Raw genomic sequence first — 128,412 nt, 5'->3', positions numbered from 1 at the left:
ATTGCAAAAAATACTGAGACCAAAAATCATACAAATTCTGAATATTGGATCTGAAACCAGATCAGAAATCATTTCGGTCGTATTTACAACACTCATTGCAACACCTTTTGTTTTACTTAGCCTTCTCACCTTCCTCCCATGGTTTGGAGACAGTTCTTGGAAATCCTCTGTCCATTCTGTAGGTCAGTATGTCACCATGGACAATCCTTAATTTTCCTGGTGCTGCTTCAGACAACAACTGAAAAAAAAAAAACCACAAATGTGACATGACAATTAAAGAGAAAAAAAGGCATTCTCCAGGGGGCTAATGGGGCTGCAGTTGAAAATAGATTACATTGTTTCACACCACAGTCAGGAGGTGTTTAAGTCTTTTCCTCATGAATGACATTACCACCTTGAAAAACTTGTGTGTAAAAGGCTGTTGCTTGGTTCATCATGGCTCATTTACCTTTAGCCCGGGGATGAAGCGTGTATCCTTCTCCACTACCAGCAAGTCCGCTGCTCCAGCATTAAGGATGGAACGAGTCAGGCCTCCAGGACCCGGACCTACTTCACAAACATGGGCATTCTTCAAATTGCCTGCTTGACGGACTATTTTGTCTGAAAAGATGAAGATGAATGACCAAATTAATTCTAGGAATATGATATTATATACAGAACTTTATATTAAATATATTCTGTGAATTATACAGCAACTTTGCAGCAGTCATGCATCAAATAAATTGCGTCATACCCTACAATCAAATAACTTCATCAGATTCAGAGGTATCTAAATTGAGATTAATACTGTGTGCCTCTGTGCAATGAAGATGAGATGCATTAATCTAACAGTCACCTTGTTCAAGGACAAGAGTGTAGATCACACCTGCACTGCATCACTGATAATTATATTAAGGCGTGAGCTACGCAAGGGCTGAAAACAATTGAGTTGGTCCACTCACATTAGCAGCAGATCTACTCAACCTCACCCATACTGAAAAGCCTGTCAGTTTCAATGCCCAGAAACAAGGCTATATGGAGCTGTGCAGTCAAGTGCACTGGCAAAACTCACTATTGGGTCCTCAGTGTAGACAGAGTAATAAGGAGCAGTAGCAGGTAGGTACTGGTGCATTGCAGATAAAGGGACAGAAACAGAAGAAAAGGGTAGAGCAAGAGGACTGACCTGTGAGCCTCAAATCCAGTAGAAAGTTCTGAGAGAGTTGTTTCTCTGCTCGCAGGTTGTACAGCTTTATCAGCTCACTCACAGTAGGTAAAGGTGGGAGGCGGAAAGATGCCAGTTTCCCTGAAGCAGCCATCCTTCAAGTGTGGACTGTGGATGTAAACACATATGTGCACATGACAGATCAAACTATGACTGATCAGCTTTCTTAGTAGAATTAGTAATAGGCCTACATGTCTAAGAATACTAAAAGTTGCAAAGCTACCAAATCAACCACCATTCTGCTAAAAGTAGTTAAGGAGTAACTTGAAGGTATACAAGAAATGAATGTTGTAAGGTGCTTTGTTTGAAGACATTGTTTTTCAAGACATGGTTGTATTTTAACCCTTGCAAGCATTTCCCATGTACAGCAAACACACTACAAGAATTATAAAGCCTCAATCTATAGATGCCTACCTTTCCTACCAAACTGTTATCAGTTCTAATTACTTCATTATCTATTCATAGGATTTTCTGTCCAGCCTGAAGCTGTGGCATTAATGCTGAAAACTACTTCCCTGTGCCTGTGTTTTAGTTAAGGATCTCGCACCACCTAGTGGTGCTACGGCAGAAAAGTATACTACCAACATTAAAACATAAAATGCAGGACAAGTATGCCTTCACTATATTTGGAAACCATTTGAATCATGTCACCAAGCTCTACATTCATTGTCGGTTTTTCCAGTACAACAAATGTTCATTACAGATAACAGCATAACTTCTACGTATGTATGCAAGGTTGTACATGAGAGAGAGAGAGAGAGAGTAGCTGAGCAATGTAGGGACACGGAATGAGCACCGAGTCAACATGTCCTTGTTAGACAGTCTACTAAATGTAGTGTGCACAGCTGAAATGAAAAATAGATCAATATTTCACTGAGTCGCCAGGCTGACACAGTTCTTAGCATTTACAGCTAACGTTAGCCTTAGTCCCAGTGTCTCTAACAAAAAGCGCAAAGAAAAGCACTGATTGGAGTCAGACACTCCCCATTATTTCTAAAAAAGTAACCTATGAGTGTGACTAACTGCATGCAGAATACACAAATGACATAAAACACAAAATACATCCACGTTAGCCCACGTTTCTCACCGGTAGTGTTATCCTCACACACTTCCGTAATCGTCACAATTTGATATCCTTACAACCAATGAGCTTTGGAGAATCAAAACCTCGGCGAATCAAATGAAAGTAGGCGGGATTTACTTTGCCCTTGAGAAGCAATTCACTGTTGATGTAATAACAACAAATTGCCAGGAGAGGGGGACATTTAGGCGATTTATTTGCAGGACAACCAATAACTTACGCCAAACAGACAATTTATGCTCCTGTCTTAATGTGTTCTCATAAAAAAATATAGGATTTTGCATGGCTCAGTGCTTCTCTTCATCTTAAATTAGACATTTATATCCACATTTAGAAAGAACACTGGATAAACATAAACTTAAGTATGTTGTACCTGATGGTATTAGACTATAAATTTAAGTTAAAACATCTCCATCATGGCAAACTAATTGAAACCACTGAGCTTAAACTAATAAGGGTGGTCCATGCCTGGTCCCCTGTAAGGCAGAAATTGATTGTCTAAGTATTTTGTCATGCTGGGTGATGCACAGCTGTTGTTTGGAATGAACCCTGTGGCTTTGTGGTCTCTGATCACGCCCCTCTCTGGGTCACAAGTGTCAGAGCATGAGATGAAAATACGCACCCCTCCAGGCTTTGGCAGTTGACTGGCAGCTCTGTTTCACGCTGTGACTGACCTTGGAAAAGGAATACAGAATTTGAACAGCAAAGACAGAAAACAGAGGCAGAAGTGGAACCGCGCCTTTGTATAATCACCCCATTGTGTAATTTATTAATTTAGCATAAAACAGATCAATACCAAGCAAATGTGTTCCAAGGAACCAAGGTTTATCTGATTAAGAAGCTTTCATCGTCATCATCCCAGACTCACAGCGTGATCACAGCTCTAAGTGAAATCACATAAATTATATAGTTTTCATGACCCACAGAATGTAAAAAGAGAACATTTTCCTCCAAAGTTATGTGTTAAGGCATAAGAGAAGGGAGGAGGATGGAAATGTATTAATATTGTGTATTTCATAGACAAAGGCTATTCACTGTGTTTACACTATTTACATATAAGTAGCATCCAGGGAGAATTGAAAAGAAGTGTTAAATAACCAGGCAACTTTAAAATCTGAAACTTTAATAATGCATGTAAGTTTAGCATTTAATGACTTTGACCCATTTCAGCAAAATATTAAATGTTGAATAAGTTTGAGGGGAAACTTGGGTTTACGTAAGGATCTCCACTGCACCCATCTGGTTGTATCGAACACATTTTTTGAGGTGATGATCATCAAAATAAATCAGATTAACCAATTAATATTGTCACAGAAACAGACCACACTTTCTCTTTGATAAGTTCAAGAGATGCCTGAAGTTAAAGATAATTTTATGGGTTAGTTTTGTTTTTGGGGAAGCACATTTACTCTGTTTCCAACTGAACACAGGATGGAATCAGAGAATCACTTCCTCTATACTACTCTATAATGTGTGATCAGCAAAACAGGAAATGAAACTCACGTAATTAACATTTCTGAAAGGCTAAGTCATCACTATAACTGGAACATCAGAAGAAAAACAAAGACAGAAATACTTAAGAGCATATAATTTCCAAACCAATTCTGACTAACAGACCAATGTCAATAAACACAGAAACCGCAGAAGATGTGATGTCTGCAGTATGTTAAACAATAACTTCTATTATGATGATATTTCAAAGTTCAGTATTATGTTCCTGTATTTTACTGGGTGTGTTATAGAATTCTCATAAGGAGTTTTACTACCCCACAAAGTGAAACCAGATGTAAATTTTATGCAATAGCCATTGGGATAACTCAGCCTGATCATGACAACATGGTATTCCTGCAAACACAAAATAATTACAAAACTTAAAGAATGAAATTGTTTATTTTTGTCTAAATTAAACATTGCAACTGATTGTAGAAAATATTGATACCTCACTTCCTGACAGATATCCACTCTGAAAGACTGGTCTTAATTTAATCATTTTACACTGGATTTTTTCCCTCAAATATGTTGCGTTCATTGGTTTGTACCAATTAGTTTGTTGTTTAAGCTCATATAAGTAAAATAGTCTGAATATGTTTTAACCTCTGACAATAGATGTGCAGAAGCTGAGCTCTTAAGTTGTGCTTGTTTACAGTAATCTGTGAAAACTGTTATATGATGTCATTTTGATTCTTTTTATAAATACAAAATTATGGACATTTATCATTTTGGACAGGATGCTGTTGCTACACTAGTACGTGGAAAAGCCAAACCCTAATTAGACATACTTGTCCGTCAACCTTGAAAAAAAAAAGTGGTAGAGCGCCACATAAAAGACGCTGCGGTAGTTTCAGCATTGAGATTCCTGTGGTAATCACTAAGTTCCTGTGATACAAGTGTTATGGTATTTTTGTGGTACATGTTGGTCTTTTTAGGACAATTTACCATAAAATGAGTGGTGTTCTGTGGCACTGTGTATTTTTTGAACCTACGTATGTTTTCATAATGTGTACAGGGGAACAACACAGAGCCAGATCATTGTGTGTATCATAATACTTAGAAATCCATTTTCCATCGTACAGAGAAACATAAAAATACCGTAATCCAGGAAGTTGCGCTGATGTCACTTTGTGGAAGTTTCATTAAAAACACAATTAATCTGATCCAATCTGCTTATAGTTTTCAGTCATTTTCTTTAGGTCTTTATCTTCTTTGTTAAAAACCTCCTTAGTCCCTCCATGGCTTCATGCCAGGAACACAATGTTCCCTGTTGTCTTGGCCTGGTCTAATCTCAATATGCTTGGACAGCTCATTAGCATCTGTCAGAGCGCCCAAAGCTCAAAATGACCCAGGAGAGCTGAGGTGATGTCTGAGCAGAAGAACCTTAAACTGAGGGTTGTTAATACTGCAGGAGTGTTTTGACAACAGACATGACTGTTTGATGGAGCCTTGGGGATCAGTCTTACTGTATTTTCACTAGTGGGGAGTACACAACACTGTTAAGAGACCTCAGTGAACAATTAAGACATAAATGTGTGTGTGTGTGTGTGTGTGTGTGTGTGTGTTAAGTTAATTTCACTTATCCAGACAAACAGGAAAAAATATGATATAGGTATATTTGACAAGTCTGGTTATTGACATCATTAACAGATTTGCGCAACATGATATTTTGTCGTCTTTATATCTTTTCTTGAATAAAAGCATCAGTAAAGATTTATGCCAAAGCTTCCTTACAGCTGCGTGACTGAGCCAAATTCTCACAATGTTTTATCGCCCATCTTGTGCTAATTAAATGTAAGGGCTTTTCATTCTGATCATTACATAAGTATGGGAATAGCAGCTACGTACGTTTAACTAGGCCACATTTCTACTTTGATTCATCACAACCACAGCCCCAAAGGACCCAGACAAGACCACCGTCCTGTGGGCATCATATATACAGAGTGAAATCATAACAAACCTCTTCCTCACTAGATCCCACCACATGACTTCATTTTTGGGTGTGGGAATTATGGCGTTCAATCAAAATACACTTCTCATGACCTCAGTTTGGATAGATCTTCCTCTTAGATACCACATGTAGCGGGATGACATCATATGTGGGGAGGAAGGCGTTTGTCAAACAAATGTGCTTTGTTTTGGGGGGTTTTCTTTGCCCCGTTTCATTTAAATGACACATACAGGACAATGAAAAGGTAATCTGTCTTTGCAGATCTAAAAGCGGTGGTGAACTTTCAGTCGACCCTGTTTCTCTGCAAATTCAGTGGCTCCTGGGACAGTAAAGACATGTGAGGAAAGAGTGAGTGTGTAAGTGACTGTCCAGAGAGTGTCGGTGTCTGTCTAGGCCTGTGGATATCACTGAACAAAACATTACATCAACCCCACACCCAAATAATCCTGCAACTGTGCATGAGCAAAACTGCTCTTGGTCAGATCTACTTTACAACAACAGAAGGACTCACTGAGAGGGAGTAAGAGTGTCTGCGTCTATCTGACATAATTCCTCTGTGACCTTAGGTGTTGGTTAACTGCTGTGTTTTGTGTTTGCTTTGGTTTCCTCCTAGAGATAAGGGTGTCATTATATTGTTTTTTTATTGGGATGACCACATAGGACCTTAACTTAAAGTACAAGACAAATGCAGGCTATGGTGAATTCCTCTGGCTTCTCTTGTCTTATTGAAACTGACATCGGACTCAAATCATCCAACAGTTTTGTAGCAATAAATAATGAAGGGGAAGCAATTATCTTTAGCTACAAGCCACATTAACCACGGAAGGAAACAAAGCTGAAACAAAAATATTTTGACTTTGTTTCTGTCGGTGTGCCAGATCAGGTTCTCCTAAATTTGATGTTTATGCAAATGAACCTTTTCCCTGCAAGTGAATTTCAGGCATTTCATTTTACTACATTTACAGGGTGGGGAAGCAAAATTTACAATGAACATTTAGTTGTTTTTTCTCAGCAGGCACTACGTCAATTGTTTTGAAACTAAACATATATTGATATCATAATCATACCTAACACTATTATCCATACCTTTTCAGAAACTTTTGCCCATATGAGTAATCAGGAAAGCAAACGTCAAAGAGTGTGTGATTTGCTGAATGCACTCGTCACACCAAAGGAGATTTCAAAATAGTTGGAGTGTCCAAAAAGGCTGTTTATAATGTAAAGAAGAGAATGACTATGAGCAAAACTATTGCGAGAAAGTCTGGAAGATACTATTAAAGAAGAATGGGAAAAGTTGTCACCCGAATATTTGAGGAACACTTGCGCAAGTTTCAGGAAGCGTGTGAAGGCAGTTATTGAGAAAGAAGGACACATAGAATAAAAACATTTTCTATTATGTAAATTTTCTTGTGGCAAATAAATTCTCATGACTTTCAATAAACTAATTGGTCATACACTGTCTTTCAATCCCTGCCTCAAAATATTGTACATTTTGCTTCCCCACCCTGTACTTTTCAGCAAACATTTTTTTCCATTCAGTGCTAGTGGGCATTTGGCGATGAGGTCATTTACTAACTCTAATAGTTGATTAGACCGTGCTTTTTGATAAAGTATTACATAGATTCATGCTGGGTGAATATCCATCCATTTTCTGAGCCACATAATGCTCATGAGGATTGCAGTGTTGTATAAATATGACAGTTAAAAAATAATCCACACACTGCTTAATTTTTAAATTGGTATCACTTTTATTTGGGTACAAATGATCTCCTCAGGTAGGTAAGAACTCTCCCACAAACATAATCTATGTTTTCTATATTTTCTTTCTTATGCATCCCTGCACATAGGTAGCCCCGCAAAGATCTGCGGCAAAAATAACTATTCCCATCAACGCAGAGCACAATTACTGTACCTCAAATTTATCTCCCTTGTCTAATTTAGATTGTTTTCTTCAGGGACAGCCAAAAAGGCTGTGTAGCTGCCAAAGTCCTGGAGAGTTTGGCCACACTCAGTCCTCCCAAGTCAGCAATTGGTGGTTTCTTGGACCAGTGTTTGGGGCTTGGGTGGCTGCTGTCACCGGACTTTCCCAGGATGTGAGAATGGCGTAGCAGGGTTCAGCTGTCACTAAGGGTCACTGGGTAGAGTTAGTGCCCTAACTGGCCAGCCAAAAAATCTAGCATTCAGCTAGCCTCAGCTGCTAACTGTGCTGGCAGGGTAGGATGAGTTAAATATAGAACTTTACTTTTAGCTTCAGTGACTCTAGTTAAGAAGAAGGGAGAGAAACAATGGAGGAGTGAAAAGCTCTGGCCCCGTGTCAAAGGACATCACACTGCACCTCTGCACTGTTACTCACTAAGCAACGGCCCCTTTCAACCACCAAGAGGGAGCTGAAAAACTGACTGCCTACTTCCTACAACCCCCCACCCCCACTTGCCCCTTTTATACCCAGCCTCATCCAGTCTTCAACTGACTTCTTGAAAGGATGGCAAGAAAATGAGAGGTGTGTTTTATAGTGCTATGCAGAGCAGAACTGGATAGGCTGTGAGAGGGAGGAGGGTGAGAGAGGGAAGTTACAGTGCTCTGTTATTGCTCTCTACCATTCCCTCCCTGACCTGACGAACTCAAAGCAAAGAGAGAGAAAGAGAACAGAGCTTGGGATGACTCTTGGCACCAGTCAGTAGCAAGCACAAGCGGACACCACAAGAGGACCACACCAGCCAGGATATTAGTGGATACTCTACGGCCTTACTGTTTTTATAGGACTACCCTTGGCGTTACAACAAATTGCTTAAACCTGGGGGCAACACAACAACAGGTTAGTCAACTTTTCCTAAATGTGTCAATATAAAAGAATTCTTCTGTCCTAGCCTTTTGTGGAGAAAAAGTGAAAGGAATCCATGTGCTCTGCAGCTTCAGCCTTTTATTCTTGGCAAACTGAGAAACAGGTAAAGTCTCAGGAACAGGTTTTGCTACTGATCCTTCATCAGGTTGACATCATTTAGAAACACTATTCAAAAGAAGCTTCTTTTAAATCATCATTAGAAAATGTTGTACCATATGAATGAAACATGACTTCAATATGCAGTTTAATTAATTCAGTTCACTTTTTATACTTTCAAATGCAATGGATTTGTACATTTTGAGTGAATTACTTGCGCACAAGAAGACAAGACTTGCTTTCTCTTAGTAGTGTTAACAGGAATGCAGCCTTGGCATTGTGACAATGCATACAGAGATTACAGTCATGAATCAAACATTTTTTCTCAATGAATTGAATCTTATACTGCTGTATGAATAAACCCATTTAGAGAGAGGTCTGTGGGAAGAGAGGCCCCGAGCCTTACCAGACAATATGGGATATAGGTACAGTGGGAATGCAGGAGAAAGAAAAATAATCCAACCTATTTATCAGATCATATTTGGAAATTTTATGCATATAGAAACAACCTCTGCCCTCAGTTTCTCCCACAGCCACTGACTCCAACTCTCATATCTGGTGCCTCTTCAGTGCTGTGTAACTCTCACTGTAGCTTTTACAGTACACAGAATAGAGATATACATATCACTACTTAAGAAGCTTAGGGGCTATCATGAGCTGCAGCAAGATGACATCTTTCATCCTGAATATTTATGGATCATAATGACTCCAAACTGAATTCCATTTCTTGCGCATGAAGTCATCTGGTTTTGGAACGAGACGCATGGCTCCTGCTTGACGCTGTCTATTTGTCAAGCCACATATCACCTTGCCTGAGTAAACCAATAAGAAACTCTTAAATGTATCTCCCTCTCAGTCTAGTGCAGGTGTGGCTTACACAGCTGTCAAAGATCCTTTGAGCTGGACCCACCAATCTGTCAGTGTCCAGAGGCTCTGTATAGCCTCACCCTTCCTCTTTCCCCGACTCCCACCCTGTCCAGCTGATGAGGTCTCTGTGCACTTGGTGATATCACCGCTGACACTAGACAAAGACAACGGTTGCCCGATATTGCTCATTAACATTTTTGTATTTGTTCCAGCCTAACAGAAACGCATCCTTTCAAAGTTGGCGCATGCTCTTTAAGGTCTGGAGAGCAATCAGCCAAATGGCCACATAAAAGAGGCAGATTTGTAAATGTTGACTGGGCAGTTATCAGTCCCACCTTGTAAATCAGTCAGTCTTACTTTAAATCAATAGCACGTTCCCTGTTTAAACAGAAATCTAGATGGCTACGGTTGGGTGCGCGCCAAAGTAGCATTGATTTTAGATTAACTATATATGTCACTGGCTTACCTCATGACATTACTATAGCTCTGTGTCACTTGAGTTGTGACTCATGCAACAGCAGACATAGTTTACCTATGACATGTAGCACAATCTGTTTGTCATGAGATTCTAAGAGAGCGGCTTGTTTCCTTTGTTTCACTTTCAGGCAGTCCCAAAGGTGTAGTGACAGTATTCCTCTCTGTTAGGAGATAGTTTAACATTTAACCCTGACCCAAATGAGAGCTATTATTATTATTACTCTTTAATGCCTTAAGCTCACCTGCACTTTGCCAGCTTCTACGATGCACATGTGTATTTGTGCTTGTAATGTTTGCGTCTCTGCATTTTTTTTTTTTTTTTTTTGCATTTGCATTTGCACAGAAACAGTCCAGTGTCTGCTAACACTGACTGGTCAGTCTTTGAAACCAGTAGCTGGTGTCCTTCCTATAGATCTGATGGACTTCAACAACAGCTGTCACTGACACATGCACAGCCACAGTCATTAGGGCCTCTGGTCTTGAATTCCAAAAATGCAGTTTAGACACATTTGGATATTTCACAGAACAGTGGCACTTATAACTCATGTTCCCTTAGTTAAAAATAAGTCAGTAAACTCCATAGCAACCCAAGAGCTATTCAAGATCATTTGATATAGAGCATGCAAGAGGGCAAAGTTGTTAGTTGGTTCGTGACACGTGATTACATTAGAGCTACAGAGGCCATTCATGACGTTCACGTGAGAATATCTTAAGTGCTGTAAATCTTTTGGGTTTATCAGCACTTACTAGGCTAGTATTTATATGTGCAGTATGTAGCAGGCTATTTCTCAACACATTAATGATGCATTGCACTATTACATCATTCTCAGCAGGAAAATATATTTTGGTTTAGATTTAAGAGCCTGATTCAGTACATCATAAAGGATATTCCCATGTTCCCTATCCATGTCACGCTTCTCTTAAACTTGTGTTTTTTGGAGTAACTCTTTCACTGACCCTTTGAGTGAATGCTGACAGACAAGCTTAGACCATTGGCAGAGGGATGTCCGTGAGAAAATGAATGTTTACTGAACGACAATTACTGAAAGCACCAACTAAGGAATGACTCTGCGGTGTATTGTGAGACAGACGTCTTCACTGTTGTATTTTGTCCCACCTGCAACAATGCATTTCATTGTTTTTATGATGACTAGTTCTTTCATCCTTTGTGAAATATTTAAACGAAAGACAAAAGAGCGCAGTCTTGACACCAAATCAAAACAAACCAAATGTTCAGTGGCAATTCTAAAGAGAATGGTGTTTGGGAAGATTTTGGATTTTGCGGTTACTAAAGCACTCCTCATTATGATGTGTTGACTTCAGGCTAAAAGTTCAAAACTCCAAAACAACATGGCAGAGACACTTTCATACAGCCCTGATATGCAACCCTCTTAATAAAATGCCCTTTTGTTTTGTCTCTGTTAACTTCTGAGAAAAAAAAATGTCTTAATCTTTGCTGGACTTTTAACTTTTTAGCTGCCAGCTCTTCCCATCAGTGGAGTTAAATCATGCACAGTGGATTAATCTGGTTGTATACGACAACAGCCACTTGCTAACAGAAAAATGTATCCATTAACTGTTTGTGAGTTAACAGAAGATACATAAGGTCCTTTCAGTGCAGTTTATATTTAGCCTCTGGTACTGCTCTATTACTGACATGAGGTAACATTCATTTGGGTGCTTTGATTTGTTACAGCAGGTCATTTTCCAGGTACAACCCCCAGCCCCTCCTGTCCACATTTTGAAGTCTGTGAGAGCAAGATGCACACATCTAGTGACCATAGGCTTCAAAATGTCAGGCGCTTGCTGCCATTTATCAGGAAAAATCCCCTTAGATAAAAGTCCTATACAAATGTGACCCATTTAGAATACAAATTCAGCATACAAATTGAGGGTTATTACAGATTTGCCCGAGGATCTAGAGCGATAATGCTTCTTCTATCCTCTAGCATCCAAAAGCAATTAAATGTGTCCTATTCAGTTATGGCATTAGCATGAGTTTAAGCAACATTCATTTTACCTGCCAATTAACTACATTTTGATACAATATTAAATCCTTATAAAATTTGCCATTAAATCTGAATCTGTGCAAACACACTATACATAATAGATTAGAAGTTTAAAACAGACCTGGTTAAAAAAAACTGGATGATTAATCTGTAAGGTGCAAAATAAATTGTAATGTTCAGTATGATGAAGGTACAAAATGACATTTAAGTGCAGAGTGACATTAGGTTTATGACCAGAGTTTAAACATCAGACAGAGGTGAGTTATTGTACAGTGAATATAGTAATGGAGTATTTATAGTAATGGACCAAGGCATAAAATTCACTAATTAAATTAATGCTTTATTAAGCTTTAAGATTTCATACCTGACCTCATGACGTTGTACTATATCTGATTTTGCTTCATCCATATGTTGCCTTGCTGTTTCTATTCTTAGAGCAACCAAAACCTGATCTCCTTCTTGATCTTTCATGCCTGAAGATGATATCCAGTAATGGCATACGACTCTAGAAGAATCTAGTGCTTGATCAGTTGCTCTTGGTTTACGACATCTCAATAGATTAGAGTAGTGCTGTTGCTAAGGGATTGCTCCCCAGTTTAAATCTACATCGTAGCCTGTTTAGTTCATACAAATAATTGATCATTTCACATTTCTTATTATGTAAATTGAGACAGATGGAGATGAGTTATGCAGTTGCATAGCAGCTGGACCCATCCATAAGGCTGGTGACAACGTGACAGAATATTCACACTGGCATGTTATGTGACAAGCACAATATCAAAGTCTCTTACAAGTCTGTGTTTATAATGTATGGCCCAAATCAGAGCCAGTTTCAACTTGTAAAGATTTGCTGTTGCTTTAGTGGATTTCTTCAGGGATTATATGAGTACATAAAAGGAACCTGAGTGAATAATTAACAACTGCTGCGAGCACAACAATCATAAATATGTCATATTTTATAAGTGACTGATTGAGGAACTACCTGTACTGGGCTGTTTATGCTGCAAAACGCCCATCTGTTTATCCTCAGAGCAAGTAAGCCATTAATGGGGGAAATAATATGAGGAAAACCACCTACATTGCTTATCCTTTGCTCATTAGTGAAACCTTAACTGCTGAACAGCTCGACTCCAGTGAGAGTATCAGGTTAATGTGACATCAGGAGAATACTACAAGATGAAACCTACCACCTATGCATGACATTTTGCTCTGGTATGGCATACCAATGTTGGAGTTATTGTTACTACAAGGTATTAATAGAGGGCGTCATTACAGTAAAACAAGCTGTAAATGCTTGCATTAAATTTAACCCTTAAAGACTCAAACATCCAACAGCGAACAAAAGCATCTACTGAACTGAAACGTTTAATATCTGTTGAACCATTAATTCGATCAATACATGTAAATAATCGGTGTAAAATACAATTTGTCATCTTTTCATGGTCATCAGATATGACCCATTTGGACGTTCAAAGGCTCCGCAGTTACCATGGAAACATTGTCATCTTGTACAACATTGATTCACCAGTAAAACCCATGGCGTTGCATTAATGACAGTGGATGGAGACACTTGCTTTTACAATCAGTTATTAATATCTTTGCTGAAAATTGGACTTTTCTTCAGTTTTCTCTGTTTTAATATAATAACCTTCGAATTTATTCTCAGTTTTCATGAACATCTACTATGAATGTAGGAAATTAAATAGTGGAAAATACATGATTTACAGTAAACAATGCAAAATACAGAGGATAATATTATAAAAAAATGGTGATAAATCACTTGAGAAAGGTTAAACACAGAGAAAAATTCATTTAAGAACTGCCACAAAACTAGCACTGGGTCTTAATGGGGTAATATAATCAGAAAAATACCTATTAAATGTAGAATCCTATGGGAATGTGTACATGTTTAAGTTGAACTATGTTTGTTGTTCATCTCACTAACAACGTCTTTTCTTAGAGCATGGCTAATGTGTAACATCTGACCTGAGAGGTCAGTGATTGTCTAGCCGGGAACACACTGTCCAAGAAAACCCCGGAGCAGACTGCAGCTTTGTACCCTTGCATGGGAAATCCTGTAGGTGCTCAATGCTCACATAACTTTCAATATCAGACGGATTGGCTTGCAGATTCAAATCTCATCCACAGCTACAGATTTGATTGAAATTCCCGTATCTTGGCGTGCTGGTGTGTTTTTCTTGTCAGGGCGGAAGAGCTTTTCAAACGTACTGTATTTTATCAGTGTCCTCTGGCAAAACATGTTAGCAAACTCTCACATGCAAAGAACATTTCCCACTCCTTATTTAGTCACACCAGGCTTGTGGTGTGAATATATCAAACTCAAATCAAGTCAAACAAATCAATTTTTTTTCCTACAGAACACTTTTACTTTATTCACAGCTGCTGTCCTCATCCTTCAGCTCTGGCAAATGAATTTGGCTGAACTCCATACTTTTATCACCAGTCCCTTTCCTTTCTCATTCTGTTAATGTTAACGTCACAAACACAACGTCTGTAACATCTTTATTATGCTAACTATCTTTCCAGAATTTTGTATTTGTAAATACATAAACTCTTTATGTCAGTGGTTCCAAACCTTTTTTGGCTCGTGACCCCATTTTAATATCACAAATTTCTGCCGACCCCAGACATTCAGAAATGGAGACATTTTTATCGATAAAATTCATTTGCTTTTGATCATGTAATTGTTTGCTATACTATTTTGCAAATAAATGTTAATTTTAGACAACATTTAGTCTATATAATGTATATTATTATGGATAGAGTCAGTAAAGCCAGGTTTAGATTACTGCACAAAGTGAGAATTTTATTTTCCTTGGTCAGGATCTGTATAGCCAGTCCAGCTTGGATTCACAAGGCTGACAATTAATACTGAACAAACAATAAGTCAAACTATGAATTATGAAAGAGCTGCAGCATCTGAAACTGACCACAATGAACATTTGAAAGATAAACAGTACCACAGTGCTTCAGTTTCAGCTGCACAGTTTTTCATGTCTTTTATGGATTGTGATTGTCTCTCTCAACTTGCCATATATTTTTTATTAGTAGTTTTTTTTTTTTTTTTAATCAATTACTAGAAATTTCAGGCGACCACATTTGAATTCCAGGTGACCCCATGTGGGGTCCCAACCCCAAGGTTGAAAAACACTACTTTATGTGGTTAGCTCTGCATGCAGCAGTATTATTGTTTAATATGTGTGAACTACAATGCGCAAAGAAAGAGACAGTAACAATAGAAAAAAGCCTGAGCTAGTAGCTAAACTGCTAGCCTTACAAATCATGCATATTTTAGTCTAATCTTGCAAATGCTAATAATCTTGCCTGCATTTCCTTTTGGTAAATACATGAGTGTAGTAAAATCTATGTGTAGTAACTCTTTACATAGCAGTATTGCAGCTTTATACTTGAAAATATAACATACAGAGACAGATGTTATAGAGAAATAACCTGGGCTACCTCACTAAACTTGGCCTAGCGAGCCCTTCATTAGCATATATTTTATTTCATATATTCAGCTCAGTGAATCTTGCTAATGCTAATGGTCTTGCCTGAATATCCCAAAGGAAAATACATTGTGTTTATTAAATTCTGGGTGCAGTTATGTTAATTCTGTGTGTAGAAGAATTGCAGCTTTAAATTTCTCAAAATAAAATGTAGACAGAAAACAACCTACTTCATTTTATACTTTTTATTTTCGCTAATTGTTGTTATTCTGTTCTTGATATTTTCTATATATAAACATCTAGAGTTTATATTCAGAATAAATGCACATGTTTAGAATTATTCTATATTATTCACCAATAATAGAAAATGTGTCTCATGTTACAATGTTTACTTCCCATTGTTGCAGCTGCTGGAGTGTTATATTCTACTTTATTAGCTGAGATGCTTTTAATAAATGGAATTTCAAGCCAGAGAAGACATTTAGAGGCCATCTGTGGGATTCAATGAGTTGCTGACCAGTAAGAAAATTTTAAAGCCCCCCCCCCCCTTTTTTAACATTGGTATGGGGCCACATGTTTTGTTGGGACCTAAAAATACTCATGTATGTGACAGCTGGACTTGACCAATGGGATAGATTTGGGGTTCCGCTTTAAATTTAGGTTTAGACCTTGACTGGAGTCTCGTCGGGTGTAAGCCCTACTCATACTCAGGGCCAGTCAGTCGATAACATTGTGTGTATAGCTTAGATGCCATGAATGTGTGTGGGCATTATGGAGGTCTGGCACAGTCCTCAGTGTGAAGGCACATTGTCTGCCACTACTGCTCCTTTATTTTCCATAAACACAAATGAGAATGTTTCGTGTCAGGGTGGAATGTTGCCACGTGACTTTGGAATCTCCATTTGCTGTTGTGGATAATTCGCAAAAATGAAGGTTCCACTGACCAGTCAAAGTGGGTCATCGGAAATATGTGTGATGACAATGTCTGGCCATGGTGATAAGTTCTTGTCAACAATATAATCAGTGAAATAGTTGTGTCTATTAGCCTATTTCTTACAGATGCCAAAAAGGATTAACCTTAAATGCTTGTTAGTCCAGATAATTAGCCATCCCTTAGTGCATAAATCACTAAAGGTCCTTTAGTTACAAATATAGTCCAGCTGTCTAATATTCACTGCTAATTTTGGCTGTTGAACTGTACTACAGGTCTAATTTAATGAACGTACATCTGGTAAACTTTTCATGATCAGTTTAAAACCTTTTTTCCTTGTCTTCCTTTTCACCGAATTTCGGTTTTACATTAACTCTCTTATAGTCTTCATGTTCTCGGCAATAACAACAAAAACACCTACGTTTACATGCTTGCAAATAGAAAAACTGGTTATTTTCTTTCGAATCTCTTTTGTCCAATTTCTATGTTACTTAAGGTCCCATTCTCAGTTACAACAACAGACACACCCACACTCTGCAGCTTGTTCTGTTGAACTGGAGTAACACCACAGAACCAGGGAGGCAATTGATACAGAAGCCTCTCTGGATTTTCATGGCATCAGCCCAGGAATTAAAAATAAACTGTTGAGTGCCTAACTCAGTGTCAACCATTTTGTTGCTAGTGCTTACTGTACGAACTCTACCCAAGTCATTTACAGTACTGCACGTTTCATCAACCTGATGCCCCAGTTGTGCCCGTTTTGATGCCCTCTGCCGTCCACCCCTTGGGCATTTCACTGTCATTTAAACTCACTGGCGCTGCTTGAATGGTGGCACAAACACTGTACGCACTTGTGCATAGTTCTGTACTACGACATTTGATTCAATAGTAGTGCACCCACAGCTGAAACTAATAGTTATGGACAGGAAAGAAGGCACTGCAATTAATCTGCAGTTAAGAACCAGCTCTACTCAGAGCCACTGTGAACTCACTGAACTCCCAGAACTAAGATAAGGAATGTACTTACTTGTTGGTTTGTCAGATTTTTTTTTCTTTTTGGTTTGAACTTAAACATTCAGTCACTGGTATCTCATATTCTTCTCCTTCTACTCATGTCCTTGGATGTTTTCCTGGAAGCAGGTGGGATACAAAGAAATTGGTTTCAGGCATCATTAAAACTCACTGTGATCTTAACTTCACTCACCACTATTACAGAAGATGATAAACATTTTTCTTTCAGGTGAAGCAAAGCCTTTGATAAACTGACTGCCAAGTCTGTCTACAGTGCATGTAGAAGGTCTAATTCCTCCTCTCTAGCAGTGACTTCTCACAGAACATCTTGTTTTAATCTAGTTACACTGATTCACAAAGTTATTGATGTTCCACTTCAGGCCTCCCAGATTGCAGACTGTCTCAGAGGTGATTCTGTGGACATACTGTGTGTGTGAATATTAACATGTATTTCATCCTCACAGTTTATACAATATACATCTGTTCAGTCAGCAGGAGTTCGTGTTTGTATGACATGTTTGCACGTGTGTTAAGAGAGGATTCTTGACATTTTGGCATGCTTGTTCAGGATATCTCAATGCATGATTCAGAGGTCAGGGTGCTATGACATCATCAGGGTGCTGGAAGGGGATTTTGGGGGCTGGGTGCATTTTCTGTTTGCAATTAAAAAGTGCTGTTGATGTCATATCTGAAATCAATCACAGAGTGCACTTGCTCAGAGTCCCAAAGCTGCTATAAGACAGCACACACACAAGTTGTATAAAATGCAGATGCGTACACACAAACTCACTAAGAGAGGCACACATCTCCTGATCCCTACACTGTTGAACATTTAGTGCACAATGCAAGTAATCTATGTATGTATATAGATAGTATATGCTGTATATCCCTTTAGTGTTATTATCTTCCAACCCCTTTCACTGTGTGTTTAAGCAATCAACACAATCATGCTATCAGGCCACCTCAACAGGTCTTGTATAGTCATAAGTGATTAAAATAGCAAGGTTAAATTTAGAGTCTGTCATCAACGGATTTATTTTCGGTATCTGGTTAAAATGTTTGACTCAGACTGTTAATGACAGCAGAGAAGGTTAAAGCACCCATGGGTGCCACAAACATGCTTTCAGATCATCAAAAGTCAGCAAGAGGTACACAGCCCTTGTGAAAGAACAGGATGTGTCAAGAAAGACTGACTGCAACTGCACAGAAAATAGAAACATACATACATACATAAGTAATATACATAGCCAGATTTAGAGAAGTTGATTTTTGAACATCCCATTAGTTGTCTTTACACTTTGTTCATAAGATCACTCCTTTCTATCTACTTGCAGTTGTGGGTAAGTGAAAAATATGCATCTTATGTGAAAAAAGTGGGTCAGGCAGCAAATGGGGAGTTTCACTACAAGGAACCAAGGCCATAGTCATAAAGCTGTAAACTGTGATCATGTTACAAGATATTCTGCATGAAATGAGGGAGATTCAATTGGATTAGAAGAAATGTTAAAAAGGGTATTATAAAACGTGCAAAAAATCCTATAAACAATTTGCTCTTTTGTCTGATATAGGAAGAAGATGAGGTCCAAAAGCAGCGGGGTGGAAACCCCAGCCAGTGGTGGGCTTGGGGTTCCACAGGGCGACCCTGACATCAAGCAAGAACAGGAGGTGGGTCTGTCTATGAAGTGCCTCAAGGCCAAAGTTCAGCAGACAGAGGGTGAGGATAAAATGGAGGTTGAGGTGATCTCTGACAAACAGCAGCTGATTTTGGATTCCACCAAGGCGGGGGAAACGAGAGGGGACTTCATGGATCTGTCTAAAGAGGATCTGCTGAAACTACTGGGAATTATGGAGGGAGAGGTTCAGGTGGGTGTTCTTTCTGTCAACAGCAATTTCCTCACACAAAAGAACAGTGTTTGTCAGTCCGTAATATTCTGAATACACTTGCTGTAATGAGGGTGTTACTACTACTTTCATCATGCATGAATACAAGTATGATTTGTATTGAAACTGCCTACGCTTGCACTGAATTGAATTACTATGGACTATCATTTTTGGCACAACAGCTCTACCTTGTGGTTGGAAATGACAGTTCATGTTACCAGTGAAAACAGGCTTATGTCCCATGACTTTCCCAAGGGACCAATTTTTTAAAATGTGTAAGATCATCATAACAGCATCATCACTCACATTTATGCACTGCAACCTTATCCATCAGCAGCAGTTATTGGTTAACATCAGTTTAATTTACTATGTGATTTCAGGCCAGAGAAGATGTTATCTGCATGATGAAGTCCAAACAGAGTTTCCCAGAGGCCCTTGAATCACGCTATGGCTCTGCGGTCCCTGGCTCAGCCCTCCAGGCCCTGCAGAGGGACGGTCTCGCTACTGGCACCAAGCTGCAAGACCACAGTGTCTACCAAAAGCCTATGGTTGAGGTCAGTGGGCAGCTATCGGACACAGCACTGTTTCTGTTGTTGTTGGCCCAGTTCAAGTTAAACATACTTTTTATTAACAGAGTTCCCAGACTCTTGAGTAATCATAAAACTACCCAGAACATCAGCAAGTCATCTTCATAATCACTGTATCATCTGAGGAAACACTGTGACCTTTTCATTAGTGAGACTTAAAATGTTTTGCAGTCCTCATAAAACAGGTCACTGGTTTATTTTTATGTATTCTTGGAATTTGCTTGTGCATTTCTTCCTTTTAGCTGGAGCGCCTCCAGGAGAAGCACAAAGAAACATACAGGAGGATGCTCGGGCAGCTGCTGCTCGCTGAGAAGTGCCACCGTCGCACCGTCCATGAGTTGGACACAGAGAAACGCAAACATGCAGACTACATGAACAAAAGTGACGACTTCACCAACCTCCTGGAGCAAGAGAGAGAAAGGTGAGGAGGCAAGGAGAGGAAACTGGAAGTTCACTTTTAAACCAAAGGGCAGAAGGTCTCATACTAATCCTGCATTTTGATATTAGTGTGTAAATGTTATGAGTTTTGGGTTGATGTTTTTTTGGTTGGCCTCTTCTATTTAAAGCATATTTCTGTGTAGTATTAATCTTCCAAACTCTCAACAGCAGGGGGAAGTCGCATATCAGAACACATAAAATACTACCAAAACCAGCAACCAATCAACCCTATGAATAAAGTATAAAGCTCATTGTTTACACACATCTGTATTATAGTATCATCAAGTTTTCTTATGACTGTTTCTTTGACCTGTTTGTCAAAATAACACAGTCTCAAAACCTTCATGCACTGCGTCAGCTCATAGTTTACATTATAGCCCTGTTAGCTCCACACAAACCACCTGTTTTCTATACGTATTATGTTATTATTAGCTCCACTTAAGATGGGAATCATCCAAACAATTTCTGAACTGTCACTGTTTAGTCTGAACTGTGGCCTTTGCAAACATATAAACATAACACCTAGACATGTAATACCTTCATAAACTTCATGATCAAACTCAGCTGAACTAAGTGTAAACACATCGCTATAATCCAACACATTTGTGTCTTTGCCATAACTTCAGATCTCTTTATTATGAACGCTCTAGTGATATTTTTTGGTTATATTTATATGAGCTGTCAAAGTAGAAATACTACACGTAGCTTGTTTTATAATGTAAAATAGACTGCATAACATTTGAGAAATGAACAACTAGACTTTATAAAGGAGCTTGAACCTTTAATAACTGCAGTATTATAACTGCTTAGAGTATGTTTTTAATTTCTAGTCAAGAGTAATTGTGTATCACATTGCTCTAAAATATAGCAGTTTTCAAACACTGACCACATTCTGTGACAGATTTTATATATTTGAAAGGAAAATTACAATTATATGTATAATTTATGTGTAATATTATGTTACATTACCATGTTTATGTCTGTATTTGCTGTAATAATGCACAAATGCCTATGAGGAATTTTCCAGTCAAAGACACTGCTGAAAGGAACAGGGGAGTAAAACATGGAGAGAGAAGGAATGTGTGAAAGATGGTCTCATCAACCCAATGAAGCGAGAGAGAGGGTGTAGTGGAGGGGGGAGTTGCTTACTAAAGTGATAACCTCACATACCTTCGTTTGACAGGGAGAGGACCACAGCTTGAGGATGAGAGGCGAGTGAAGTAGAAATGAAAGGAGAGAGGCAGGGTGGAAACTGTAGGTGAGGAGAAGGTCAGGCTGTTTGCTGTGGGAAAGAGGGAGGTCAGGCACAGAGAGGGGAGGAGACCAGGCCGTTGGGTGGAGCAACAGGAGGAAAAGCAACTTAGGGAATAAAGGCCATTTGAAAGGAGTGAATCTCCCATGACATCATCTGTGAGGTGAAGTCACCTCTGAGGTTGGTGACCCTCTGTTTGGTCAAGGGGAGGCTGTGGATGAAAGCACTAGTAAGAGAGAAAAATGGAGTTTCACACTGAGTAATGTTAGAGAGAGGCGACAGTTACATCACGTGTGCAGAGGGCCTCACAGAGATCAAACAAACTCAGATGTGAGTGAGTATGTGCACTGAATGCGTATGAGAAAGGAGGCCCTACTAATTAAAGCATTCACAGATGAAAGAGTTTAATTGGCCATTTCTTGTTGGGAAATGTATTTGTTGCAATTCCCATAAGGCATCACTGTCTGTTCTGGCTCAGACTTTCATATTCACAAACAATAGCTGTAAGAGGATATTGTATGTAGTAATTGCACTTTCTGAGTTCGTATGTTTTTGCACATTTATAATAATAATAATAATAATAATAATAATAATAATAATAATAATAATAATAATAATAATAATAATAATAATAATAATAATAACAACAACAACAACAACAATAATAATAATAATAATAACAATAAAGTTTATTTATATGGCACTTTTTGCAAAAAGATTTCACAAAGGGCTTTACAATAAAATCAGAACTAAAATACACAGGCATAAAAGCACGCAGCTATATACACAGACACAGGCATAAAAATATAAAAACAAATGGTCATAAAACCTCCCCTAATCCACATATCACAGTAAACTGTCATAGAAGCCTGTCAAAACCAGAAGGTCCTTAGTTGATTTTTAAAAGACTCAATCGAGTTTAACCCATAAAGACCTGAACAGCCACTGGTGACTAAAACTGATCTAAACTGTTTAATACCTATTGATCCACTAATCCTATCAATAATGTAAATAATTGGTGTAAAATACAGCTTGTCATCTTTTCATGGTCATCAGATATGACCCATTTGGACGTTCAGAGGCTTTGTAGTGAACGTGGAAACACCGTCATCTTCTATGACATTGATTCACCAGTAAAACTCATGGAGCTGGATCAATGACAGTGAATGGAGACACTTGTTTTTATACGTAGTTATCAATACCTTTGCTGAAAAAGTCACTTTTTCTTCAGTTTTCTCTGTGTTTGATAATAACAACCCCCAACTTTAATTTAAGTTTTCATGAACATCTACATGATTAGTAAATTAAATATAGGTCAATACATGATGTACACTTAAAAATGCAAAATACAGAGGATAAAAATGTAATAACTGGTGATAAATCACTTAAGAAGGGTTAAATAAAGAGAAAAATTCATTTGGTAACTGCTACAAACAGCACTGAGTCTTTATGGGTAAAGTGCAAAGTGCCATTATAGTGATTGTAGTTTTTGAAACAGATATACTAGCTAAAACAGAGTCTCTATAATGCACTACAAATAGCAGAACATACCAGAGTGCACTTACAGGCTGCATTTCATGAACTGTCAAAACTTCAGTCTGCTCATTTGCTGCACTGACCCAGTGGAAGCACACTTCCTTCAGCTTTTATTGCAGGACACAGGAAGCAGACCGTGAAAGCTAAATCACAGTCAAGACCGCTGAATTACATTCATACAACAGCACAGACACTTAGAAATGTGGAGAGAGATGGACACAGAGGGTTGCTGTAATTTGCGCAATTTTAAAAGAATCCACATATCACGGTAGGCTGTCATAGAAGTGAGTGACATCGTGCTGAACCTAATTTCACATATCTAACCTGCAGTCAAATGCATGGATGAATGAGTACAGACACGGAGAGATAAAAACAGAAGATGAAAGTCAAAGGTTTTTTTTTAAAGGCAAAACTGTCTCTGACCATCTTGAGAAAAGTAGTTTTGACATTACAGGTAGGTGTCAGAGACATCGTTGAATCATCATGTTGTCTCAACTCTGGAAAAGTAAACCTGAACTTTAGTTTGAAGCATTTGGTACAGTTCAGTGCCAGTTTACATCAATCTGATCCTTGGTTGGAAAAAGATGACCTCGTTCTTCTGCCAGATAGCTTCCAGCAGCTTCTTTGGCTCATGCACAGGTCAACCTCTGTCACCTTGCAGGAGAAAGTAATAGAGAATATCTCATCTAACTTGATTCTACAGAGCTGTGAATCTTCTAAGTGACCCATCAGGGGAGAAAAGTGTCTAGTTGTGCCACTTGACTGAGAGTCATGTATGAGCACAAAAACAGAAAATGGCAGCACAAGAAAATGTCTTAAAAACAAGCACATTAACAACTCACAAAGTACAGACAAGTATGTAATGTAAGCAAATTGCACATAAACACATTCCAAAAGGCATTAAAGCATGACATATTTGGACAAACATACTGTGTGTACGCCAACACCTCCATAGGAAAACACATACCAGACACCCCTACTTGGCGCAGCTCTGTTTTGACATCAACCCTTTCAGGTGAGATGGAGGTATATCATCAGCTCATCCTTATAAATGTGATCTCCTTAAAACTGAGGTGAGCGTGAAGAGTGAAAAGTCAAAGGTCTTGTGCCAAACATTTCTAGGAATGCAGAGGATGGGCACTGAAGAATGTACTTCTGACTGGTAGCCATCAACCATTAACACTCTCACACAAGAGAGCAATTTATATGTCAAGAAGTTGAATTTCTACGTGTCTTAGTGGTATGCACCGTTATTAACGGAAGAAACAGCTTTCATTCCTGAAGGGAGTTTTAACACATGCACAAAACGAAAATGCAGACCTACAGATGATCTCTAGGTGATAATTGTAGTAAAACTGAAAAAACAGCATTCTTGGTATTTTAATCCCTTATGACAGAAGTGACAAATTTTTCAATTGCCTTTCAATACATCTTGTACATTATGTGTAGGGTCATTGTTATTGCCTTCAAATAATCGGATATTCACTTTGTTTCTGATTTCTTTCTTTTAGCACCACATTAATCAAATGTACTATACATTATCGCAGTAACACTCTTGCTTAATGCATAATGCTTTTTCTCTGTCAAGAGAGGCCATTACTGTATGACACAATGTTTTGACAGCTTTTTGGCAGGTCACATCTACCTCAATCCTCAGCATTCTAACATCAGGGGCTGGAGTGCCTCTGAGCAAATTCCCCAGGAAACATGGGATAATATATTTTTCCATGATGAAAAAAATGTTCTGTTGTGAATGTTAGGTTATGGGTTACACCTGTGTATTTGCAAGTCTATGTAGTTTTTTAAAGGCCTGTTTTAGTTGCCTAACAGGCCAAACCTACATTCAAACAATTTTAATAAACTTACAGTACCCTAAAAACTATGGTACAATGTTGTGCACTAAATGAACAAAGCTAAAAATAGGAAAGTACTGCTAAAGGAAGAGTAGTTTCCTTGCAATTAACTTTGTAGCTTGCAACTAATTTGTATGTACTATTTCCTCCTACGTATTCCTTAGTAACAAACCAGACATAGCCTATATACCAAAGCTGTAGCTCTAACATAACCTTTGGTGCCAAAACTACTGACATCATGGTGGTGACCTTTACATGAAAGTAATTTTAGAGTGCCAATTTCTAGGGTGTCAATGATATCTGACTATGTAAGTATGAATTTTTAGAGTTGCACTCAGAGATCTGGAGGACTTCTCAGTACAGTAGCCAAGCACTAATCGTACTTGGCAATGAGGCTGTTGGTAATGTGAATCAATGGACATGTTTACTGCAACTTACAAACCACAAATTGGAGTTTAGTATTTCCAATGAATGTGTTTGCACATAGATGTGTTGGCTGTATTTTAGCCACGTTTGCACTGTTGCATGAGTTGCACAGCCTATCCTGTTTTCTTGTTAACCTAGTTTGTATGACTGACTTTATTTATACACAGTCCCAATGCAACGGCCTGGGTATAGCAGTCCATAAACCTATTGTCATGGTTACACTCAATCCTCCCGCACCTCAAGGGAGGCATCCAGCTCATCCATATCTGGTTTCCTCATCACATGCAGACTTTGCAGGGAACCCAGTTCTAGTCCGGTTTCCCCTCGAGTAGAACTACAGCAGGCAATCTCTCCTGTCTACTGTACCAGAGAGATTATGGCTTCCGGTCTGCAGAGGCAATTTCCTGTCAACTTTGAAAAGCAGAGTTATAAATTAATTCATGTAAAACTTGCTCTAAGCATGGTTTTCTCTACCAAAGGATGGCAGTGTTAATATTTAGCAAAACATGCGTGTAAACTTTCTTAACCCTGGTTGTAGTGTTTTCCCTTGCTTTGACCTGTTGCTATGTTTTATGAAAGCATGAAAATTAGGGGAGTTTTACAAAACACTCCTCCTGTGGCAAAGGTCCCACCCCTTCACAGTGTCCAAAGCAGAGCAGCACACACTCTCATACACACATTACTCCCTTATATGGGGGAGGTTACATCATTCACTTGAGGTCCGGTAGTGCTTCACTGTATTTATTCACCTTTCATTGTCCTGATAACATGCTTGGAATGTGACAGTGGATATTTTGTAGAAAGGGAGGCTCCTGCATTTTCTTCTGCATTTTCAGTGGATCTTGAATGCTGGCAACAATGATTATTTGCTGCTCTTAGTGCATCCACTGAGGGTAAGTTCTGTGTGTGTTTGTTTCTGAGGTGACTGTATCCTCAGTCATGAATGTGCTATTTTTATTTTCATGTGGCTCATTGTGAACTTTCAGAAGTTATTTAAGCTGTGGATACACAATCACCTTGTTGCCCTGGTGTCCATATTCATTTGGATCCCTTTGCAATGCAAAAATGTTCAGGTTGAATATTACATTAGGACGTCTCTGGGAGTGTACAAAGAAAAAAATGCAACTTTGCATTCAGTCTGCTTTGCATGCATTTTGTTGGAGCCTGAGATGAGAATAGGCATGAGCAGCATAAAAAGAAGCTGAAAGAAAAGAAGACCACTTGGTGAGGGGGTGTTAAACTTTCACTTGCAGTCTGTGTTTTAGTCTTTGCCTCATCAACATGGATGAAAATAGCAGGAATGTTTGGAAGGAGTGGTGACATATGGACCAGTTTTCCTTTGAGATCTTATTGCTTATTCTGCACTGTGTGTTTTGTATTATTCACATTTGAATGTGAAACCCAGCATAAAAATAAGAAATTCACAGATTCCTGTGAAATGTAGTTGTGTTGATTTAAAAATTTATTTTCAGGCATTTCCTTAAGGTTGTTTGTCTTTGAGAGCAAGAGAAACATTCAACACAATTTTTGTTTGGTGTAATCTAAAGGAATAATTAATAAGATGTTATACTGAAACTACTTTGTTCTCCTCTCCTTTTTAGACTCAAGAGACTACTTGAGACTGAGAAAGCCTACCAGGTAAAAAAGGAGAAGGAACACACTAAACGTCTGGCCAAGGTGAGAGAGGAGCTGGTAAAGTTGAAGTCTTTTGCCTTGATGCTGGTCAATGAGCGCCAACAGCACCTGGAGCAAATGGACCAACAGTGCCAGCGGGTCCAGGAACTCAGCCAGCAGCTCCAGCAGCGTGAGCAGGCACTGAGTGAAGCCAGGGAGCGTGCTCAGGAGGATGGCCACCGGGTACTGAGCCTGGAGGCTGAGCTTAAAGAGAAATCCGCCAAACTCACCCAACAACATGAGGAGATGAGCGCTAAGCTGGCCAGTCAGGAAGCAACCAATCGACAACTCAACACCAAAATTATAGGGCTTACACATAAAGTGGAGGAGCTAGAAGAACAGAACTGCACCTTGAGGAAATGTGAGGAGGAAATGCAAGAATTGAGGGAAAAGATTGGCAGAGGGGAAAGTGGCAACTCCAACTTGATTGCTGAACTGGAGAACTTGAGGAAGAAGGTGCTGGAGATGGAAGGAAAGGATGAAGAGATTACTAAGACTGAAAATCAATGCAAGGAGCTAAGAAAGAGACTACAAGAAGAGGATAATAAAAGTAAAGACCTCAGGCAGGAGGTAGAGAAGCTCCAGAAAAGAATGATGGAGTTAGAGAAACTTGAGGAAGCCTTCAGTCTGAGCAAGGCTGAATGTGCACAGTTACATACTGCCCTTGAAAGAGAGAAGGGCCTCACCAAAGAGCTCTCAGATGAAGTTGTAGCCCTCCGGATCCGCATGAAAGAGCTTGAATCTTCTGAGCTCAAGTTAGAGAAGTCCGAGCTTAGCCTTAAGGATGATTTGAGTAAGCTTAAGTCACTGACTGTTGCTTTAATGGAAGAACGAAAAACCCTTCTGGAAAAAATGAAGTCAGATGAGAAGAAAAAGGAGGACTTGAATAACATGGTCAAAGCTGAGCAGAGCAAAGTTATGGAGGTGACTGAGAAACTGATAGAAGAAAGCAAAAAGCTCTTGAAAATGAAATCAGAAATGGAAACCAAAGTAGAGACTCTGAATATAGAAAAAGGAGAGCTTAGCACTAAACTAGCTTATGAAATTGATAAAACAAATGATCTTAATAGTAAGGTCAGCCAGATGAAAAAACGATTAGACGGACTGGAACAAGCAGAAAAGATGGCAGCGAAAAACTCAGTCAAATATGACCTGGCTAGATTATCTGACCATGTTAAAAGAGATGACAACAAAGTTAAGGAGTTGACATTTGAAATTGAGAGACTGAAAAATCGCCTCAAACAACTTGAGGTGGTAGAAGGAGATCTGATCAAGACAGAAGATCAGTATGACATATTAGAGAAAAGGTTCATTACTGAACAGGACAAGGCCAACATTCTTTCCCAACAGGTGGAGGAAATGAGGACTCAGATAGCACGGAACAAAGCAATTGAGAAAGGAGAAGAGGAAAGCCAGGAAGAGGACCTCCAACAGCGCTGCAAGAGAGAGGAGGCCAAAACCAGGGAAATGCAAGCTGATGTTGTCGCCCTCAAGGAAAAAATCCATGAACTGATGCACAAAGAAGACCAACTTTCTCAGCTACAAGTGGATTATTCTATCTTACAGCAAAGGTTCTTGGAAGAGGAGGAGAAAGCCAAGAACATGGGAACTGAAGTTTTTCATCTCACCAAAGAACTGGAGATAGCAAAGCGTCAAAGTCGTGCCCTACGGCCCAGTATGAATGGGAGGAGAATGATGGATGTTGCTGTGACGTCCACTGGCGTACAAACAGAGGCAGCATCCACTGGGGTGGCAGATGAAGATACTCCTGCTGTGTTTATCAGGAAGTCTGTTCAAGAGGAAAATCACATCATGAGCAATCTTAGGCAGAGGTGCCTGAAGAAACCAACAGATAAGGCTGGAGCTATTGAGCGTTCCCCTTCATCTACTAGTGACCTGGGTTTGAAGAAATCCTGGATTCCCTGGATGAGAAAAAAGGACAGTGCCCCTCAAGAGACCAACCTGGAAAAGCCACTGCACATTAATGGAGGTCCATTGCCCTCTGAGTTAACCATGACCCAGAAACAGGGTCAGCCTTTACACATTCGAGTAACCCCAGACCGCCAAAACAATATTGCCACCCTTGAAATTAGCAGCCCTCCTCCTGAGGATGCTTTCTCTAGTTCAGCTCCCCTCAGTCCAAATCCATCACAACCTAAATCCAGAATCACAATCATTCCCACTCACTCTACTACAACCCACAGAGGAAAGTCTGCTGCTGGCTCTCATGGCCCTGAAAGAGCCAAGTCTCCAGTGACTATCACAACTATATCCAGAGCCAAGTCTCCTGAAGGCAGTCGAGTTTCCTCCTCTGCCTCAAGCCGATCTTTATCCCCTGTGTCTATTATGACAGTCAGCACTGCTGTGGTATCTGAAGCATCGGCCTCACCAGAACCCCAGGAGATGACTATGGGCCGAGCTGTGTTTAAAGTTACCCCTGAGAAGCAGATGGTCCCAATGCCGATAAGGAAAGGCCATAGCAACACCAGCATTATCACCACTACTGAGGATAACAAGATCCACATTCATTTAGGCAACACTATCAGTCCAAAGATGGTAGTCAGGCCAGTAGCTGCTGTGATGGAGAGCAAGGAAATGACCTTATCAACTGGGACAGTCTTACGTTCTCCCCGTCAAATCACTACCACTACTACCAGGAGCACACAGAGCAAAGTAATGAGCAGTATAACCATTACTCCTGTAACATCCACCACTTCTAGACCGACACAAAGCATGGTAAGTTTTTTGTTAAACGATATATTCCTTCAGTTTTATCCACCTGCTAATGAAATTTCTGTCTCCACCTTCATGACATTTAACTTTTCTGCTCAAGGCAGGAAAACAACTTTCACTGGAGAACGTTGTTGCTAAAAATGATCAAAAACTACCTTTGATGGCCCATTTATAAGGTGAAATAAGTTTATGGGAAGATTCATTTGACAGTGCCAGAAGGAACAACACTGTGTGGGTGTTTCAGTGGACCTTATAATATGCTCTTTGTGGATCAGATGGATAGCGTGACAGGAAAGGGTCTAGGGGCAGGCTTCAGAACAGCAGAGCTAATGATGTGGCACTTTGCCACCCTACTACAGTCAGGCTGCAATTTATAGTTGCTACGCAGTGTTTACATTCACAAACGGGCATGCAGGGCTCAGTGCCCTCTGGCTGACACAAACCAGCCATGTACTTTTAACAGCACACTGAAAACTAGCCTGTGTAAGCAGTCATCTACTGGGCCTGGGAAAGAATGGATAAATATTTACATTTTTATTCACACTGTCATTATAATATGTATGATCAGTTACACTGGTTAGAAAATGAGAGAAATCAGAAATCCTTGTTTTCCTGTAATGCTTTCTTCTTTTTACTTATTTGCCACTACTTTTGCATCGTGTTCTCTTTATGTGCTCCCTTGCCTCATTTTCCTTCCTGAGAAACTGTACTCTTTCTCCCTATTGTCAAACAGACTGGGCATGATGCCCAGGCACCTCGCACAGGGCTGACCCGCATCCCAATGTCCAAGAGCCTGAAGACGGGAAAAGCTGTGCTGGGATCCCTGGGATTTCTGGTGGTGTAAAGATGGAGTCACGTGCTGAGAGTCAGTCTATGAGGATAGAAGTTAAGAAATCCACTGTGAATAGTAATACTTTTCAAAATGGAGGGAAGGCCTGATTAATATACCAATGAAATATACCACAAGATGAGAATAGCTCTGATGTGTCTCCATTTAACTCGACAGTGCAGGGTGTAGAAGACATCTGTTGTAAATTCTTATGTACATATTGGACTCATATCCAATTCTGGTGCTTAGATTAAAAAAAATATATATATATATATTCCTTTTCTTTACTGTGTGTACTTTATTGGTAATTTGGGCTACATTTTCCAGACTGTGCTGCTACTAACTGGTTCTAGCTTTGAGTGTTTATCTCAAATGTAATGAGTTTGTTAATATATTTTATAAGGAATTTGACACATAGGTCAAAGTATTTGTTTTCATTTAAATTATGTATTTTTCTGTAAAGGATTTGTACTGAATTGCATTTTAAATAAAGGTCCATTGAAATGAGAGTATGATGCTTTATTGAGTATTTTTCTTTCATTGTAATTCAAGATTATGTCATTTATAAACAACATAGAAAAGTTTCAAAGTTGAGGAATGTCATGTTTACTAAATGTGGTCTAAAACATCCTTTAAATACAAAAAAATGTAGTAGCCCTCTGAAGCCCTTCACACTCACACACTGATGCTAATCTGGAAAGAAAAGAAAAAAAGGGTGCTATTAGATATTATTAGATCATTTATTGACTTTAAATATTCCATTTCAATATATTTTATCTTCCAATTTGAAAATTGAATGCATGTCACTCATTTACAGTTAGATAGCCACAAGTTTCAAAAACAGAAAATGTGATATAGTGTTTCCACAAACTGCCAGTTTATTGTAAGCAACTACATATAATTTGACATTAACAGAGCAGAAAATATATGCTTTGATCTCCCCTTACCAACTAAAGCATGCAATTTGAATCATTTATGTTTTATGTTCATTTTATGTTCATTTATTTATTTTCTATTAGGCGGAATTTGGCGTTTTCCACATTTTGCCATTCCAATATCGAGTGTAATACTTCCTAACATTAAATAATAAATACATACATGAAAACGCACCTACTGATGTACACTTAACCTCCACCAAAACCCCATTAGAATAGAAATAAAAAATAGACTAGAATAGAATAGACTATATAGACTACGATAGAATAGAGGATCTTCGCATCACGTTTGTTTGCACACATAACAAAAAGGGGTGTGTGTTTTTCTATGATGATGTAACACATGTTCCCGCCTCCTATTGGTGCAGAAGCTTCCGGCTTCTTCCTCCTGTATGAGATTAACAAAACAGAATAAGTCAGTACTACTTTGGATAGATGTTTAGTGTAGTAAAACAGCAAATTACAGTCCTTAGTCAGTTTTACCTCTTTTCGTAACGATTATTGTCTTCTTTGGTGTTGTGGATTAACGACAAAACGTCGTCTGACAACTAAAGTGGATTATTTTGCTCGAAGTAGATGATTGCAGCCATGATGGCGTCAAGCTACAACGCTAAGGAAGAGGACGGACACCACTCCGGCTCTTCGAGCCACGGCGGAGCAGGGGCCGTGAAGAGTAAAAAGCCGGACAACACAGCCTTTAAACAGCAGAGACTACCAGCCTGGCAGCCAATTCTGACAGCCGGCACCGTCCTGCCGGCATTTTTCGTGATTGGGCTCATTTTCATTCCCATCGGCATCGGCCTTTATGTGACTTCAAACAACATCAAAGAGTTTGAGGTGCAGTTCTATTCATGTCTTCACGCCACTGTCACGTCTGTTTCAATGTCATTTGTTGTTTGTGTGTATCCTCAGGCCAAGACTATCCGATGGAATAAGTGTGGTTATACATGTAATTTAAGCAGAGGATGCCATAGCAGCTCATTATTTACATGTAGCCACAGCAGTGCGATTAATGACACATATTTTCCGTTTTGATGAAACTGATACTATGGTCATAATCATGGTCAAGCTTTAGTCTCTTGGTTTTATAATGTTTTATCAAAAGGGTTCTTTCATATTGTTCTGATTTACACTAATAAGGATAAACAAAATATTAGATGCACATCTTAGTATTACTACTTTATAACATTTATATTATAACCACAGAAAGTGTAGTAGTCAACTTCTGCATATTGTTGTTCTTCATTTTTCAGGTTGATTACACTGGGGTGGACATCAACAGTCCGTGCTACAGTTGTGCCAAGAACTTCAGCTGGAACAGTACACAATCATGTGTATGCTCTGTGAATTTCACTTTAGAGCAACCATTTGAGGTGAGCTAAAGTCCTGCAGCAGTTTACAGTATGTGGACACCATGAATAATAGATGCCCTCAGCTTCAAATTTGATAGTGCTGCTAAAAGTGCAATAAAAAATGCTTTCCTGAACCTGATTGTCCATTAAGATCTATTTAAGTGCAAAGTATGGGACACTCAAGCTTTGTTTGGAGCCTTCATTACCATTGATTATTGTAGTCTTAAAATATGTGGTCTTGCAGCTTCCAGAAAGCTTTATTGATTAGTTATAAAAAGCTCTTAGCAAGCCTCTTTTTATAATTCAGTTTCAGACCAACCTGTGCCACAGTCTGAGTTTTCATTAAATGTAGCATAATTTAAACTTGTAGCCATAATTAAAACAAATGTTTTGTATCAAAACATAAGCTATGATATCAGTTATATGTCCACATGTCCTATGATTGCTTTTTTTGAGAATCAAATTAGGTTCCGTGTTTAGTAAACTGAGCCATGCACAACAGTAGCTGATAAATCACAAAAACGTTTTTAGCTTATAAGATAAGATAAGATATTCCTTTATTGATCCCACAATGGGGAAATTCACAGTGTTGTTAGCAGCATAAAAAAAACATACACAGACATACACATACACATAAAAACAGTCATATAAATTTGAATAAAAAAGTGTTTAAAAGGAGAGTGCAAATATTGTTCGATATGATGTAGTGCAAACGGTTATAAATATAAAAAATATATATATATATAAATATATATATAAATATATAAATACGGATTGAATAACATAAGTGGAGTGGAGGGAGGGTTGTTATTACACATTGTGCATTGATCTAATGGGAGCAGGACTGGTTGTGAAGTCTGACAGCAGTCAGACTTCTGGTGCACTCTGCTTATAACATGATCTCATCTCCTTTACAGAGCAATGTTTTTATGTATTATGGCTTATCCAACTTCTACCAAAACCACAGACGATATGTGAAGTCCAGGGATGACAGCCAGTTGAACGGAGATCTGTCTGCTCTAATGGTATAGTGTGAATATTTTGTGCTTTGATTTCATATAGAGATTGCAGTAAATATTGACTGCTTCATTTTAACACTTGCTGCTTTTGACAGAACCCCAGCAAAGAGTGTGAGCCATATCGTACAAATGATGGGTTGCCCATTGCTCCATGTGGAGCCATAGCAAACAGCCTTTTCAATGGTTAGTGAACATTTGCCCCTCTGACATTTAGATGAAATTAGTAGATGAAGAAGCATTTGACCTCTGTTAGAATTTGTTTTGTGTGGGGACTTACGTGTGTTATTTTCTCTGTTTCCAGACACTCTGGACCTGTATTACGTTGACTCCAATAGCACAAAAACTCCAATACCTCTGGCAAAGAAGGGCATTGCATGGTGGACAGACAAGCATGTTAAATTCAGGAATCCCAGTGGAAACACCAACCTCACTGTCACTTTCCAAGGTGATTTTAACACACTGTGACCAGCAGTCTTTAGGTTTGTTAACATATAAGGGGTTCTCACCAATCTTTGCCTCTTGTCTTTCAGGCACAACTAAGCCAGTGAACTGGAGGAAGCCAGTGTATGAGCTCGACCCATCAGAGGCTGACAACAACGGCTTCATCAACGAGGACTTCATTGTGTGGATGCGCACGGCTGCATTACCTACCTTCCGCAAACTTTATCGTATCATCCAGAAGAAGTCTGGCACTACTCCCACTCTGCCCAGTGGCAGATACATCTTGGACATCACTTACAGTATCCTTTAAACTGCCTAAAATAGTAACATGAGTAGATAAATCAGATAAAGCTGCATGCTTTTTACAATCCAGAAAAACAACAAAACTGTAGGCAGTTCAAGACTTATTCACAGTAGTGTATTTTACATATATAAATAAACAAAACTGATACTGATTTTAATCATATTATCCAAGAATTGGCTGAATCTTTTATTCTGCTTTGATTTTTTTCATAGTGTTCAAAGCATACTGACTTACTGACAATAAATTCCTTTTGAAAATAATGGTTTGATTAGGGATTTAAAAATTAAACTTCAACGTCTGAGGAAAACAGATTTAATCACACTACAAATTTAAGTGAACAAGTAGGGTATATTAATAGTCTTTGTGTATACTATGACTAGATACTGTTGTAAAATGTACTTTTTTCTGATGTCAAATTGCCCAGTGTTTTTTCCTTTAACCAAGTCCTTTCAGATTACCCTGTGCTCAGCTTTGATGGTCGTAAAAGGATGATCCTGAGCACCATCTCCTGGATGGGAGGAAAGAACCCATTCCTTGGAATCGCCTACATCACTGTGGGCTCCATCTGCTTCTTCCTGGGTGTGGTTCTGCTGATCATACATCATAAATATGACACTCGTAACAACAGTGCAGATATTCCAAATTAAACAGTTATCGTACAGCGTCTTCCCATCTCTGCATGCCTGGGCGACCCACCATGGGTTCGCTGTGGACTGGTTGATGATTTGAGTGTGGATACACTGGTCTATGTATATGTCTGTTGTGTGTTTGTGTAAGGGCAATAGTCTGAAGTGTCTCATGCCACCCTATGTTAGTCATATTTAAGGCAATGAAGGATGCTGCAGTTTATGGTTCTGTGCATTTAGCTTCAAGTTGGCTGCTAAGAATGTAATTTACAGTCTTCAGTTTTTCCATTTTCTGTTTATCTATACTGTATCTGTTTTATTTTAGCAGTGCTTGATGAAATGCTTAATTATTGAAGGATGTATGTATTTTTAATGCAAGTTTTGTCCATAATATGTACTGTAATATGTCCTGCTGAAGAATGTATTGTTATATTTCATAGACTTACCTCTGTGATTTTTGAAGTAACTCTGATGGGACAATCATTGCTTGTGGAATCAATTTCGAAAAGCAGTGATACGTGAGACTTATTTTACTCCTAGAAAGTCATACAATATTCAATAGAAACAGCACCGAAAGTGTGGCTTTCTTTCTACCCTCAATTGCGACTGGTTTTACTGTGAGACATTATTGAGCATACTGTTTGTCTCGTCTCACCAGTGAATGCTTATTTTTGAAAATTATACTGTTCTCTATTTTGTCATTCCGTATTATCCACTATTCTAAATTCCCAGGTTTGGGAAGCATGCCTGGCTAATAAGAGCACAATTTTTGGCTTGATTTTTTTTTTGGCTTGAGTTTTAAATTATATATACATGGCATACTTCAATGTTGACCAAATGATATGCACTTTAAAAGTGTGACATTAGTCTCATCCTTTTCAGTCCACTTTGTGTTACAATATTCTGTCATTGATAAGTTAATAGTAAACTATTTAAGTTTACAGGTTTTTTTTTATGTCTATTGGTTCAAATTAAAGAAATAGGCCATGTGTTGGTGTCATTTGTGATTTTATTGCACATCATTAACTGCCACAACAATTTTTTTTTTCACCTTTAATTTTTATTTTACCAACATACATCTTTGATTACATTTACTGTATACCATTGGCATATACACTGATCAGCCATAATATTGTGGCCACTAATAGAAGTGGTAATAATATTGACAATTTCATTACAATGGGACCTGTCAGTGGGTTGGATATATTGGGCAGCAAGTGAACATTTACCGGTAGTCTTTGAAGCTCATGTGTTGGAGTGACTGACAAGAGTTATATTGTATAGAAGATGATGGGGTCAGAACATCTCCACAACTGCAGGTCTTTTTGTGTGTTCCTGGTCTGCAGTGGTTAGTACCATCCAAAAATGGACTAAGGAACAACATCCCGATCTCAGGCCAACAGAACATATGTGGGAGGTGCTGGACAAATAAATATGATCTATGGAAGTCCTACCTTTCTACCTCCAGGACTTTAGAGATCTAATGTCTTGAACCAGATGCCACAGAACGCCTTCAGAGGTCTGGTGGAGTCTAGGCCTCAGGTCAGAGCTGTTTTGGTGGAAAAAGGGGAACCTACACAATATTAGGTGGTAATGATGTTCTGCTCCCACAGATGCTCAGCTGGTTGAGATCCGGTTGTTCTTCTTTAGATACTTTACTTCTACTTTTAGATTTCTACTCAACTTTCAGGGCTAAATGTTTACTTAGTCCCTAATATATCCCAACCACAGACAGGTACCATTGTTATGAGATTATGAGATAATCAAAATTAATACCTCTTCACCTGTCAGTGGTCATAATGTTATAGCTTTTTTTTCTCTCTCTCTTTTTTTATTAAATTAACTTTAAGGAACCACAACGATATACTCAAACATTACAGTCAACAGACAACTAACAAAATATAACATCTAATAAAAAGAGAGCACAATTATTGCAAGGGGGTGTAATCATTGCATTTCAGAATATTCTTGATACATTGTAATGGTTTTTGTTGCTTTTTTGAGATTACTAGGAATAATAAAGTAACATAAATTTTGGATTCACATATGAAAATTCAAACATTTTGAACTTTTTTCACAAATACATGTTCATGAACATAAAATTTCCCCAATAAAATAAAATAAAAAATAAAAAAAAAATCACTAATAACCCATATTGACCACACAAATTCTAAAATATCATTTATAATTGATCTGTATACTTACATTTCATCGTCACGACCGGAAATAACAGGCTAAACAGAGGCATTATGGGATATGACAGGTTCACTGAGGCATTATGGGATATGACAGGTTTACTGAGGCATTATGGGAATTGACTTTGTATACATTCCTGCACGCGCTGCCCTAGTGCTGTTCCCAAGTTTAGAAACGTTAAAACCGAGCCGAAGTTAGCTAAAATGTATAGACATTTTATGGTAAGAGAACAACCATTTTGAGCTTCTTTACAATGAAATATTCCTGACAGTGTTTAATTTCTAGTGTATTACTCTTCATTTATGTTGTCTGAATTCGAGTAACGGTACTTGGTTAAACATGTTATAAGTCACCAGTCCCAAAACTAAGAACAAACTACACAGTAAAGTGAAGTTAAACAATGTCGGAAATAATTTACTCACGTTTATAAACTGACATTGTCTAAATTAACTTTAAACTCCGTTGGTTTGTGACCATTATCTTAAGTGTAGCTAGATAAGCGGATAATACTTGGTTTAACCTCATTTTAATACAATAAAATGTATGTAATGTAGCTAACTGAACAGGCGTTACACTATCATTATATTATCACCTTAAACATAAAACACACACACTTTTTTTTAACGACACAAAGCAATTTGCAGAACAAGAATGGGAAAATGTTACAGAAGAGTAAAACAGAAATACATTAGGGGACATGGTGGAATAATAAAACAGAGCTATTGACAATATCTGAAACAAAATAAACAAAAAGATTAAGACATTTGAAGTGTAATGAAAATAGTGAAAGAAAAAAAATATGACCGGACATTAGAGCTCTAAGGACCAAGGAAAGATATATTTAAAACAGCAAGGACTTAGATAAGCTAGAGTAAAGTTTTTTTTTTTTTTGTTTTTTTTTGACATATTTTCAATTCACTGTAGAGATCTGTAATATTTGATAAAATCACATATAAACAAAATAAATGGAGGGGTTCATGTTTTATCCATTGCAACAATGAATATGAAATTTACTTAAAATAATAAGGTTAACAATATCTTCTATGTTTACATCTAATGAATCCACATAATAAGTAATATCATATAAAGAAAAAAACGAAATATTTTTTATTTTTAAGGTCAACCAACTGTGAACATCAGCCCAAAATGAAATGCTGTTTGAACAATTAAATACAAAACATACACACTTTGAGTTGTATTTTGGGTCACTGAACGTGGTGCTTTGCAAGAGTTTTCCAGTAGATGTCACTATTTTGTCTATCATCTGAATGGAGCATCATCAGTTTAACAGACTCAGTGCTGATTCCCTTCAAGTCATCATGCTCAACTTTCATAAAACTTTTCTAATTCTGTTGATATCACTTATATTTGATGTAGTTTCATTTTCCTGTGGTTCTAAAGTTTCAAGTTTTACAGATAAAACAGTAATGTATGAAAAAACGCCTTGAAAGACAGACTAATATTCAGAACATTATTATGTATCATATATTCATTAATACTGTTTCTTAACATACTGATTTATATGAGAATATAAATAAGGCTGACAATAAAAAGGGTGAGAATCAGAGTTTTTGTATTTAGGATTTCTGAACACAGACATCTTTTTGGGTTAAGATACCCTCCTGAGACCCAGGAAAGTAAAAGTTTTGTTTTGTTATTTACATTAAATAATTGCCTTGATTGGGAAAATCTTGATGCAACAGTTTTTTAAGATACATTTTTTATGGCATGTTCTTTGCAGTGGACAGCATTTTTTTTTTTTTTTTTTTTTTTAAAGTAAAGTTGTGAAACTCTTGTCCCCTACAGAGGACAAAAATGTATTGTTGGGTCTCAGGAGGATACGTTTTTAACATGACAAGTAGTTTAATCTTATACACTGTTGCCCATATAGTTGATGTAATTTAGTTTTCAGACACATTCCTCTTTTTATTCCTATTTATACACATCAGTAATCACCTTTGACTTGGTACAATGATTACATACTGAGTCCCAGTTACACTTCATCTATCAAGAATGATTCACATTGTCAGAATCATTTTGTGAAGAGGTAAAAAAAAAAAAATTATTCCATCCTTATGGGCAACAGTGTATTTACAAAAAGTACAAATGTCAGGGTCAGTACATTTAGAAATAAAGGATTTTGTAGGTTTATTTCATGTGGAACTTTAAGGTATTGTTCACATCATTATTCACTGTCATGCTTATATTATACGTGCTGAAACTATGGAGTCATCCATTAAGTACTTGTGCATCCAGGGTATCTGCCGTCTCTCCAGGCGGTCTATCAGCAGCAGTGCTCGCCAACAGGTGGACAACACTGTAAAATCAAAACAACTGTTCCAGGTACAGTAGGCCTAATGCTTTTTTGGGTACTGAACATATAATTAACTTGCATTAATATCCCATCTGACCTTTGCAGCATCATTGTTTCAGAACCTGAGCTGTAAATCCACAGGATCACTCTAAGGGGGACATTTCTTTCTTTTCTATGAGCTTGATAGATTAGAAAATAATTGATTATGATTCAGTTATATTCTTTGACATCAAAATCTTTGTATTCAGTTGTCAGTGTTTAATGTGAGAAATACTTTAATACTGATTGATATACTTTTACAGCTTCTACTTTATTCCCAGGTTCTGAAGATAGAATCTAAATTTATCATCTTGTAACCTCACAGATAATTATGTATCATGGGTTTTTTCCTCTACACTAGAAATGACCTTCAGCTGAAGCGCGGTTTGGAGTTATACTAATTTTGCACGCAAACTGGTAATTAAAAAACCATTGCAAAATCAACAGTCCAATGCGGCAGGCTTTGCTGATCTTTGCAGTGCAGCAGAATTTACAGAATCCATAGCCTTGCTTCTAAATCCCTGAACAAGCATTTTTCCATTGCACAGTTTAGATATGCCACCACTTAATCACTTTGGTTATATAGAAATTATGCTGTTTGCCAGCAAACTGAAAACCGGTTTGGGAGGTTAACATTGGCAGGCATGATGCTAAACCATATGCTCTTTATTTTTTATTAATATACAAAATACTATATAAACTAATTGAAATTTGTTTTTCTGTAATATAAATAGCATAGAACAAAGACTCCCTAAATTCTTTAATGCCTGTCTTTTATTAATAATTATATGTCTTTATTTTTTGGGCAGGAGGATAATTGTTTACCTACCCATCTAAAGGGTGGGTCAAAGGATGCTCTGCTCTACAGAACCACAATGGCTGTCACTGTGTTTGGTATGTTGACATTCTTCTTGAAGCTCAATACAAAAGTACCAGTTTCCTGCTAATTACAATGTAATTCACGTCAGTGGCTTCGCTTTGAAAGTGAAATAACTATAATCTGAGGATGAATCTGAGGATGAATCTGAGGAGAATAATTCCACCCTTTGTCCTAGTCACATCTGTGATACTTGTCTGGTCTCTTCACAGGCAGTGGATTTGTTTTGTTTGAACTGTTTAATGCCTCAATGCCCAAGAACCCACAGTGGAACACCTGCCTGTGTAATAAAACAACTGCATAATGTACAGTATACTATTTATTGATGAATTCTCCAACAAAGGTTCAGGGAATAATAATGAAAGTATGTTTCTTTTGGGATATATTGGATGTGGAAATCATGTGACAGTAAAAAAAAAAAAAAAAAAAAAAAAAATCTAGTGGTGTCTTCTTTAGTGCCTTTATGTGTGTAGGACTTTTTTTTCAACACTAGAGGGCACCAAAAAACAATCAGTTCGTGAAGAAATGCTGTAAAAGGTTGCGACTGTCGACAAAAGCTATTTTCATTGTTGTCTACATAATAAGTAAACTTGTAAAGTAAATTTGACAGATTAGTACCACTGTTGTTTTTGTTTCTATTGCATAACAATCGTATCACTAGAGCCAACAGATTTCTTTTTAACAATGTAAAAAAAAAAAAAAAAAAAAAAGTCAGATGACTTGTGAATAAATACATTGGCTTAGGTCGCCTGTTGCGGATATAAAGAGTTTTGTCTGGCCAACTATGACCCTGCTGTGAAGTCACATTGGCACTGGAAACTCATTAAATCTCCAGACCAAAGGAATGCAGGGAAAAATGTAATTTCCAAACAGGGGATCTGACTTAGCAGGGGACACATCAACTGACAGGCAGAGGTTTCGTAAGAAGCTCTTATGATGGTAAATTGAGAGCAGGGAACTGCCCCCCTATTAAGTAGCCGATGGTGGAAAGATTCTTCCCACTTGGAAAGAGGCTTTTCCTACTTGGACATCTGCTGGCGGAGCTTCCAGTAGCCAGGGAGGAGAGAGGGGTCCAGCCGCAGCTCCTGAAACTCCTCTGTTACTTTCCAGAGGAGGAGGCTTCAAGCAGGCTGCACATACAGCTCGGTTGGTTTTTAGGGGGGCTGAATAGGTAAGTAGACTGTCTAATATGTATTTTAAGTCAGTTCATTTAAGAGTAGGAATAGCGATTTTATTTTATGATCAGTTTTGGATTATATTAATTTGTTTCTTCTCGAGATTTTTAACTATTCTGCTCTTTCTAGTTATTTGCTGTTTCCTCTTTGTGGTAATTTCTTTACAAGAAAAAAAACAACTTTAGAAAGAAAACTTTAATTCACATGACTGAAAAGAACTAAAGTATGCAGAAAATGCCTAAAGTTTTATTTTTTATTTTTATTTTTTATTTTTTTAATTATCTCTTTGGAGAAGATGAAGTGGAACTATTTTGGCCAAGTTATATTTCATCTGCGGTGCTGACATACTTACTGTGAATTTGATCCAATTTTGTGGTGTTATTAGATGAGTCCTCCTGTGTGTTGAGGGCGCTCAGATCATGCTCCTCTCTGCGCCTGGAAGTGCAGTTTTGCTCGTTGTGCACCAGGCGGGGCGCATACCCTGTGGTAAAGAGGACCAAGAGCACTAAATGTGGATGAGAGTTCAGCAGTACTAAAGAATGGGTGTTCAGAGTTAGAGGAAATCATATATTCAGAAAGTAGACTTTTTAAGGAAGGGGTGACACTGTTGCTTTCATCTTCGTGCATGGAATATTTTGAACTTTCAAGGAGGAGAAGGTGTAATTTGTGACAAATAATTTGCATGACCTCATGATTACCAAGACTCCTTCCCCTTATAACTAATATTGTAAGATGGTACTGTGTGGATCTGCAAAGTCAGTCCTTAGAAATTATTCAAAAGGCTAGAAAGAATTTGAAGTATTTTCTACATCTATAACATCAAACCAGATCAGCATGTGTTAAATAGTTTTAGATAATCATTACTAAATACCTTCTGTATGTTACTCAGTAATATGCACCTCAGGGCATGGGCGTCAGCTGGCAGCAAGGTGTGGCATGTGTTATGTAAGAATGTCTGAATCTTGTGGTTTTATTCCATCACAATAGAAATAATTGAGCGGATCACAGCAGCTATTTGTCTGCTCCATGTCTGAAGAAGATAATTCAGATGAGTAGTCTTGGGGCCACTGGTCATGTTAATACTGTATGCCCATTTACTTTAAAGACATCAGTTTCTATATCTTGATGCAGCAATACGTTAAGAAATGTAGTCCCTTTCATGTGGTTCCAAAAGGTGATGTGCTGTCAAGGTACAGTGTTTTAAATCTTAGCCAGTCCATTACTTAAAATGGTTTTTCCCTTTGTCCTCAGATTGATTGATGCGCTGCTGACCTTAAAGGGCTAAACATGAAGATAAGGCTGTCACTGGCCACAGCTGCCTTCTTTGCAGCTCTGCTGTCCTCCATAGATGCTCAAGGTAAATGAAACCACCTGGCCTCAGCCCACTTACATACACAGACCTACTCTGTTTCCTCATCCCTCTGTCTCCTTCAACTCTTCTTTCACCTATCTGTCACTATTGGTTGTTTTTGTTACAGGAATTAGTTTTTCTTGTTATTGTCAGTCAGGACATGGAAGTACTGCAAACATTTGTATGAATTAAATAAAGTCATTGTCATTTTTTGTGTTTGCTATTTGACTATGTGACTTTTGGACTACTGACTGTTTCCTCGATGATTGTCCTGCTTTTATCCCTCATTTGTAGTGTATTTGTCTGTCAAAATTCATTACAGGCTCTGATGTAAAATCAGAATCCAGATCTCATTTACTTTCATTTAGGCTGTAATTTAGATGGTTTAAACAAATACTTCTGGAGCAATTTTCTCATTCAGATTTGGCAACCACAAGAAACCAAATACACAAAAGATAATTTAATTTCCATTAGATGTCTTTTTTTTTCAATTCTAATTAAATATCTTCAAACAGTGGGGCATAAACCAACAGTACAGAAAAAAAATCTTTTCATGGCTTAATGTTTCCCTTGTGGAGCTTACTGTTTTAATTTTACGATAGCAAGTCTTCACACCATTTCCTAAGCAAAATCTGGAAGATTTCCAAGTCCTTGCAAATTATGACAGACCCCATATTTCTAAGTTGTTAAAGTCCTGTTTAGGTTGTAGCAGGATCTTGTAAACCTGTGTAAAATCTGTAATGAATTTTTCATGGTTCCAGCAGTAAATATTGTATATTTAGACTTACAACACAAGGGTAATAATATATATTAGGGAAATCGCCATGTGCTATGCTGTTAAAGTTTACACTGTAGCCTAAAAAGTAGTCAAAAATTAAGTAATTGTCATTTACACCATGTTGCATTATCTCAACCTAAATGAAAGTACTCACAGGTAGACCAAATGCATTGAAACTGTATTTATATGTGCATATCCTTACTTTGTTCCAACTGTGATTTTATGCTGATAGACTGCTGATATATGTGATTGCTTTTTACTGTACATGTCATATGGGCTAATTTGTACTATATTGTTAACAATATGCCAGTCATTTTGACAGAATATGACTCAAAGTGATTTCATATGCAAACATTTAAGTCCAAAATAATGGCAAATATGGAAATATGGTATGGAAACCTTTTGATTTTTTTTTTCCCTATGAAAGCTCTTTGGCGGGGTGAGAGGAGTCTAACGTCTACTCTCACGTATCTCCACTAGTCGAATGGAAAGATGAAATACGAGAATAGCAAATTAATCCTCAGACAGCACAAAGACAAAGAGCCTTTCTAGGGCTTCTTTGCGGGCATTCGCAAAAACGCTGAGTTGCAATACATATGGAAAGTAATATGCAGTAATGTTTAATGTCAGCACATGTTGTGGAATTACTTTGGCATCTGTCCTGCCTCTTTGGGAGAGTTGGTGTTCTTTCCTCCTCCTCTTGGTCTCTCCTTCTGGCAATAGCACAGGCCAAGATAGCTGGTTGGCTGGCTTGCTGGAGACTGAGGTTACTTACAGAACAGTAGCCAGACTCCGGCCCCTGGGAGCCAGAGGTGTCCTTTATTAAGAACTGATGGGACAGATAACCATATAACAATGTCAACCACATAGTACAAATAACATACCAGTGATTGCTATTTTGACCCAACCACCTTTGTTCCTCAAGTATATTTTAAAAACAGAAGGAAGCAAAGAATTTATGACACATTGTTCTGATACTAACAAATGTAGGAGTGGCAGACATGTAACCCATACCCACGAAAACCCGCCTAAAACAAATTTATTAAGTCACTGTGATGCCACTCAAACTTAATTGCTTTCCAATTTTTGCCTCCAAACGACATCTACAGATGCATATACCTACACATACACCCACACACACAAATATTCAAACCGCTTACCGTTTAAGTTGGAGATGAACACTCATGGAAAAATGAGTGGGAACACGGTCCACCGGGGCTCCTTGAGTTGATATGCCAGGTTGGTGATCCTCCAATCCCACTATTTAAGTATGTGGTGGGCTGCTGTTTGTCGTATGCCTGTGCATTCAGTGTGTCCCAAGCTATGGCTTGCTCCTGAAATAATATTTTACAATGATATTCTTGCCTCCTGTGGCTTTTCTATTCTACTTAACACAACTGTCTGGTGATATCTGATTCTGTTCTTTGCATGCTCACTTACCTTTTTGTGATCTCATCATGCACTAGCACCACTGGTGACATGGTGAATAGATTATGTCATGGCCTTAAACTGCCAGTCAGTGAAAATAAGATCTTTAATCTCTTTTCTAACATATTCATGTAGTTCTTTGTGGTACTATGAACTTCTATGGTACAAGTATTTTCTGTTAACTTTGTAGCAAAGTGGCATGTGATGAAATACTAATACTGAAGATACTATGATATATATTATTTTTAAACTAACTATATGACATTTTGGATTAAATGTAGTCCTCTGTATTAAACACTGTGCGTTTTATGCATGTAAATGAAATATAATGATTATAACACATGTTCTCTATTTAACTGTACTAGCTTTTTTCAGCTGATAGCCTAAAAGCTGTAAGAAAGAATATCATTTTAAAATATATTTTTCATCCCTGTCTGTGTGGTCCCAACTGTACATGGAAACTATCGTCCAGTCAATCAAAGTTGTTGAACCAAACAACTTTCTCATGTACATGATGCATGATGTTGTGATCCAGTGAGCTCGATATGAAGAGGTGTGGTCTTGTCACATTGTTTACTGTATGTTTTCCTTTTATTTAAATCAATGTACACACTCTGTTTCTCTATTATAGTGTTTCTGAACAGCCTTTTTGTTTGAGTATCTCATTTAATCTTGTTTTCCCATGCCTTTGTATGCCTTATTCTGCCAATGAAAAAGTACACAAGAGTCTCCAGTGACACATTGTGTATTATTTTTAAAAGGTTTGCAATGGATGTGTGCCAATTACTTGTGTAAAGAGTTTTAATCATTTAAATGATACACCACTTATTATTTTTGATATATGTTTATATACAATGTATATATAACATATGGAGTTCAATTTTGTCAAGAGTTACTTCAACAACTACATGGCAACCTCGATTCCATTGTATAATCGGTAACTTGAAAATGAAGTCAGCGTTGTTTTTTTGTAATGCTGAGACCAAATCCATCATAAAGGGATTTTAGTATGTGGTCGGGCATGCATTTGTAATGACTGCACTCAGCATGTGTTGGATGGTTCACTCATTGTTTGCACTTTAGTAAAGTTTGTGTGGAGTTGTGCACATGTTGCGTATGCCGGTGCTTGAGTTGCAGGCCGTCTCGGTTTTGGCAACTCAAACAAATGCCATTTTGCTGAAAAATGGCTTCTCACACTTTTTTCAATGTTGTCACGTGTTCCTTACTCGTCACCTTCACAAATGGACGTCAGTGTTATGTGTCTATCCCCAACAACAAACAAGTCCGCTTCAGTCATGAAGTGTTTGTTGTTGGATCATTGTGAATGCTTACTTAAAAATGCTTTACTTTGATCACAAATATAATCATAGTCATACATACCTTTGTGTTTGTTGTGATTTAACAGTGTTGTATCCCTTGTTTGCAGTGGAACCCCCCTCAGACATGAAATTTAAAATTCTAAATGAAAACACAGTGGAAATGACATGGCGGAGACCCTCATCAACGATAGAGGGCTTCAGAATACAAGTTGTATCAGATGCAGGTGAGTATGACACAAGCACTTCCATATATCGGTAGTCTGAACACATCTGCACATATGGACGAACTGGACACAGATACTGTACCCAAACATCTGATTTACTGTTCAACTCCCTCTTCCAGATGAACCGGTCAGAGATTTTACTCTTGATCCATATTCCACTATGACGTCAATCACTAACTTGACCCCTGACTTGGACTACTCGGTGTCCATAAACTCCTTTTATGGATCCGAGGAAAGCATTCCCATCTTTGGACAAGTAACCAGTAAGTCCATATACTTCAGCTGGTATTCATTTAGACTGGTTGAAAATGGTTATGCATGACATACTGTAGTGTAACCACAGGGTTCCATCCGTAAAGCCCCTTACTAAACACATTTTACAAATCTAATTTATGGAGACTATCCATCTCCACTTTCAACAAAGGGAAAGTGCATTAAGAATATAATCTACAGTACATCATTTTTATTTTGCCGCTTGAGAGTATGCAGTAGACACACATCATGTGGTTCCTGACTTTTCAGTTAATGGCTAATGTGACATAAAGCTACATTATGTGTTTGTGTGCATGTGGTTGGGATCCTGTTGACCAGCTTTTATGATGTGTTCATTTTCATGCCTTTTTCCGCTGTAAAAAAAAAAAAAAAAAGAGCACACATGAGTCAGGAGCAGCTATGTGCAGTGCTAACTCTCCAAGTGTCTCCTGTGTTTCAGTTCAGTCCAGTAATACCAGTGGACGAGTCAGGAGGCCACAGTCAGATGCAATCAGTGAGTATGTTTACTGTAGTGTCAACCAAAATCTGAACAGGACCTGCCCTCCACACGGCTTTCCAATTCCCCCACAGATTCTTTTCTTATTTATTTTTCCCCCTCATGACTGTCATCATAATATTTTTTTCCTGTGGAATAATTTGCTCAGGCCTACATTTTACCTTCTGTCGAGTTGTCGCAGAGTAAGCACGCAGGGTTCCAGCAGTGAATGGGAAGCCACACATTGGTTCCTTTAATTGAAACCAGTCTGTGCATCAAGAAAAAAGGAAAGGAAGGCTTGAAGCTAGGAGACGAGGGTTCTGTTATGCGTCATCAGGACAGAGGGGAGGAGGAGGATGCAGAGAATTGACGTATAGATTGTGCCACCTGGGTGCAAGTGCTTTTCTTGAAATGGTTAAAAGATGTGGCAGAGACTTTGGCTCTCAATCAGACATCCTTTCTCATCCTGCCCTCTTCTTATTGTGTGAGGTCCATCTGCAGTAAATCTGAAAATTAACATGCTTGCCACACCTGTTGATTCTTGCGGAAACTTTACAAATATATATAGATCCTGCTAATAAATCCTCATTCGTGGGTAAGCACTCAGAACATGGTTCACAGCTGCCCAAATTGTTTAACCAAACTTCTTCTTTGATGCTATAAATTTCAGCATTACGTCAGGGAAATTGTAGGAAAAAAATGTCCTTTTAGGAATGAAGCTTAAGAGATGTGAGGAACAAAATTTAGAGTCAATGAGTCCTGGGGGAATGAGGATTAAAGTCCATCCATGTAAGCCCTGCCAATTATTCCAATAGAGTCGACCTAAAACCAGAGAATTTCATCTATGATTTAAAGCCCCATAGGATTTAAAAGTGACTGGTGGAACTTCTGTTAAATGTTTAGTCTATAAAGCCACAATTTTGCCTCCATCTGCTGGAATAACTATACCAGCCCACTGTTTGGCACTGGCAAATATTCCCTTTGATGTCAGAATGTGTAGGTCTGAGCCAACTAGCTGTCAAGGATTTGATTTTATTTAGACCGACAGAAGAAGAAATGGGCCAATGTAAAAATATTGTTCTACGACCAAGCTATTGCAGCTTTACCTTTCTGGCACATTTGCCCCTTTGGAAATGGGTTTAATTTGGGATATAAATGATCTGCTTCATTGCCGATTTGTAAACCTCAAACTGTTTCTGATTTGGATCAATCAAAAAATGTTACTGTTTATAATGTTGGAATGTTTTTGTCTTAATGGTTCAGTTCACAACTGACGTTATTTCTCCAATCTTTTCTTCAGAGTGTTCTGTCAGCGCAATAGCAGATTTGGTGTTTTTGGTGGATGGCTCATGGAGTGTGGGCAGAGAGAACTTTCAGCATATCCGTACTTTCATCGCCGCCCTGGCAGGAGCCTTTGACATCGGAGAGGACAAAACTCGAGTAGCTGTGGTTCAGTACAGTACAGACACTCGCACAGAATTCCCTCTCACTCAATACAGCCGAAGAGGAGACCTTCTCCAAGCCATTAACTCCCTGCCATACAAAGGAGGAAACACCATGACAGGTAAGGTGTTCATCAGAAAGGTGTACATTTTCAGATATTCATAATTAATCACATAAAATCTTATCTTACAAATCATATTTTTATTCACGATTCTTTGCTTTCAATAAATAGATTTCCATCTTTTTAAAAAAAAAAATGCATTACTTTGCAATTTATTACTTGCTCCTTGATTTTTAAGTGTACCTTGTCTTTAAATTTAGAATGCTTCATATCCAAAATACTTACATGCCTATATTTCTGTCTCAAGGTGATGCCATAGATTATCTGCTGAAGAACATCTTTACAGAGGCAGCTGGATCTCGAGAAGGGTTTCCGAAGGTAGCCATGATCATAACTGATGGAAAATCCCAGGACCCAGTGGAAGAGTATGCTAAAAGACTTAGGAACATTGGAGTGGAAATATTTGTCCTAGGTATGGTTTATTATTCAGTGTTTTGTTGAATAGTTCCCCCATGTGAAAGTCTGTCTGTTCTTGGAAACCATTTGATTTTCCATTGATTGTTCATTGTAAGGTCCCTTTTTTAACTTTGTAAAAGTAAAAGCACTGTTGTTTTTGTAATACTTTTAAAACTTATTGACGACATCTGCAATGCAGCAAGTGAGTTCAAAACACATGGGTTACCATTGTTGTATTTTCCATTTTCCAACTCAGGCATCAAAGGAGCAGATGAGGATGAGCTTAGGGAAATGGCCTCCACACCTCACAGCAAACATGTGTACAATGTGCCCAACTTTAACCAGATCCAAGAAGTGCAGAAAAAAATCATTCAAGAGGTCTGCTCTGGTGTTGATGAGCAGCTCACCGCGCTGGTCAGCGGAGAAGAAAGTGAGAGAAAAAGCATTTTGTTTTACAATAATATCATGCTATGTTTAGTGTTTTATCTTTTGTCAGTTACAGCTTGACATCACATTGATAGCATATATCAATCATGTGATAGTTCAATTCTCTAACCAAAAATGTTCTGCCATTTTCTGTAGTGGTGGAGCCTGCCTCTAACCTGCAGGTCACTGAAATTGCATCTAAGTCTATGAGAGTTACATGGGATCCATCCCGGGGTGACATCACAGGCTACAAGCTGACCCTAATCCCCATGTTACCTGGAATGAAACGCCAGGAGCTGTACTTGGGCCACACCCAGACATCCATCAATGTCCGTGACCTTTCCCCTGAGACTGATTATGAGATCACCCTGTTTGCCCTTAAAGGCCTGACTCCCAGTGAACCCATCATGGCTATGGAGAAGACCCAGCCTGTCAAGGTTTCTACAGGTAATTTATGATCCTTTAGTTGTACCAAAGTCAGTCACTCTTCAGTTAAATTTATGTAAGCATATAGAAGTGTTTTTAGTAACCTCTGATTTCCTCTCTTTTTTTAAGAGTGTTCTCTGGGAGTGGATGTACAGGCTGATGTTGTCCTTCTGGTTGATGGCTCATACAGTATTGGATTACAAAACTTTGCCAAAGTCCGTGCCTTCCTGGAGGTTCTCGTCAACTCCTTTGACATTGGACCCAATAAGGTGCAGATTAGCTTGGTCCAATACAGTCGTGATCCCCACACTGAGTTTGCCCTCAACACCCACCATGACATTAATGCTGTTGTCAAAGCTGTTCGCACCTTCCCCTACCGCGGAGGCTCCACTAACACTGGAAAGGCCATGACCTATGTCAGGGAAAAGATCTTTGTTTCCTCCCGTGGAGCAAGACAGAATGTTCCCCGTGTCATGGTCCTCATCACAGATGGAAAGTCATCGGATTCTTTTAAGGATGCTGCAACCAAACTGAGGAATACTGACGTGGAGATCTTTGCTGTTGGTGTGAAGGATGCTGTGAGGTCAGAGTTGGAGGCCATTGCAAATCCCCCAGCAGATACTCATGTCTATGAGGTAGAGGACTTCGATGCCTTCCAGAGGATCTCCAAGGAACTGACTCAGTCCATCTGTCTGAGGATTGAACAGGAGCTGTTGAACATCATAAAGAAGAGTGAGTAAGATAAAAGTCTTACCTAGAGTGTAGTCATATAACCACACGAACAAACCTTTTTGATACCACAGTTTTGCGGCATGTACATGGCTTCCCAAATAAGCTCCATCATCACATTTATTATCACATGTCAGTTGAAAAAACTGTAGTGACTGGGTCAACAGGGCTGTTTTGACCTAACTGTAATCTGGATTCAAAAGGCTACCCCAGCTCTGAGATATAATAGAGCTGTGGCTGTTCTCCACAGTAGTAGAATGACATCATACCACACACTGTGCTTATTGATATTGAAGTCCCAAAACACACAGCAATTAGAGAGTGAGTTAGCTGAACAAGGTTATAACAATGCATTGGTTTCATTGCTGCCAGCAACTGAAAAGAGTGTCCAAGCCCAAGGCATGGACACAGAGGAGGCAGGAATAAAACAGGAGACCCATAAACCTCACAGATTCACAGCGTTATACAGTCATAATACTAATTTACAACCTGTTATGTTTTGGCTAGTGCAAAAATTTGATGGCAGGCGTTCTAAATATGTTTTTTTTTCCCCAGGTCTGCTTGCACCAGAGAATTTGGTTTTCTCTGAGGTTACATCCAGAAGTTTCCGTGCCACCTGGACAGCTCCTAATGCCAATGTCTTATCTTACCTGGTTCGTTTCCGAAAGGCAGAAGATGTCACTGGAGACTACATTTCCATGGCAGTGCCTGGTGATACCACCACAGCTGTTCTGCCCCACCTTACACCTCTCACTACGTATGAAGTCTTTGTCTTTGCGCAATATGACAAAGGTGACAGTTTTGCTTTGACTGGTGAAGAAACCACTCTTGAAGGTAGGAGGGTTTACTTGGATCTGTCTGAAAGCTCTAATGGGTACATTTACACAATAATAACAATCACCTAAAATGTGCTTTACTTTTCAGAAAAAGGAACTGTAAGAAACTTAGGTGTTTCGGAGGAGACAACAAACAGTTTCAGGGTGTCGTGGCAGTCTGCTCCTGGTCCGGTGGTCAGGTATAAACTCTCCTACATGCCACTAAGTGGTGATGGTTTGATACAAGAAGCCTATACTGGTGGACCTGAGACGACTATAGTTCTCCAAGAGCTGCTCCCCATCACAACCTACCGTGTGTCTGTGGCTGCTGAGTATCCAACTGGCTTGGGGGATGACATGCATGTGGACGGTACCACCAAGGAATGTGAGTGTGGGAAAAGAAAGATAGCATACTATTACATCTTTAACGGCAAAGTGTGAATTAGTTGGTGATCGAATTTCATTTGCTTTCAGTGCTGGGATCACCTCGTAACCTTCGTGTCTTTGATGAAACTATATCCACAATGAAACTGGCATGGGAGGCTGCTCCAGGAAATGTTCTCCAGTACATCATTGCATTCAAACCAGCTGAGGGTGGTGAAAGGAATGAGATATCTGTCAAGGGAGATACCACCCAGGCTGTGCTGAGGAACCTCCAGCCGGCAACTGAATATGAGCTGTTTGTTACTGCTAGCTACACTTCTGGTGTGGGGGAGCCTCTTCTGGGCACAGGAACCACCTTAGAAGGTAAATGCAAATATTTGTACAATTAATAATGTGTAAATGTGTGCTAGAAATGTGAAGTTTTCATTTTTTGTGGCTGTGGGCTCAAGAAGTGGTTTCTGATGAGTAGTCAAATGCATTGGGTTCAGCTTCAGAAACTTCAGACATTCAGGCATTGATGTCTTTGGAGGTTCTGTAAGGTTACTTGCATTTTGCAAAACTGCTGAAGTTACGTCAGTTGTCATCCTTCAAAACCCCTCTAGAATGTAGTGCCTGGCATTTCTCACAGGCGAATACATCAGAATAAAGCAAGTTAGGATTTTACTTGCAAGGTTGGTTGCGTATATGGGCTGTGGTTAAAAAGGAAAAGACAGGAATGTGGCACTTGATGTAATTGTTCTGGCACTGAATGTAGGATAGGGTGGCTATGCCGCCCATGAAGTGGGATGGAAATGGGTGGGGGAGGCTTGTAAACCTAGGAAACTCAGGAATGGCCTGGAACAGAATTTGAGAGCCATATGCCTAACTGGTAATGCATCCAAATCCACAGTACATCTGGGTTTGTTGAGTATATAAATATAGAGGTTTATCAGACATGTGGGAATATTTTAATATGGAGCTTAGCTATTGTACCAGGTAACTGCTGATTACTGCACATTACATGTTTTAATTATACAAGTAAGGTCACATATCATGTATTCCTTTCACACTGAGTGTAATTGTTTGTTGTTTTACACCACAGGAGAGGAAGTTAAAGAGCTCTGTTTAGAGAGGGGAGGCAGGAGGTTCAAGCTCTGGGGGGTGGCACAACAACTAAGGCTCTGTTTTCCATTGAACAGAATGGCAAAAGTGAAGTTTATGTTTCCTAATGTCACTTTCTTGAATTCTTGAAGTCAGGCTAGCTGTGTTTCTGTTTGACAAATATTTATTGCAGGCCTTATGCAGTAAGTGGAATACTGATACTAATATCACTAGTCTCTCTTCCTATTGATAAATTTGTTTTCTACTTTAAAACTATAACAGCAACAATATGCTCTTCTTTTTTTCTATTTTTTTTTTTAGTTAGAAATCATTTAGAAAATGAGTCATTTTTGTGGCATATTTATTGTTTTCGGTTTTCCCACATTCACCAAAGGACTTGATTTTGATTATAGAACTGGTTTCCACCATCAAATCGATGCTGTCATCAGCCATACACCCCCAAAGGAAAAAGCTCCATGACAAAGCACTTTGTTTAGCCATCTCTATTAAGTTGTCATGACATCAGCATGCCACAACACTGATCTCATTGTTTTAAGTGCCACTAGCATTGAGTGACCCTCTGTGAAGTCCCTGTAGGCGAAAACTGGAAGAGAGTGGCTCAAACAAAGACATCCCTTGTGGCAACAGTGGACAGTAGCCAACACAGAAGCCTTGAGTAGGACAGGATTATAACATCCTGCAATGAGTAAGAAGGAGGACTGAGAAGCTGTCACAGCAAATGCTTAGATGATCATCCCACATGTGGATTTTAGACACAAACATGACAGAATTATTTACTTTACAACTGAGTTTTATACATCATGTGGAAGATGTTACTCAAGAAAAACTATGAGCTGTCTGTCTGGTTTCAGGGAAAACTATCTGTTCATCTTCCTTCTGGGTGTGGCAAAGGACAGGCAGAGGGAGGGCAAGAATGAATAGAAAGAAGGGCTCTCACAAAATGTGAACTAGAATACTTCAAGGTTGCCTGGTGGATAAAAAGCCCAACCCAGATGTTCAATCACTGAGGCAGCCAGTGTGTCTTTCTTTTAGAAAAGATGAACTGCCTGAAGGAACAATTGGGCTTTCCAAACAGTGAAATAAATCACACATTAGGGTGTGTTTTGCCAATTAATACTATCATTGCATTTACTTTTTATTAGCTGACTGGGGGAGCATAGTAGCACAAGCTGAAATGGTGAGATCTTGTTTTAATTTCCTTCTACAGTCTCATACAGTGATGCCTTTGGCAGCTTGTCTTCAGTGCCAGGCTCTTTCAATCGTGCTGCCAAATTGTTTTTCTCCACCACACTGAAGGTCTTTTGAGGTAAAAGGCCAGAGGCAGGCAAACTTGACATAGACAGGTCATTTTTGAGATGCTTCCCTTAGTGTACTAAAACCAATAAAATGAGGGAAGTTTAAGGTGTGGTGCCAGTGCTGAAACAGCAGTTTGTTGGAACTGTTTATTTCCTGGAGTGGCTTTGAAGACCTTTTGATGTTTGACTTTATAGAGGGACACTGAGGTTAGTCTGGCAGTCTAACTCTAACATGATGGTTTAGTTTTTACACCGACATATACAAAAATTAAGAGGGTTGTTGGTACCAGAGATGGTCTTCTTTCTGTGCATGTAGCTTGTTTGCTGTTAGCTTTGTGCAACCAGGTATATCTTCAAACTAGCCTTGCAGACTGTGCTGCAGGTGTGAAAAATATGTCAACACATGCTGTATAGGAAACATCTATGTCCTTGTGTGTGGTCGTAATTTAAGTGGAATTTAAGGGAGTGATGCAGTTTGGGTGATACTGAATGAAGAACTTAACATGAGGGGATGGCATTTTTCCATGAATGTACTTTTATAGAAGTAACTTTTACTTAGCCATTTTGTTATTGTAATAAAAGTGAAATGAAATACAAATGTTAAAAATAAAATACAAGGGAAATGCATACATTTCATGCAAACTGACTTCACTGCTGGGTCTGTGGACCATGTGTCTCATGTATGTGTGCTTGACTGCCTTGAGTGGCCCCTTGTCTGCACTGCAAGTAATGATGAAAAGTGGCCCACCGTCTGCAGAAGTCATTATTTTAGGATCCTTTCACCCTTGGTTCACACACAGCCGGAAAAGTCAGTCAAGTTCATCCTTTTCAGTTTGCCTAGCCAAGATAACCGTTTTGATGGAATGATCTGACTAGTTATTTTCACGGTGCTCCAAAATCTGGAACTCTTCATTAAGTCCTGGTCGTGGCCATCACTCTTCATATCTGGGCTCTGCTTTTAAGGTGTAGATCACAGTGCTGGCAGGCAAAGTTGAGACTGTTTTTTTCATTTTCCAATTGATCTGTAATGGATGGATACTGTGAAGGACTCTTAGGGTGACAGATCCTCTTCTGCTATACAGCCACATAACATTTCCAAATGATCATGGATTTGACTCCTGGAAGGTTTTTTGGTGCATCTCAGTCTATGTTTATTGGCTTTTTTATTAAAACACAGTGGTAATTTGATAAATGAGGGTTGAAAAAGACCACCCAGTTATACTCTTCTGCCTGTGATTATGCTGTCATTAAGTGCTGGCATGGTGGGTCTTAGGGGCTTGAATTCGGATCTGAATCCCAGAGGTTGTGTGGGAGGCTATGGATCCCATAGCCCATCTTCCTGATGTGGACACAGCTTCATACCACAACCTGATGGAAGTGTTGAAAGTCCATCTCACCACGGGCATCTCCCTCCACCAGCTTCTACTGGCTTCTCATCATGAAACACCAGCACAAAATTTCCTCAGCTGTAATTCTGTGCCTCTTTCCCTTCGTGATCTCTCAGGAGAAGTGAAGCAGAGAACGAGAGTGCAACATCTGCAGTCGTAGCAAACACACTTTTTTATGTATCAGGTTTCCTCTGTTTCAATGGAAAATTAAAGTGCTGCTGGGAGAGGCGCTGAGGATATGTGATGTGATTAGTTTTGCAGAGATTTTTCCAGAAGTCTGTGATTATAAAGGGAGAAAATGGGGTTGTTCAAACAGATCCTTGGGGGTTAAAACGGAGACAGATGAGTGATTGTTCGTGGTTTATCACTGGAGTCACTCTCTTTGTCCATTCTGTGTCTCACTAACTTCCTCAAAACTCTGTGTTTCTGCATAAGCGATTAACCCCACCTGGATAGAGCCTTCATTTCACTGAGCTGGAAATCCCTGAAACATATCTTTGTACTACCATCTTTGTCCGATTATTATGCACTGGAGTGAAACAAAACAAAGAAAAACTGAGAAATTACGTGAACACATGTAAACCTGTACAGTGTGCTGTTGTTCAGAAGTAGTGATGTCATACATCTACCTTGTTTCCTAATGCTGTTTCTCTGAACTGATCCACAGAACTTGGTTCACCCAGAGACTTGGTGACCTCAGATGTCACTGACACCAGTTTTGGTGTTTCGTGGACCGCAGCCCCTGGGAATGTTCGCCAGTACAGGATCACATGGAAGTCTATGTTCACTGAGGAGAGTGGAGAAAAGACGATACAAGGAGACACCACAGCTACAGTTTTGGACGGTCTAACCCCAGAGACACGTTATCAGGTCTCTGTTTATGCTATTTATGGCCATGGCGAGGGCCAGCCTCTGGCGGGAGAGGAGACCACGGATGGTAAGTTACTTTAAATTTTATAATGCTTCCAACCTGTTCGTCTCTCCCCTTCTTTCTTACTTTCTTTTCTTCTTCTGTTTTTCTTTCTTTCTCCTGTTTTTTCTATGCTTACTTCATTTGTTACCTTCTGCATACTGAGCATTAAGCCTTAAACTTGCAATTGTGATAACCTTAGATAGGGTCAATAACTATGCAGTCGATGTACACACATCTTTAAAAGTGTGTATGTACATTCTATTTATGCATAGTGGTGTAATGTAATGTTAATCACACCTTCATCCGTAGACACTGTTGTTTACACAAACTTGCACCAGCTCAGAGGGAACTTGTCGACCACTTAGTGAATGGAATGTAGTCAAATAAAAATATTTCCAGCCCCATTAGAGTGTGTTGATTCTGGCAAGAAAGGTGACACAAGTACCAAACACAACCACAAGGTAATTTTGTACATTTTGCTTATTCTCTCCATCACTTTTCACACACTATCTTTTTGCTTTTCCTCATGCGTAACAAATATCACAGGCTCTTTTTTCATATGAGACAGACGCTGCAAACTTGGATGTGCTGCTTTTTTCCGTTAATAAAAATCTTCCCTTTGAAGAACAGAGTTGTGAATATTTTCCTCAGTTCATTTTGAAGCATCTGACAATTCACACTTGCCCTTCCTTTTATGAAAATAAGAAACACTCTATGGACACACAATGGAAAAATGAGAACTATGGGTTTGATCAAATTCACAAGACATCCAAGCCTGGCTTCCAAACCCACCAACTAAACACGATCAATCATGTAAATTCGGGTCTGTTTAATGTATACCTTTGACAAAAAGAAATATTTGGGTGGGTTTGTCTTCACACGCATGTGGAAACAGAGCAGATATCCGGATGAAAGACTGTGAGGTAGCCAAGCGTGTTACTGTTTAGTTTACTTACCAGCAGGAAAGCCATGCTGCTTATATTTCCAAAGGTATATTGGAAACATAGGCAGTTAAGGACAGATTTAGCACAGGTTCTCATCTGAGTGAGAACCAAAGTCTGCATTTTCCTCAGATTATCCATTCATCTCTTTAAATCATTGTTCCTTTCTCCTCTCTTTGCAGTCTCGGCCAATGGCAGAACGATCGTTGTCTCAGAGGAGACAGAGAAGAGCATGAAGGTGACATGGCAACCAGCCCCAGGAAATGTGCTCAACTACCGTGTTACATATAAACCCAAGGTTGGAGGACGCCAGCTGGCAGCCAAGGTGCCTGGTGGCACTACCTCTACTGTGCTGAGGCGCCTTACTCCCCTCACCACCTATGACATTACTGTCCTGCCAGTTTACCGTTTCGGAGAAGGCAAAGCAAGGCAGGGAGAAGGAACAACATGTACGTTAGTGTCATCATGCACCACATCATGACTGTTTCTGTTTTTGCCAAGTTTCCTCCCCAAGTCAACCCCATTAATCTTATAACACTAATCTTCTCATGCTAGAAGAATATTCAGCATTATATAAGGCTGTTTTTTCATACTTCATTTTCATCTACCATTTGATATCAGTTTTTCTAACTTTATTCATTTAGCACTTTCCCCTTTATCCAATCTGTTTTTTTCTGTTTTTTTCATACTACAGTGTCACCTTACAAAGGCCCTAGGAACCTAAAGACATCAGAGCCTTCTAAGACCAGTTTCCGTGTAACCTGGGACCATGCTCCTGGTGATGTTAAAGGGTACAAAGTCACCTTCCATCCTGTTGGGGATGACATTGATTTGGGAGAACTTCAGGTTGGCCCCTATGACAACACTGTGGTGCTAGAGGAACTCAGGTGGGTCTGTAGGCCATTTTTCATCTATCTATCTATCTATCTATCTATCTATCTATCTATCTATCTATCTATCTATCTGTCTGTCTGTCTGTCTGTCTGTCTGTCTGTCTGTCTGTCTGTCTGTCTGTCTCTTCTCTTCTCTTCTCTTCTCTTCTCTTCTCTTCTCTTCTCTTCTCTTCTCTTCTCTTCTCTTCTCTTCTCTTCTCTTCTCTTCTCTTCTCTTTAGTAGATCATATGATAAAAATCTGATTGTTATTTGCTTTTGGTCTACAGAGCTGCTACCAAATACACAGTGAATGTATTTGGTGTGTTTGAAGGGGGAGAGAGTATGCCATTGGCTGGAGAGGAAACAACTACTTTGTCTGATGCACCAGACATACCACTTTATGAACCATCAGGTAAACTTACTCATATATTACTGTAAAAGCCCTGTACATATGACAAAACTGCTCTGCACTAATATAAAAGAAAATTAGCAAACACTTTGAAGCAAAACGTTTAATCTGTAGCGAAAGTGTAACACCATAGTGGTTGGAATAGTTTAGTCTTTCTATTACTCCACCTGTCAACACTTTCAACACTGTGTCGCCAGTGTGTTATGTCTCTTAGTAGCAACAGTCAAACACTGGAGTCTCTATCACTTAGTAAATTTTTGCTTAGGAAAATATACTCTAAACCAATGCCTTGTAAAAGCTAAGTTGCTCTAAATGCCTTTCGTCAAACCTAATTGTCTCATGAAAAAATAGGCCTAATGGCAATTCCATCTGTCTGCCCTTTCTTGCTTTCTTCATTGTGTCACATTGGGCTTCCGCTTTTTATTTCCAGTCTAAGTACAGCTATTGCGCATTTGAGCCATATGCATATAATCTGTTTGCAGTTATAAAATGTTTTACTACCTTGTGAGTCAGAGAGAAAAGTGTGAGCAGAGGAAAAATGTTGTGTTTGTTGAACGGAACTAGAAAGGTCAACTTGACCACTCTGCTGCAGGCCCCATCCAAATATGGAGGCAGATGCAGAGTTGGTGACATCTCCCAGGTCTAAAAGACAAATAGGAAAAGCTGAGAGAATATTTCCCTGTCATGTACCTTCTCCTGACTAGAGACCATTTTTTATATCTAAGAGAAAGTTTTCCCCCGTCAACAGATAGTTATTAGTCTTTTGAAGTCTCAGAAAGCATCCATTACCTTTTAAAATTACATAGACCAAACACTTTAAGTATAGTATATTACACATAGATTTGTTGCTGTGCAGCGTCTTTATCTCTTTGACAGTGTTGATCTATTATGGGGGATGGGTTTTCGGCTTTTTGTGCATAAAGAATGAGTAAACCAGTGTGTAAATCAAACATCATATAACCTGTTTTCAGTTGCAGACAGTGGCAGTTAGTGCAACATCTGCAGCCCTCTTTTAGGTGCCGAAGATGGGATGCCTTCCCAGGTATTTGAAAAACAGGATCTGAACATGGAGTAATCTTCATCCGTGGCCTCTTTTATATTAAAGGCCTCTCAAGGGCATGTTCTCCTGCCCCTGGGACTAACTCATGGATCACTGCAAAGAAATGCTACCTCAAAAGTTTGCAAGACAAGAAGCCTGGGAGTTCTCTGATTAAAGAATTCCCAGGAAGAGAAATCAAAATGCTTTATTGCTTGTTTGTGACAATGTTTGTTTTGCCTTTTTGGAAATTGTGTTGATGTCATGAAACTCTGCTCAATGCCACAAATGTACTTTATGCTTTTGACTGTATAATCCTTCTTTTCTACTTTCCTTTACTTTTTACAACTCTTTGAGCACCTCAGCCATCATGAAATTCACAATTCACACACAATCTTATGAACACGACAACTGATTATGGACTTTTGTACTTGTGTAAAGTGAATGTTTCATCTTTATAGTATTCAAACACTGAACTTTTCACCTTCTCAGATGTGATGTGTAAGACCACTGCACAGGCTGACATTGTGCTGTTGGTGGATGGTTCCTGGAGTATTGGCCGTCTCAACTTCAAGACCATTCGTGCCTTCATTGCTCGCATGGTGGGAGTGTTTGACATCGGCCCTGAAAGGGTCCAGATTGGTGGGTCCTCAAAAAATAAGGATAATTGAAATCTACTTATTAACTCTAAGGCTAAGTCATGATCCTAGCTCAAACAACAATGGTATCTGTGTCCTGATGTAACTTTTTTTTTTTTCATCTAAAGGTCTTGCGCAGTACAGTGGAGACCCAAAGACTGAATGGCACTTGGATGTTCACAAAAACCGGGCGTCACTGTTGGATGCTGTGGCTAACCTGCCCTATAAAGGAGGAAACACCTTGACTGGTACTTCTTTTACTGAGGTTGCTTTCTTACAGTGTTGAGAGGAAGGTTATAATCGTTTACGAAAAGTAACAAAATGACAAATACTAGAATTGAAAAAACATTTTTGTTAACTGAAACAAATAATAACAAAAGAAAAAATGATAACTAACTGGAATTGTATTGTGTGCTCACAAAACTAACTAAAATGTGTAAAAAAATTATTGATAAAATTCCCTTCGTTTTCATCTTTGTCGGACTGATATTAAATCGATCTATTTCACTCGAGCAATTTTAGCTGGCGGCACCTCATGGTCCGTCACTTCTTGTCACTTGTCATTTATAGTCGGCTTCTTGTCCCCTCTCTACCTGGCAACATGGAGACTAAAGTTGGGATAAAGCAGCAGAGTCCTCTATGGGATTTCTTTGAATGTGACAGCGAGGAAGATAAAAGATATGATAAAATGAAAACTAAACTAAAACTAAGCATTTAGAAAAAAAACTAAAACTAATAAAATCTAGCAAACCTGCTCTAAAAACTAATTAAAACTTTTTTAAAGAAATTAAAGAAAAAAAGTCAAAACTAAAATAAAACTAAACTATAATGAAAAATCCAAAACTATTATAACCTTGGTTGAGAGTGGCTGTGCTTATTTATTTAAGAACAATGGAGTATGATGTGCCATATATCATAGAATATTCATGTGTATTAATTCATTACCCATGATGAAATGGTATCAAAATATAAAGTTGGTAATGATAAATACTCTTGCCTTCTTTGCAGGTTTGGCTTTGAACTACCTCCTGCAGAACAATTTCAAAGAGAATGTTGGGATGCGGCCCAACTCTCGCAGGATCGGTGTGTTGATCACTGATGGCAAGTCCCAGGACGACGTCATTGTGAACTCTCAGAACCTGCGTGATCAGGGCATTGAGCTCTATGCTATTGGTAAGGAAGATATGTTTGTACCATGATATAGCACTCAAAAACACATGAAAAATGTGAGTCTTCCTGTCTATTGGGATTTAGAAATGAGTTAAAGATTGTCTCTGGTTGTGTTTAAGGTGTGAAGAATGCTGATGAGAATGAGTTGAGGTCCATTGCCACTGACCCTGATGACATTCACATGTACAACGTGGCTGACTTCTCCTTCCTGTTGGACATTGTGGATAATCTCACAGACAACCTCTGTAACAGTGTCAAGGGACCAGGTATAAATCAAGTTTACATCAGAGTATACACACCAGCAACTACTGGCAAAGAAAGAAATAAGCAGGACTCTGAAATGTAAACACAGGTGCCTTATACTTGACAAATAAACACATACAGATGGGTGACAAATTAAAGATAAAACCAAGGGGACTGGTCTCTTCCAGGATGACAATACCAATACCAAATGAGGTAATATCACTTGGAAGAAGTGTTCGTCCCTCCAGTTGAATTCAGAGACTCTAGAATCAACGCCAAGGCACGCTCAAGCTGTTCCGGTGGTCCTGCTCCTTACCAGGACAATTCCTGTTGGTTTTTCCGATAATATGTCACTTGATTACGTAGTCTAAAACAACAGATCCATTCCCAGACATCTGATTAGAAGTATAAACATAGCGTGCACCTTCACAGATCCACAAACAGTTACATGTCTGGCCCAGCACAGAGACCAACACTAGAAGCAGAGAACAAGCCAGGCACTCGGAAATTATTTCAGCTCTTTTATTTTCTTCTTCCTCTAATATTCCTTTTGCCTCCCTGGAATAGGAAATGTCTGCTCCTTAATCAAATTAAAAGGCTGCTATTGGATACTAGGGGGAAATCTTCCAGGGAGGATGTGGCTTTACTGCCTTAATGAGTACTATGCTGAGTACTGCAGTAGGTTCTGTTTGGACTTGTCACTTAAGAGGTGTGCAATGTTTGAATCCTTTTCCGGAGTTTTGGTCTTCCTGGTGTATGACTATAATAATGCAACTCCCACTAAGTTTATAGATTTTAAGAATGTGCATGTGGTTGTTTGTTCCTAACAACATAATTAATTCAATATTGCATGTCTGTAAGTCATTAATTAGTATTATATGGACACACAGGCACACGCCCATTCAGACTTGAAGTTTGACAAGAACCAGAGCATGTTTTATGTTTTCCATTTACTCTGTTAAATCTCAGATCTTGCTAGTTACTCAGATTACTTCATCATATCCCTGAATCAGTCAGTCAGGATGAGTAATGAAAAAGGGTGCCTTATTGTAAAGTGTAAAGTTTAAGCCCATTTAACAAATTAGTGTCCCTACTACTACTACTACTACTACTACTACTACTACTACTACTACTACTACTATAACAGTTTACAACTGGCAAGAGGGAGGTACATTATAAAGTGTATGACATAACACAATTTTAATGAATGAGCTGCTACCATTTATAATTGGCAAAACAAGAGCTGTGAGAGCTGAGGAGCATCAATGAAAGTAAATGTGGATTACCTGGCAAACAACACCTCACTGTTTCCCTTTTTCCAAATACATTATAACAGTTTATTACTTACTGTATTTTAAGTAAGTTCATAACCTAAACCACTTATAAAGCCTGTATAAAAGTCAAAGTTGTGGTCCAAAACCTTAATTCTAAATCTGGGATTGCCAGTTAAAGCTACCTGGAATAGTTTTACATATTACACTGAATATTTGTTTTTTTACATTTTTGTCTGTAAAGGAGGTCCTCCGGATGGCCCCACTAATCTAGTGACCTCAGAGGTGACTCACCAGTCCTTCCGTGCCACCTGGACTGCCCCTGAAGGCCCAGTGGAAAAGTATCGCGTGGAGTACATGACTGTCTCTGGACGCCCACAACAGGTATTAACACGGGCATTTTACTGCCACTTGTAATAAAACCCTACAGCACCACCCAGTCTGTAGTGCCACTAATTCAGCATCAACAAAAACGGCATCAAGTCCATTTTTCTATGTGGGATATCAGCATAAATGTGTCCTGACTGTTTCTGAGTTTAATGGGAAACTGCACTCAATCGTCTATTTCCAGCCTCTTGTTTATGTTGGCCTCCTGCTGTATGGGTGTCTAATTACATTACAATATGACACAGGGCAAGGAAACAAAAACACACAGCTCTCAGTTTAGAGGATTAGAAAGCAAATAATGACTTCATGAGTGATAGGTCTGTTGGCCAGCAGCATCCTAGAGCAATGTGTGGAATATGCATTTTTGGTGTCTGAATCTAATTATACGTTTTTTTTTTTTCATCCAGCTCCCATGGTTTGTTTAATAGTGAACATGGTGGATGAGATTTTATTTTTGTTTACAGACATGGATTTGAAGCACATGCTGTGTTTTAGTCCAATAAAGAATTGTCAGAGGAATTTCTGGTTTTAATGGGAAAATTTTATGAACTGCTCATGTTAATCCATTAAATAGATACAGCTTGTCTTTTTTAATCCCACCTCCCCCTCCTCTGTACAAATACTCTTTGTCCAGTGCACTATATGAAACTGCAGCACGCATATTCACACGTGTACACACAAATTAATAATTGCACACAAACACTAAGAGAACTTTTTTCACTTTGGAGGGAAGGTTTTCGACAAACAATCTAGAATGTTCTAACTATGTCCTTAATTTCAGGTGTTTGTGGATGGCACTGAGACCACAGTGGTCCTCCAGGGCCTGAACCCACTGACCCAGTACCTGGTCAACGTCTACTCTGTGGTGGGAGAGGAGAGCAGCGAGCCTCTGAAAGGAACAGAGACCACATGTATGCGTTCATTTCTCTTTGGCTTGCATACCAATCGTTTTATTCAAAAGGTCCACGTATAAACAATTACATTTGCTAAAGGTTGTCCATTGGAATGTAAACCTGCAGAGTTAAATAATCTGCCACTCCGCATTGAACTATGTAAATAACTTGACACTACTACAAATGTACTGATAGATCTGTAATCTTAGATGTAACTCTGTCACGGCAAATTTTAAGACATTTTCTCCAAATCATAGATATTTCCACTTAAGAAACCAGATAAATGGGGTCATCAAAGAAAAAATGGAAATTTAAGCAGATTTTTTTTATTGCTCTTTCAACATTTCCAGTTTTCCTTTTAGTCATCCACCATCACTGAATCTCTTTGGCTCAGTTACAAAATGCTGATTTAATTCACTCATGTGACTGTGACTCCTGTGTGGTCTCCATTAATCAAACATTCAAAGGTTTTATATTCATTATATATCTGTACTATTTATAAGCCCATTTGCGGCTGCAAAAGGATAGCACTAGTGAAGTTCAAGCGCAGTTTTGACTTTGTTTCTTTTAAGATGTTGTTTATTGTTGTTTTACTGGTGCTCTCTAAAATAGCAGAGTTAATAGCACTATATTGTATCTATAAAAGCACACATAAAACATAAATCATTCCTCTGTGTAAATGGCAAACAAAATAAGCCTGAGAAAAAAAATTACAAATGCAAAAAGGAAAGTTTTCATCCTTATGGATATGTTAAAAATAAGGAGATTTGCTAGATTGGACTGAAATTTACATATTGCTTTTTGTGTTTCAACATAGTCACATGAGTGCCTGGCTGTGTTACAGCTTTATTTATACTGCACTAGTAACCACTGTCTTTAATGTCATGGATGGTTATATAGTGCCCCTGAGTGCTGTGAGGAGAATGGACATTTATGATGAGCAGACCACCACCATGCGCGTCAGATGGGAGGAGGCTCGGGGTGCCACAGGCTACATGCTGCTGTACAGCGCCATCAACGCTACCCAGCCCACCACTGAGCAGGAGGTAAGAGTCATTCTTCCTGATATGGAGAATACAGACATGATAGATTTGAAATAGGAAATAGTACAATATTGTTTGTTTATAGTCAGACACAAACAGACATGTTTTCAAACAGTTATATACACGAAACCCATACTGCTGAACACTGGAAGCACCAGCTGTTTCAATATGGTGTCAGCAGTTCTTGACAAAGTCCAGATCCATCTCAGTAACATTTTAGAAAGACAATACTGTTTGCCTCGTCATTCAGCAAACAAGGAACAAGGGAAATAACAGAAATATATTGTCAGTAACAAAGGGGTGGGTGAGCCATGAGCTCACTCTGCCAAGGGAGCATCATCATTTGTTCATGAGGTGTCAAATCCAGTGGGTCAAAACCGGATTCGGCAGATGTGCCGCAGTGTTTCAGTGTTCTTTATCCAGATGTCTCTCTCTATATGTGACAGAAACAGTGAACATCATCTATCACCCCCCCAATCCCCTTTTGAGCTTATGTTGTTTGTTTGGTCTCTTCCCCTTGCAGATGAGAGTGGGAGCTGATACAACTGATGTCCAGCTAGTGAGATTACTCCCCAACACAGCCTATACACTTTCCCTCTTCGCCTTGCATGGAGAATCAGCAAGTGAACCACTGACCAAGCAGGGAGTTACCCGTATGTAGTCGCTAAGTCATGACCTGATCAGGTTTAATGTTTAATGATGTCTCACTTTCAGTTAAATACACATGTTCTGATTCAAGTGTAAAACATTAACAAATATAATAATGCTGATATTATTAAGAACACCTCCAAACTAACACTATCTTTCACTTTCAGTGCCCCTGCCTCCTGCAGGTGAACTGAGGGTTCGTGACATCACCCACAGCACCATGAGGCTTAACTGGGACGCTGCTCCTGGTGCTGTTCGCAAGTACATCATCACCTATACACCTGAGGATGGTGATGACAAACAAGTGAGTTTCCAATCTGGGTTAGCTTTCCCTTCATCATCATCATGCGTTTTACCTGTAGTCCATGTGTTTACCATTTTCCATGTCTTTCCTGAGGAATTGGATTGAGCCTGCTCTCTGTTTGATCCATTACGTTTAATGGTGATGTATACTGATATTTTTGACTGATCCCTTATGCCTCGATTGCATAATTGACAGTGCAGCTGTTTGGGTGGATATCAGGAAACATTCTGGAGTCCACTGAAAAGGTTGTGAAACTATCAGTTTTGTGGGGGTAAATAGTGGCTATGGTGGTGTGGTTTGGACAAATATTTTACGGTTGCCTCTCATGGGAGTTCTTGGGCTTCAGCAGCAAAGGCTGTGGTCTGCCATTTGCTACTTCCTTAGCCATAAATCTGGTGAAGGTGATCCTCATAGATCTTCTGTTGGAAACACACATGTGAAAGCCACTAATGGGCCACAGACTTGATTGTCAAAAATGCACAGAGCACAGGGAGGAAGAGGTTTCTGCCTAGAAAGTAGCAGAATATAACGACTTGACCTTTTGAGTAATGTGATAAAACTCACTATGGAGTATTTGCCACTCTATTACTAAACTGTAATACACATTCTGTCCAGGTGAAGCCTTTTGCATGGTTTTGTTACTCCAATAAATAAGGTGTTGGTTCAGACTTCAGGCAAACATGACCTGTGTGTTTTTAAATGAATGGGTATTAAGAATGAATTATCCCCCAAATGTATTTTTGCCTGGTAAAACTTAACAGAATTGGAACCATTAAACACGTGTTTTAGTGTTCCAGCTGTTTTGGTTGTTGTTTTATCCATTTGTTGTTTATTAGGTGTTTTATTTGTTTCCATTTTACTCTGGAGCACAGTTTTATACCTTCTGGTCAAGTTTCCGAGTAGATGCTAACTTCCACTGTTTCCAAAGATTCTGGGAAGTGAGAGTAGAGAGTGGAATAAAAGTTTTGGAAGACGTGGAAAGGAGGAAAACATCTGAGATACTTTTTTTCATGTCATTTTTATATTTCAAAGAGTATTCACAAAGGTCTTGATATTTGCTTTGTTAATTTGGAGTGATATCATGTTACAATAGTGCTATCTATTATTCTACAGCTGGAAGTTGGTGGAAGTGTGACCACCAGACAACTGGACAACCTGATGTCTCAGACTGAATATGCACTGGCTGTGACTCCAGTCTATGATGAGGGACCTGGTCAGACAATGAGAAATTCTGCAATTACTGGTGAGAATGAAAATGTGCTATTAAATTAATTACAGTCAAGATAATAACTCCTTCCAATTGTCTTCCTCTCTTGTGTTTCAACTTATCTTTCCTTTCCTTCCCTCTCCTCTGTAGATGTGGTTCCTGCGCCAAAGAACCTGCGTTTCTCCGAAGTTACCCAGACCAGCTTCAGGGCTACCTGGGAACATGGAGCGCCTGACGTGGCTCTGTATCGTATTGGCTGGACAAAGAAAGGAGACAGCAACTACCAATACGTAAGAAAAAACCCAGCTGTCTGAAATGTTTACAATTTCAATAATTCAAGCAGTTATTTGATGAGTCCCGCAGAAAGCATTTTGGCGTTGCTTTGAAAAAGACCTCCAGTTGAGGCAGTCAGAACATTTGAAAAACAGACCTGCACCAATAAAATTATCTTCACTTATGATATCAATCTTGTGTTACTCATCGTTAGATTTTATTGGCGAAACACCTTGACACACGCTGCGTTTGTGTTTTCCTCATTAGGCCATTCTGAACAATGATGAGACAACCCACGTTCTAGAGAATTTGGAGCCAGATACACCTTATGATGTGTCTGTCACTGCAATCTACCCTGATGAATCTGAAAGCGAGGACCTGCTGGGCACTGAGAGGACATGTAAGATAAACATCAGTAGCTTTTTGATGGCAACATCCTGCAATTAATACTGTTTTGCCTCATTTACTGAACAGAATCTGTGTTGGATCTTGACGAAAGGCTAGATGGATATTTAGGCCTAATATTAATCTAACATTTTATTCCTCATATGCATTTACTGATTGAAATGTTAAGTAAAAGGTGTGTCCATTATACCTTTCTATTTCTGCCTCTATAGTGTCCAGACAGTCTGGTCCATGTAAGTATTTCTGTGATAAAGCAAGAGGATGCTTTATCTTTTAAGTGATGGAAGCATGTTTCATTGTTTTGCCCAGTCATCAGCAGTGTTGTTCATTGGACAACCATCATTACATCATCAAGCAAGGCCCTTAACCTAAGCTGACACAGCCAGTTTTATTTGATGTCTGTCTGTCTGCGTTTATGCCATTTATCCCAAAGCTGTTTTTTTAATATGTTTTGTCGAGTTAAATGGCTGAAGTTGGATTTCACAGATGCATGCCCTGCAAAAAAGATGTGAATCCCTATTTTTGAAGCTTGTTCCATCATCCATGCATCTGTCTATCTGTCCATCCATCCATTCATCCATCCATCCATCCATTGATGCATCCACCAATCCATCATTGCATTCTTGGATGCATTTATCAGTTCATCTATTTCATTCATCCATTCATCTTTCCATCAATCCATTGCTGTTTAAGCAACTCCATCCATGCTTTAGAAAAGACAAAATTCCAAGAAAAGGTTGTCTTTTCTTCTTTAAAGCCACAGTTCTTGATATAATTCAGGGATAGGTCCATTTTGTTGTGCAATAAAGTGGATAACATGCATTATCTGAAATTAGATATGATGATAAATTTGCATTTTTGAGATATACTTAGTAGACATGCTCTTCAGATGAAAATTAGTTTATATATATCAAGGACTGTGTCTTTAAAAGACATTTTACGGAAATCCAAGGAGCAAATGTTGTTGCAATATCACAGGTATGACTGTGACATAACTGTGATTTTAATATGTGTTCATTTGCAATTTCCAGCACCTAATGCACCTCCGACAAACCTAGTTGTGTTCAATGAAACCACCACCAGTCTGAATGCCAGGTGGAATCCAGCCGCAGGTCGCGTCCAGAACTACAGAATCACTTACGTCCCAACATCTGGAGGCAGGAGCCAGACCGTAAGTCCCATAGTAGACTTTTAGTCATAAGAACTATAACACATTGTTAATTTCAAATAAAATTAAAGGATTAATGTGAGCATTTATGCGGTGCTGTTTAATGTGCAGGCAATCAGATGCAAAAAAAGTACAAGTTTACTTTTCAGGTACTTTAATAGAGAGCTACTCTGGAGATTAAATGCCAAAGAAGAAAGATACATAAGTTATATCTGTAAAAGAGGTTACATTATGTCAGAGGCACAGAAAAGCCCAAAATACACAGTTTGACACGTTGACTATAAAGTAATATAACTTTTCATAATTTTACTGCATTATACATGGAATGACTGGTATTGCTATTTTTTGTCCATACAAATTGATTCTATTTTCCAGCAGCAGTGCTAGGCTTCAAGTATCAGCTTCTTATTTCTAAATCTTTCTCTTTGCCTCTTTGCTGGACTTCAATCTAGCATTACTTAGTCAAACAAACTGTTTATGGCTGCTTAAGCTTTAACTCAGTCAGTGGATTTGTTTCCTCCTAAGCAGCTTCTCGTCCAGGAAATATAAAGTATGTGTACAGCTAAAATTCTACCACAGGTATAGCATTATTTTATTTATTCTAAGTCAAATCTCTTAATCTGTTGTTTGGATATGGCATCAATAATATGGGCAAAACCCTTCCTACTTTTTCCTGACACTGCAGACTATACTCCCGCTGGTCATGCATTTTTGGCTGCCTTACTGAATGTGCAGAAGTCTTTTTGGATGACATTTCAGTCTTTGGTTTCAATTTACTGTCAGACGCTTCTGATTGTTTCCACAAGCAAGACTTTAAAATGAAATCAAAGGGTGCTAAATGGTTCTCATCCACACACTCTTACCCAATCTTGCATACTGATAAACACTGATAAGCAGCGGAACAAGCTCTTAAATCACTGTTAAATGTTCCATTTTACTGAAGTTGGGGGAAATATTTTATCTATCTGTTAGCAGTTATAAGATGTGAAAAGTTGCTTAAGAGAGATCTATGAAATGTACATGCTGTAAAAATTTAACAGCACATTTGGTGATTTAATAGCTTTTTTGAGACATACTGACCAGATGACCAGAGATGAAGTGTTTGTGTTCTGATAAATTCATTCCGTTCATGTGTACTCTTCTGTTATTGGTCATCTGTAAGTGTTTATGAGGAAAATGGAATGCACTTTCTTTGCGGGGTCAATATGTTTGTGTAATGAGATAGTACTGTGCCATGTGTGTCATATATTACACAACAGACTGTATTTAAAGTGCAGCATGGCTATTATCTCACTGTCGTTTTTATGGAGCCCAGATGGCATCTGACATTTGTCAAACTGGAACTAAAGGTTAAAGTAAATTTTCTTTCTTTATAATTTACCTTGTCAAACATTTTACACAAAATTCAGCTTCAGCTCAGTCACTGTTATTTGTTTGCTATTTGTTGACCATGACTTTCCCTTTTAACACACGATGGAATGTTTTCCTCTTTAAAACTTGTTGAGATTTAGTTGCAGTGATTGCCTGGGTGATATCAAAGTGAAGGGTTGATGGAAAACTGGAACAGCCTCTTTCACATTAAAATGAGCCAAGTAGTTTTGGTTCAAGGATCTGGGGGGCTTTGCATTATTTTGTCTAGAGTGACAAATCTGCTTTTTTGGGAATGTCTGATGCATCTTTTGCACTTTTGTAGATGAAGACTACTGTTCTGCCAGTGATAAAACATCTGTCCTTTTTCTTGGCTGATAAAGACTGGAGCCAGCCAGTTAAAAACCGTCACAAAGCTATTGTGTGATTAAGTATACACACTGAGAATTCAAGCAGATGCACACATACAGCCATATACATTATCACCCACAAATCTAAATGAAAACACACTCTTGGAGCCCTTTTAGAATTATGTCCCCACTCTTTAGAGCTTAAGCCAAAAGCCATTTAGTAAATTCATCACCTGTCATGACTGTTATGACAAGACATCCGACTGTTTCAACCATCAGAGTATAGATTCACCTTGGCCAGTGTGCTGCACATTAGCCATGTCCAAAAACACTCAAAACATTCCTCAGACGAAATGTTGACAGTCGAGTAGTTTTCAGGTACAATTCTTTCCATCAGATTTTTGACATCAGATTAAGAAAGCCTAGGAGAATTGTTAAACTCTTTATCCTCTTAGAAACGGTTCAAATACAATTTTCCCAGTAGATTACGGGGTTAGTAATTTTTTTTGTCAAACTCTCTTCTCCATCCAGACCCAGGTTGGAGGGAAGAAGACGACTGTCCTGCTTCCCAAGCTGACCCCTGACACTGAATACTCCATCAGCGTGGTGGCAGTCTATGCCAGAGGAGTCAGCGGAGAGCTCAATGGCCTTGGCAAGACCAGTAAGTGGTCCACGACTTCAGATACTATTAGATACTATTAATGTTATGTGATTACTGTGTATGCTTGGCTACCAAGACAAATGTTGCCGTTTACTGTGAAGATATTAAGTTTATGGTGTCGTACTCTAGAACCTCTTGGTGGTGTTAGGAACCTGCAGGTCACTGACCCCACTACCAGCACACTGAATGTCAAATGGGAGCCTGCTGAGGGTAATGTGCGTCAGTACAGGATCTTCTACGTCCCTGCAGCCGGAGGAGTAGAGGAAACGGTGAGAAAACCACTCTGGTCACATAAAATGTCTCCAAACCATAGACTGAAAATCGAATGAGTTCCCAGCTGAGACCATTGCTGATGTACTTCATATACATCTTTACAGGCACAAGTATCAGGGAGCACTTTCAACACTGTGCTGAAGAACCTGCAGTCTGATACCATCTACACTGTGACTGTGGTTCCAATCTACTCAGCTGGAGAAGGACAGCGCATGTCCGAGAACGGCAAAACTTGTAAGCAACGCATGCTTGTGGTCATTACTGTTGTTGTCATAATGCTCCAAATACAGATTAATAGAGAAATCAGCTGCAGTGATGATCCCAGCAGAAAGTTTTAGATCCAGTGATGATATCCATGGGAGAAACCTCCCTGCATTCAACCACCCAAACCAAGAAGAAAACATCTCAGAATGACACAGTGCATGACGTACAATTTTTTTTCTCTAAGCAATGAAGCTAGGAATCCACTCATGTCTGTCCAGAATGAACTGAGTGGCCTTTATTGCTGGCTTTCTGTGTCTTTATGTCAGGGACCTTCACTAAGACAGCCAGTTAAAGCGGCATTTTACAATGTTCGAGCCAAACAAAACCGATGGATTTATTTCCCATGAACTAAATTGTAGCTCATGGAGTTCAAACCTAATACACAATGTAAGATCACACTTTACATAAAATGAGAATCATACAGTCAGCTTAGCTCAACCTTTGACTCAGAGAGCCCTGATTTTCCAGTTTCTCCCACAAATTTAAACCACCAGCCTCTGCTGGGAATGAATCAGCATTCTGTGGGGTGATTGCGTAGGAAGGAATTCCTTCAGCCTGGCAGCATCATAATCATGTCTCCTCTTTCTTTACCGTAATATTGTCCATTTATAGGTTGGAATGAAGGGTGGTGGTCAGGATAATGGTGGGGCTTGGAAATGGGGGAGGGAGGGAATATGTTGAGTAATTGGCTCCCCTTTGAGGAAAAAGAATGGGGTGGCGGGATGGAAATGAATGGAGGGCTTTATAAGTTTTATAGCTCTCAACTTACTTGGCTAAGGTCATGATCCATGCATGGTACTGTTACCCCAGTTTTCCCATCTGTGGCCATCATTCCTAAAGTGGCCTTTTAACCAGACCCTTATAGTATATACAGTTTATGTACAACTCAAACTCCTATTTCTAGAAGACACGAAACCATCAGTTGCTCTACAGCAACTTATTCTTACTTTTAACTTACTTTTGGCAATTAAATAGAGAATCGTCTTTGACTGTTTATTGTGCCCCGAAATTCAAAGCATCTTTGTAGGCAACAGGCTTTGGTCTCTGAAACTTTAAAGTACAGAAGCTTCCGTGTTGTTCCCACTGTGTTTTTCCCTCACATTTATAGGGTTATAATAGGGAGCAGCACAAAGCATCCACACATCTGCTTTTTAGAAGGCAGGCTTCACAAGGCCTGCACATACCCCTTGTGTATGCATTCATTAACCTTTAGGGCACAGAAAGGAAGTGTCCTGTTGGCAGCAGTATTGTTAAAAAATGTCTTAAACATGTCTCTGCTGGATGCTGGGCAGTATTGTTCCTATTTTACTGAAACGTTCTCATGTAGTCACTGGACCTTTCTGACATTCCACTAAACTAGTCCAGACTGTTTTTTTTTATCATCATCCCTTGTTAGGACATTCACAAAGAGAGATGTCAATATGTTGCAAGAAGCTGTCTGCGATAAAACTTAACAATGCAGAGGATCGTCCTGCTCTAATTATTAGTTTAGTCTGTCTTTTACGGAGCGCTGTCCTTTTTCGGCTTATGATTAACGGACCTGAACAATTTTCCTCCTCAGTCCCCTTGTCTCCTCTGCTTTATTGCCTTTTGTCTCCTTTTCAAGCTGCTGTTGTTTCTGGCTTTTAACCTTCACCTATCATCACTTATTCCTCTCTGTTAAACCTTCCTATCATCACTTTTGTCATCACTTTGTGTTCTCTTTTTGCTTTAATTAAACTCATCCTTCTCCCTAACCTTTAGCTTTGTTTACCTCTAAACACCTTCTTACTACCTCAAAAATTCCTGACTTTTCAGTGGAGCGGAGTCCTGTCAGGAACATTCAGGTTTTCAACCCCACTACCAACACGTTGAACGTTCGCTGGGAGGCTGCCACAGGCCCAGTCCTGCAGTACCGGGTGGTCTATACTCCTGTGACTGGTGCCAGACCATCTGAATCGGTGAGTTTCCATCCAATGAGTGGGAAAAATAAAGTACAGCACACCACACACACACATATATATACAGAGAAAATGCATTTACTTTAAGTGTTCTACAGCACCAACATAGAAACACATTCCATACTCACAGGCCACTGCCCTGAACATCATACATTACACACAGGATGAAGCACTCAGGGAGAAAAGAGAGGAGAGTTAAAACACTTTCAGCAGGAGGTAGAAAAATCGTCTGTTCACCAAATGGTCGACTGTATGTGCGTGTGTTTTTTAATGTGCTCATGTGTGCAGTAAGTGCCCGTTGCATTCTTTTCTTTGACAGACCTTTTTAAACTAAGACTGCGTTCATTAAAACAGACTCCGCTTCTTTACACGGTCTGTGGCACTAGTATACCCACATCCTCACGTGGAAAGGATTGTTAGGCTGCTTAACGAATTCTCAAACTATTTTTTTTAATGTTACTTGACCTCGTGCCAATACGTCTGTCTTGCATCTGCCAGAAAGATTGTACCACCAAGACTGTTTTTTTGTCACCAGGACTCTAATATCATGGTCTCACTTAGCCTTTATCCCCATTTGTTAGCACATTTATGGAAGGCTCAGCTCGTTTCCACGGCAAGAGCCAATAGCATGCGTCAGTGGCAATGTGGGCTTTTTCAGCCAGCACCATCAAATTTAACACCAGTGGGAGATTTGTTGCATGAATTTCCAGCTTTACTGGTGTCGCCTGAAAAAATATTTCTACACTGAGATACTTACACACAGGGGCAGAACAACAGGGGGGTTAAGGGGAGACAGCTGCCTCCCTAAATTTTGCACTCTTAAAATGTATGATTTTGTGTTTTATTATTCTACTCCACCACATCTTAGAGGCAGTTATTGTATTTTGTAACAGGGTGGAACTTTTGGTGAAATATTTTCTTTTTTTTTTCACTTTTTAAGAGCCACATAGTTTTGATTTGTTATTGTTGCGCATTAAGAACGACTTTCCAGTGTGTTCATACTGGATATAAGAAGAAATTGTTTTTAAAGTATTTTTATGCATCATGTGTTTAATCCATTTACATAAACATGAAGATTCCAATGTACCACCCCCCTTGCCACCCTACAAATACCTCTTGTCCCTCCATTGTAAAAAGTTGTAAATCCTGCTTATGCACCTAAGAAAAGCATAAGAAATGGGAGTGGATGGTAGATAATTTTACCAAATGACAAATACTATAGAATTAGCAATGGGACATTAACATTGTAGGAAATTCCAACTCACTTAACAACCATCCACTGTTTCTGTCCCTTTGATGTAGTATCTTCTCAGTGCACAAATTCTGAGGAGATCCATGTAAAGCTCATAAAGAAGTACCCATTTACTGAGTGACCAAGGTTGTGACCAGGTCAGAGCCTGTGGGGAGTATTAGCCTTAGTGTGTAGAACTAACTAACTCACAGAGAGAATGGGGGCGGGGGCATTGGAGGTGGTGTAATCAGCTGTCTGCATTGTTAGACTGGGTTATTCAGCTGTCAAACCCACCCCTTCTACTATCACTTTCCAGCATCAAAGGGACATTTGCCTTTTCTGTACACTCATTCCTGACAGCACAGGCCTGTTAACTAAAGGGAAGGTGTTGGAGAAAGTGTACAACACAAGCAGCTGTCAGAAGAGAAAAGTCTGTGTATAGTGTGTGCCAAGAGTGATTTATGAATCACATGTGCGCATCCCCCGACCATTACCTTGAATTCTTAGACCACGTTTACTGTCATCTTCGCTTATTTCAGTCTTGTCCACACCTGTTTCACTCAATGATTCCTGGTCTTTGCAGATTCTTGTACCAGGAACAACTACCACAGCCCTGCTGGAGAAGCTGATACCACAAACTCAATACAATGTTGGAGTGGTTGCCCTGTACGCCGATGGAGAAGGACCCGCTGTCAGTGATGCTGGAACCACACGTAAGAGTCTGAGCCAAGACTTTCTTTAGTTGTAAAACACTGAAAGCAGCTTATTATACATTATAGCTTCTACCTAAAAAGTGAAGAACTAGCACAACTGTTTTATATAGTTAGTAGTAAGCAGTTTTTCAGTGATTCTTTTAAATTACATTTTATTACATGTTGACAATTTCTGTAAAAAAAGATTTCAATCAATCTTCAATCTGTGTTCCACTGAACAAGGTAGGCAGTTATGCAAAATATTTGGTAAGAGCATAGATGGTTCTGCATCAAATTTGAGTATTTAGCTAGTATAGTATAATATTTTCTGACAGACAGTTTGTGTTAGTTATGGTATCTGATTTAAATGACCTTTTTCATAGGAGAAATTTTACTCATTATGGCAGAAACACACAGGTATAACTGAAGATCCTGGTGCTAAAAGTGCTGATGTCACATTTTTGAACAGTTCAAATTGAGTGTATAAACATGTTGTATTTGTTTAGCTAAGTCCACCCTATAAATAGTTTTAACAGACTTTTTTTGTGATTTCCGTACTTTTAGCACCAGGGTCTTAAATTGCTATCATTGTAAATGACTGCATTTCATTAAAGTGCATCTGTTTAAGGCTTTTGAAAAGTCTATGTTGTTTTATTGGAATGGACTCCCAAGGCAACAAAATAGGCACGGCTATAAAAAATGTGATTAGTAACATCTCTGCTGAGGTTAACGGCTTTTGTATGTGGAATTTATTTGTTTCCTCCCGTTTACCTTGCCGTCAAAAGCATGTATGCTAGGTTCGTTCTTTTGCCTGGCCTAAATCTGGAGTTACTGTATCCAGTTGATGCACAGTGGCTGTCCACTGCTCATACTGTGAAGCCCACTGGGGCTGAAGCAAATGCAGAGAACATGTTTCCCTGTAAGTGCAAGCCAAGTTGAAACCACTATTCAGATTTCACAGGGAGAAAGATTTATGTTTATAAGCATAACAGTCCCATTTGGACGGATGTTAATATTGTCCCTGATTCCTCTGACACCATAGTTCAGCTGTACACATCAATCCTTTATTACTTTGATGTATACAAATAAAAGATTAAAATGTCCATTTAATTTCCTGTTGTGGATATTTTAGTACTAGTTTATGGTGACACCTTACTTTGAGAACTGAAAATGAGACAATTACTTTCCGGTGAACTCTGTAAACCTTGATAAAAGGATAATGTGTTTTTCCTGAAAGTTTAATGATGCACCCTTGTGTAGACACTCACTGAAAGAGTATTAACTGTCCCTTCAGTTCCCCGCAGTGGCCCCAGGAACCTACGTGTATATGACCCCACCACCAGTACTCTATCTGTGACCTGGGAACATGCAGATGGTCCTGTCATGCAGTATCGCATCACCTATGCCCAGACAACCGGAGACCCCATTGAGGAATATGTAAGTCTATCAAATATTAGCACATTATCTTATCTGCTTGACAAACACAATTGCTTCATTCATTTTTATTTGACAAATATCCAGTTTGCAACTATAGACATAAATGATTCAATCAAAGTCACATTAGTTACCCCTGATTCGCCCTCCATCTGTTCTGTTATTAATCCATTTCTTTGTGTATTTGCTTCCTTCATTTTAAAGACAACTGTACCAGGAAACAGAAATAACGTGGTGCTGCAGAACTTGGACCCAGATACCCCTTACAATATCAAAGTGACTGCAATCTATGCTGACGGACCCGGAGGAGAGCTGGATGGAGATGGACGTACAGGTCTGTGATCTTATATACCGCTATGCTGAGCCCCTTTGTGCATGGAAAATCTGAGGATACGACTCTAAGCAAACTGACAGACACACATGAGGTATATGAAATTCACAGCAGAAAATCTGAATAGACTGATCCATTGATTAGGATCCTGAATCATTGTAGCAAAAGTGGAATAAGTGAAATTCTTTACTTTTCATGCAAGCCAAAAACACTATTACTCTCTGCCAGAGAATTATGAACTGGCTGTACTCCAGTGTGGAAGATCTCATGCATGCAGTGCACCAGTGTCTTACCTAATTTTGCTTTTCATATTGTAATACCACTCCACTCCAATTTTTGTGTCTAATTTCCCTGATGTGGTTGCATTATCATCGTCTAGATCACACATTGAGGTATTTTACTCTTTAATTCAAAAACAGTAATGAGCATTGAGCTATAATACAGTAATTACCATGCTGTCAGTTCAGTTTTGTTGAAAAGGCTGGAACTCAAAGCGACCGCATGCTCATGAACCCATGAATTAAAGCTCCTGTCTTGTTTCCCACAGTGGGTATGCTCGGACCCAGGAACCTTCGGGTTTCTGATGAGTGGTACACACGCTTCAGGGTGGCCTGGGACCCAGCACCCTCCAAAGTCAATGGATACAAACTCATCTACCAGCCTGAGGGTATGAATATGTCCTGAATTAGTTTCAGTGGCTGTTGTTATTTCATTTCTTCTAATTCTGTAAGTTGCAGAACACTATACAATTTACAGGCATATGCTAATATTGCAAGTGGTTTTCTTTTAGTATTTTGCAGATATCCATACTTTAATTCTTCTTAGTCAAAATGAACATTTCTTATCCGCAGTGTAATATTTCTAGGACGTAGCATTACTTTTGTCATTCATGCGTATTGGGATTTCAATTTCAGATATCCATAATGACATTTTTGTTATCTAGACTCTTTCAATTCAATATAATTCAACTGGCATTGGTATATAAATTGAGATTGCTATTATAGATATCTTTAATTACTATTCTATTATCCCTGACAAAAACTGTTACAAATAGGAGTGTGATTCAGTTATTTGTCAAAATTGCTCGCCATGCTGGTATAACACTTCCATCCTCTTACAGGCTCCGATGAGTCCACAGAGGTGTTTGTTGGAGATGTGACCGCCCACCAACTGCATAACCTGAAACCTGGAACCACCTATGACCTGAAGGTGCTGGCGCAGTACAGCACAGGTGTCAGTGCACCTCTTATTGGACAGGGAACCACATGTAAGTTGATAATATTGTTAAATGGTTGTACAGCTAATATGTATATAATCAAAACAGAAGTTAATTAAGGATTCTTCCCCTCAGTGTACCTGAATGTGACAGACCTGACCACCTACAACGTTGGCTATGACTCTTTCTGCATCCGATGGGCCCCTCACAGAGCAGCTACCTCCTACAGACTCAAAGTCAACCCCTTTGATAGTGAGTGCATTATCTTATGATATTTATGGAGAAGCTTTGTTGACTTAGATTGTTTGAGACTGAGCGCTCTTTTCTTCTTCCTTGTCTCCTTGCTTTTTGTTCCCCCTAGCCTCCAAGGGTGGAGCACAGGAGATTACTGTCAGAGGCTCCGAGAGCAGCTACTGCTTTGACGGCCTTACCCCCGACACTCTGTACAACGCCACCGTATACACTCAAACTCCCAACCTTGAAGGCCCTGGAGTCAGTGTCAAGGAGAGAACATGTAAGATAACACCTTCTATTACAGTTCACCATAATTATAGGTAGTCAGTATCCTCTGACACTTCCAACTTTCCTCAGTCATATATTTTGGCACTTTCAGTTCTTTATATGCGTGTCTGTTTTGTCTTGTAGTGGTTAAACCAACTGAGGTCCCAACTGAGCCTCCTACTCCTCCTCCTCCAGCCACAGTCCCTCCTGCATTAGATGGTGAGAGGACCTTCAACATCATCATTCACTGAAACAGCCATTAACCAATAAAGACCCAGTGCTACTTTTGTGGCAGTTTGCAAATTAACTTTTCCCTCTATTTAACCTTTCTTAAGTGATTTATCACCATTTCTTATAAGATTATTTTCTACATTTTGCATTTTTTTTTTTTTTTTTTTTGTGAAATTCGGGTATTTTCCTCTATTTAATTCACTTATCATGTAGATGTTCAAAAAAGCTTAGATTACAGTTGAAGGTTATTATATCAGAAACAGAGAAAACTGAAGAAAAAGTGACTTTTTCAGTCAAATCTATTAAAAGAACATAAACCAAGTGTTTTCATCCACTGTCATTTATCAAACTCCATGGGTTTTACTGGTGAATCAATGTTGTAGAAGATGACGGTGTTTCTACGTTCACTACGGAGCTTCTGAACATCCAAATGAGTCATATCTGATAACCATGATATTCAACATTTACATCAGTAGATGGTTTTGGGTGCCAGTAGCTGTTTGGGTCTTGAGCGGTTAATATCCATCAATGAGCATTAACTGAATATGCCTCTGTTCTTGCACAACAGTGTGCAAAGGTGCCAAAGCCGACCTCGTCTTCCTCATCGACGGCTCATGGAGTATTGGAGATGAAAGCTTTAACAAGGTCATCCAGTTTGTTACGAGCATGACCGGAGCTTTTGATGTCATCAGCCCTAATGGCATGCAGGTCAGAATAAAGCTAAATACTGCTATTAACACTAATGATTAACAAGTGTATTTATATTATGTCTTTTTTCCATTTGTGTTTGTGCTGTTGTCTCTTAATTATACTTGTTTTTTTCCGTAATAGGTCTCATTTGTGCAGTTCAGCGATGACGCCAAGACTGAGTTCAAGCTTAACACATACCACGACAAGGGCATAGTGTTATCAGCTTTACAGACCGTCCGCTACAGAGGAGGAAACACCAAGACAGGTATGCCAAAAAAGAGGTGTTTGTATATAGCCGGTACAATGTTTAATTGTGCTACAAGAATAGAGTTGATTTGGCTTGATCTCTGATTCCCTCTTCTTTCATCTCCTTCTTTTGTTTAGGCATTGCAATGAAGCATGTCTATGAGAAGGTTTTCACCTCAGACAGCGGCATGAGGAGGACTGTTCCAAAGGTGCTGGTGGTGGTCACAGATGGACGCTCTCAGGATGATGTCAAAAAGAGCGCTGAAAAACTGCAGCATGCTGGTATGTGTGGAATTATTAATCACTGTCGTATGTGTAGACTCTGCTGTATATTTTGAGCAAACTGTGGTGTATGTAGCAGAGCCGTTCCAGAACTAATCAAACTTTGATAGTCAGTATTTGAGCCAGTATTTGTGGTAGATTTAATAAACTTCTGTAATAATTGCTAAAGTGATGAAACAGCTTGTAGTTATTGGAAGCTCAACAATAGCCTTTGTTTTTTGTGTGCGTGTTTTCTCTCCACAGGCTACAGTGTGTTTGTGGTCGGTGTGGCTGATGTGGACATGACAGAGTTGAGGATTATTGGCAGCAAGCCCAGTGAAAGACATGTGTTTGTGGTAGATGACTATGACGCTTTTGCCAAGATCCAGGACAACCTGATCACATTCATCTGTGAAACGGCCACTTCCAGTAAGACAGAGATTTATACGATATATCATTAAAAGACAATTATCCTCTAGTTAGAAATGTCTCTGTTCCAAGAGGAAAACATTACTTTGACTTTGATTTTGTAACAACTCTGTTGGTTGATTAGTGCACCTGCAGAGGTAACAGGAAGCACACCCATTGACGCAGATTTAAGATGATTTACTGCCAGGAAATGGACTGCACAAAGACAGATGAATCACATTCTCTAAACCTTAATCTGTTTTTCCAACCCTTACAACTTCTTGTCCTGTTTCAGCTTGCCCCCTGATCTACATCAATGGGTTCACCACACCTGGTAAGCATGCGAACACTACACACACTGACAAATCCCTACAAAGGTTGTTGGTATTGCTAGAATGCTATACAATGGTATGATAGATAAGTATTTATATAAGTATTTATTTTTTCAGTGCTCTCAACTCAGCTCCTGTTTTTGTCCCTTTCAGGCTTCAGGATGCTTGAGGCTTTCAACATCACAGACCGAAATTTTGCTGGCATGAATGGTGTGTCCATGGAGCCGGGTTCCTTCAACAGCTTCATTGCCTACAGGCTACACAAGGATGCCTTCCTAAATCAGCCCACCAAGTAAGAGATGAGGCTAAACAGTGTTTGTGTGTGTCAGACTTGGGGTGTGTGAGACTCACGATGTGCATATTCCCAGCCTATTTGCCTTATCTCCTGTGCACCATAATCCTGCTCAGCCCACAGTCATTATTCATAATGATGCTTAGTTGTCTTTGTAGTCAGTAGGGTTTCCCTGTTGCCCTTTGGCGCTAAGCCTGCAGGCCTATTTATTGCTGCAGCTTGTGGAGTATGTGGTGCTAAAGAAAGAAAAATGGCTGCAGGATTAAAAAGTCCCTCATCTGGACCCTCCTCCCACCTATGACAGTGGGAGCGCACAACACCCTGAGGTCAAGAGCTCTGTCTCTTTATTAGGTCCCATTTAAGTGGTGTTAGGAAATTGCAGAACCACTCGGGTATCCAAACCTCTTCAAAATACCTTGTTAATATGTTTATAATGATGCGTGTTTTGTGTGCCTGGGTGCAGCCATTGACTTAATGTGCACGAATGGAAACACTTCGAACTGCAGCAAAAGACCGGGGACAGAAAATACTTTCAATATGTGAGCAATTTTTTACAAGGCCAGGGGGAAAACTGGCAATCATTTACAGGTTCTGAAGCCTATGTGACAATATGGATGCTATACCATTGTTGCAAGATGTATGATCTTTGTGTGGCAACTTTATTGTTGAATTTCTGACGTGGTATTCTGACTGCACTGAGGGTGCAGTTGTGACTCATGTATGTACTTTTTTGTACACAAACAGGGAGATCCATCCGGAAGGTCTTCCCCCGTCCTACACTATCATCCTGCTCTTCCGCATGCTCCCCGACACAGGCTCTGAACCTTTTGATATCTGGCAGATTTCCGACAAAAGCAACAACCCAGAGGTTGGACTCACCGTCAACCGTAAGTTTCCCCTCAGCCGGAGGGCCATATGGAGCCTATGCACAGCTGTGCAGCTTTTATTTACTAACTTCAGGGGCTGGACTTGCAATTTTATATCTTTAGAGGGAAAATATAAAACTTTTTTTCTTGCAATTACTGCATGCTTTCCCTCTTTGGTTTAATGGTCTCAGCCACTGCTCACTTTACCTCATTGGCTGACCGGAGATGAGGGGCCAAGTTTTAACAGTTGTATTTATTAACACAAGAAAGAAATATTATATAGTTGAACTGAATTACTTATTGACCAAGTGAACTGATTTTTGCCTGATATGATAGCTCACTAAAACAATGCTAGATGTCAACACACAACTCTGACTTCTTTAATAAAAAGCCTGTACTTTTAAATATCTTTTACAAATGTCTTCTTACACTTGTGGTAAATGCATGCAAATAATTACAGGCATGGACCTAATCCCTCCTTGCTTTCTCTTTATCCCTCTGCTTTCTCTACAACCATGTGTTCTCTATAGTTTTGTCTGAGCTTTGCGTGCCACTGCATTGTAGCACACTGTCAGGGATTCATCAAAGGATCTTCTCTTTTCAGCTTCCAGCAAAACAATCACGTTCTACAACAAGGACACCCGAGGAGAGATCCAAAAAGCAATGTTTAATGAGGAGCAAGTGAAGAGGGTTTTCCATGGGAGCTTCCACAAGGTAAACACAACTCATGATTCTTAAGGAGAGGAGTGGATGTTATTGAAGTTTGGCACCGGCTTTTAGCCTGCTTGAGAACCTTTTGTGGTCACCTGATTATCCTTTCCATATCCATTTACACACAGTATTGTAATAGTGTTTTCATTCATTCAGCTTCCTTTCTCATATATATTTTTTAAACCCTTTCACTTGTCTTTGTGTTAACTTTAATGCCTCATTTCATTTGACTGAACTACTCTTTGACAAACAGCCAGTGCTGTGTAAGTGTATCTTGTTACCAGTCTATACGTTCCTTGCTATCCATCATAAATTTTAGATCCAATAACAAAACAGGTTATTTCTTGGTTTGACACTGAACTTTGTTTTTTCAGAACATGCATAGTAAATCTGATAAATGCATTCTGAAGGCTATAAATAACCTTAAAGTGATCTTGAGAAAATAATGTGCAAACTGTTAAAGTTACCCACGGAGGTCTGACCACATCAAGACCCAAGACTGACCTGGTAGTTGTTAAGAGAATTCCAAACCAGTCTGCCACTATGTGCATCATCAGCCAAGACACTCTTCAATTTTATTTTTGTTTAGGTTGTAATTGGATAAATAGTTGCACTCAGTGACTCCCATGTGTTTGGAAGTGAGAACTTCATAGCATCATGCCAAATTGTGTAATCTAATTTCTTTTAAATATTTAAATGTTTTGTTCAAGCTGTTTCGTAATAAGAAATTGAATGTCAGGGAGGATTTCAAACACTCAGTAGTTTGTGAGAGAAAGAAAACACATTGGACATTTTCTTAGATATCACAGCTGCTTCAAATGCTTCCTTATCTGTTCACAAATACCAGATAAAACATGGGAACACTTCTGCATTTTTGTAGAAAAGAGTCATGCCATTGGCTCATTAATACAGTGGCAGAATTAGGACTGTGAAACTATAGGCATTTTCTTAAAAGATTTTTCACCTTTATTAGTTGTAGGGAGAGATAATGAGAGACAACAGGAGAAGAAGAGATTTGGGATGAAATATAACGAAACTCTGTGGTGAGCCTCAGACCAGTTAGTTACAATTATGTGCTGGGGATCCTTAATCCATAAGCTTCCAGGTCACTTCACAAGGAAATATGGTAGTTTGGCTCTAGTTTCAACAGCTTTCCATTGTCCAAATTTATCTTCTGCTTGCATTTGTAAGTGAATGAAACTATCATCTGTCCTATCTTTGATGCAGGAGGTTGAACTCCCTAAGGGGAGCTCATAATTAAATGATTCAATAACGCAAACCAAATTGTCACATAAATTCTTCTAATTTCAAATAACCACCCACCGTGGTATTATTGTTTTGCAAACTTTTGTTTCTCTTCAGTGGTTAAATCCCCCACATTAGACCCACATGCCAAACCAACAACTATGATCGCAGTTACACAGCACAGAGCCTTGTGAGGCCACAGCAAGAGTTAAAAAGAGACATCAACTGTCTTTACTTCCAACTCAAAGCAGCAGCAAATATAAAACATCCTCAGCAGCAGGGTGTAGAGAACAATGAAGGACAGTGTATTTTCATACTGACCTAGAATGACTCGCTAGATTCATCACTGCAGGGAAAAACGACTGGTTCCAATGTACTCAGAGTCACGTCCAATTGCATTTGAATTTTTTGCCAAGGACAGTTTGCCCCCTATTTTGTACACAAGCTTCTTATCCCTACTCCCTCTAAGGTAATCAAAACGACTGACTTTTTTCAGTCTACCAGGGCCTTATCCAACATCAAAGTTCGCCCACTTCCTGATATTACAAAGTGTAGTTTCTTGAACCGAATGACTGATGAAAGCGATACAGTATATTGGCTCTCAGATCAGAGTCTACTGTAAATGGCTTTCCAATTTGACCATTTTGCATCTACACAACTAATTGTAGGGTAACATCATGAATGAATGGGACCTTGGAAAATGTTGGGTCAGGAGTGGATTAAAAAAATGACATCACTGTGCTGTTCCAGTTGGACAGCGGCCTGATTTGTATGTGAATGTGTGTGTGTTCTCTGAGTCTGCGGCCATGGTGGAGACTGTAGTCTGAATGTACAGTGAGTGGCTACTTTGTGGTGCTGTAGCTGCTGTTCCATGAGCTGGTGAGTCTGCAGCGGTCTACCTAGCTGCTTATTTACTGGTCTGCTGGGTAAGTGCCACTACCGACTGCTGTGGTAGTGTGTGTTTACATGTTGTCAGTGGTTTCCCAACACTTTGTCCAGGGCTATTATACAATACCCTCAATATGTGTGTGTGTGTGTGTGTGTGTGTGTGTGTGTGTGTGTGTGTGTGTGTGTTTTCGTGTGTACTGAAACCAAAGTGACCAATGATGAGGCTTAAATGGCAGTTGGGGAGAACTCCATGAGTGAAGGAAAACAAAACTATGCAGCAGAAAGTCAGTTGCTGTTTAAGTTACCACTATCATCCATTAAGTATGAAGTGGGGAATCGGTTGGAGCTACTGATTGTTGTTAATATACTTAATGTGCCACGGTGTTGGTTCACATCTAACTTTATTTTCAAGCTAATTAATAAAGGTTAACACACGCTGGAGAGGTTAATGGTCTAACACTAGCTGAACATGTGTGAAAGCTCTCAGAGATGACTTTAGCAGATGGTAGCCACTCATTTGCCCACTTGGGAACCCCCTCCCACACTCAGAGGGTGGGATACCATAGAGGGACCCTTCCTGTAAACCAAAGTGGAGAAGACATTTTCCATAAGTCATAGTGACTATTCATGTGTTCAGATTTTCACCAGTCTAAGTTTGTGTGTGTAAGTTGCAATGAGCCACGCAACGCAATGTACTCCACGCTGAGAAACACATTAACTTCATTGTTCTTTTTGAAATCTTGCACCAAGTCCTTCAAACTTTTCTTTCCAGGACCTGGCTAGGATGGCCATGCCAATATATGCATACTGTAATTAAGAGCGACAGGGAGGTGAATAGAGGTCTCAACAAAGCCAAAACACTCCATGTTCCTGGCTTTGGGTTCGTTACAAGCTTAATGAACACTCTTGTACTTATTTTTTCTATCATACTTTCTCTTTGTAGATTGGTAGACATCTTTGTCTTTTTACATGGCTCAAAAAACAGACTGGAAAAAGGAGAAAACATATCCCAACATTTACACAGTTATTCTCTGTGTTTAGCACATATCAAGTTTTTAGAATTGTCTGTTCACAAAAACCGGATTAGGTGAAATAAAATGAAACTGACTGGTTCAACAGTGGAATTCAGATTATACATTCAAGCGTCGGCATATTTGATTCAACAAAAGCCAACTCAACCTCCAATGTATTTTTACAGAGAAGAGTCCCACCACCTGCTCATTAGTGCGTTGACCAAATGAGGGCTGTGAAGCTTTCAAGGTTCAGGATTACGAAAAATGGAGAAACACTCAACACTAAGCCAAGAACAATAAAATCTAATCTGATAGAGATCATGGAAATATATCAACTGTACTGGAGCAGAGACGGTGTCAGTCTGAAGTCTTACCATATGTCCTCTGACTGTAGAGTGTTGACACAGGGAAGCACAGTGAAACCCTCTCTGTTAACAATTGATGAATGAAAATTGTTCATCTGTCAACACGTCACCTCAGTAAGACTAGATCGCTTAACAGCAAGACCCATCAGCTGTGAGAGCACTAGTCACTAGAAAGTTAGTTTTCTTAAAAGCTTATTTTCCATCAACTGAAGGCTTTTTTTTTTTTAAGTTGTGTTTACTTATTGGTTAGTGAGGTAATATATACATGCTCATTATTTGCTATCCCAGTATATCATTGAAAGTTGTTTTGGTAGGCCCTCAAGAGCATCATGGTATAATATATTCATGCCAGGATCCTGGGATAAATGACACCCTCTCCCCTTGCGGTCCGCCAGACAGTTTATTCTGTTGCCAAGGAAGTCAACTGTAATTTTGTGATTGGTTGCCAAGAACTATGGCTCGCACTGTGGTTGGTATGGCTTTGTAGAAAGAATGGTAGCTTGCTTTTTCCTGACATAAAGAAAAGCTTGTCTGACGGTTGAGCAGAGGAAAATTTGCAACTGTGAAGGAAAAGTATGGAAAGTGTAGCACTTTTGATGGCACACCGCAAATGATATCGTTTCAAGATGTGGAGCAAGGCTCTTTGGACAGGAAACTATAAAACCTGGCACTTTGTCATTCTCTGTTGTTATACAATCACACACTACAGCTTTAGGGAAATGCCAGCCATTGTGTGTTTCCCTTTCACGATCTGTTCATCTGTAGAGGCATCAGACAGCTTATGTGCGCCAAATCAGTAACCACTCTAGGGTAATATCAGAATCTATGATTAACTGACTCTGCAAAGACTAAACAATACCCTGAGTTTTCCCTGAAATTACGTGTAATACAGTATCAGCATCTTTCTAAGCTTCTGACAACATGGTTCACAAAGGTTCAGTTACATTGTTCCTACCCTTATGGTTACACTTTCCTTTTATATTTAAAAGGCAATCATGCCCTTTCCAACAAGAACTGATTGCCAAACCCAGCTTTTCAAAATCTCTAACGCTCTCAGTAGTTTTTGCCAAATAATTGTGTTGCAACGAAGCTGGCAGCAGCAAAGTTTTGAGAAGACAAGAATGTTTTGTTAATATTGCCCTCTCTTCATTATCTCTCTCTCCTGTAGCTCCACATCAGCATCTCTCCAGAAAAAGTCAAGCTCAATGTAGACTGCCAAGAGGTGGCAGAGAAGCCCATCAAGGAGGCCAACAACATCACAGTGGATGGCTATGAAGTTCTTGGCAAGCTGGCCAAGTCTGGAGGCGGAAAGAGGCAGTCTGCAACAGTAAGTGAAAAGAACTCAAACTTGTTAAAATCTTGAAGGATTGGAAAAACACATTTGGAAGAGCATCTCACAACTTTCCAAAGAATGAATACCAAAACCTCTTGTGCGTGGATGCACAATTAAATTTAAAGTGCTCTCAGTGACTATTGGAAGGATGAAAGCCCGTATCTTTATATTTCTCTTAGGATCTCATTGTTGTCTGTTTTTGCACAACGTGCTTTTTTTTTATTATGAACTCTTTTGTAAAGCTGCTCAATGTTTTTTTTTCCCTTGTTCTGTTGTGTAGTTCCAGCTCCAGATGTTTGATATTGTCTGCAGCTTGAGCTGGATCAGCAGAGATAAATGCTGTGACCTGCCTTCCACGGTAAGAACAAGTGTCATTTTAGCATATGTCAGAGGATTACTGTCCTCAAGTCAAATCCATAGGACATATGTGAACTCTTTGACTATGAGGAGAGATGTTTTGTTATATTGATTACATTCTTAAATATCCTACAACCATCCATCTTGAAGCTGTAGGTTCTTAATTCTGTATACAGTCATAGATTATTCCAGTTTAACAGTCAAAACTATATGTCTTCAATGTAAAATGCAAGTCTGGCTAGCTGCTCAGAAAGCAAGTGTCTGAACTGAATAGAACCTTGTATTCTGTGTAATTTTGCTAATTTGAGCGTTGCCACTGTGACCCCCCAAATACATGAAAACAAGTTCTCCTTTGGATCATGAAGCAGACTGTAAATCATATTTATTTTGATACAGTATGGGAAATACCGGATGCATGCACATTAGCCAATTACAAGTAATTTATCTGTAATTTGCATCCAGTATTAATATGTCAATGATTGCAGTGTTATGTAACTCATTATGTCACATACTCATTTAAAAAAAATCCAAAAGGTTTGCAGATGTTTCAGAGTATCTGGGCTTAAACCCTCATACTGACATTACTGAATCCAGTCACATTTCAGAATGAGCCACTGTTCCATCATAACCTTTAAAGGATTTCAAAACGGTCTCTTTTTCTTAAAGTACTTACAACGAAAATGCACAGATTGCCAGAATACTGTCAAAAATGTATATCAAGGACATTCTTCTTTGTCTCCTGAATTGTGTGGAATGCTAAAACATGGTCTCAATTATCAGAGGGTGTGAAATACACTATAGGAAGACTTCTTGTGAGTTTCTGTTTCTTTTTCTAATGCCTGTATCGTCTTTCTTCCTTCTCAGAGAGACGAGGCCAAGTGTCCATCTCTTCCCCACTCTTGCACATGCACACAGGACAGTATCGGCCCCCAGGGACCTCCTGGACCTTCGGTAAATACACTATTATCCCTCCTTATCTGTCTTCACCTCCTCCTCTTTTGTCTGTCTTCACTTACTAAACTGTTTTCCTCAGAAGTCATGTATGTTTTAATAATAATGCCATATTCTTTTCTGCTGACCCATGCTGTTACACACAGTTATAAATACTGCTACTTGACATTTACCTGCTATACAGCTTGAAACTAAATAGACTGAGGATGTCTTTAGCATTAGAGGTGGTATTTTCTTTTCCTTTGGAAAGAGCAGCTGAGGATGAGACTGAGCATGTGGCATGTGAGGACTTCACATGAGCATGTGAAGACATTTGGGCTCAGGGAGAAGTGTCAAAAGATAAATGTCTGTCGGAAAAACAACAGTAAAAGTCTTGAAGAGAAGTCTGGAATATGTGTGCTTGGTAAAACTCTGAGCCCCAGTGAGGATTTTGTATGGCTTTGGGTTTTAGGGCTTTTGGAATCGGCCCCCGCTGTTACACTTACTCTGTATTTCTTACTTTTCCAGGGTAGCCCAGGTTCTAAAGGACCACGAGGAGATAGAGGAGACCCAGGCACTGCCGTGAGTCAAACTATTCATTACTTGAAGTGTGTTAGAAATGTTCTTGGTTTGTATTTTTACCAGTGTTGACAGAAAGAGAAATACCACACAAAGGGGTGTTTTATAGTCAGTGAAGCTTGCTTACATAATAATAAAGCTTAATAATCTGATAATAATGGTTAGCCCCGTTGCCATTTCCAAACTTTATAACACAGGCATATGTTAGCTTTCACCACAAGACAATGAAAATTGCACACATCTGAATTTGGTTATCACATACTGCTGTATATTTTTCCTCAGCTTGATTTAAAGGGGCCTATGTTGAGTACCTTAAAAGCCCATTTCCTACCGCTGTTAATGTACATTGTCTCAATTTGGAAGGCTGAATAGGGTTGCCTGGTAGGTTCTTTTAGACTGTGGCTAATAACAGCTTTGGTTTTTGTCTGGATAATGGGTTAGGGTCCTTTGGGTCCACGAGGTGAACCAGGACTTCCAGGCGCAATGGGACCACCAGGTCCACAAGGCCCTAATGGACTTTCTCTACCTGGAGAACCTGTAAGTATTCAGTATAACTCTGACTAGGGAGCAAAAAGTCTAACTATCAGCAGTAAAGGGAGTCTAATTTATATGACAGATGCTATCACTTATGATTAGTGTTCATGCTGATATGAATTTGCAGTTTATGTGAAATGTGTGGGATTTGTGGTATACTCTCTGTTACAGATCCACTAGTGGGGTGGATTTACAACTGTAGTCAAAACATATTCAAGCCAACAGCTAAAGGGCTTCTTTATTATCTTACCTGCAGATGTTCTTGTCAAAACAATGAAATCAATCACAATTACAGACTAAAAGTATGAAAGAAAGACTACTTGCAAACTTAAATTTTCCTCCTCCGCCTTCAGGGTCGACAGGGACCAAAGGGAGATCCTGGAGACCCAGGCCTGGCTGGTCTGCAAGTAAGTACTCCCCCTCTCATTTTGTGGTTTATGAACAGGAAACGGGAGACTATCCATAGAGAGCAGCATTGCTACTGGAGCCTGAATTCAGTCCACATGCCTAGATTGAAACCACATTCAAAGTGGGAGGTTTACCATGCCATCCTCAGGGAGTCCCACACTCTCAGATCAGCCGGTTGATTGACAAACAGTAGAAGGCCAGTGATGCAGTTAAATTGTTACGAAGCATAGACTCATGTTACCAAGGGGGAAATGAGGATTGGAAAGTATTCTCCTCCAGTCTCATAATTGAAAATGATTTTACATTGGTAAAGATGTCTGTTAAAAGCGTAACTGTCTTTCAGTTACAGTAGATGTCATTGTGGGGACTTCTCAAATGAAACAGAAGTCAAATAAAATCATTTACATAACTCTCAAAGTTAAAGTTCTTGGAGGCTTTCCATATTAATAATATTAAGGCTTTAGTAAGGATGAGTTTGTAGAATTTATGTTACATGGAACTTTCTTATGGAGGGGCAGGGCATTTTTGAGTTGGCTGACATTACATTTTCTGGCTGAACACCCATTTATTCACCCAGCTGAGGTCATTCAACCACTTCCCACAATCCAGCTGCAGAGAGCACTGGTTATTCTGGCCTCTGAATACAATGAGATAATTCAGATGAAGGTCCTCTAAGCTTATTGGCACCATTGTAAACTGCTAAGTTTATACAATAAAGGTTTCTATGACAGAGCTGTCTATGCAGCTTCATAGACAAAATGTGCCAACAGTCAAGTGGGATATTGTTACATTTATGAGTAGTAACATGATATTATCTTTGGCTAAATAAATGGGAAACTCCTGTAGATTCTTGTTCAATAGTCACTTTAGGGAGCTCAATAAATGTACTGTTCCTGATCATTAGCATTTGATTAAGTGTGTCTATTTTTTTCCCAGGGTGCTCCTGGGCCACGTGGTCCTCTGGGCCCTGTTGGACCAAGCGGAGCGCGGGTAAGACCTACCTCCAGGCCTGTTTTGTGTCCACATTGTGTTCAAAGGCTACAAATGTGTCTAACACTTACTTAAACTCATGTTTGCATGTAATCATCCACTTAGCTCAGTGCATGCAGTAAAGTTGTGCATTTTTTGCACTTTCACTGCATGCTCTCACTTGCATCAGGCAAAGTAATTGAACCGTTACTCCACACTGACATCTAAAATGACAAACTCAAGGCTAAAACCAATATAGTCATGACACTGATGTATTGCATGGACAGGGTCCCCTGTGTGTTGTAACCCATTTGTGATTGTATGTTGTTTCTGCATAGGGACCACCAGGAAAGGAGGGATCATCTGGACCCAGAGGTCCACCAGGGCCCATGGTGAGTATGTGTTTGTGTCTTTGTCTTTAAGTTGTACAGGAAAAAGTCCAATGACTATCCCTTGGAGCGTTTCTTATTTCCTGATGTATCTATGATAATTACTCCTCCGAGTCCCCAGTTGCACTCTGTTGTAAAAGAAAGCAGACTATAGTCTCTATACCCCTCCACTGTTCTGAGGATGGTGCCCGCATGCATCTAATTTTCTTTTTCTGTGGTTTGGGAAGGTCTGAATCTACTTAATTCAGCCATCATGCCAACAGGCCTCACGCCAGTATAGAATTTACATGCACTATACTATCCTGACTGCTCCAGGAGTCATTAACTGTGGCTGTGTGTAGCTGTTGGGCATAGATGTGTGTGTTTCCATCTCCTCTTTAGTGATCTTGGCAGATTGTGCCACATGCACTACAGATGTCAAAGTATAAATCCCAACTTAAAGCCTGTTACACAACCGTTAACAGGGAGCAGGAGTTAAACGTTGCAATTATGTTTACTGTGTAGTAATGCAAGATAAACAACACTATTTCTGTGCTTTTTCCTTTTTTCAGGGAAGCCCTGGAAATCCTGGTGTACCCGGAATTACTGGCAAACCAGGGAAACCAGGAGAACCAGGAAACCCAGTATGTAATGACGAACAGGACACACATATATGATCACATGGCAATATAAAGCTCAAGGACAATGGCAATGCCTGGTCTTTATAATAAATCAGACTTATAATACGTATTCAGTGCATCTGGATATCTGCTTACCAGTACATTACTCTTGTTCACAGGGACCCGTTGGCCTTAAAGGAGAGAAGGGAGAGAGGGTGTGTATCATTTTATGAAACAATCAAGCACCAGTTATCAATCAAAGAACAATGGCATCACTTCATGAAAATGTCTTTGTTTTCCAGGGAGACTTTGCTTCTCAAAATATGATGCGATCCATCGCCAGACAAGTTTGTGAACAGCTTGTGAACAGTGAGCAATGACTCCTTAAACTTCAAACGGTTTCACTTCTTTAAGTATAAATGTCTTCAGAGTCACACCGTTTTTAATCTTCTCCTGCAGGTCAAATGAGCAGAATTGACATGATGCTCAACCAGATTCCTTCTGGATATCGTAGCAACTCTCCAGGGCCACCTGGTCCTCCTGGCCCTCCTGGCAACCAGGGAAGCAGAGGAGAGCCTGGACAGCCTGGTCGAACTGGTTTCCCAGGAAGCCCAGGTTTACCTGGAAATCAAGGAGAAAGAGGTATATTTTATATATATATATATACATATATATATATATATATATATATTTATTATCTGAATGTATATTACAACACATTATATGATTTAGTCATTAATTCAGATATGAGCTCCCAGTGATTTCTCTTTTCTCTGGGGTTGTAGGTTTGCCAGGAGAGAAGGGCGAGAGGGGTCCTTCAGGAGTCGGTACCAGAGGACAAAGAGGTGCAACTGGGCCACCAGGTAACATAATTTGCCTTTCTCAATAATGCATGTAAAAAAAAAAACAAAAAAAAAAACCACTTTATGTAGATTCTATTGTGATTTGTTTGTTGAAAAGGATCCTGAAATTAAGCAAAGCCAAATGTCGAGACATGTTTGTGTCTCTCACAGCAATAAACATAAGCAAACAACTTAGATTCCTCTGTTCAACCTTGTTCTCCGGCAGCTGCAGGCTGTCTGCAGCTCCCACTGTTCTCTTACAACTTAATCGAACACTAAATCCAAGGTTCACGGTGACAACTTCTCACCCTTTGTATTGACCTTTTTTAGGACTCAGAGTACTCCCATTAGTCCAATTAAAATGACACATTCCAGAGCTTACCTACACTATATGTGTGTCAGACACCTTCATTTAGGCAGCTGCACTACATAAATTCTTTGGAAAGAGCCCAAACATATTCCCAATTCTTTCCTTACTTAACGATTTACATCTTGTATATGTTCAGTTTCTCCAAACATTGTGCACATATGAAAAGTTATACCTTTAATGGAATGTATTGAAATCAATCATGAAGGAGGAATTTTGCTGTTTTAGATTTTAGGCAATTTTGAATAAGGAAGTCAATGAGAGGATGCACTTCCAAAAAGAACTATTTAATTGTTATTTGGCTGATATGTTTCAGAAAGCCTTCTCTACAGTCACAGTTTAGATTCTGTAAGTTTTCTGTAAACCTCTAAACCACTTGGTAAGATCCCCTTTCCCTTGGGAATTACAATTACAAAACAGCATGGACTGTCTATTGATGTCAGTCCCACAGGACCAAACACTGATATGTCTGTTTCTGTGAATGAAGTGAGAAAAACCAGTGGGAGGAAGTCCATGCTGATGACTCACTGTTGTGTGTGTGTTTGTGTGTGGGAGAATCAGATTGTTGTACAATGAGCTTTCTTTGGTGGCTTCATTGACAACACATGGGCTCACTTAAAACAGAGGGAGAGAGAGAGAGAGAAAGAAGGAGAGACCGGGGAAATTCCATCCTGAATTTTAACCGTCTAGACAGACGGGGCCGGGGGGTAACTCCACAGCCCCAGACTATAGCTTTTTTTTTTTTTTTTTTTTTTTTTTTGGTCAAGCTTTTTAATTGAGCCATTGAAACGTTTAAATTGCAGCACTACAGCCCTGTGTTGCCCCCACCATTTCCACAAAAGATTTACTGGTGATGTCAGTGAGTTTTCTCTCCCTGTTTTTTTTGCAGGGCCACCAGGCGAGTCGAGAACGGGACCCCCGGGACCATCTGGCTCTTCTGGGGCTCGTGGCCCTCCAGGTCGCCAGGGTACCCCTGGGGTGAGGGGACCACCAGGACCTCCTGGATACTGCGACTCCTCTCAGTGTGTTGGCATTCCTTACAATGGACAAGGATACACAGGTACAACCAACACCATTTAGGCCCTGCATGGCACAACAGTAGATAAGAGACTAAATGTATGCACACTAATTTCATTTGCAACTCAATGCACTACTTCTTTCTTTGTTAATGTATGGAGATATGGATGTATGTGTACCAAAACATTTATCCTAATAAAATCAAGAATTATTTTTGTAAGGAGCCCAGTTGGGAGCCACTATAATCCTATACCTCCATACATTTGTTGTATAATTTTGAAACTGGCATGTAAAGCATTCTAGCTAGATGTGTATGGTTACTTACATTGAATCAAAGATGCTAATAACTTTGTTCCACAGAGAAGACTCACACCCTTTCTTAACTATTTCCAGGTTTGGCATAGTAAACGTTCTAAGTCACCTGTGCCGCTTACACTTTGAAGTCCTGTTTCTGAGATGTTTGCCCATTTGCAATTGGGCACGTAAGGATAATCACCATGGACATAATTATTGAACATTAAAATATTATGAAAGCCAAAAAAGTAACAAAAAAACAGACCGGAGCAGACTGGCACTAACATCATCTCACAGCTACAAGCTACAGTGATGGCAACCTGCTGGCCTGTTTGTATCTTGAACCGCAAACCGTTGGGGGAAAAAAACAGAGACAGCATTTCTACGAAGGAAGGAGCATGTACAAACACAACCCAAAACAACTACTAACAAAGAGGATCTCATAACTGAAAGCAACGTTAATGTAGAGGTGATATGTGTAAATAAAACTAATGTTTTGTGCCTTGTAAATGATGTATGAACCAGGACATTTCACTAAAAATTCAAGTTAACATCTGTATTGAGCTTGTGCCTCATAACCTTCTGCTTACTTACCACCAGCATAACCTCTGTTTATGATGCCTTAAGTGACCTAAACAGCTCTGATTCAGACTGAAGCATGTTCATATGTACTTTTAATCATTGTGTTTTATGTGTATGTTTGCCATATCAGTGCTAAATGTTGGTCTCTTGCCATTTCCATGTGTCATTTGTAGCATCACCTGGTTATTTTGCTATGTTTTATTATCCAGTAGCTTGATTGTAAATGTCATCACAGCATTTTGAAGCAGTTTTTATTTAGCTTTTTTTTTTCTCAGTATTTTGTATGTTTCATTCAAGACCAAAAAAAGAGGAGAAAGTAAGAAGTGGTGGTTTGACACAGGGCATTTTTCTGAAGTCCATAGTGCAATATAATTTAATTTGTGCATGTGAGAAGTTGTAGAAAAAGCAATTTTTTTTTGATTGGCCATCCCGAATATTTTCTAGCTGGCCGCTTCCAGCCTGGACCTGAGGTAGTGTCTATACCTGTGGAGCCAGCTGGAGAGTTTGAGACAATACAGTCACCTGGTTACACAGGAACCCAACGAAGAAAGAGATCGCTACCACAAGACAATACAGAAAAGCTAGCATCATAGCTACAGTGAGGAGTTCTCAGAAAGTGTAATGTTGAAATAACTTCAATGATCACATATGTGAGGATGAAGTGATATCAGAACCAAACTTAGTACCTATGGGTTTGATACCCCTGGCTATATTGAACATATATATTTTTTTGACATGAGAAAGTTTAGCAAGTTTAATACAAAACTACATGTTCCTTCATTACAAACCTGTGTGCTTGCTAAGTGTTCCCTTAAGTGTCTGCTTGTAATATAACTGCAAGTGTTTATCAGACTTCATTGTGTACTGCACTAATCATGTGAAAACCAGCAGAAAGTGTGTCAAAGGAAGTACAGTATGTATGTTTTTGGACCACCCATGTTGTCTTTGTCTATGTCAGATTTCAGTACGGAAAACTGTTTCAGATACCCCCCCCACCACCACCCCCAGCAAAAAGGTTTATTGAAATATCAAAGATTTACCAAAGAGTTGTCCAATGTTGTATAAGGCCTGTAAACCAAATGCTAATCTGACTTATTGTAACAGATCAAACGTATTGTTTTGTTTTGATATCTTCTGTTACCAAAGGTGGAATTGCATGTTTGTGTTGTATATTTACTGAGGAGTTCTAAGTCAGAATATAATTGTTGTTTTCTATCAGTGCAGTTGGATTTGGTTGCAAGACTATTGACGTAGAATTGCTTTTCTCATGTTTTAACTGCACATTTTGTGAATTCCACACAGCCTTATTTTCTTATTTATTTCTGAAACAGAAGAGGCATTTTTCAATAAAACTACTGAAAATGTAGCCATTGTTCTTTTCTCCTGTCGTCTCTGTATGTATACATGCGAAGGATTACACTGGTCAACGACAAATTTATTAAGTTTTTTGAGCTGATTTAGGATAATTTTGGTGTGCTGAATCCAAAAATCACATTAATTTTGCTCAATCAGGTCAACTTTCTGAACTATGCTACATATTGGCTTTTTAACATTTTTGCTTACATTTATGGGCATTTTCACATCATATGATACAAAATTCTTTCATATTTCTTGCAATAAATGAGTTCTGAAGATTTTACTTTTGCCAATTTATGATTAATGGTTTTTTTAATATTACAGGTGAATGAAATGGCTTCGACTAGAAGATCTTGCAAAAATAAGCCTGATGTATTCTGCTACATCTGCGGTGAATACACCATTGTACCTAACAAGAATCCTGTTAGAAAATGATTTTTTTTCTCTAAAAACCTATTTTGGGTGAGAACTATATAAAAAAATCAACTGATAAAGTCACAAAAATGTAATCAATTTTGTGAGAAGATCAAATTTTTCAAAATCAAATTAGCAATAAAACCTGACCTGATTGAGAAAAACAGATGTCATTTTTGGATTTAGCGGTGCAAAATGGTCCTAATTCAGTTGAAAAAACCTAGACAACTTGCAAAAAACATTTTTTTGTAACCCAGTGTTATTAGATAATGAGCAGAGATCTGTTCACATGTGGATTAAACATTATGAGATAGTTTTACGCTCTAGGAGAATTTGGTCAGAACTTTTTTTGGGAGAAACAGGTCACGGCTCCTCCTGACATTAGACCCAAAGGAATACACTTTGAAGTTTGAGCCTTTATTTATTTTGACAGTCGAAGATATTTCGAGTCATCCAGGGTGTCAGTTCATGACAGGAAGAGAGTGGTTTGGAGTGCGAAAACAAATAGTCCGCAACGCCTAACTATTCCAGCATGTGAACTGCTCCACAGATTTTTATTTAAGCAGAAAAAAATGGCGTAGTTGGCTTCGTTCCTATCAAGTTTAATATGCATGGATTTCATGAGGAAACAATGCAAGTGAGATAAGAAACGATACCAGGCGGAGAAAAATCCCAGATTTTTATCCATATCTAATGGGGAAACAGGAGACGGATGAGGTAAGGAACGAGTGACGCCATTCAGTAAATTTTGATGAAGGGAAAGGATGACTGAGGAGGAGTTCAACAAAAATGCCAGAGCAACTGAGGATGAAACACCAAGGTCAAGATCACCAGAGAGAGCTGATATGGAAGAAATATTTACTCTTAAGCCCTTATCCGCTAATGTGGACAAACTACATCATTGTTTATGCCGAAGCAGAAGACTTGGAGCTTAAATGGAGCTTAAATGAAACACAGTAAAGAGTTTTACATGGGCTTATAAATCCCCCTTTTGCAATGCATTAACCTTTATCAGAACATAAGCAAATCCAAAGCTACATTATCTGTGGAAACTGTTGGAGATTTTGTTTATAAATCCATCAGAAGCAACACTGCGACACATGCTGGCCTGGTTAAAACATGTTCACACCTGTTATACAGGGTGGGGAAGCAAAATTTACAATATTTGAGGCAGGGATTGAAAGACAGTGTATGACCAATTAGTTTATTGAAAGTCATGAGAATTTATTTGCCACAAGAAAACTGACATAATAGAAAATGTTTTTATTCTATGTGTCCTCCTTCTTTCTCAATAACTGCCTTCACACGCTTCCTGAAACTTGCGCAAGTGTTCCTCAAATATTCGGGTGACAACTTCTCCCATTCTTCTTTAATAGTATCTTCCAGACTTTCTCCTAATAGTTTTGCTCATAGTCATTCTCTTCTTTCCATTATAAACAGTCTTTATGGACACTCCAACTATTTTTGAAATCTCCTTTGGTGTGACGAGTGCATTCAGCAAATCACACACTCTTTGACGTTTGCTTTCCAGATTACTCATATGGGCAAAAGTTTCTGAAAAGGTATGGATAATAGTGTTAGGTATGATTATGACATCAATATATGTTTGGTTTCAAAACAATTGACGTAGTGCCTGCTGAGAAAAAAACAACTAAATGTTCATTGTAAATTTTGCTTCCCCACCCTGTAAGTGACCACACTATTCGCCACCATCAGGCTCTGATTTCTGCTGTAATGTCACCGTTCAAAATGATGCTGAAGTCACCATATTTCTCCCATATCATATCACATCATGTTTTCCTTTAAAGACACAAAAAAAAACACAAAACTGATGCATGATACCATCCTCACTGTCACCCTGTCTGGTTTCTGTCGGCTGATTTCTTCACGTTTGTTGACAATCCAGGATGCATCTGCGATCACTTTGTGGCATTAGTTTCAAGTGGGCTGTTCCAGAGTCTGCGGTCGCCACAGATTTTCACAAACTCTCTGTTTTATCTCCAGTTGTCCCTTTTCAACGGCAAACGAAGGGTTCAGAGCAGTGGCAGGGCTATTGGTGGTCTTATGTAGCGTGAAATTCCCATATTGGGGCCAGAACTGTCATTTCAATACATTCTAATAAAATAAAGGTAGCACGTGTGCATCAAGGTTGAACCACCAGTCAAATATTCATCTTGGAGAACTATGTCTTGACTGTTCCAGTATGCTCAATAAATGTGAAATAAGACTTTAATATGAAAATATTTTGATACTTTAATTTCTTTAAAAGCTTTGATATCCTGACACAAAACTCTTCCAAAGCTTCTCGCGCTGTCGCAGTATAAAACCTGCAAATTCATATCATCTGCGTGACTCGATATCAGCGTTGGCTCATCCAAAACGCTGACTGGCGTTCAAAGCGAGCCAAACGCCGCGCCGCCATTCATCGGGTTTTGATTTACTGAGGAGCTGCTTAACTGAGTAAAACTTTAAAGAACGCTGAGAGACATTTTTCTTGTATCTTTGTTAAAACAGTTTCTACTTCACTTCACACCATTAATCAAACATCCTGATTTATGGTGAAGTCATGGCTTTTATAAGGAGTCAGTCGCAGAAATGAGCCATGAATGGGCATCGAAGGAGGCTGGTATTGAAATATAATTATAAGTGACTGAAAAGTAGCATTTTACTTGGACTTTTCACAATGCTATTAAAACACTACAAGTACTGGGGTGACGGCTGAATAATTGAAATTACACACAGTGGAAGGTTTTGGTATTTTCATGACGATATGCTATAGTTCTAGGCCCATAATGCAACCTGCTGTGCTGTATGTTAATCTCCATAATGAATCCCATACATTTAGAGACTGTAGACATGGCCTCATAGAACTGTGTCTTTCATCAGCTGATACGCACATGCATTAAGGTATGGACAGATTTAAGGTGCATCTGTAAGATTTTAATCCATGCTTCTCCTCACACATGACGTCCACCTGGGTTATCTTTTTGAAGAGCAGAGTCCATAACACATAATAACCCTTTCGTGCGTACTGGTCACTCCAGTGGACAGCTATTCTCCAGCTGTTCTCTTACATATTCATGGGTTTTGTTGTTTTAGTTCCATATCAGCCAACACAGTGGACACTAATGCACCATCCCGTAACAATACACTGACATTTATACCATTACTGTAACTTTGCTGTGATTGATAAACCTGATCTGCACTAACATGTTTGAGTGGAAATCAATTGCTTGTCATTATTATTAAACAGTTTTGGATTGTTTTTTGTTTTGTTTTTTTTTTACATAAAGTTTTTTTTTTTTTTGCATATTATCTCCATGAAGTGAGTAATGACTAGTATTAGAGTATGATAAAATGTGAGAAAACATCAGATTAGCTGCATTAAAAGTGTTATTTCATAGTTTTCACATGATCTATCAGTAAATACATGCTTCTTTGCTTCAAAAATTAAATCCATGGTGTCAAACTGAGGGGACATTTTTTGAAGTTCATGAAAAAATAGATTCATAACAAAATTTTCAATCGCATTTTTTTTTTTTTTTATGCCTAAAGAGGAATAAAAACACTCAAGAAAATAAATTTTGATCAAGGTTCTCATAATTCGTGTATGAAAGGGTTAAATAATATCAAGTATGTACGCCAACTTTCTCTGAGAATTGAGGTTTGAAGCTCACAATAGTTTGGTTCTGATTTTCAGACATTTTACTGCATTGATTTTTACTTTGGCAGCCTCCGCGAGACCCTGAACCATATAAACTACAGTATATGATACTCCAACTCTCCAATAAAATATGGTGGAATAATTTATTGGTGAAGACTTTGCTGGATAACATCAGAAGTAAGTAAAATCATTTGAAGTAATTTGCAACATCCTGACAAACTGTATCTAAACTCCTAATCTCATCTTGACTTCATTGTGCTTAAGAAAGGGAATCGCTAAACAAAGGGAACCAGACGCAAATGTATATAAATGCTTCGCTCGAGGCAGCCACCCATTAGAACGCCATGGCTTTGATTCTTGACTTGCCAACCAAAACCTGAGGAAGGAATGAAGTAGTCCTTTTGAACTTGAAGCGGGGGGGTTGACTCCTCAAAGGGCAAATATTCAGTCAGCATGCAGACAGTAGGTTTCCACTGAGAGCGATGCCAAAAGAAACAGCGGAGCAGCACTCCCCTTTGAATATGTGGAGACCAGAGCCAACAGTTCCCCAGCTGAACTTGTAAAAAACGGCGCTCTGGTTGTAAATTATTCCCTTTAAAAAATCCTTGTCCTTGTTTGCCCTGGTACCTGTCATCAGAATGTCCCCCAGACGGGAATCAAAACAAGAAACTCTGCAGTGTGTTTTATAGATATAATCACAATCCAACTCCAATATACATCACAACCCTCCAATGACACTTTGAGAACGCTTTGTTTAGAATAAGAGTCCAAGGACTGACAAGCCAAGTTATAAATGGCTTATTAGACCGTTTTTAGCCCATTTATCTCACTGGCACCCAGCCTCGAGTTTCCTTATATTCTAAGATTTCTTCTTTGCAAGACAGGAAAGTTTCTCAGTTCTCCACCCGGTTTAGAGATCTGCCCTCTTTTGCAGGGAGTAGCACATGTAGAGCACAGCTGTGGAGACCACTGGGTAAAGGCCAATGACTGTTTTGATTCCTCTGCTCATCACACAAAAAGGTTTTATCAATGTTTGTGAAATGTGGGTGGTCTTAGTTACTTTCTTGTTGGGAGTAGAGGGCTAATGGGGTGATACGTACTTAAGGGGATCATTGTGGACATGAGAAAATGCTTGAGGGTTTTAGCGAAATTATTCTGTTGGTGTGAACGGACCTGTAAATAACTTGCGGAGGATTGCGTTTTTAACCAATTTACATGTTTATTCATCCCTTTTGGGTTCCTTTAAAATGCTCCCATGCAGCTGTGAAATATTTTATTGGAATAAGTCATCTCCAGCTTTTGACAAAGTCCATCTGCTTCTATTAGAGCTGCCTTATTTTCCAGTGTTTGGAGCCCAGTGAGGTTTTGCAGCATACAAGCCAAATGATGCAGAAATCAAACGTCTTGCGGCAACACACAACGCTTCTAGTTAGCGTTTCTCACCGAGGACATTAGACACCCCGGTGCAGCTGCTTGTCAGTTTAACCTAGCAAGAGTAAAGAATGACATGTAACAAACACAGTGTGGAGATGTCATCTGTGTCATCTTGTACTGATTAAGTTACCAACCACTTGTAAATATATAAGACTGATTTCATGGCAGGACTGAGGAAAGATTTAGTTGTTTGTGCCACACTAAAACCGTCTGTCCTCTGAAGTGGTCTGGACCAGGACAACTGTATTCATGCAATCAGACTAGAGGAGAAGAAGTGTCCAATTAACATCATGCCTCACAGCATAGATCCAGTTCTTGGGACAGGATACGATGACGTGACTTCATACAGTTGGGACAGGATGCAGCTATGTAAAACACCAAATGATGACCAGATATTTGTCAGTAGGTGTTCTGCATCCCTCCTACTGGTCCCAAAATATTTACACTGATCCGTCTTTACAGGACAGAGGGGCACGCTCTCTCCACATGAATGCGATCCTCAAAGACCAAAATCCAGAGTCTTCAAAGTGATATCATCAAATGTCAGCAAATGTTTTGGCTTGTTTCCCTTTAGAATAAAGCAATTTCACCTCATTGCACTTTTTACGTTTTTTGTGATTTTCATGTTTTATTTATACTTTCTTTCATTCAACCATTATTTCTCAAACATCTTAACCCATAAATACCTATTGCTACTTTTGTGGCCATTTCCAAATGAATTTTTCTCTGTGTCACCCTTTATTGGAATATTAACCTCTGTATTTTGTTTTTTTTCAGTAAAAATCTGACTTTTTCCTATATTTAATTCACTAATCATATAAATGTTGATTAAAGCTCAGATTAAAGTTGAGGGTTATTATATCAGAAACAGACAAAACTGAAGAAAAAGTGACTTTTTCTGTAAAATATATCATTAATAACCCCTTTTACCCTGTCGGCCCGCCAGTGGGCCGAAAAAATTATATTAATATTCATCTACTATAAAAATATAATAAATCAGGACAATTAATGTTTTTTTCAACTTTTGCTCAAAGTTTAGACCCTAATGTTAATAAAAGTACATCAAAAGTGTATTTTAGTGCAAACTTTAATGTTCAAACATGATTTTTAATCTTTGTGGGGTGAAATATACGCCATAAAAAATCTCAGACACGAACAATTAATTTATGCATATCATTGTCAATCCAGACGAAAAAAAAAACAGGTGAGGATAAAAAATTCCAATTTCTCTTTTAGTTTGTTACAGTTTACTCAGGGATAGTAATAGATACAATATTTTAGACAATGGGAATAGATTCTGTGAGGTCTCTAAATGTCCACAGACACCAAGAACATCCATGTGAACCTTATTATTGTGAAGTAATTCTTCATTTACTTTGGGCATGTCTTTTTAGGCGTTTTTCCTCTGAAAATATGGTCAGGGTTTAACAGGTTAAAGCTGAGGGTTATTACATCAGAAACAGACAAAACTGAAGAAAAAGTGACTTTTTCTGCAAAATATATCATTAACTGAACATAAAAGAAGTGTCTCCATCCACTGTCATTGATCCAACTCTGTGGGTTTTACTGGTGAATTAATGTTGTAGAAGATGACAGAGCCTCTGAACGTCCAAATAGATCATATCTGATGACCATGAAAAGATGACAAACTGTATTTTACACCAATTATTTACATAGACTGGTAGTATTAGTGGATTGACAGGTATTACACAATCTACATGACTAGTTAGTTTTGGTCAACAGTGGCTGTTTGGGTAATTACTGGTTAAGGAATCATCAGAGTTCTGCCCTGATTTGATATCACATGAAAAAATGTATTAAAAAAGTAACATACAACGATGAATATAAAAGTTACATTCAAGAGCTAGCAGTATACACTGATCAGCCATAACATTATGACCACTAACAGGCAAAGTGGTATTAATTTGAATTATCTCATTAAAATGGGACTCATCCATGCGTGGGACATATTAGACAGCAAATGAATGTTTAGCCCTCGTAGTTGATGTGTTGGAAACAGAAAAAAATGGCAGCAGGGGTCTGAGCAACTCTGTCACGGGAAAAATTGTGAAGGTCAAATCACTGGGTCAGAACATTTCCAAATCTTCTTGTTCATTCCCAAGTAAAGTGTTCAGTGCCCACCAAAAGTATCTAAAGAACAACAATCAGATCTCAACTAGTCAAACATCTATGGGAGCAGAACATTCTTACCACCTGTCTAATATTGTGTAGGTTCCCTTTTTTCACTAAAACAGCTCTGACCCGGGGCCAAGACTCCACCAGACCTCTGAAGAGGTTCTGTGGCATCTGGACCAAGACATCAGCAGGAGATCCCTGAAGTCCTGGAAGTAGAGAGGTGGGGCCTCCACGGATCAGGTTTATTTGTCCAACATCCCACAGATGATCAACTATCCTGAGGTTGGGATGTACTTCCTTAGCCCATTTTTGGTCCAACCATAACTTTAAACTAACCAATACACTAATCAGCCATAAAGTTATGACTACTGACAGGCTGCATCAAATACATTTTGTTTATTTTCATTAAATAATGGCTTTGGGTGGGTGGGATGTATTAGTGAAGATGTTAACCTGATGAGATGATAAAGCGGTAAAATGGGCAAGTGCAAGGTTATGAGAAACACTGACAAAGGCCAAATTACCATGGCTACATGACTGGGTCAACTGCAGGTCTTGTTAGGTGTTCTAGTCTACAGTATTTATGACCTACCATGATGAGATGAGATGAGATGAGGATAAAGATGAAGATAAGATATTCCTTTATTAGTCCCACAAGGGGAAATTCCAAATTCACAGCAGCAGGAGTGGAGCACAAACAAAGCTATAAATACTGTTTACAGCTGTGCACATGCCACAGGTTGGGTAGGGGAGATAGGGGGAGGTACTCATATGTACACCTATATACACATATCTTCATATATTATTATATATACAGACATTGTACAGATTATACATATGAGTATGGTTAATGTACTGTATGTTGTTGCTATAAAGATCACACAAAACCAGGGTGAAACCAGGGTGTGAATTAAGTTAGTCAATTTATTCTTGCAAGACGGAGGAAAGAGTTTTGAATCATACGATGATGATCAACTAATTCAAACTGAAAGGACTGCCAACTTGGGACTCACTTTTATCCTTGTGTGAAAACAATGCGAGGTCTGTCTGGGAGATGGACCCCATCCTTTATAGCATATCTTTAGCAAGGGTGCAATGGTTATTTTGTCTAAATGACAACAGATGAACACATGGCTGAGGCCTCAGTACTTCTCTAAGGACACATGAATGAACATATTAAAGTCATAAAGATACCATATAGATTCTATAAGCTCTACATTGAAATATCTAAGTAGATTATGAGAAACAGTTGTAAAATGTTCCAGATAAATGCAAATATGGAACTAAAGGCAGTTTCGTCACTTCAACCATCAGCTGCTGAATAGTGTGACCAGTTTAACCCTTTCATGCATGAATTATGAGAACCTTAGTATTTTTTTCTTGAGTGTTTTTATTCCTCTTTAGGCATGAAAACAGCAATGCAACTGAAATTTTTTTTTTATGAACCTTTTTTTCATGGAGTTACAAAAATGTCAACTCCGCTGGACACCATGTGTTTAATTTTTGAAGCAAAGAAACATGTACTTAAAACTCATCATCAGAAAGTGACATACTGTGTGAAAACTATGAAATAAAAACATTTTTAATGCCGCTAATCTGATGTTTTCTCACATTTTATCATACTCAAATACTAGTTATTATTCATTTCATGAAGATAATATTCTCCTGAGACCCAGGAAATTGACAATTTTGGCTTTTTTACACTAAAAAATAGTCTTGTTTGGAAACTGCATAATGCAACAGTTTTCAGATACATTTTTAAAATCATTTTTATTCATTTATTGTTTTTTTTTTTAATGGAATGTCCTTTGCAATGGACAGCATTTTAGTTAAACTGTCAAACTTTTGTCCCCTATAGAGGACAAAATGCATTGCTGGGTCTCAGGAGGATATGCAAACCCCCCCCCCCAAAAAAAACAACTTCTTGTTTCAGAAAACTGTTTATTACAGTCTAATAACAATTAGCAATTGATTTACACTCAAACATGTTACTGCAGATCAAGAGCAGCAAAGTTACAATAATTGTATGAATTACAGTGTTTGAGATGATGCGTAAGAGTCCACTGTGTCGGCTGATATGCAAGTAAAACAACAAAACCCCTGAATGTACAAGAGAACAGCTGTAGAATAGCTGTCCACTGTAGTGACCACTATGCATGAAAGGGTTAATAAAGAGGTGATTGTTTTTTATAAATATACATAAATAAGGGGCGATATGGTGGTGCAGTGGATAGCACAGCAGGAAGGTCTTGGGTTCGATTCCAACACCAGTCGATGAGGGTGGGACCTTTCTGTGTGGAGTTTGTATGTTCTACCCGTGTCTGCATGGGTTCTCTCCGGGTACTCCGGCTTCCTCCCACCATCCAAAGACAAGCACTGATAGGTTAATGGGTTCTGAATGTGAGAGTGATTGTTCTTCTCTATATGTTCAGCCCTGTGATGAACTGGTGACATGTCCTGGGTGTACCCCACCTTCACCATAAGTAGCTGGGATAGGCTCCAGCGACCCCCATGACCCTAGTCAGGATAAAGCGGGTTCAGAAAATGAATAAATAAATAAATAAATAAAAACCAATGCCTTTCACATCTTAGTGAAACTGACCTAATTTCCCCATGTTCTGTTGGAAACGGTATAATTTATCACTCCACAGTCAGATCCAGCACTGGTGACAAGCGGTCTACTCATCATGGCATTCTGTATGAAAAGGTTGGATGTATAAGTAGATATTTTAGGTCAACCACTGAGTCAGTATGAGCATTACATCGATGTTTCTGATCCAAGTGTATGTCCCAGTAATCATCCTCAGACCTTCTCAGTGTTGTGTCCTGTCAGACTGTAACCCCATCATCTGAAAATAGAGCCTATACTTGGCCTTGTTTGCATTAAGAACTCATTTCAGATTGGAGAGAGAACTGATGTATCAAAAGCTGCATGCAGGAAATCAGTGTTTTATTGATATCCCACAGCCAGGATATCAGTAATGTTTAAATTTAAATCATTAATATTTAATGATATTCAGGCTGTTTTATGGATAATCAGTTATTTCACTTTCACAAGACTGCTGAGACATAGACAAGGTAGGTTATCCAGTTTATAGGATCTTCTAAACTCAACCCATAAAGACTCAGTGCTACTTATGTGGCAGTCCCAAAATAGTTTCCTCTCATATTTAACTTGTCTTTAGTGATTTCTCACCATTTATTAAAATATTATCCTCTTCATTTTGTGTTTTTTCTGTGTAAATCATATCTTTTCCTATATTCAATTCACTGCTCATGTAGATGTTCATAAAAGCTCAAATTAAAGTTGAGGGTTATTACATCAGAAACAGAAAACTCCAAAAAAGGGACTTTTTCAGTGAAGATATCAATAATTCATTGATCACTGTCATTGATCCAACTCCATGAGTTTTACTGGTGAATCAATGTTGTAGAAGATGACGGTGTCTCCATGTTCATTACGGAGCCTCTGAACGTCCAAATGGGTCATATCTGATGACCATGAAAAGATGACAAACTACATTTTACACCAATTATTTACATGGACGGATCACCAGCTATTAAACATTTTAGATCAGTAGATGCTTTTGGTGTCCAGTGACTATTTGGGTTTACATGGGTTAAAGAGAAAAGAGCCTTTAGTACTTTTTCAGATTTTTAGTGTGGCATGTATTTCATCTTTACAGGCCTGAAAATGTCTAATTTTTTTTTTTAAAGTACTTGAAACCAAAGCTGGAGGGTGTACAGTGTCAGATCCTTCACAGGACACAGGAATCTGAGTGGGTGATGGTGTGGGGGCTGACTGTGCAGACCTCAACAGTCAGACTCTCACTCCCCAGTGGGCAGTCTTACTGGGGGAGAGGGGGGTCAACATAGAGCTGTGTCACAGTTTCCTCTTACTGAGAAAATCCTCTAGGATCCCCTCGGGGCCACAGCAGCTGGCAGAGCAGGCGTCATGAGTACCTTTGAACCCTCGACGTAGGAAGAGTCTGTGACTCAGCTCCCAGAGGCGCTCGTGAATGTCAGCAAAAAGAGCAGAAGGACTAGAACTGTTCTGGGAAACCCTTTCTTCAACATGTTTGAGTAATAAGTCCATTCATTCCATACAAACACACACAAGATTACACACTCACAGTCAACGAAAACTTTGAGACCATATTTTTCAACATAATTTTTATTTTTAAACCCTAAACTGGAATTTTTTCATATGAATCATTTGTTTAGGTTATAAGCAAACAGAAACAAAAATCTAAAGTTTCAAGAATAATTTCAAAACAAAAAACTTAACAAAAGAAAATGGCACCTGCCAAACACAAAGTCACAACAGTCAATACCAGGAATGGCCTCTGTTTGTCTCGATGCAGGTGGCGATCCGTTGGCGCATGCTTCAGTCTAGGCATCGGATGGTGTCCAGCGGAATCCTATTCCACTCTTGCTGTAGTGCCTGCCATACACCTGGCTATATCACTGTAGCTCAAACCGGCCTCCACCATACCCAGTGCCCGGAGACGACGTTCACATGATAGACGTGGCATGATGCTGTTCACTGGACTAACAATGGTGGCCTTTTTTTGGGCCTTCAAAACCAAACCTCAAATTGTGCATACCCCCACTGAGTATTGGTCAATGTGTATTTGGTCCACTTTTGCAAAGAGACCAACCCATGTGCAATGAACCATGATAACATGACAACTAATTATCTCATCTACCCGAGCACTAATAAATCCACAATGGATAATTCCAACCCCCGTACAAGTAGAAATATGCAGACATTTCTACCTCAAAATTTCTATTGACTGTCAGTATAGGAAATCACCAGAGATTAAACAAATAAACCAGCAGAAATAGAAACACTTACAGTAATTACAGAATTTCTATTCCCATATTTTAATCTGGGTTTCCAAACATTCACTGAAACAGTAAGGATTAAATTAACACAAACTCAAATCGTCACCTCAAATCCACGACAGACCTCCATTTCGGACCTCTGACCTGATGTCCTTAAACTGGTCACACAGATGCCCCCTGGGTAAAGAAAAAAAAAAAAATCATAAAACTTTCCAGCCACAGGTCCATTAAATGTAACATTGCCAGAGGAAAGAGTTCATTTCCTTGCAAGTATTAATGTGCTCATTAAATTTAATGGCAGGCTGCCTGTTAGATTATTAGATGTCCTGTTGAGATACTATGTGACATTCATTCTTTGACTTTTGGAGATAAACACTGAAGTTAGACTGAAGTTATGATCTATGCTCTTCTTTCCCAGTATATCTGTGCGACAGGAACAGCCTAGGGGATTGACATTTTACCTTTTATGCATTTCTGTTCCTCCATTTTGCATTTTTACAATTTTTGTCTTCTCATTTTAACTTTGACTGTATTAACCCATAAAGACCCAAACAGCCACTGGCAACTAAAATCATCTACTGCTCTAAAATGTTTAATACCTGTTGATCCGCTAATCCTACATGCAAATACATGTAAATAATTGGTGTAAAATATAGTTTGTCGTCTTTTCAGAGGCTCCATAGTGAACGTGGAAACATTATCTTCTACAACATTGATTCACCAGTAAAACCCATGGAGTTTCATCAGTTACAGTGGATGGAGACACTTGGTTTATGTTCAGTTAATGATATATTTCATTGAAAAAGTCACTTTTTCTTTAGTTTTCTTTGTTTCTGATCTTATAACAATCAACTTTATTCTGAGCTTTTATGAACATCTACATGTAAATTAAATATGGGAAAATATCTGATTTACACTGAAAAAACACAAAATGCAGAGGGTAATATTATAATAAATGATGAATCACTTGAGAAAGGTTAAATAGAGAGAAAAATTCATTTGAGAATTGCCACAAAAGCAGCACTAGGTAGCACTTTATGGGTTAATTTGTCTTTATTCTTTACCTTTCAGCTATTGCATTACATTCTGAGTATCCTTACATAATGTCATTATTAGAAATTTCTCATCTGGGAGAATGCAAATGCAAATATAGATGAAGAAACACAGAAACCTGAACATGGGGATGGAAGACGCATCAGGACAAACCAAGGTGATTAATCAAACTCATCCTCCAGCTGATCATGAATAATTCATACCTAGTTTTATAATAACTGCCTTAAATGGTCTAACTGTGTCTGTCCCAAACTGAAAGTCAGAACAAAAAATAGATTGCAGAGCTGTTTTTATCGGGTCACCATTAGTCAGAGTAAAATACATCAAGGCTATCAACTATAATATACAAGGAGATGTAAAAAAGAATGAAAATGATGCAAAAGCAAAACAAGAATTAAGATAAATATGAGAGAGGTAATGACAAAAATACTGAAATGCAGTAAAAAGCCATAAAAAAGCAACTTTCCAAGACTGTTTTAGTGTCAGATCAGTAAAAATACAGATATTATTCCAATTCAAGATGTATCTAGTAAATTTTGGATCCTGAAGAGAAATAAAATCCATTTTTATGAGTCTCATTGTCATTTTTAGCTACTAGGCGTAAAAACACTGCTTCTCTGTAAAAAGGCTGCTCCACAATACTCCTGAATTAGAGCTTCACATTATTTACACAAGACAGAGAACTGTGTCCTAATTTCATCCATATTGGTGCAGTTAACAAGTAGTGAACAGCTAGTGGAATAAAAGTGCAGACTCGGTCCCTCACTGGTCATTTGGAGGCATTTTACAGCTTCACACTGCAGTCATTGTGGAGAGTCTCGGTGGAACATGTTAGTTTAAGGTTTCAGAACATACAGAACATCTTGGTGTTTCCATCATGGCCTTTAAAGTTGTCACCAAGATGAAAAAAGCTACTCAAGCATGTACCTAAAAAAGAATGTGGGACATTATCAGAAACGAAGCTCCTAGTGTTGCTGTAAATCACGATTCATTATGTTTTATGGGTTCCTTCTTTGAACCTGTGAGCAATTTCTTTGTCAGACAGTAAATTAAAGCGTCGAGGGGCGATATGATGGAGGTGCTATAAAGCCTCATCCGTGTGGGAGGGACATTCCAAATGGATGATTGCGGAGGTTTTATAATCCTGTTCCTATCAGTGATGGCTTTTACAGATGATCCTCTCCATGTTCACTGCTGGGCTGTTCCAGAGGAACTGGACGAAAAGTTGTGGTCTTCTCTTTTCCACCCCTTCTCCGTCCCCCAAAGAAACATATACATCTACATAAAATCATGTTATGGCAACAGTGGAGAACATTATTCTTTTATGTAACAGACATTTGAAGAGTATTCTGCAGAACAAAACAGAACAGAACAGAATAGAATAGAATATCTTTATTGTTGTAACCAGTACAACGAAAATTAAAAGTACCATCCAATCAGTGCATCGTATATAAAACGTACTGTAAAAACATTACTACTAACAATAAAAGCAGCTAAAGTAAAATTTACATAAAATCACATGTAGCATGCAGCAGTAGAGTACATTATTTTTTATGTAACACCGACATTTAAAGAGTATTCTACAGAATTACACATCATACTCCCAGTACTTTAACTGAATATCCAATAACCTGCTCTACGTCCCAGTGCTTGTAATTCAAATGTGCAATAACCTGTTGTTACCTCTCAGTACTCTTATTATTACTTTTTTTTTATATAATACTCTATTTTACAAATGTGTATTTGTGCTCGTCTATGCAATAACTGTTTTTTTTTTATTTATTTTTTTTATATGTTTTAGCTGTGTTTATGTTTTGTATCTGTCTTTTTTGTCATCCTTACCTTTTTCTAACACTGTGACTCGGAAACACACAAGAATTCCAATGTACCTATACTGCTATGTATCTGTGCAATTGGCAAATAAAGTCTGTTCTATTCTATTCTATTCTATTCTATTCTATCATTTTTCAATCTAATTTTGCTGAATTAACATATAGAACAGAAGAGAATAGAATAGTATAGAATAAAATAAAATGAAACAGAATAGTATAGTATATAGAGCAGAACAGAACAGAACAGAATAGATAGAATAGAATAGAACATAACAGAACAGAATAGAAAAAAATATCTTTATTGTTGTAATAAGTACAACAAAATTAAAAGTGCCATCCAATCTGTTCATCACATCATATAAAATATACTATAAAAATAAAAATAAAAGCAGCTAAATTAAATGGGTCTTGGGTAAAATAAATAGGATATATTATAGGTATGAGCATAAAAATGCAGTGCAACATGTTTTTTTTTTCTGTAATTATCAAATGCAACTGATAAGTCAGCAGTTGTTCATCTGATATTGTTGTGTTTGGCCTCAGTCAAAATAACTCTGGTTCATTTTTCTTTTCATTCCTTTCAATACGAGGTGAGCAGCAAAACCAAAACACAACATAATATCCCTGTAATTTGGTCTAACTACCACAATTAGGACTAGGTCTCTTCTGAAACATGATTAATCCTTATTCTTTAATGGTCAAATAAATCTTCAGTTGAACAAAAAGGTCGTTCTATTTTTATAGTTTTACAGCGAAGGAAAAAGTTATCCTGACAAGAATGCACCAATTGTTTGCAGTTATTGAAATAAGAAAGTAAGGATTAATCTGATGCAGATGAATAAAATCCCGCTGCAGTTTATTATGATCCTGACACATATTTAATCCCTTTACAACCTAAGAGGACAAAGCCAGTTTCCTGAAGTTTCTCTTCACTTTATTTCACCATGTTAATCCCAGTGCAGTAAATTTTAGCAAATCACATGCTGACATTTTTGCACGATTCTGGGAAACACGCCGCCTACTAATCGAATGGAAACTCAATCACTGGTTTAAAGTGATTAAAGCTGAAAGCCCTATGTCATTTTTACTGGCAGGTTGACCATTTTGCCAAACCTAATCAAATTTTCTGTAGAAATTTTTTGCACCGCTGCAGCATAAAATAGTCGAATCACTGAGTGATCTCATGATGCCTTTATGAATCATGAATGGGAGGTTTTGATGTCTGAAGAAGTTTGTAATTTTGGATTTATCCTCAGTGGTAGATGTCAGCTGACCGGTCATTAAGAGGCTTTTCCAGTGGTTTGGCAGTTCTGGTTCTGCCCTCAAGTGTATTTGAATGTCACTGCTTGAAAAAAAAAAAATTAAACTGTGAATGCAACAGCTCTGTCTCTGCCAGAGCGGATCCGGTCTACTATTAGTACTGATGTGCTTTTAAACAATTGTACTTGAACTGTTTACAGGACGTAATATAAGAGGAAATGGTTCTAAGACTTCAATTTAATTTAATTTAATTTCTCTTTAAAACATTTTCTCTGCACTGATTTGTTTCCATTTTTGCACTTTGCAGATTCCTTCCTGTCTAACCTAATAAGGAAACAACTATATCATTAAAACTCACCACAGCTTCTATGATCTGGCAGATTTATATGATTTGACAGTTGATCCAGTTAAAGCTTGACCTATAGCCTTTTCACCTAATAAACTGTATATTCTTTATTCTGTTCAGCAGAACTTTAATGCAATGTTTTTTAACCTTCAGGTCGTGCCTGGAATCCGAATGGGGTTGCCTTAAATTTCTAGTAATTGATTTTTTTTTTTTTAAATTACTAATAAAAGATATATGGTGAGTTAACAGAGACAATCACAACCCATAAAAGGCATGACAAACTCTGAAGCTGAAACTGAAGCACTGTGGTTCTGTTTGTCTTTCAAATGTTTATTGTGGTTGCCTTCAGATGTTGCAGCTCTTTCATAATTCACAGTTTAAGTTATTGTTTGTTCAGTATTAATTGTCAGCCTTGTAAATACAAGCTGCACAGACTGTACAGATCCAAGGAAAATCAAATTCTCACTTTGTGCAGTAATCTACACCTGGCTTTTCTGCCTCCGCCCATAATAATATACATTATATAGACTAAATATCATCTAAAATTAATGTTTATTTGCAACATAGTATAGCAAACTATTGCATGATCAAAAACAAATTATTTTAGCCAAAAAAAAAAAAAAAAATCTCCGTTTTGAATGTCTGGGGTCAGCAGAAATTTGTGACGTTAAATTGGGGTCACGAGCCACAAAAGGTTGGGAACCACTGACTTAATGACTGAGGTTGGCTGATAACCTGTTGGCCTTCTATCTCTAATCCCCTCAGGCTGCTTTGGATCCTCCTATTTCACCTTGAACATCCATCAAGACTCAATCGTTGGGACAAACCGTAGCGCACTTATGGGTTTGTTTAGGTTCACGAGGCTTATTCTGTGATTTATGTATACATTTTCATACTTGGAACTTTAAGATCCAAACTTTCCTCCACTCAGGCAGAATTTTGTTACCGGCAAGAGACACCGAAGACTCAAATCATTGAAGGTGATTTTCTAGTCTGCGAACATCCCATTTTCCATTATGGGTTTAACACTTCCTTCTGGGCCGTCTTTGTTGCAGTTCCATCTCAGAGGCTTGTTACACAACTTCCCGCTGAAAGTGATCCTGGCTGGTTTAACTTGTCTTGGTGAATTTGTGGTTTAAGGTGTACACCATGTTAAACGTGGCTCAGAGCCTACAGCGTATCACGTATCCTTCCAATACTTCCAGTTTCCCTTTACGCCGACCTGTCTAATAATCAGAAAATGATGCAAAACCTAAACCGCTGATTGTTTTTGTAGCGATGGCTTCATGGTCTTGTAACAGCAGAGGGTTTGCTGCGGTTTGGGAACTTGGACCATGCATTTTCGCAGGTCTGACCCTCTTCCTGCACAGTGCTTATTTTGTGGTTTTTAGGCTTGTTTAGCTGCTACTTGTAGGGAGTATGATACAATCTGCAGCTACCACCTTTTTTCTGTATTGTCCTCATGAGTCAAAAAACTCAAAGACATGAAAAAGTAATCAGGAAGCTTGTAGCCGCATGCTTACATTTCTGTCAGCTCCAATTTTCCAACACTAAATTCACAACCATACTCATGTTGTATTTATTCCAAACAGTGCTTTTATATAATTAGCATATGTCAGGTACCGTGTGTCATTTAATACAAATTTACATTAGCTGACTAGCTTATATCAATCATGTCCATGGATTATTTTGCACGGTCTGGGCCAGGCTTTAGGAGTTAAGGATGCTGCCAGTGTAAAAACAGCAATTACACTGAACATGGGTGTGGGTTGGAACTTCTCTGCTTTGGCAAAGATGACTCAGATTTGGGCTCTGGTGTTTTCGGTGTCAGCCAGAACATTACCGACTGAGCCTTGAGCTGGAACTGTGATGCCGGTCACTATATGAGACAGCGCTAAATACAGGGTAGTCCGATTCCCTCCCAATCATTATTTATCTACTACATTCGCTGTCATATTTATTTCACCTATTTATGAAAACACACCGCTTCCCATGTGTTCTCCATTAGCTGGTTGTAGTATTTCAATGATGTGACTGGAGGTCCAGCCAGGTTTCAGCAGATGTCTTTGGTTTTGTTTCTTAGTTCACTCCACCCCACAAGGGTTTACTGTGCACAACAGTTTGGAGTGGATTGGAAAGAGTGCAGCGGAAGTGTACGGCATTTCCCTCCCCCTGTCTGGCTTTACTTGCGTCTCAGTACAGTCTGATAATTATCGCTTTTCTCCCAACCTCAGGAGGGAAGTCGGCAATAGCCTCTTGAGTGATTCAGCAGTGGTTCTGAGCTAATCCCGGGGATTCCTCTAAGGTGACTCGCTCCCCATATTATCAGACATGAACACCTGCATACGAGACGCTGTTTCAGGACAAGGTGATTTCATTTTCCTGTCTGCAGATGAAAAAATGATCATGATAAAAATGTTCCCACTTCCTTTATCTTCCGAGACAGACATCTTACCCCCATAAAGACCCGACAAGACAAGGCAGGACATGTTCTCAGCTGTTTTCTGCTTGAGAAGATCCAGACTTTTCCTGCATTTTGCTCAAATTTTGGCAAAGAATATGCAGCATCTTCTGTCTGTGCTAACAATGATGTCATGCAGTAGGATGTGACATACATGGTTACGGATATTTCATAACTAGCGTTCTAGTGTCTTCCTTCTATCTGAACTCCGAGACTCTCTCTGTCTCAGTGGGACTACCATGAACTTTTCCACGCATAAAAACTTGTCTAATTTGAAAAACAGGGTCTGTAATATTTTGGCAAAGTGCCTGATCTTCATGTGGGAGCCGTGAGTGCAACTACCCCACTTCACTTCACATCCACTCAAAGTAAATTGTGGAAGTCTATTTCTGAAGCCCTTATAGTTTTCCAAACATATCACAGTAATGACAGTGATGCTAGTATTAATCTTTAATTGAAAGGTAATTGATAGCAAATGTTTGGACATTGTTGTAATGCCAGGATTTATGGTGGTTACGTGGCAGTAATTTGACAGCCTATTATATGCAATTTTCTCTTTTTAATCCAAATTTTAGTAGCGCAGATTGATGTTAAACAGCAGCAACAAAAACAATAGGCCTATTGACTATGACTGATCTCTTGGTGGACATCACCACAGTGTTTAAGCTGAAAATCACCAAAGTGAAGTCACTGAATCCAGACGTTCCCAACCTCTGTGTGCAGTCGTTTATTATTATTAATCTTTGCAGCTGCTTACTTTGGATGATAACAGGGATACACTGCAGAGAGACCCCTTGGTTAGTCTGTGTTTGAGTTGAGGCTGAGAGTTCGCTCAGTGTCTGTCTGCAGTGAGTCAGCAGGCACATTTCCACCAGAGCGTGAGATCCTCTGGCTGAGAGCCACACTGTTTGGGCCACCAAGGCCAAGTTTATGATGATGTCCACTGAGACAGGGTTTGTTAGAGGAACGGTGCTGCCTCCAAGCGACTGGGAAAGTCCAGTCAGCCAACGTATGTGTGGCTTTGTGAGGGAAAAAGAAACAGAGTGGACACACACAAGGTCTCGTCTGTCATCTAAACTCGCCTGTTGACCATCAACAGAACCTCACAGGGTTGTTACTGTTGCACATGTGACTATGGAAGAGGAAGAATTATTCCACAGCTGAGAAATACTCCATTACAAATGAACAACAGAATATTACTTTTAAAAAAACACACACACATTAAGACACATTAAAACACACACATTACCATTATCCTTAACATATGGGCTTTTAAGCATCTGATTTTAAGAGAAAGTAACACCTTGAAGAGTATTTTAATGTTGTAATTAGTCAATGTAGAGCTGATTTTACATAGTTAACATACTACTGGAACATGTAACACATCTAAAAGTAACAAGTTACTGTTAAATAAATGAGTGGAGTAAAAGTAGTAAATGAGGTATGAAGAATAAAGTAAGTCCAGTATGTCAAAACTGAACAGTATCTGAGTAATTGTATTTAGTTACACCCCACTGCTTCTATCAAATACTTTTGTAGAGCAATTAAATGAAGAAAACAACAAAGTGTAACGTAACCAGGGAACTATTGATCTCAAAGTTACTTATTCCGTTCAATAAAATCTAGAGTACAAAAGTTAGTTCAGCCTCCTTTTGCAGCTTTTCCACTGATGGCGTCAGTTCAACTTAACTCAGATTAGATAAATATTTGCACCAGTCCGGTTCATCACATTTACATTGGAGGTATCATCCTCCCTCAGTGCAGCTGGTCACCATGCTGATGAAGCACAAACTAGATTAAAGATTAACTCACTTAATTTGCCAAAGTCAGGAAATTCAGTCCCTGTATTTGACCTCTTTTACTGAACAGATCATCAAGAGAGTTTCAGGTGTGTATTCTCGCTATTTATGTATTTTTACAATTTAATAATTCAGCCCTTTTCCAAACAAACTGCAACTTTCTTCACTTTTAAATCGACAGACGTGCAAATGACGGCAGAAGTCAGACAGAAAAAGAATAAATTATCTCTCAGCATTGACTGTAATGCAATTTTTTTCTGAAATAATTGAATTGGGCACAGTTCTGCAAAACCGTTCTTCACAATTTTAGTAACAAAAAATTGGATCAACATTTTTTCAGGATGAGATATAGTTATATATAGAGGGATATAGATATATCATAGTACAATCAGCATTGCTTTGGCTTCAAACCTCAGTGAAGGTGACAGAAACAGTATCTGATGGGAAAACGTAAAGAAAGCAGAGTTGTTATTGTCAGTGACATCACTCTGCAGTTGTCCCATTAACCCTGTAAAGCCTGAACCATTAAATCATTGACAGAAAATTCCAGTTCTTTGAAACTGGAGCCTTTATTGGTCCTTCTGAACAAACCAAAACATTTTTTTTAAATATCGGTTTCCATGTATGAGTTTAAATTTTGTTTCATATTTGATACATCAGGTCTCAAAGCTCAAATTATTATTATAAACATATATACAGGGTGACACAAAAAAAAAAAAAAAAACGGAACTTTTTAACAATCCAATAAAACCAAGAGTGATGGAAGAAAAATATTTTATTCATAGTAATTGAAACCTTAAAACATGCCATTTAAGAAACCATGATGGAATTTTCATTTTTTTAAAAATTACAGGGTGGCCCAAAAAAACGGAAATTTTTGAAGTGCGTATTGGTAGACATGAGCAAGTGGCAGCACTGCGAGACAGTGACCTTGAGCAAGTAAACACACCCCCATTTTAGTAACCATTGGTGGCTGTGTGAGAATTGTTCGGTAACCGTGTGATCTCAAGATTCGGTAATGTTCCCTGGCCCCCTAGATCGCCAGATTTGTCCGTTTGTGATTTTTTCTTATGGGGCTATCTCAAGAGTAAAGTGTACACGACTCGACCAAGAACTCTGGATGCGTTAAAACAGAGAATTCAGGATGAAATTCACAGTATCCCAGCTGAGATGTTGCAGTGGTCAATGAGGAATCTCAACAGCAGATTTCAAGAATGCATTCGTACAGGAGGACGCCATCTACAGGAAGTAATTTTTAAAAAATGAAAATTCCATCATTGTTACTTAAATGGCATGTTTTAAGGTTTCAATTACTATGAATAAAATATTTTCTTCCATCACTCTTGGTTTTATTGGATTGTTAAAAAGTTCCCGTTTTTTTGTGTCACCCTGTATAAACACAATATAGCACAACTATGTCTAACAAATTGGTAATTCCTTTTCAAAATTTGCAAAGTTCTGCCTCTTTTCTCATTAATGACAATCATGTAGTGTCACTGGAAAGGCCTCTGGTGAACGAATTCCTCCCCCCTGGTGGATTATCTGTGTATTGCATGTATCTAATTGTACACACCAGGTTTTTCAAGAAAAAAAAAAAAAATCACACTGATCATGTAGAGGGATTCAAAACTCATGTATCAATTCTGATACGTTTGGCGTTAAACACCTGTTTTATGCATTTTCAGCTTGCACTTGTAATGCGGTGCTTTTCCTACTGTAGGAAAAACATCCACACTATTCTACAACTCTTACTCATAACCCAAGAGCAGATTAAAACAACATTGCTTGGGTGGTTTAATTCATCCTTTCTCCTCGTGTGACCACTGACTCTAACACCACAGGGCTCAGCTGAATCAGAAGAGACAGATTTAGCTGCTTAGGTATGATCCAAACATGATGCCCATGAGTGTGACTGTGCACAAAACCCAAACAGAACAGAACAATGGATTTGTAAGGAGACACTGTCAATGAGCGTCCATCAGTTTCCCTATCTGTTACCCATCAGGCCACAGGAAGATCAGCGGAGATACTTTAAAAATGTCTTACAAGGGTTTTATTTGTCAAATGTAATGTCTGCTTTCGGTTAAATAAGGGGAACTGTGAAAAGTCTGCCTTGGCACTCTGCAGAGGTTTTACACCTTTAAGTTGTTATTGATTTATTTATTCATGGCCTGAAAGCCTGCCATGTCTGCTGTGAAGTATGTACAGAAAATGAGATCCTTGTCTGTGGAGTCAGGCACTGTCTGCTTCAATTAGAAATGTTCAAACCATAGCCGGAACTTTTTCCACTGTTTGCTCACATTTTCCATCTGCTATGAAAGTTGAAGTCCCAGCGTTCTGGAGAAGGGAGTTTTTTCTGTTGCTCTTTGTTAAGGTAGAGGGGAGAGAAAGAGGACAACTCATAATATCTTCTGCTGCTTAAACAAAGCTGTGAAATTCCTCAGCCAAAATCTTTAAGTATCCATATAAAGCGCAGCTGTTTATCTTACATTTTTATAGCATTTGTTCACTTTGTCTCAATTTGTAATTACCATCAATCACATAAATAAAAAAACATGAATCACTGGAAACTGGAATTTCATCTTGTGTGATTTTCCACAATTGTTCCAGTAAAGCCTTTTTTTTTTGATGCAGAAATAGCAATGTGAGCTATTCTTTGGCTCCGATCTTACATCATGATGTCAAACTGGGATCCTTGTATCATTTTGGGTTTGGTTTCGGTAAAGCATGGTACCAAATGAACCGTGGGGAAAACAGTCTTCATCCATTCTGCTCTTTTGGTTCCTTCAACCACCACTCATGTGGATAACACACAGACTGCAGAGAGGGTTTTTATATATTCCAGGCTGTGTATGGTTGAGTTTTAGGCAAATTCAAGGTTGGTTTTAATTACCCGACTCTTGTCACAAATACTTATGTCAGAGGACACAGGGCCATTGTTGCATATAATGTTGTGCATTTTTTTGGGAAAAAAAAAAAAAAAGATGAGAGTGGATTATACGCATCTGCAACAATAATAATAGACTCTCCCAATGGTCAAACACAACCCAGACATGCACTGTGAACCACCATTTTTGGTAAGTAGCTTTTTAGGCAGCAGTAAACAAAAAACGACTTTTTGTCTAGAGTGAAAGCTGAAATAAGTCTTCTTGGTAAGTGGAGTCAAATGCACTGTCTGACCTGTACAATAGACGGTTTATAATATCCTCCGAGGTCTGGGAACATGGCAACAATGCAAGACAAGACAGACTGTGAACTTTCCTGTGGGTAACTACATGCAAACCAATCCTGTTTCATGCAGTGGCCGTGGACATTTGGGGTTTGTCTTTGATGGAAAATTAAAAGGCTTATAATAGTATTACGCCATAAACTTTGGGGGTACAATACCCACACTCCTAGAACCACTGCCAAGTATCAGTATTAGGTTTTTTTTCTTGTTTCAAACCATAATACTCTGCTATTCTCTTTCCAAAATTAGTAGACGCAACATTGAAGAGAGAGTGAAAGGTTACATTCTTCCAAACCCATGCCATTCGATTTTGCACAAAGAAGCAAGAAACAACCAAAATGTTTTCCTAATTGCATTCAACCTCTTACTGAAGGATAATACAAGTGGGATGTTGAGGTTTCTCTATGAGAAGATGGTTGTAGGACATGACAGAGACAAAACCAAGCTGCTGTATTAGTTTCACTGCATGAAGTTTTATTATTGTGGTTCATACTCACTATGAATAGTATCAAAAAGGAAGTTTAACATCTGATGTCTATAGTAGAGCTTGTAATATTCTAAAATACACCTTTTTACTTTACATAGCAGTAACATTTTATATTACATTACATTTCCGTAAAAACATGGTTATAGTTACAGTATACAAATAAAGAGGTAATAATTAATAACATTGTAGTTACCAAACCCTTATTACCCCACCCCCCCAAAGGGGAGGAAAGGGATATTGTTTTTGGTTCAGTTTGTTTGTTTATTTGTTAACACTCTAGCAGCAAAACCGTTGCTTCACTGCCAGTGACCCAGAATAGATGTTATTACATTTTGGGAAAAGTAGCTCAAAGTTTAAATTTTTTATGAATTTCTTAAATCTTTTTTTCCCCCATTTACTTGTAATGAATGGATTTTCACATGTCTGTAGCAACAAAACTGTTGGTTGAATTCAGACCAAATTGGGTTTATAGATTTCCAGTGACCCAGAATAGATATGGTTACATTTTAGGAAAAGTAGGTCAAAGTTAAAAATTTTTATGAATTCTTAAAAATTTTTTTCTCTCAATTTACATATAACGAGCGAAATTTCAAATGTCTATAAAACATCCATTTTGTTTCAATTTACTTAAAACTTGGCGCATTTATAGAGGCAGTTGATATGCTGACATCAGCACATGCATACATATGATGACATCAGCTGAATCAACTCTAAAATAAGCTACAATATTTGTGAGGGGCGGGGTTTGTTGTGCCTGGAACCACTTGTATTAAAGTCTGCCTTGTTTACACTAATGGATATTTTGGCAAAAAACACATTTTTCTCTACATTTGTGATTCACATCCACACATGAACACCATAAGTGAAGATTTGTGTGTGTATCCATGAGGACAAGGAAAATACTGGCATTACGCTGCCATTTGTGTTTGTCTGTACTTTTGTATGATGAACATGGACCTGAAATTTCATTCATTCCTTCATTTTCTGAACCCACTTCATCCTCACTAGGGTCATGGGGGTCGCTGGAGCCTATCTCAGTCCCTTATGGGCAAAGGCGGGGTACACCCTGGACATGTCGCCAGTTCATCGCAGGGCTGACATGTAGAGACAAACAATCACTCTCACATTCACACTTCTGGGTAATTTAGATTAACTGATTAACCTATCAGTGCATGTCTTTGGATGGTGGGAGGAAGCCGGAGTACCCAGAGAGAACCCACGCAGACACAGGGAGAACATGCAAACTCCACACTGAAAGGTCCCACCCCCAGCAGCCAGTGTTGGAATAGAACCCAAGACCTTCTTGCTGCACCACCGGATCTGAACTTTCATAACAGTCATAAAGGTCAGTGTTCTGCCTGCTCTAGATTGCAGGTTCAGACTCATTTGGAGATGGATACTTGGAGTAGGACATCTGGAAATGTTGTGGGAAAATCTATATGATATCAATAGTGCACTTGAACTTGAACCAACACTTTTAACCTCTTCAAGCCAATTTGCCTCAAACCAGGATCTAGTAATTCCACATAAGCAGAGGTATGAACACTGAATAGAAACAGATGTCTAACAAAAGGCTGTTGTATAATTTAGCCAAGATTAAAAAAAAGACATGGCTCTGTTTTGGTGACTGTAATACTGTAATAATATTCTGGGGGGAATGGCTAATACATAGTTTCTATATTTCCAGTTTTTAGTTTTTGTAATGAGGTACAGGTTACTTATGATCCCTGAAGTGACATTCTACTGAGTTTTGGATCATTTTTATTTTGTTTTGATTGTTGACTTGGAGAAGCTCATCATAGCAGCATCAATAAAATAATCTACAAACCTGAAACTGAAAATTTGTTAAATTACTAATATGCCAATTATACCTAACTAGCAGCATTGTACCCGTGGTGCCATTGTACGATAGCATGATAAGTAGAAGTTGTCTGCCACCACTATCCATTTGTAAAGTACCATTTAATCATGCATTGTGCAGGTAATAATTTGAGGCAACATGTGAGGCATGAAGGGAAGAGCATGTATTTGTTTGGCCTGTCAAGTATGATGAAATTCATACAGCGGTAGTGAACTGCAGCCTTCACATTGTAGCATGGTCTGATCGGAGTACAAATTTCATGAATGGCAACATAACCACCAGTGTTGGACAAATGACTTCTAAAAAGTAATTAGTTAATAATAATAATGGATTGGATTTATATAGCGCTTTTCTAGACACCCAAAGTGCTTTACATTATTGACCCATTATTCATTCGCTCTCACAGTCTCCCTCTGGTGGTGGTAAACTACATTTGTAGTCACAGCTGCCCTGGGGCAGACTGACAGAAGGCTGCCAATTTGCGCTTAAGGCCCCTCCAACCAATTAGTTATAGTTACTAATTAGTTGTCCAAAAAAGTAATAGAATTAGTCATGGAATGACTCCTTTATTAATGTAATTAGTTACCAGGGAAAGTAATTCTTGCGTTACTTTTTGAAAAACCTTCAAATATGTAAAAGGAAACTCATTTTTGAGTGTGCTTCACGGCCCGTTGCATAGAGTAGAACAGCAGACAGGTACTGAGTACCATGATTGTGGTGAGGCTGGGGTCCACCAGGGCCCGGCTTTTCCACCACACGAATGCATATGCACGTTTATAGGAAGATCATGCTCCTCCAGTTAATCCTACATCTCCACTTTTTCCAGTCGCTCCTCCTGGATACAGCAGTAAATGTCTTCAGTCCAGTCAGTCGGACTGTCACTGATAACTCCTCCCCTAAGTTAGCTGCCCACGTAGCTGTGTTCAAGTGAATGGGGGGTGCTGGGATAACTCAAACTCGGACATGTCATTAGTGGTTCAGGTGAAGGCAGCGTGGACAATTCAGACTCATGAGGCACACAGGTGAAGCATGAAGGCAGCGTGGGCAATTGGACATAAGAACGAATGGCTCACAACAAATCGGTTCTTATTGTTCACTTAAAAGAGCCGTTCAAAAGTGTGGAGTCGTACACGAACGTCACATCTGTCGTGCCTGGCTGAGTGAGCCAGAACAGATAAAATCACCTAGAATACCTCACAACATTTGAATACGAACATAAAATTGTGCCTAGTAGATAACCGGGTAATGTTTCTATTCATTTGGCGAGTTTGGTGGCGATCGGGCCCGTGAAGGCTGAGGAAAACTCGTACAAACGCCCTCCTGTGCTGCAGCATCGATGGGACACCGAACGTCCATTATAGTAGGATGTCAGTAATTTGCATCATACTATATTGATATGTGCTACTGTATGATGAAATTAACAATCTCCACTTAACTTAGCATATGCATGACAGAAAACAAGGAAATAACTTTTTTTTTTTTTTTTTGTAAATACAATTGCAAATAATTTTGGGCCATAACATGTAAAGTTGCTGCACAGATTCATGACCGACTAAAGCCTCTGTATTTGCACCATCTAATATCTGCAGGCAGTTTGATGTCTGCCAGAATACATTTATTTTCTGAATGTTTGTAGTGGTGTAGAGTCATTTACAGCATCTGGTCCAGTGTGTACAGAGTGTTTTCTTAAAATGAAGGTCATATGGAGAGGATTTTTTAAAAGCAGAGGGGTAAAATGTTTGTTCATAAAAAAATATCTGTGTAGACATGGCATTGGAACATAATATTATTAATCGTGTTTTCATTAGAATAAAACAGCCTGAAATGATCTTGCTGTGTTTTTGTAACCATCAACAGAGCTGTTACTAAGGCCCTCTCCCACTCCTTCAGTCATATCTGCAAAAGTTTTATATCAGATAGGCCTTTCGTCCACATGAAACCGACGTTTTCAGACACTGAAACTGCAACTTTTTGAAACCGGGTCCCAGAGTAGATACATTTGAAAATGCCGGTTTCAGGTTTTCGTCTGTACAACCAAACCGCAACTTTTCTAAAACGATGATATCATGACCCTACCTCTCTAATACAGTGGCCGACCAGAGCCAAACACATTGCAACAGCCCAGTGTGTCTCAGTTAGAGAAAAGAGCTGCAAGTACACAAACGATGCAAAGTCACAAACTCAAACACAATGAGATCCAAAAAGAGGAACGTGGTGCAAATGAAAAAAATGTGCTGCAAGAAACAAAAACAAAGGCATAATCGTCAAATGCTCTGCAAATAAAGAAACGATGCAAACCAAGAAAACATCTGCAAATGAAAAATGCTGCATAACCAGTCCCTACAACAGAAGTGCTCCAAACCTGCAGCCAGCCAGCGTTTATAGACAACAGACTAGTGTCAAATAGAATCCAATAAAAGTCACATGACCACACTACGCTGAAACTTCAATTTATTCCCTCTGTAGTTTGAAACACTGTCAGTCAGCTGTTCGGTCTCTCTCTCCATCCTGTGCGTCTCTGCATTGAGCTGTTCTGCTGACAGCGCCCCCTACAGGTTTAGAGCACTTCTGTTGTTTTCGTTTGCAGATGTTTTCTTGGTTTGAATCATTTTGTACTTTGCATCATTTCTCTATTTGCAGAGTATTTGATGATTATGCATTTGTTTTTGTTTCTTGCAGTGCATTTTTTCATTTGCACCATGTTCTTTTTGTACCTCATTTAGACTTGTGTTTGAGTTTGTGAATTTGCGTTGTTTCTGTACTTGCAGCTATTTTCTCAAACTGAGATGCACTGGGCCGTTGAAATGTGTTTGGCCCATGTCGGCCACTCTAACCTTTCACCCCAGAAGCATGACGCCATTTCACAACAACAACAATGGCAGACTACAGACTAGTGCTTGTGCTACAACAACTATTAAGCTTATAGGAAAAATTTCATCAAAATCTTCGGCTACTCTTTCATAACAACAAACAACCATAGTTAACAATATTCACTACATGCTCTTGAATCTACTGTGGAGAGGGGCAACCAGGAGGAACCAAGCAAACTTTATATGCATGTTCCACATCTTCTCCGTTTTTTTGGAGAGCATTACAACGCTACATACAGGCCTGGCAT

General features: G+C 38.8%; 5 protein-coding genes across 8 annotated transcripts in view; 4 read left to right on the top strand and 1 right to left on the bottom strand.

The window, feature by feature from the left end:
* tfb1m (transcription factor B1, mitochondrial) overlaps positions 1–2,323 on the bottom strand; it is a 29,056-nt gene extending 26,733 nt beyond the window's left edge. The window contains exons 1-4 of one of the 2 annotated variants that reach the window (XM_030126127.1): positions 2,280–2,323; positions 1,163–1,309; positions 449–600; positions 130–238 (exon numbers count right to left, since the gene is read on the bottom strand). In XM_030126127.1, the coding sequence (XP_029981987.1) occupies positions 130–238; positions 449–600; positions 1,163–1,295 (394 nt within the window). In that variant the 5' untranslated portion in view covers positions 1,296–1,309; positions 2,280–2,323. The remainder of the gene's footprint in view (positions 1–129; positions 239–448; positions 601–1,162; positions 1,310–2,279) is intronic. The other variant, XM_030126128.1, reaches the window with a different exon arrangement.
* Positions 2,324–8,222: 5,899 nt separating this feature from the next.
* LOC115413345 (filamin-A-interacting protein 1-like) lies at positions 8,223–31,140 on the top strand. The gene is given in 7 exon segments (XM_030126125.1): positions 8,223–8,539; positions 18,993–19,287; positions 19,686–19,859; positions 20,135–20,313; positions 26,999–29,807; positions 30,538–30,622; positions 30,625–31,140. Coding segments are annotated over 6 exon segments (3,654 nt in total). The 5' UTR covers positions 8,223–8,539; positions 18,993–18,999; the 3' UTR covers positions 30,744–31,140.
* Positions 31,141–31,924: 784 nt separating this feature from the next.
* LOC115413346 (cell cycle control protein 50A-like) lies at positions 31,925–36,299 on the top strand. The gene is made up of 7 exons (XM_030126126.1): positions 31,925–32,405; positions 32,822–32,941; positions 33,838–33,945; positions 34,035–34,122; positions 34,241–34,384; positions 34,470–34,679; positions 35,138–36,299. Exons 1-7 carry the CDS (start codon positions 32,145–32,147, stop codon positions 35,329–35,331), a joined length of 1,125 nt encoding a protein of 374 aa, XP_029981986.1. The 5' UTR covers positions 31,925–32,144; the 3' UTR covers positions 35,332–36,299.
* Positions 36,300–37,631: 1,332 nt separating this feature from the next.
* LOC115414159 (cytochrome c oxidase subunit 7A2, mitochondrial-like) lies at positions 37,632–41,380 on the top strand. The gene is made up of 4 exons (XM_030127373.1): positions 37,632–37,727; positions 39,763–39,849; positions 40,669–40,753; positions 40,949–41,380. The coding sequence occupies exons 1-4, from the start codon at positions 37,710–37,712 to the stop codon at positions 41,038–41,040; spliced, it is 282 nt and encodes a 93-aa protein (XP_029983233.1). The 5' UTR covers positions 37,632–37,709; the 3' UTR covers positions 41,041–41,380.
* A 255-nt stretch (positions 41,381–41,635) lies between these two features.
* On the top strand, positions 41,636–98,480 carry col12a1a (collagen, type XII, alpha 1a). 3 transcript variants are annotated; one of them, XM_030127302.1, is made up of 66 exons: positions 41,636–41,907; positions 43,163–43,268; positions 46,895–47,011; positions 47,131–47,274; positions 47,724–47,777; positions 49,060–49,323; positions 49,571–49,735; positions 49,976–50,149; positions 50,302–50,592; positions 50,701–51,303; positions 51,856–52,134; positions 52,225–52,500; positions 52,590–52,862; positions 56,951–57,220; positions 58,320–58,586; positions 58,832–59,024; positions 59,298–59,422; positions 60,948–61,097; positions 61,222–61,341; positions 62,102–62,266; positions 62,383–62,529; positions 64,022–64,161; positions 64,946–65,075; positions 65,958–66,103; positions 66,624–66,753; positions 66,916–67,052; positions 68,166–68,295; positions 68,410–68,549; positions 68,800–68,932; positions 69,150–69,170; positions 69,969–70,108; positions 72,355–72,484; positions 72,614–72,753; positions 72,862–72,991; positions 74,819–74,961; positions 76,776–76,905; positions 78,179–78,321; positions 78,523–78,652; positions 79,197–79,316; positions 79,770–79,916; positions 80,001–80,117; positions 80,227–80,379; positions 80,511–80,585; positions 81,166–81,305; positions 81,429–81,552; positions 81,672–81,815; positions 82,059–82,223; positions 82,498–82,536; positions 82,688–82,826; positions 83,571–83,713; positions 84,297–84,406; positions 89,083–89,241; positions 89,528–89,605; positions 90,469–90,555; positions 91,063–91,116; positions 91,555–91,650; positions 92,001–92,054; positions 92,992–93,045; positions 93,363–93,416; positions 93,965–94,036; positions 94,192–94,227; positions 94,315–94,381; positions 94,472–94,654; positions 94,798–94,875; positions 96,111–96,281; positions 97,559–98,480. In XM_030127302.1, the coding sequence occupies exons 2-66, from the start codon at positions 43,199–43,201 to the stop codon at positions 97,705–97,707; spliced, it is 9,348 nt and encodes a 3,115-aa protein (XP_029983162.1). In that variant the 5' UTR covers positions 41,636–41,907; positions 43,163–43,198; the 3' UTR covers positions 97,708–98,480. The 3 variants fall into 3 exon arrangements, with proteins under 3 accessions (XP_029983162.1, XP_029983164.1, XP_029983163.1); XM_030127304.1 differs by lacking the exon at positions 97,559–98,480 and adding an exon at positions 96,632–97,412; XM_030127303.1 differs by lacking the exon at positions 69,150–69,170.
* The last annotated feature ends 29,932 nt before the right edge of the window (positions 98,481–128,412 follow it).

Source organism: Sphaeramia orbicularis, chromosome 22 (genome assembly GCF_902148855.1).
Source record: "Sphaeramia orbicularis chromosome 22, fSphaOr1.1, whole genome shotgun sequence".
In the NCBI taxonomy this organism is placed as follows: domain Eukaryota; kingdom Metazoa; phylum Chordata; class Actinopteri; order Kurtiformes; family Apogonidae; genus Sphaeramia; species Sphaeramia orbicularis.
The sequence above is the reverse complement of the archived record's forward strand: the minus strand, read 5'-3'. Positions and strand labels throughout refer to the sequence as shown.

Bases quoted from the DNA above. Each gene is read 5' to 3' on its own strand.
- LOC115413346 (XM_030126126.1), top strand. From the start codon at position 32,145: ATGATTGCAGCCATGATGGCGTCAAGCTACAACGCTAAGGAAGAGGAC. The intron at 32,406-32,821 runs GTGCAGTTCTAT...TTCATTTTTCAG, and splicing joins ACAACATCAAAGAGTTTGAG to GTTGATTACACTGGGGTGGA. The intron at 34,680-35,137 runs GTATCCTTTAAA...AAGTCCTTTCAG, and splicing joins CATCTTGGACATCACTTACA to ATTACCCTGTGCTCAGCTTT.
- LOC115414159 (XM_030127373.1), top strand. The intron at 39,850-40,668 runs GTACAGTAGGCC...TTTTTTGGGCAG, and splicing joins AATCAAAACAACTGTTCCAG to GAGGATAATTGTTTACCTAC. The intron at 40,754-40,948 runs GTATGTTGACAT...GTCTCTTCACAG, and splicing joins AATGGCTGTCACTGTGTTTG to GCAGTGGATTTGTTTTGTTT.
- col12a1a (XM_030127302.1), top strand. From the start codon at position 43,199: ATGAAGATAAGGCTGTCACTGGCCACAGCTGCCTTCTTTGCAGCTCTG. The intron at 50,593-50,700 runs GTAATTTATGAT...TCTTTTTTTAAG, and splicing joins GCCTGTCAAGGTTTCTACAG to AGTGTTCTCTGGGAGTGGAT. The intron at 91,117-91,554 runs GTGAGTCAAACT...ATAATGGGTTAG, and splicing joins GAGGAGACCCAGGCACTGCC to GGTCCTTTGGGTCCACGAGG.